Source organism: Ictalurus punctatus, chromosome 12, assembly GCF_001660625.3.
Source record: "Ictalurus punctatus breed USDA103 chromosome 12, Coco_2.0, whole genome shotgun sequence".
NCBI lineage: Eukaryota > Metazoa > Chordata > Actinopteri > Siluriformes > Ictaluridae > Ictalurus > Ictalurus punctatus.
Window position 1 is genome coordinate 31,886,932 of NC_030427.2, and position 104,208 is coordinate 31,991,139.

The 104,208-nt window shown below is 39.0% G+C and overlaps 6 protein-coding genes across 17 annotated transcripts; 3 read left to right on the forward strand and 3 right to left on the reverse strand.

The window, feature by feature from the left end:
* The first annotated feature begins 1,160 nt into the window (after nt 1-1,160).
* Nucleotides 1,161-11,731, forward strand: hspbp1 (HSPA (heat shock 70kDa) binding protein, cytoplasmic cochaperone 1). The gene is made up of 8 exons (XM_017481959.2): nt 1,161-1,439; nt 2,287-2,400; nt 4,673-4,868; nt 4,949-5,173; nt 5,264-5,419; nt 5,491-5,587; nt 7,240-7,351; nt 11,394-11,731. The coding sequence occupies exons 2-8, from the start codon at nt 2,287-2,289 to the stop codon at nt 11,472-11,474; spliced, it is 981 nt and encodes a 326-aa protein (XP_017337448.1). The 5' UTR covers nt 1,161-1,439; the 3' UTR covers nt 11,475-11,731.
* A 4,478-nt stretch (nt 11,732-16,209) lies between these two features.
* On the forward strand, nt 16,210-26,260 carry mgat3a (beta-1,4-mannosyl-glycoprotein 4-beta-N-acetylglucosaminyltransferase a). The gene is made up of 3 exons (XM_017481913.3): nt 16,210-16,386; nt 23,977-24,211; nt 24,763-26,260. The coding sequence occupies exons 2-3, from the start codon at nt 23,978-23,980 to the stop codon at nt 26,017-26,019; spliced, it is 1,491 nt and encodes a 496-aa protein (XP_017337402.1). The 5' UTR covers nt 16,210-16,386; nt 23,977; the 3' UTR covers nt 26,020-26,260.
* A 3,067-nt stretch (nt 26,261-29,327) lies between these two features.
* c1qtnf6a (C1q and TNF related 6a) lies at nt 29,328-41,512 on the reverse strand. 10 transcript variants are annotated; one of them, XM_053683981.1, is made up of 5 exons: nt 41,359-41,479; nt 40,132-40,510; nt 39,741-40,010; nt 37,139-37,259; nt 29,328-31,208 (listed from the first exon to the last, which is right to left on the reverse strand). In XM_053683981.1, exons 3-5 carry the CDS (start codon nt 39,786-39,788, stop codon nt 30,661-30,663), a joined length of 717 nt encoding a protein of 238 aa, XP_053539956.1. In that variant the 5' UTR covers nt 39,789-40,010; nt 40,132-40,510; nt 41,359-41,479; the 3' UTR covers nt 29,328-30,660. The 10 variants fall into 10 exon arrangements, with proteins under 10 accessions (XP_053539956.1, XP_053539954.1, XP_047014886.1 ...); XM_053683979.1 differs by having other exon boundaries at nt 37,139-37,330; nt 39,741-39,896; nt 41,359-41,478; XM_047158930.2 differs by having other exon boundaries at nt 37,139-37,330; nt 41,359-41,478.
* A 3,068-nt stretch (nt 41,513-44,580) lies between these two features.
* il2rb (interleukin 2 receptor, beta) lies at nt 44,581-63,141 on the reverse strand. 2 transcript variants are annotated; one of them, XM_017481909.3, is made up of 10 exons: nt 59,856-63,141; nt 55,574-55,645; nt 55,379-55,493; nt 54,657-54,714; nt 54,417-54,507; nt 53,101-53,234; nt 52,697-52,934; nt 52,152-52,227; nt 50,771-50,855; nt 44,581-49,158 (listed from the first exon to the last, which is right to left on the reverse strand). In XM_017481909.3, exons 2-10 carry the CDS (start codon nt 55,635-55,637, stop codon nt 48,472-48,474), a joined length of 1,548 nt encoding a protein of 515 aa, XP_017337398.1. In that variant the 5' UTR covers nt 55,638-55,645; nt 59,856-63,141; the 3' UTR covers nt 44,581-48,471. The 2 variants fall into 2 exon arrangements, with proteins under 2 accessions (XP_017337398.1, XP_017337397.1); XM_017481908.3 differs by having other exon boundaries at nt 55,574-55,642; nt 59,856-63,140.
* Nucleotides 63,142-72,159: 9,018 nt separating this feature from the next.
* LOC108272983 (uncharacterized) lies at nt 72,160-81,281 on the reverse strand. Of its 2 annotated transcripts, none has more exons than XM_017481898.3 (2): nt 81,204-81,281; nt 72,160-75,321 (listed from the first exon to the last, which is right to left on the reverse strand). In XM_017481898.3, the coding sequence occupies exon 2, from the start codon at nt 75,306-75,308 to the stop codon at nt 73,242-73,244; it is 2,067 nt and encodes a 688-aa protein (XP_017337387.1). In that variant the 5' UTR covers nt 75,309-75,321; nt 81,204-81,281; the 3' UTR covers nt 72,160-73,241. The 2 variants fall into 2 exon arrangements, with proteins under 2 accessions (XP_017337387.1, XP_017337386.1); XM_017481897.3 differs by having other exon boundaries at nt 72,164-75,324; nt 81,204-81,259.
* Nucleotides 81,282-81,769: 488 nt separating this feature from the next.
* On the forward strand, nt 81,770-84,673 carry LOC108273005 (uncharacterized). Its single transcript, XM_017481941.3, has 3 exons — nt 81,770-81,795; nt 83,465-83,949; nt 84,070-84,673. Exons 1-3 carry the CDS (start codon nt 81,773-81,775, stop codon nt 84,576-84,578), a joined length of 1,017 nt encoding a protein of 338 aa, XP_017337430.1. The 5' UTR covers nt 81,770-81,772; the 3' UTR covers nt 84,579-84,673.
* Nucleotides 84,674-104,208: the final 19,535 nt, after the last annotated feature.

The window sequence follows — 104,208 nt, forward strand, 5'->3', positions numbered from 1 at the left end:
ACATAAACTTAGTATGCACGGGTACACTACACCTGTGAAACAAGAAAAAGAAAAATAGCCTACCTTCGGTCATAGCTGTTCTTTCACCCCATCGCCATGCTTGTTCCTGTAATAATAAATGCATATTATTTCATTCAAATTCATAAATGCATCATATTTATCCTACATTAACTTTTACATTCACTGTAAATGATTTAAAATGGAAAATAATACATTTCAAGGGTGAAGGAATTGCAGGTATTATCACCTGTTATCATATTTACAGGACGGTTGATCAATTTAATGCTTTTTTCTCTCTGTTTGTTTATTTATCTATTTAAATGATCATGTTCTTTACCAATTTTTGCATTAGATTGATCTGTTTATATGATCTATTTTGAACTGAAAATGGCAAACTCTTGTTTGATATGTTTGAACTGGAATTCAGAGGCTGTGCACAGGAAAAAGAAATGCAGACTCTACTTTCTGAGGAAGGTCAGGTCCTTTAATGTTCACAGTTGTTAGATGTTAGAGATCTTCTACCAGTCTGTGGTGGGTAGTGGACGCTTTTTTGAAGTAATATGCTGGGGAGGTGGCATTAGAGCTGGAGATACAAAAAAAACCCCACTACAAACCGATCAAGAAGGCCGTCTTGGCCTTGGGTTGCTCTCACTTAATACACATGCAGCCATTCTGGACAACAAACACGTGTGTACGTACGCGCGTGTGTGTGCGTGTTTAAGGCTCTGGGTTACTGATCAGAAGGTTGGGGGTTCAAGCCCCAGCACTGCCAAGCTGCCACTGTTGGGCCCTTGAGCAAGGCCCTTAACTCTCTCTGCTCCCGGGGTGCTGTATAATGGCTGACCCTGTGCTCTGACCACAACTTCCTAACATGCTGGGGTATGTGAAGAAATTGGAAAGTAAAACATGGCACAAGAGAAGTTGCTGGGAAAACATCTGGAAAATGCACCATCCCCTAATAAATTATCTGAAAATACTGAGATAAGTGAGAGACCATAGTAATTGAGTATGGTATATAGTTATTATTTATTTATTTATGTTATTAAAACGTTTTTTCCCTCCTGCCAATCTGCTGCCCATACTCCAGTCCAGAAGGTGGCGGTAATGCACCTTAAATTGGTTTACCACCCGCTATTAAAACCAGATGAAGAAGAAGATATCCAGTCCTTAGTATTCATTTCTGGCCTCTGCAGTTCTCTCAAACTTTAACTCTGAATGTAAAGTGGAATGTTACGGCTGAATACACGTGGAGCGTGTTCGAATGAATACTGCGCGTGCGCGGAGCGTGTTTGTGCGCGCATGCGCGGTACGAGTTCCAGTGATGGCGGCTGCTCGTGTGGCCCAGAATCATTGAGAAAGTTCTAGATCAGTATTAATTAACGGAGTGATGAGGCTCTGCTCAGAGTAACTACACCTTCCTACACCTATTCCGACTTACGGTAAGGCTGGGGTTTATACTTCATTACTATTATACTACCGTAACTTAAACTAAACCATTTTCTGTATGTATGTATGTATGTATGTGTGTGTGTGTGTGAGTGTGAGTGAGAGTGAGAGAGAGAGAGAGAGAGAAGCAGCATGGTTAATAAAGCTAGCCAAAATATAGTGTAAATAGTGTGAATTAAATGTAATTATGAACTATTATCATTAACTACATTTAGAAAATCTACAGTAGTCATTGAAATGTATTTATTGCAGGCGCAAAAGTTTTAGCACCCATAAGCTCAACGTATCAAGACCCCACGTGTGTGTGTGTGTGTGTGTGTTTTTGTTTGTTTGTTTGTTTGTTTGTTTGTTTGTTTGTTTGTTTGTTTTCTTACAAAAACGGGAAGATTACGCACTCTATTTCTCTCTGGTATTTACCAGATGTTTGCTGACAATCTTTATTTTGCACTTTCTTGTCCTTTCTGTGATATGCAAATGAGGCTTCATCTAAATACATATGTGTACATTTGCATATTTAATAAAAATCTAGTAAATCTAGCCGTTTCATATAAGAAAAAAATATTTGTCACTATGACAACACACCGAGAGGTAAACCCTAACAGAACAGCTTGTTTGAAAAATCATGTATGTATTTATTTATTGATTTTAGTTAGTGTGATTTATAAAGGAAGGTTTATTAAAGAAACGTATGTGTATATCATAATGACGGCTACATGTCAAGTCATATATGATGTAATTGTGAAGTGGGCGGAGCTTAAAACATTGTACTTTTCTCTGCTTGTGATTTTGGATGAGTTTTGATTTTGTCAACAGTCATAATTATTTTCTCCGTGTGTGTAGATGGCAGAAGGAAACAGACGTCACCCTCAGAATTTGCAGGGAGTCCTGCGATTGGCTGTTGAAGCTGGCTCCGCCTCCGATGGCCCCACCACAAACGAGTCCATGTCTCAGGAGGTAACTGGGGACTTGTGATTAGAGAAGGTTTAACTGGTGATGCGAGGCTGGTCGATCAGAAAGTTTACAAGAAGGAAATGAAGAACATGCGTTCCTTTTAATTTAGATTGTAGCTCGTAGATGTTCGCTGTAATGCGCGACGAAGCTTCAGGCAATCGTTCAGTTTATTCGCAGAGCTGCGTTTTCATTGACGAGTGACGTTTGAAGGTTTAGCACGACTCTGTAAAGAATGATGAATCAGAGCGAGCGACTTGAGTGATTTCTAGTTACACTGTTCAAGTATGCTGATCATTTTACAGCGTATTTATAGCTTTTGTTTAAATGTGTTGAAGGTTGATTATATATGTGTGATATATATATGTGTATGTATATGTGTGTGTGTGTGTATATATATATAATATAATATATGTATGTATGTGTGTGTATGTATATATATATATATATATATATATATATATATATATATATATATATATATATATATATATATATGCATATGTGTGTGTGTATATATACAGTGAGGGGAAAAAAGTATTTGATCCCCTGCTGATTTTGTACGTTTGCCCACTGACAAAGAAATGATCAGTCTATAATTTTAATGGTAGATTTATTTGAACAGTGAGAGACAGAATAACAACAAAAAAATCCAGAAAAACGCATGTCAAAAATGTTATAAATTGATTTGCATTTTAATGAGGGAAGTAAGTATTTGACTCCCTCTCAATCAGAAAGATTTCTGGCTCCCAGGTGTCTTTTATACAGTTAACGAGCTGAGATTAGGAGCACACTCTTAAAGGGAGTGCTCCTAATCTCAGCTTGTTACCTGTATAAAAGACACCTGTCCACAGAAGCAATCAATCAATCAGATTCCAAACTCTCCACCATGGCCAAGACCAAAGAGCTCTCCAAGGATGTCAGGGACAAGATCGTAGACCTACACAAGTCTGGAATGGGCTACAAGACCATTGCCAAGCAGCTTGGTGAGAAGGGGACAACAGTTGGTGCGATTATTCGCAAATGGAAGAAGCACAAAAGAACTGTCAATCTCCCTCTGCCTGGGGCTCCATGCAAGATCTCACCTTGCATGATCTTGCACCTTACATGATGTTGCAGTGATCATGAGAACAGTGAGGAATCAGCCCAGAACTACACGGGAGGATCTTGTCAATGATCTCAAGGCAGCTGGGACCATAGTCACCAAGAAAACAATTGGTAACACACTACGCCGTGAAGGACTGAAATCCTGCAGCGCGCGCAAGGTCCGCTGCTCAAGAAAGCACATATACATGCCCGTCTGAAGTTTGCCAATGAACATCTGAATGATTCAGAGGACAACTGGGTGAAAGTGTTGAGGTCAGGTGAGACCAAAATGGAGCTCTTTGGCATCAACACAACTCGCCGTGTTTGGAGGAGGAGGAATGCTGCCTATGACACCTGGAACACCATCCTCACTGTCAAACATGGAGGTGGAAACATTATGCTTTGGGGGTGTTTTTCTGCTAAGGGGACAGGACAACTTCGCCACATCAAAGGGACGATGGACGGGGCCATGTACCGTCAAATCTTGGGTGAGAACCTCCTTCCCTCAGACAGGGCATTGAAAATGGGTTGTGGATGGGTATTCCAGCATGACAATGACCCAAAACACACGGCCAAGGCAACAAAGGAGTGGCTCAAGAAGAAGCACATTAAGGTCCTGGAGTGGCCTAGGCAGTCTCCAGACCTTAATCCCATAGAAAATCTGTGGAGGGAGCTGAAGGTTCGAGTTGCCAAACGTCAGCCTCGAAACCTTAATGATTTGGAGAAGATCTGCAAAGAGGAGTGGGACAAAATCCCTCCTGAGATGTGTGCAAACCTGGTGGCCAACTACAAGAAACGTCTGACCTCTGTGATTGCCAACAAGGGTTTTTAAACCAAGTACTAAGTCATGTTTTGCAGAGGGGTCAAATACTTATTTCCCTCATTAAAGTGCAAATCAATTTATAACATCTTTGATGTGCGTTTTTCTGGATTTTTTTGGTTGTTCTGTCTCTCACTGTTCAAATAAATCTACCATTAAAATTATAGACGGATCATTCCTTTGATATAAAAAATATATTTTATATATATATAATATAATATAATAAATAAATATATATATATATATATATATATATATATATATATATATATATATATATATATATATATATATATATATATATAAAATATAATATAATATAATATAATATAATATAATATGATATAATATATAATGTGTGTGTGTGTATAGAGGATCGAGTTCCTGCGGGGAGCCTTGTCCGAGGTGTGTAAGGGTCAGCTGGACGAGGTGGAGCAGATGAAACGGTGTGTGTCGGTGCTCCTGCAGGACAAGGGAGAAGGACGAGAGGATGAAGAGGTCGAGGACGAGAAAGAAGCGGCGCTGGAGATGCTGTGTGACCTATGTGACAATCTGGACAACGCAAGAGGTGTGTGTGTGAGAGAGAGATTAAATCTGCTTGAATGTATGTGACAGGTTTATATGAGTGTTTGTGTGTGTGTGTTGCAGACCTGATGAAGCTGGGCGGGCTGGAAGTGTGTGTGTCTCGATGTGTGTGTCACACTGAGGCAGGTGTACGGTGGCGCGCGGCTGAGCTGTTGGCCTGCTGTGCTCAGAACATGCCCGAGGTGCAGCTGTACTTGCTTCAGCAGGGGGCGCTACACACACTGCTGCATCTCACTGACCACGACACACACCCCACTGTGCGTGTCAAAGCACTTTACGCTGTGTCCTGTGAGTCTCTCACACACTCACACACATATCGTCACTGTATGAGGTTTAGTTATCTGGATAAAATTCTGACTCTTCACCTTCTAACTACAGGCCTTGTGCGGGAACAAGAAGTGGGGCTGCGTGACTTCCTGTCACATGACGGATTTTCTGTGCTGATGAGGGGGATGCAGTCGGACTGTGAGAAACTGCGGACCAAATCGGCCTTCCTGCTGCTCAACCTGCTGACCAGCCACCCCGATCACAGAGGTGTGTATGTGTGTATGTGTGTGTGTTTTATTATGAGGATGCCATCACATTCTCCCCTCCCCCTCTCTCAGATACAGTGTTGTGTATGGGGATGGTACAGCAGTTGGTAGCAGTTCTGCGTTCTCCACACTCCTCTGAACATGAGCACGTACTTGGCGTCCTCTGCTGGTCAGTGCATGTTACTGCATCCTCTCTCTTTCTCTTTCTCACACGCACACAGACAGAAATGTGTATATAAATTTCTAATTCTATAAAAGTAAAATACTTGCTATGGATATATCATCAGCATAATGATTGTACATCCATTTTACATCCATTCATTCAGCTATTTTTCTCATTTATTTATTTACTAATTTATTTACTTATCTGCTTGCTTATTTGTTCATATATTGACTTGCCTGCTTGCTTATTTATTTTATTTACAGTGACTTGTGACTGGAATTGTCTGAATAACAAATGCACACACACACACACACACACACACACACACACACACACACACACATGCTTCCTGTCAGGATTTTTGTGTTCTCTTAGCGTGAGTCTTCAAAGTTAAATTTAATTATTGGTAAACAAGTATTTCAAAGCAAATCAAAAACTAAACAATGCTGCGTGCAGAAGTATTCAACCCGGTTCTGGTATTAAACCCCCCCATGGTTCCAGAAGCTCTAGATGAAAGATATTCTCTTAACAAGGACATGATTGACTTATCATGACTTAAAGGCCATCACCTTTAAATATTTTTTAAAAATGTAAAAAAATATATATATTAATAATAAAAAAAAATGAACAAAAGTCACCTTAGTTGAACTGGCAGTGAAGAGACCTTTTGATCTGGAGGAAAGGAGTGAAAATGAAGACTAAGTAGGTTAAAGATAAGATACATCTTATAATTTAGTAATATGGTGTAAAATTACGGTATATCTAAGAGGTTGGACATCCCAATAAGCACTGTTGGATCAACAGTGAGGAAGTGCGAACTGCATCACACCACCCTTGCACTACCTAGAGAAGGTTCTCTCTCAACACTCACAAACTCGACACCCACACTAGTACAGGATGGAGACTGGTGAGGGAAGCCACAGCGAGGCCAATAGTCGCTCTGAAGGTGCACCTCTCGAATATTTCAAGAGCTTGGTGTAGTGTAAGTGAAGACTGTATGGGAGGCGTGGCTAAAAACAGCCCGCTGTGATTACAAACAAAAAAGTGATCGTTCTACAGAAAGGGTGGGAATTCCCAAACAGTGCAGAGCTGGTTTACAAACAGCATTTAACATTTTTGTAAAAATGTGCTAAGTAATGAGTGTGCGTCATTTGTAATCCAGATGACCCTTCTGACTTTTAAGGGTTTTTTTTTTGTCATGTCATCGCCAGATAACAAAAGTTGTTTGTGATCTTGTGATGTGATATCTGCCTAGTCAAATAGATGGATGGATGGCGGTACTTTTGATCCCGAAGTGAAAATTTGGGAGAACATATAATTAACTGTCACACAGTTACCCGAAGCTCAGGTTTGAACCCACGACCTCGGGGCTGTAAGACCGTGACTAAATATATGAAGAATAATAAGTTGTGACCATGAGGGGGGGGGAAAACCTTTCATTATCTCAACATAATTATTAATTATCTATAACAACTTATTTTTATCTTGAGATTACATGAAGAAAAGAAAAATAACACACGGCACATTGTGTGTGTGTGTGTGTGTGTGTGTGTGTTTTAATATGAATCCAGTTATTTGGGCTGAGAATCCTTATTGTCAATACTGTCCTATGTGTGTAATGATGATGATGGTGTGAGTGTGTGTGTGTGTGTGTGCAGTCTGGTAGAGGACAGTGAGAGGGGTGTGTGTGACTGTAGAGATCCATCTCTGGGTCTTGAGGAGCTGCTGAACCAGAGGATACGGGACCTACTGGGTCGAGAGGAGAGCCAGGTACACTCATCTCTTCCTTATGACTCATTACCACATCCTGTTATTTTTATATATATATATATATATATATATATATATATATATATAAGTACACAGTATCTCACAAAGGTGAGTACACCTATCACATTTTTGTAAATATTTGATTATATCTTTTCATGTGACGACACTGAAGAAATGACACTTTGCTACAATGTAAAGTAGTGAGTGTACAGCTTGTGTAACAGTGTAAATTTGCTGTCCATCAAAATAACTCAACACACAGACATTAATGTCTAAACCACTGGCAACAAAAGTGAGTACACCCCTAAGTGAAAATGTCCAAATTGGGCCCAAAGTGTCAATATTTTGTGTGGCCACCATTATTTTCCAGCACTGCCTTAACCCTCTTGGGCATGGAGTTCACCAGAGCTTCACAGGTTGCCACTGGAGTCCTCTTCCACTCCTCCATGACGACATCATGGAGCTGGTGGATGTCAGAGACCTTGTGCTCCTCCACCTTCCGTTTGAGGATGTAAAGTGTGAGGTTTCTTGGTTGGGGAGTTTAGAAAGCAGTGTTTAATGGTGCTGCAAAACTGTAAACACCCATCGCTGAAGTATGTCTAGTTGTTCAGGTGGCGCGTACTGATGTTTCTAAACACGTCCTCATTAGAGATCTCCTTCAGAATTACATGTGAAGGTATATCCTATGTGTGTGTGTGAGTGTATGAGAGTGTGTGTGAGGACCGAGAAGAAGAAATGCTTTGAAATTGGAGACATCTGGTATAAAAGGCTCGACACAAAGCACGGGGTGTAGGAGAAAGCAGAGATCCCGACCTGCCGACTCAGCTGAGCTCCAGGCTTCATGGCAGGTGGACAGTGTAGTTGAGGAAGGTGGTAGAATGGTCACACAGGGCAGTGCATTGGCCAGCGAGAATTCTGGAAATGACCTGGAGAAAGCTGGTATGGTCATGGAATATATTGGAACTGTTCTAGAGATTGCTGATGTGGGTGTGGTGTTATGGTGGTGAGGAATAGCATTGGGACTGCTGCTGTGAAGATAAAGAGTAGTGTTGCTGTTTCGATGTACTCTTAAGAAGACGTCGGTCATCTCTTGGACGAGACTTTTGGAAAAAAGTTGTCGGTGTTGCTGATGTCTCTTCCAGACATATATATTTTAATGTTGGTATCAAAGCTACAAAGATGTGATGCTACTTTGAAGAAACTGAACCAACAAAATAGATTTATGGCACCAAAATTATGTAAAGAAAAAGAAGACAAACGCCTTTAAAAGTTAAAGAATCAAATGTTGAAGTCACTTCACAGCTGTCCTGTTCTGTCTTTCCTCTTTATGCAAAATCTAAGAGTAGGAACTTTTAATCTCAGAGACAGGAATAGACGATTTGTACTTGCTTAATTCGTTAAACAAAATAATATTGGTGTATTTATTATTATTATATATATATATATATATATATATTTTTACAGGAAACCCATAGTGATAGACAATGAGACAGAATGGGGATGTGGTGCGAAGACTAAATCTTTCTTAGTCGCAGATCAAATTTTAGTGCTGAAGTAGCAATATATTTTCAGCAAGGTTAGGAGCAAGTATCAGACAAAGCGCCGAGTTTGAACAGGTTAGAGTTTTAATGGTAAAAGCAGAAATCGGAGGAACAGGATTTCTTTTTGTAACTGTTTATGCGTCGAATATAGGCCACAAGCTAGTGAAAATGGTTTCTAAATTGGCACAGCATGCCAGTAACCCCACTATAGTAAAGGGTGGTGGTTGGAAGAGCACTAGATATTTTACATTAGATAGGAACAAATGTGTAAGTGTGTATGTGGTTTTTTTTTGTTTTGTTTTTGTTTTTTTTCTTTTCCCCCCAGCACATGGGTTGGGCACAGTAGATTTTATGTTGTCCAACAACACAAAGGCCAAGTTGCACTTGGGCACATGGTGGGAGGATGGAAAAACACAGTAAAACCATACACAAAAAAGCAGTAGCAAAGGGCACCAGTTAAAGAATCAAATGGAAAGAGAGATAACAATACTGGAAAATTAAGGAATTGCTAAGGATGGCACAGAGAAGAGGAACACGTTAGAAGTAAAGAAGGCAGCACCATGTTCCTATCTTCATGAGCAGGGGCCCTCATCAGAGCCCAAATCTTTAACATGAAAGATTCATTGATGCCCCAACCTCCTAATTCTTCAGCCAGGAATAGATAACCAGACCTGTACCTGAGGCAGCACATTACAACAAGAACACCAGCTGAAACAAGGAAGATTGTAATAAACCTTTATAAGAAACTGTACTGAGCGAATTTCATCGAGCCACAATGCAGGGAGGAGCTACAAAAACTAAGGACATTGAGCACCAAGAACTAGCTATTGTGGTACACCAGCTTTCAACTGGGCAAAGCACGGGGAATTGATTGGACTTCCGTTGGAATTTTATTAAACGTTTATGCCAAACTTTGGAAACAGATTTGTATGTTTTTTAAATGGTCTATTAATAATGAGGAATTACCCACTAGTTGCACAAGAGCAGTTTTGCCCCTTCTTCCTAAAAAAAAAGAAGGGGGAATTAACTTTTGCAAAAAAAAAAAAAACCACTGGAGGCCTGTGGCATGTACATACTAGCGAATCCTATTAAATGATCAAATGATAGACTGACAGGACATATAAACACGTTTATAAAAGCAAACCAAACGTGCCTGGACACACGATAATGGATCCTTCTTATACATGATTGAACTGTGTGAGATCTCAAATAGACACACGGTGCATATCGACTCCAAAATACCCATTCTGTGCCAGAGAGGAAACGCTAGACCATGGGCGTTAGCTGGACTGTTGGTCATCTGGGACTGAGCCATGCATTTTATTTTCCTTGCATGTGAGGGCTAGTTGCTTAAAAAATGTGAAAAGTGAACAAAAAGTTGGATTTATTATAAAACCTGCCTCGGGGGTTATCACTGGTTGCAGGACGACCCGACTGATAAAATATCAAACTTTTTGGCTATCTAACGCGAGACTAGGCTAATTTGGTGTCGCCAGCCAAGGGGAGGCACAGCTAAGCTCTCATTGTCTGGGTTTAGCTCATACAGTGCCAAAGTACGTTATCTGTCCTTATGTTCTGCTCATATCATGTTCACAAACTCAACCCATTTACTGGTCTAAAAAAAAAAAAATCGGCATATATCCATTCTTCCTCACACTAACTGTGAGTTAGCCTTTGATAGAATTGAGAGACCGTCAGCCAATAAGACCTGAGTGTTTCCACGTTTTCCTGTAAACCCTGTCTGATTGGTCTCGCCTCCTTTCACTGAAGAAATAAAATATAGTACCTCCATCTTCTTTTACTGACCGTTCAGTTACGTAGAGACAAACCGCTCCAAGTGGAGAATTATTCAGGGATAAAAGAAAAAATCTTCGGGACTACAGCCCTCAATGCCCAGGTCAAGTTACGACCCTGTGCTAGACCACTATTTTTAAGCTCTGTTAGACTAGCAGCAATGTTCAATACACTGAGAGCTTCAATCAGTCTTTCCAGGAATTTTGCGATCGCAAGAATTAATGCAAAATGAATCAACTCCCACAATACTCGCAGGAGCTTTCAATTTTTCCAAATTACAGCAGATTTTCCTCAGATTTGGGCCGAGACTCGTCATGTGCCGCCATCACTACTCGCATTCAGCCAATGATTCAGTCTTCGATTCACGTACGTCGAACATGAGTACAGCTAAAAGGTCTCATTTACCAACAAACCTCACTGTGAAAGACAGTGCGAAACTGTTCCGTGCAATTGCAGTGTCGCTAATTCAAGTAGTTTTCCGGGGGGGAAAAGCACCAAAAAAACTTGAGTTGCATCACAAATTTTGCAAAAATGCCACAGCACAGGTGAGAGTTTTTGGCTGCACCAATCACAAGAAGAAAAAAAAACCTCCACGAAATCCTGCATGGACTGTTCAGTGTGGATAGTTTTACTGTATAAGTTTTATAGATATGTATTTGTGTTTGGAAAGGAAGATAAAAAGTCTCTCTCTGTCTCTCTCTCATCAGGAGGAGGTGGAGTTTTGTGAGCGATTGCGAGCGGCTTGTTTCCGATCTCAGCCTCAGGAGGATAACGTGATGGATCGCTGAGTTCCTATTGGGCAACATAAATCAATGCCATGCAGCGATTGGCCAGCGTGAAGGACGCTCCCTGACAGAAAAGAGACTGAGAAAAGACAAGTGCTTGCTTAACTTAACACACACATTTGTCACATATTTCATTTCTTACATAGCTTGTGTTTTACAAGACCTGTGTTCATGGACTTAAATTTCCCGTACAAATTGTACATTCTGCTTATAACGTGGCTAAAAAAATAATAATAAATAATCCATGTTTTGCCCATTCACACACGCACTGCACACTGTAAGTCCAAGAAGTGAGTTAAAATGCATTATTTATTTATATTATGTTTTTGATTCTTCCTGGTCTGACTGGTTCCACACACCCGTATTATCGTATCAGTGTAGATCCGGGTTTAGATTTTAATCACAGTCATTTACAATGAGCCAATGGTTAGCCACACTGAAATCTGATCGCTAAAGGTCACTGTTGTGTTCACCAAGTGCTGAACTATAGCATCAGTTAAAATCCAAACCACAACGTAACAAAATGTAAAGGAAATAAAATAAAACAATAAAGAGTTGGACAAGAAACAGAAGGCTCGTGTTCCACGGTGGGTAAGTGTTCAAATGTTTAAATTGTATTTAAAACACTTTCATGACCTCGTTTGTAGTTCCATGCTAAAGATGATGGGTATGTCAGAAATCGTGTGTGTGCGCGTGTGCTCTGAGTGTTTAGGTTAATTCAGAAAAGAGATTGCAGGATCAGAACTGGACAAGCAAAACACAGGGACGAAGCAAAAAAAACACCACCACCACTCCCCTGAAATATTTACACATGCAAACAACAAACAAAAAGGAGCATCCAGTGACCGGTGAGGGTAAACAAATACTGTGGAAATGGAGGGAAAAAAGAACAGGAAACAATGACCATATAAAAAATTTCCTAGGACAGACAGGCAAGTGGCTGTACATATTATGAAGGGACAACAATGACAAAATCGTGATGTTATGATGGTGTTTGTTTGAGAATTTATTAATGAAATGATGGTAAGACAATGATGACTTTGTTTCTTCAGGTAGCTTTCCTTCCAGTAGTTTGATCATAGCAACTGATATTCTGTGTTACTAAAAATTCTCTTCAGAGAGAAATAGAGAAATAGAGAAAGAGATCCAGCAAGAAAAAATGACAACAGGAATGATGCCTTAGAAAGGACGTGGTGAGGCCATGAAGCATGTGCTTGTGGAAAATCACCTTAGCCAAAATAAAAATCTCTCAAGAGTCCAGGGGTTTAAGATGCCAAAAATCAGACTCTTAATGAAGAATTATAAAAGCTGAGATGTCTGCAGATCATCTGATGAGTACAGTCAATGTTCATGCTTTTATACAGTACTAAAGCAATGATCTAATTAGGCTGGGTTTACACATTTTTTTCTTTTGATCACATTTCTGATGACTCGCCACAATTATGTTTGTTTCTTCATATCCATAAATGGGGTGCAAGTTCAGTCAGCTTATTTTTAAAGAACTTGAGCAACCCCAAGTGAAGTCTGAAAAGCTTAGATGCAAGTTCCAGGCATTGCAATTGTACATACAACACAGTAAGTACACTCAACACGGTAACAAGTGTACAGCATACATAAAACGATATAGAATACAGGATTACAGCAGACTATACAATTACAGAATACAGTGCACATAAATAACCATGTACAGTATAATGCTCTGAAAATACAATGTAGAATATACAATAATGAGACAATGTCCATTGTAAAAAATGCTATACAAATAAAATTTTATTGAATAACATGCAGCACAGTACATATTACACAATATACAATACAGATAGATGCAAGTGTTCATGTATTCATGGTATGTGGTATAGACTGATGTTGGTATGGAGTGATTGGAGTACATTTGAGTCCAGTGAATAAGTGTTCAGGTCCTTGGGTATGGGTGTTCTCAACAGTTTAGTAACCTGATGGTCTGATGGAAAAGCTGTCCCTCAATTTGCTGGTGCGGGTTCTGATGCTGTGATACTGTCTACCAGGTGGTAGCAATGAGAACAGTGCATGACTTGGATGGTCTTTAATGATGCCCTGAGCTTTCCTCATATACCGTCTGGTGATGATGTCCTGGAGGGAGGGAAGCTCACCTCCAACTATATGCTGAGATATAAGTACTACTCTCTGCAGCTCATTTCAGTTGAGGGCCGTACTGTTTCCATACCAGACGGTTATGCAGCCAGACAGGATGCTCTCCACAGTGCATGTGTAGAACGATCTGAGGATGCTGGAGCTCATCCCAAACTTCTTCAGACGTCTTAGGAAGAAGAGCCGCTGGCGTTTACTACGGTCTCTGTATGGACAGACCATCTTAAGTCATCGGAGATGACCCCGGAGATCGTGGACCCCGAGAAACTTGAAGCTGCTGACCCTTTCTACTGGTGCTCTGTTGATTGTGATGGAGCTGGGCTTTCTGTCCTGTCTGCTAAAGTCCACCATGAGCTCCTTGGTCTTGTTGATTTTTAGAGAGAGGTTGGTCTCCTGGCACCAGTGTGTTAGAGAACATAACTTGTCTATAGGCCATTTCGGCATCCTCTGTGATCAGGCTTACCACTGTCGTGTCGTCAGCAAATTTGACAATGACGTTGGAGCTGTGGGTGGCCACACAGTCATGTATGTACAACGAGTACAGGTGTGGGCTGTGAACACAGCCCTGCGGAGCTCTGGTATTAAGTTCAGTGGTGAGGAGATGATGTTGCCCATTTTGACCACCTGGCATCTACGTGACAAAGTCCAAAACCCAGCTGAACAGCGAGCTGTTTAAGCCCAGAGCCCGGAGCTTAACGTCAAGTTTGGAGGGCACTATGTTGTTGAATGCTGAGCTGTAGTCCACAAACAACATTCTTGCTGGTGACTAAACCATTTTCAGGGAGGGGAGAGGAGATATTTGGCAAGATTCTTTCATGAAATTGCATGTTTTTGTGAACATCTTTAAACTCTCAGGCGTACAAGCTATATATAAATAAATTACTCATAGAGTAGGGGCCTTTATATATATCATAAATACTGCATTTAGTGGGGCCCCCTGGGCATTGGGGGCCCTTATAATTGTCACCGCCTTTCACCCCACTCGCGACGGCCCTGCCCGAAAGTTTCCCCCACTACACTGTACTTGATACAGGATGCCAGCTTGAACAGGGTGAGAACCGGTGGTCAGTGGCGACCTGCGATGGGCGCAGCTCTCCAACACTACCTCCCCCATGGGCAGGGCAGTTCAGTTCTAACTATCCCGTTATATTTATTACTGAGATGTTTTGACAAGAATGTAAAGATAAATAACAAATGACATACCGAGTATTGTTTTCTGCTACAAAAAGTCCAACTGTAACATTATGAAAAAAATGGTTTGTTTTCAAATAAATATGAAGTATTTCAGTAAGAAATATACATTTTTTGGCAGCTTGCGCCACGGCGTGTGACGACGGCGTGTGACAACGGGTTGTTTATATCTCCATGGTAACGACCTGAGTATGCGCACTTGCCCATGCCCATGGTCTTCAGCATGCTTGGAGCCCTATCAGACAAGCAGCTGCTCCATTCTGAACTCGTCCTCTGATATTTCCTACAACTGCAATTATTTGTGAAATTAAAATGAAAGTAAGCTAATCAATCTCATTTAATTGTCTCAACACTTTCTCCATTTTACAAAGATTTGAGGACATGCAAAAGAGCCACAATTTGCCATATACACAAAATTATGTGTTGAAATGGCTCAAGGGCAGATTTCGTTTGCCATACCAAAACTTATGCGACAATTTGTTTTTCTTTTAAAGGATGACATCACCACGCACACCATTTTATCAGTAAAAGGCCAACTGGATGGACACAGGTGGGAGCTGGCGAGGGAGTGTCTGTTTATAGCTGTTACTAAGGCTCTGTGGTTACAAAACACACTGTTCCAGCCAAAGGTGCAAATTACAGATGGTCATTTTCCCTGCTCCAGCACACCTGAGTGAACATGCTGAATGCATCAGCTGTGTTTAAACAGGATAAGACACTTGACTGTACAACACTGTAGTCCTCCAGGAATGTACGATTACAAGACATTTTTATGGGATTATATTCAGAATCTGAACTTTCAGAACTCAGGACTGAGATCTGTACTTGTTTTAAGAGCTGTAAATTCTCACATCAACAGATCTCTTTTCCATTTATGGAAATCTTACACTGGAGTTCTTGTACAACTCTGAAGGTGTCTTTCTTTCACAGGTGGATACTAAATTAAAAGGTCTTTATATGCTTACACACTTATCTTTATAAAACTACCAAGAAATAATGGTAAAATAGTAAAAAAAAAAAAAAAACTCCCAAAAAACAATAAATTAATAAGTGAAGATATAGTTTGGTAATTAGATATGTTAGACATCTTCACTTAGACTTACAGACACAGGCCACATCTCCTTCACTGAGACTAACACACAGGCCACGCCTCCTTCATGCCTTCACAAACTTTCTTCCTTTTTCTTTTTCTTTGTGCGGTTTTGGACAAGAACTATTTAGAACTAGTGCTCGCACAATTATGTGTTAAAATCTAAGGACACATTCTTCAAAATGAATAAATCATTAAATTGTCAAAAAAAAAAACCTTGAAGACAGAACTGAAAAAGGTTAGAATTTGGCACTTGTGTGTGTGTCTGTGTGAGTGTGTGTGTGAGAGAGAGAGAGAGAGAGAAAGACAGATAATCAGAGAGAAGAGGAAGTAAGAGGTTAGTCTCCACCCCACACGTTACTCGCTGTCTCTCTCTTTCTCTCTCTCTCTTTCTCTTGTTGCTTTGTGTGCACGCGTCAGACGGTGTTGGGGTGTGTTGTGTTGTGTTGCAGGCAATGTGGATGGTGAGACAAGTGACGAGGCAAGGCTGCCGACATACCTGGCCAGGTAAGATACAGAGAGGGAGCTTCACTGCTTTTACTCTGTCTGTTTCGGTCTCTCTTTCTGTGTGTGATTGGTGGTCAGTTCAATGCTGTGTGTGTGTAAAAACAACTAATTCTACATGAAATGCAGTGCATTACTGACAGCTTCCTGTATTTCACAAAGGTCAGTTCAGCTGGAGATCGCTCTTACACAGACAGCTGCAAAAGTAAAAATGTTTTTTTTTTTTTTTAAAATACAAGAAGTTAACTTTGGATCTCCCTTGCAACATCTTAGTGAGGTCTGTGGGTGAACTATAATGAATTATAATGCAGGTGTGTGTGTGTGAGAGAGAGAGAGAGAGAGCGAGAGAGTGGGTGGGTGGAATGTGGGTAAGAACGTAAGTGAAATGACCGAACATCTGATAAGAATATGTGAAAGAGGTCAGAGGTAAATGATATCTATACTACACTCAGAAAGGGGGCACAAACTTTCGAACGGATCTCGTTTGTAATCTAATATCATTTACACTGTTTGGCTGGTTTTTTTTTGTTGCCACCCACATTTCTTTTAAAGCACGTCTGAGTCTATGAAAACATTCCAGTTTGACGACATTACAAGAGACACGTGCTATCACACAGTCTGCAATGGAAATGGGCCAGGATTTTATTGGGATATCGTACAGTGTCACGAACAATAACCTTAAATAAAAGAATACTGAAATTGGATAAAAAACAGATTAAGGTATCACATGGTTCTCTAAAAGAGAGCGAAATCCAATCTCTCCAAACCACACCGGAGTACACCATTGTAACTATAATTACCCTGGAGAAGATTTTGAAAGTGTATCGAACACCTTTTGCATAATCTCTCAGGGCAGATCGCGATCCGAACATTTTCAGTTTCAAAAATACCCGTATTTGCATCTAGGCCTGTAATAAAAACTCTTGCATCCAGACAGTTCAACGTGAACACGGGCAAACTGCACAAACTGTTACCGTGTCATAAACGCATTTATAGATTTCTATTAAAGTTATGATATTGTGGCATGTGCGAAAATAAATGAGGTTTTAAACCCGCTGGAGCTGTCATTCTAATGGCTAATTTACTCATCCTGCAGGATTGGGATAATTAACTCATTAATGAATTCATTTCACGTCCAGAGTCAATCACCTGTGAACTGTCCTGATCCACAGCATTTTTCAAAAGGATGTCACGCCCGTTCCTTTGTGTTTCAACACAACCAGTAACTATGAGGAAGCTAAGCAAAAAAAGAAGCAATATCATCTTTTTCGAAGATCTGTCATGCGATACCTCTGACAGTGACATACAGAACAGGAAGTCGAGCGAGAGTTGACATTTGGGAGCTGATTTGCATATTACAGCATAATGCCCAGGTGATCAGCTTATTATACACTGTAGGAATTGAAACTGAGATTTTAGGTCATGAGCCTACACACAAAACTGCTGACGTGGTGGTGGGAAAAGACAATCTAGTTCACAAAATGATTTGCAAAATAAAATGTGATCTTGCACAAGTATTCACCCCTGTTGGTTGTTGAGGAACCTTTCAGTTAGATGTGGAGAAATCAGACGCCATCAGAAGTTGTTACTTAAACAAACCTGCACCGAGAATCCCATGGAGCAATCAAAACAAGCCTGGGAGGAAGTTCTCGTGCTGCACACGTCACGTGCATTTTTTACAGATGATTAGAAGGCTGATAAATGACCAAACCCTGGTGTGTGCACACACACTGCGCTGATGGTTATGAGGCCAGAGCTCAGGGACACGTCTTTGTTTGAACACACCATGCTAATATCAGATGATGTGGATGTATGCTGGTAAGATCTGCTCAGGGGGGGTTGATGATTTACTCACTAACAGGAAGTAAAACGGCCATGTTGAACCAACACCTCACACCACATGCAACACAAGCAGCCAGTCACACCATAGTCATATCAGGTGTAATAAATGCTTGAAAAAAGTCAATAATTAACATTCGGCATGTTGCTGTTACATATTGATTGATGAAGCGGAGAAGTAATTTTTCTTATAGCAGCACTTCCCCAAGTGTTTTATTCCTCATATACCATAGCAGTTCACCAGAGATGACTATTATTCATTTATTACAAGACAACGCATAGTTTTTATCCATTTGATTCGACATTCATTTAGCGCCGTTGTACTCTGACTGGTCAAAGGTGTTGATTAGTTTTCTAGAACAGCGGCTCGGACAGTAGCGCAGGTTTATATTAATGCGCTTGTTCTAATTCGTTATCGTTTCTATAGCGACAGCTCGTTCGCAGGGCGGCGGCGGACGCTCCGCTGATAATAAACCGATTTAAAAAATCATTGATGTGGTGAAGATAATCTGTAAGGAGAAATGTGTTTATGAGTCGTGTACGGAAGGAAGGAGTCTCCAGTGTAAGCGCTTTGGAACAGTCAGAGGTAAAGCTGTGAGTTTAAGTTTTCCAACATCTTCGGGTCGGAGGAGTTCACGCTTCTTTGTGGAAAGAGAATAAAGTTAAAGGGCTGGTGAGGGAACTCTATTTATAGCTGCTGTAACATAAGTGACAACAGGAACTAACCTGTTTAAATGTAACTATAAACGGACAAATAGTATATAGTTATTCTTGGAAAAACAGACAGAGGAGTTTATGCTTCTTTGCAGTTTTTTGGGAAAGACTGTTTAAAGCTGCTATAACATAAGTGAGAACACGAACTAACTTTCACAACATTAAATGTAACTATAAACAGACAAAAATTGCCATTCTATAATAAATAGAATTTGCGATTGTTGGCAAGACGCTGTGGTGTATGAGTGTAAGAGTGTTTACTTGTTTATTTATTCAGTCCAGAACTGTGCTTTTATTAACTGAAACCTGCCGAGATGAAGTGACTTAACACGTGCGTATTAATTGTTAGAGTTTTAACAGAATGCACACCATCATGGCATGTTGAACAATAAGAATATCTTCAGTCAGATTTTAGACAGCTGGACATCTCATTTTAAAGGCTTCATGCATCACAAAATTGCAAAATGTGCAGGACATTCAAATGACAAAGATGCAAATGCATAGAGTTCGTCTGCAAGGACGAGTGAGATGGAAAGAAGTGAACGCGTGCAGTTGGACAGATTTTACAGCAGGGGATAAAGTCAGTGTTTAAATGCGATGTTAGTTTACACGCTTCTCTCAGGGCTTCTTTTGCACGATTAAAGACTAGCTGATTATTATGGTCTGTTTACTTATACTCAGGATATAATTTCATATTCTAGTGTTTTAATGATTGATTGGATTTCCTCAGGTTGCTTCAAGCCCAGCTCACCCCCCCCCCCCCCCTTGTTGTTTTCAAACCATCTTTAAACTCCTGAACTCTACGAAAGACACTAGTTCAACCCTTCCACCTCTCACTCACTAATCCCAGAGAAAAATCTCTTTGCTTTAACAGGTTCTCTTCAATATTGCCGGATATTTAACAGTGATTTCATCATTTAGGTATGAACACAACTTTGTGACAAACATTTGTGACGAACGAGGGAGAAAAAAGGTTTAACTGAAATTAAAACCGCACGTCCACCTGGAAAGTTGCTAACTGAAATGTAACAAAAGCTTTTCTGTCTGTTCACTGGTTCATTTACTGCATAAAGTTTTTATTATTATATTTTCCAAGCGTTGGCCAAAGAGTTACAATTAAATGATTAAAATAGTCTGAAATCTCTTGCCCAGATACAATTCGAAATGATTGATAAAAATGTATTTTTCTTTGCATACTCAAACACTTTTATAGCTGTATTTAAAAAAAAAAAAAAAAAAAAAAAAAAACCCTTGACACCTAGTATACTTTTCCTTTAACTATTTCCTTTAAAATGTGAGATTACTGTTGTGTGGAGAAAGCGCTGAGCCTTTTGTTTCTAAGGGAAAAATAAATAAATTCTGTTTCAATGGAAATGATGTAAATAGTAAGGAGAGATCTGATTTTCTCTTGTTATTATATATTATATTCTCTCTTTCTTATTGTTTTCATGTTGCTACTGCTCAATAAACCTCAGGGATTCAACTGTAAATGAGACCAAAGATTAAACCTAAAAGTGTCTTTTCCTATACGTTAGTGATATGGCGTTACACAATCAGTAAGTGATATGAGTCACCAGACCTCATAAGCTAGCCGTCTGTGTGTTTAAAAGAGATGAATAAACATAGGAGGGACAGGTCTTGGTATAGAATTGTAAATTAAAGTGAGTTTGGTTGTGCACGTACTGTATTCTGATGGCCATTGATCTCTACAGTACGGTTCACAGTGGTGTGTAGTGTATTTTCCAGTCATTGATAAAATGTAAAGCATGGTATGCTGTATATACACTGTGTACACAGACTCTGTGTGAAGGCAGTCATGTACACAACATCACCGTAGTCTAAGACAAAAAGGAAAAACAGGTTTTATTCCTATAAAGGAGCCAAAAATAAAAAAAAAACGATAGCAAAAATTGTCACGATTTTGCATCGCGCTAGCATGGGACTAGGCAGTGCGCTCCAAAGTTTGAAGCGTGAGCGCGCGTTTCCTTTTATTTGTGGCATTGACTTTGTTTAAATTTGACACATGTGTTTTGTTATGGTTTATGTCTTGTCTCTGTCCTTGTATTGTTATTGGTTGTTTCCCTAATGTGTCACCATTAGCTTCAGCTGTTTTGTGTTCACCCTTGATTACATTTGTCATTTAAACCCCTTCTTTTTCTTTGCTCCACTTTGTATTTTGTTCCTCGGGTTTTGGTTCATGGTTTTTGATTAAGATAATATAAACTTTATTGATAACACATTGGGGAAATTCCCTCTTTACAGCAACTGATTAACATTTACATTACAGCATTTGGCAGATGCCCTTATCCAGAGCGACTTACATTTATCTAATTTATACTACTGAGCAGTTGAGGGTTAAGGGCCTTGCCCAAGGGCCCGACTGTGGTAGCTTAGCAGTGCTGGGGCTTGAACTCCTGATCAGTAACCCAGAGCCTTTAACCACTGGGCCACCACTGCCCCACTGACCTTGTTTCTTGTTTCGTGCTTTGCCTTGCCTGTTTCCTACCTGTTTGCCAATCACCTGACCCTTTGCCTGTTCTGACCACGTCTGTGTTTCATGATTTGGATTTGTTCGCTTATCTCTCATCTAATAAAGCTCTTACCTGCACTTGCATCCATCTCAACCTCTATTATGTGACAGAATACGTTGCCTACACCATGGATGCAGCAGAAAAGTGAAGGAGACATCATGGCAAGGTAATAAAGAACACCATACTGAGACACAATTCAGTCAAGCTTCCTCAGTGGGTTGCCATGGATCCCCCAGAGCCTTGCAATGGATTTTTTGGCTACCCTGAGTATTTTCTGTTTTTCTACCAGTTACATTTTTTGAGCCTAGCGCACCCCAATCCTGAACAGAGGCAGTGGCTGGGGTTCATACTGAGATTCACGAGGTGGTCTCCCCTGTAGAGCACCAGCCAGAGGTCAATGTGGCGACCTCGACTCCAGAGCTCCAACCTGAGACTCACGGGGTGGTCTCACCTGCCGAGCTCTAGCCAGAGGTCAACGTGGCAACCTTCCACGTCAAGTTTGCCTGAGGTCGAAGAAACAGCCTCCCAACCCATGTTCAAGTTCCAACCAAGTTCAGCCTGCAAAGTCCTTGAGGAGCCTGCTATTTGTTTGACAATGCCTGCTTTGGGACCTGAAAGGGCTGTGAAGACTTTTTACCCAGAGGTCCAGGACTGGAAGGGAGTGGAGGGGAAGGAGTGTTTTTTGGCGCTCCAGGAATACCTTCCTTGGGGTTGGGCTCTGTCACGAATTCCCCTTGCTTTCAGGTTTTTTAATGACATTGACTTTGTTTACTTTTGACACCTGTGTTTTGTTATGGATTATGTCCTGTCTCCACCCCTGTATTGTTATTGGTTGTTTCTCTTATGTGTATTCATTACTCTCAGCAGTCTTGTTCACCCTTGATTACATTTGCCATTTAAACCCCTCATGTCTCATCGTTCGATGCGAAGTATTGAGTGTTACCACCTTTGTGCTTTGTTCTTTGTGTTTTGGTTCATGGTTTTTGAGCTTGTTTCTTGTTTCGTGCTTTGCCTTGCCTGTTTCATGATTTGGATTTTTTTGCCTGGATCTGCACTTGCATCCGTCTCAACCTCCATTACGTGACATAAATAATGTTTTTTTTACTTTTTACACAGATGTTTTCATGGCTTTCGTGGCAAAAGCCCACATGAAAAAGTACTGCAGTATTCTTTAGTATTTACTATGGTAAACTGTAATAATATTTACTACACTTTGTTAATGTACACTAATTACAGGGACTACAGTGAATTGATAAACAGTGTTTGAAATATTAGAGTTACTATAGAATACTATGGGGTACCTCAGTGTGTTCTGTTGTTCATTAGAATGTACTACAAAGGTTTACAATATTCACCTGTGCTGTGAAGCTTGTCACACATATTGTAGTACAGTATAGTGCAGGTGTAGAAAATTTACTAGAGTAATGACTGTAGTTTTTTATATTACTATAGTAGAGTTACCATAACAAGAGAGAGAGAGAGAGAGCGCTTTTGTATGTACTGAGACATTTGAGAAATATGTCTCAGTGGCTAGGACCTCAAGAAGAAAAGCGTCATTGTAACCAATCCCTTAATACACTCTAAACACACACACACACACACACACACACACACACACACACACACACACACACACATACACACACACCCTGAGAAAATTGTCCTTTACTGTAGGTGATTGTGTTGTTATTATTAATTACTTTCAGAATAAATTCATGCTTAATCAGTTTATAGTTACATTTAATGTGAACAAAAAACAAGTTCGTTGTCACATTATATCAGCTATAAACAGTCGTAAATAGCTCTTTCCTCTGAGTGTGTTACATCACCCCGTGATGCAGTATGAGCAGCAGTTTGAAAAGATGCATTGGTGTGTCTTGGAAGAAGCACATGTTAGCCTTCACACTCCCGGGCTGGTATCTGTTGTATGATATGGGGAGACCTAACCGGCAGGTAAGGATTGGCGAAGAATAAATTAGGGAGAAAATCAGAGGGGAGAGCCTCAGAATGGTTAATCAACCTTTCAGGAGCAGAGAAGTGGTATTCTCAATCTAGTCACATTTGTTCATATGGCTGTAAAACATAGAGGCATATTGTTTCCTTTCCTAGTCGTAAAATAACCTGAGGTGTGTTAAATGGGAAAATCTGATTAGCAGCTAAACGGTGTTACTGTGGTAATGTCAGAATGCAGCAGTGTGAGATGAGTGCAGCGGTGCGAGACAGTGTCATACTGCAGGGCAAAGCTTTATTAGATTATAGAGTTGAGTGAGAGCTCAGTGTCCAGTAACCGGCAAGAACAGGAAGAAGTACCGAGCTGAAAACTCTGTAAAACTCTGCTCAGGATGTGTGAGATGTGTGTAGTGTTGGTTTGGATTTTTTTGGTTTGGTGAAGTTTGCAAAAAATTATTTTTACAGGCAACATACCTGGTAAAAAGGAATGACACGTACAGTCTACTGTAATGTTTGTGATATCTCTCTCTCTCTCTCTCTCTCTCTCTCTCTCTCTCAGGATGAAAGTCAGAAGGCACCGGTGCATAATACTCTGCACAGCCGGAGTTTGTTTGCTCTCTATGTTGTATTGTTATAAAACTCTTTATCAGGAAGCTCTGCTGCAGGGACTGTCCACTTACAGCTCTCGACTGTCAGGATTCACAGGCGTACTCTGGCAAGACACATTGAGTGCAACCCTCGTCTCTGACACTTATGAGCAGAAGGCAATTAGGCTGCAGGCAAATCGTAGGAAGGTAAAGTCAGTTTCACTGACCAACCATGCACTACTAAAAACTCCCAGAAATACAGGAAATAGAGTGCAATTTTCATTGTTGCTGGTGAGGTACCATCAAGGGTACCCCTTTGAATCTTTAGTTTACAGTGTTTTTAATTGTAAGGTACATAACGGAACCTTTAAAGTTTTGGGTTACACCACATGCACCTTACCCGGTAAAAGATAATTACTAAAGGAACAACTCTTGATGTACTCCAATGTACTCTTGAGGGCACCACTCTAACAACAAGGGAAAGTATTCTGTTTTATTTTTGCAGTGCATGAAGGGTTCTTAGCCTCTAGATTATTGGGATTATCGTCAACTCTAAATGAGACCTTTTGTTGTCATGTCAGGTGATTTATTACTGTAGGGATGTGGCACATGTGGCCATTTCACAATATATTGTAATTGTACACCAGTGCGACTAGACACCCTGGAAGAATTGTAAAATATCTTTAGAATTGTCACCTTGACTTTCTGCTACCAGAAATTTGGATATTCATAGATGTTGGCTTTGCTTATTCTTACAGAACCCACCAGAAGAAGATTTGCTCCTGCTAAACCCCTCAGGTCCACACGGGGATCTTCCAAAACGATTGTACATTCTGCAGAATGATCCCACACCCTACTTCAGCCACACTGAGAACAAAGTGCTGTGCTTCATTGAAGGGACAGAAATGGAATCAAATAAGCTGGGAGATGCCATGGTTGGTGAACCTCAAAGTGTGCTTTTGGAGCAACGTGGAAAAAATGGAACCATTCCTCAAGATCACCCATATTGCGTTTGTCACCAAGGTTGGCACGGCCCTAACTGTGGCATTCCAACAGTGGTGCAACACTCAAATCTTCCCACCAAATCACACCTGAAGCCCAGGAAGGTTCCACGTCGAATCATAAATGCGATCAACATCAATCATGAGTTTGACATGCTGCATGCCAGGTTTCATGAACTAGCAGGTGCTGTGGATCTCTTTCTGGTGTGTGAGTCGAACTACAGTGCATATGGTGAAGCCAAACCCCTGAACTTCCTTCGACTCCTCCTCAACGGAACGTTCGATTACGTGAAGGACAAAATCCTCTACGTCTTCCTGGACCATTTTCCCAAAGGAGGCAGAGCTGATGGCTGGATTGCAGACGATTACCTGCGCACCTTCTTGACCAAAAACGGACTGAAAAGGGTTCAAGGTCTGAGACCTGACGATGTGTTCATTCTGGACGACGCAGACGAGATTCCGCTTCGGGAAGGAATGCTTTTCCTCAAACTCTACGATGGCTGGACAGAACCATTTGGGATTCACATGCGGAAGTCCTTGTATGGATTTTACTGGAAGCAGCCGGGAACGCTGGACATTTTATCCGGATGCACCATAGGCATGCTTCTTTCAGTCTATAGAGGGGACGGGATTCTGCTACGACGGCGGAATTATTACACCTTGTTGGGTGTCCGGGAGTACGAAAAGAAGTCAGGACAAGTTCTAATGCCGTGGTCCATCGGAAGCCCGGTTCACTACGCAGGATGGCATTGTTCATGGTGCTTCACACCAGAGGGAATTTATTATAAACTTGTTTCTGCACAAAATGGAGATTTTCCTCGCTGGGGAGACTTTGAGGAGAAACGGAAACTGAGTTACATCAGGGAGTTAATACGAACTGGTGGCTGGTTTGATGGGACAGTATCAAGCTATCCTCTAGCAGACCCTAAAGAGCACATGTTTGCTCCCAAATATCTGCTGAATAATTATGAGACGTATCGCTATTTGTTAGAGAATCCATATGTGAAGGGGTAAAAATGAGCAGCAAAGTATGACATAATGTCTACCTGATAGCCGGAATACCCCAAAATGCTAATTCATCTTTGGTCAAGTAATTGAACCCTGCAAGGCCATTTTATCTTGCTTCATCAAAGTTGGTACTTAAGCAGAAATGATTACTGAACATAATATTTTTTGAATAGTAAATGAAAGCTAGTACAGTAGGAGTGTACTGCTGCATGTAAGCTCTCGTGCATATATAAATGTTTTAATCCGACTTCATATTGGTTCTTTATTCATCCTGATTTCACACACTGACATAATGAAGATGAATAAGATTATATCAGTGCCACTGCCCTGGCCCCTTGTTAGTAATTGGATAATTATTTATCTGCCCTGCGTGAACAACCTGTTCATGAACTTTGGTGATATTAAACTGCTGCCATTAAGCTGATGGATAACCAGCTAATCAGCTAGCTTCATAAAAAAACTGGCAGTTAGTTCCTTGTTTTATTTCTTCCTTGTTGTATGAATGCCAGACAGTTAACTGCCTTGGGCTAATAATAAGTTATTTAGCTAGCGGCCATGTACTAATAACTGAAGTAATACAGTTCTCTATTAAATAAACAGGTGAGGGGTTAGTTATCTTGAAATAAGCAATTGGCTATTCACTATTAACCAGGTGAGTGCCTAGTGGCCTTTAACCAGTTGAGTAGCTATTTAAGCTTAACTAAACAAGTGTCTAGTAGCCTTTAACCAGTTGAGCGGCTAGTTACATTTAACTATTCAAGTCACTAGTTAACCAGGTGAGTGACTAATTTCTTTAACCAGGTGTGATTCTAGTTACCTTTAATCGGGTGTGTAACTATTGGCCTAAGCAAGTGTCTGGTGGCCTTTATCCAGGTGAGTGTCTAAGTTCCTTTACCCAGGTGAATGGTTATCTGTCTTTATCCAGGTGAGTGGTTAGCTGTCTTTATCCAAGCAAATGGATAGTGGCCTTTACCCAAGTGAGTGGAGAGATGCCAGGCTGTCAGGAGGTGACTTCCTCCTCACTTTTGTCCAAACAAAGGCTACTGCAGTGCGAGAAAACACCGAGCCTTTTTCACAGAGGGAGCAGAAACAGGATCCAAGCCTTTCACTGGGTTTTGTCTCTGGGACAACCGTCCCACTGGAAAATGTCACTGGGACCACTGGGACAACCATCATAAGAGGCTTGGGACCAAATGCCAAAATGCTCACTATTACCAGAGGACAGAGACAGATTTTTATGTCACATTGTGTGTGTGTGTGTGTGTGTGTGTGTGTGTGTGTGTGTGTGTGTGTGTGTGTGATCAGAAGAATTTAAGGTAGTGAAAATATCCTGAATATAGAACCAATTCTAGCTCATTTTCCCACATTAAGTCTATATCTGCAGATTTTTTTTTTATAGAAGGAAGTAAAACTGTCTGCAAGTACAACAGGACAGTATAAAGATTGAAATTAATTAATAATGTCTTGGAACCTGACCTCACACACATTCCGAGGGACTTTAATAATCGAGAGTGACGATCCATGTAAATGAAATTGTAATTAAACATAAAAGCCCTAGTCTTAGCCCTTTTTTTTCAAAGCCTTGATTGTTTTACTTCACTCTCATCACCCAGAATGCTACTTGCTGGTTGCTAGCAAGCGTTCCTGATCCTATTGTACTGCTGTTTGTTGTGGTTTCATTGTATGCGCCTAGCTTAGCCACTTGCTAGTCTGCTGAGCATGCACTACATCAACTTTGAACCCTAAATGGTCAGGACATTTAATATTTAACAAATGAAAATGCTTTTATTGTAATTAATAGTCCTGGCACAAGTTGGTACCAAATTGAATAATAACGTTTCAGAGTTTTATTTTACATCACAAGCAGATCTTTAGGGTACTTTTAATAAAGAACCGTGAAGTAACAACTAAACAATCCTGTTTTTAATCACTTCAACACTCCTCAAGTATTAGTTATGGAATTAAACCCTCAGTAAATATGCTAGCTCGCTGACGCTCCCTTTAGTATTTTATGTGTACGCTATCCACTAGGTCAGTTCAGGTTTTATCCCCCACGTCATTATTCAGAGCTACGATGCTGTTTTACGATTTATTTACAGTGGATACGGATAAGAACGTATGATGTTGATTCTTTGCATTTCTTTGATAAATTATTATTTAAAAAAATATATATATATATTTTTTAAAATCATAAAGTAATTTTTGTGCATGTACTTTTTTGTTTCTCTCATTTTATTCATGTTCTGATAACGGGAATGAACCTGTTTCCTGGTATCATGATAGATTTTTATAAATGTATAAAAATCTATCATGCGTCATTCAGCAATAAACCTTTTTTTTTTTTTTTTTTTTTAAAGTGTAACTGTTGACGTTATTGCAAAATAATCAACTTTGGTGTTGTGACAGTAACTCCTCTTCATCACACCTGCTCAACGACATTTTCCTCAAACCGCACCCCACACACACACACACACACACACACACACACCTTTTTTCATTAGAGTACTGAGTTCTGACATCAGCACATGTCTGTATGAGTAACTGGGCTGATTCAGAATTAAAAACAAAACATCTCTACACATCAACCAATCTTCACCATGTGTCTGGAACATGTTTCCTCTCAGAAAGGGTTCCTAGAAGAAATATAGATCCTGTTTCATGAATGTAAGAACCTGCTAATTATTCAGTTCACCAGCATGATGAGGTGCGGTGTGGCTAAGCATTTTTTTTTTATTTTTATTTTTTTTTTACTCTAAATAAAATTAGCGAGTTCTATATGCTATATGCTACGGTTCTTGTAAAGCTAATATTAGGGATAATGAATATTATACAACCAAATGGAACTGTAGCATAATAAGTACAAAATAAATGAGAACTTTCTGTGTTTGGGGGTGAAAACTATAGAGCACCACAAACACCACCTTTTGCCAACACCTCTTATCTCCCCCAAAAACCTGCTCAGTTTTCAGGGTGTGTGTGTGTGTGTGTGTGTGTGTGTGTGTGTGTGTGTGTGTGTGTGTGTGTGTGTGTGTGTGTGTGTGTTAGCTTTGGGTCATAAACCATTTTACTGCTCTTAGTAATTTCCATCATAACAGTTCCTCCAGCTCTGAAAATACTCTTTATGTGATGAAAGGTAAATAAAAGTAATAATCTGATTTGAGCAACATGTCAGTACTGTGATCTGTGTGTGTGTGTGTGTGTGTGTGTGTGTGTGTGTGTGTGTGTGTGTGTGTGTGCGAAACAGTAAAACAGGATGTGTGTGGTTTACCTATGTTAGGTCTTGAGAAACAGTAAAAGAGATACAGAAAAGAAAGTTGAACAATAACAAACTTTATACTTTATATTTTGATTTAATTCTAATTAAATTTGAATTAGTTTTAAGACTCTGGACTCTGGTCTTGCGCTCTCTGGTTCTGGTGTTTCATCATAAAACTGTTACAACATCATTATTTCTTTTTGTGCAACACTGCAGGTTTTGTTCCAGGTTCTAGAATAAAATAAGCTGCTTAAATATTTTAAATAAATATCTTGACTGCAAATTGGTGCTAAAACACTTTGCATTTTAATGTTTTGGGGTTTTTTTGTTTGTTTGTTTGTTTGTGCTTGTGTATGTTGTTAAATATTATAATCGAAAAAGAAAAAAAGGTTTATAATAAAAATTTCTGAAAGCAACAAGACTGGCAGTGGATGGGATGTGTGTGTGTGTGTGTGTGTGTGTGTGTGTGTGTGTGTGTGTACAATGTTAACAGAATAACTATATGCGATTTCCTTATCACAGGCTGTTATCACGCCTCTGTGGCAGATCCACATGTGAGGTTTATGAGGTTGGAGTTGATTAAGCTGGATATTAATTCCACATGCCTGTACTTATTGTCATGGTTATGCTGAAAGTCCTGATGTAATACTATCCCCATTTTTAGATTAGTATTATTAGGACACATACATACAAATAAAAACAACAGCCCTAACTGATCCAAAATCACATTAAATCACACATTAATGTGATTTAATTCACAGGGCAAATTCTCTATTAAAATATGTGTGTTATTGTTGACACGGTGAAGTTTATCTGTAAGGAGACGTTTGTTTAACTTGTACGGAAGGAGTCTCCAGTGTCAGTGCTGTGTAACACTCAGAGGTGAAGCTGTAATTTTAAGTTTATCGACATCTTCAGGACAGAGGAGCTTACACTTCTTTACTGTTTTTCACTAACACCACAAACTGTGATTTTTTTTTGTCTTATTAACTTCAAGAGAGAGAATAAAGAGAGAGAGAATAAAGAGCAAGAATTGAGAGAGAATAAAGAGAGTGAATAAAGAGATGGAATAAAGAGAGAGAGAATTAAGAGAGGGAAAAGAGAGAGATAATAAAGAGAGAGAATAAAGAGCAAGGCTGGTGAGGGAATGACTTTATAGCTGCTGTAACATAAGTGAGAATAGGGACTAGTTTCATGAGCATCCTAAAACGTTAAATTTAACTATAAATGGCTAAAAAAAAACATGACCTTTTTAAATAAATTAAAAAATTGTAATCCTCTGTAAATCGCTGTGGTATAAGAGGAATAAAACATTTGGGAACATGCTGTTATAGGAAAATCCGAGTGGTAACATTAACTTCAAATCATCAACCCACGTAGTCTGGATTCTCTCATTCCGCGTTCGATTTGATGAGGTACCCATTGAACGTGATGTAGATGTCCACATCATCGCTGTAGATGGCGTTCTCGCGCTCACGCTTGTAAAGACGCACCCACACCTCATCGCTGAGCTCAAGGGACAACAGGATGCTCTGGCTCTGCATGATGGAGCGCTCTCCAGGCTGGGTGTACACCAGAGTGCGATCCTTCTCATTCTGCATGACATGCACGTAGGTCTCCTTGAAGTTCCACGTGTGCACATTCACATTGAAGAAGTAGACACCTGGAATGCTGCACCGGAACTTGCCGGAGAACATGTCGAAATGGCCAGGCGTGTTGACGAAGACGGTGTCGAACAGAAGCACCTGATATGAGTCTGTGCTGTGGAGGGCTTTGCGGCGACCCACTGAGAAAGTAGAGTGCTCTGACTTGCATGGAGCTCCAGGTGCTCCGGCTTGACCTTTGGAGCCTTTGGGTCCTTCAGGACCTTGTGCTCCAGGATGACCTTCTAAACCAGGCTTCCCCAGTGTTCCCTTTTCTCCCTTTTCTCCTTTATCGCCTGAGGAGAAAGGAACAGAGTAAGATTGCACTGGATTGAGTTTTAGCTGTGCACATGCTGTTTAGATACTGATCTCCTGTTTTCATCTCAGCCTGCCTGTTTGAAATGACATGTATGGATTTGTCTCTAATTACCTCTAATTACCATATCTGTGTTCATATTCCCTTCTGAGACAGTAAGAAATACCTGAGTAAAGAGTTTTGATGTATACATCACATACACTCTGAGACACCTACGTTTATCAAGACAAGGTACCCAAAGTGCTGTAATTTTGGTATTTGTAAATAATACCATCAAATAACGGCCAAGTATGTTGATGAATCTGGTCAAAGAGAAATAAAAATATATCATAAAATACCAATGAATAATAAATAATAAATTGGCAATAAAAACCCCACTAGAATTCTGAAAGGTGAAAAATATCTACACGCCTCTTTAACATTGCATGGAAGTCGGGGACAGTGCCCAAGGAGTGGCAAACCGGGGTGGTGGTTCCCCTGTTCAAAAAGGGGGACCAGAGAGTGTGCGCCAACTAAAGGGGTATCACACTTCTCAGCCTCCCTGGTAAAGTCTACTCCAGGGTGCTGGAATGGAGGGTTTGGCCAATAGTCGTACCTCGGATTGAAGAGGAACAATGCGGATTCTGTCCTGGTCATGGAACAATGGACCAGCTCTTTACTCTCGCAAGGATCATGGAGGGGGCCTGGGAGTATACCCATCCGGTCTACATGTGTTTTGTGGATTTGGAGAAGGCATATTACCGGGTCCTCAGGGGTTTACTGTGGGAGGTGCTGAGGGAGTATGGAGTGAGGGGGTCCCTTCTTAGGTCTATCCAATCGCTGCACTCCCAAAGCGAGAGCTGTGACCGGATGCTCGGCAAAAAGTCGGACTCATTCCAGGTGGGGGGTGGTCTTCACCAGGGCTGTGCTTTGTCACCAATCCTATTTGTGATATTTATGGACAGGATTTCGAGGCGTAGTCATGGTGGGAAGAGGTTGCAGTTTGGTGACCTGATGATCGCATCGCTGATTTTTGCAGATGATGTGGTCCTGATGGCATCATCGGTCCGTAACCTCCAGCATTCACTGGATCGGTTCACAGCTGAGTGTGAAGCGGCTGGGATAAGGATTAGTACCTCTAAATCTGAGACCACGGTTCTCAGCAGGAAACTGATGGAGTGCCTACTCCAGGTGGGGAATGAGCACTTAACCCAAGTGAAGGAGTTCAAGTACCTCGGGGTCTTGTTCATGAGTGAGGGGACATGCGAGCGGGAGCTTGGCCGGAGAATCGGAGCAGCGGGAGCAGAATTGTAATCGCTTTACTGCTTTATCGCTTTATATCTCCACACTGGCCTGGGAATGCCTCGGAATCCCCCAGTCAGAGTTGGTTAATGTGGCTCAGGAAAGGGAAGTTGAGGGAGAGCTGCCACCCCCGCGACCCAATAACAGATAAACGGTTGAGGATGGATAGAAAAATATCTTGCTTAGACACACAAGTAAAAGTCAGGGTTTTAGTTCAAAATAACCTAAATGGCAAATAATGGGTCATATTCAGAGTTGGTGACTTAAGTTCAAAGGTTACGTCGATGTGACACACAAAGTCTGTGCACATTTGTGTAATGTATGTGCTATATTCAGAACTGGAGCAAAAAGGTGAATTAATTCAGACCTGAATTATGTTCCAAGTTTCTGAAAAATATAAAAGTACATATTCCCAGTTTGTGAGGCTTCTATAAATGAGACCAATTAAAAATAATAAAAATTTCAACACTCTTTAATTGTATTTTTTTTTCCCAATAGACATCAGGTCAAAACAGTTGAACTTCACAAACAATATACCAACACGAAATAAAAAATAAAAATAAAAATAAATTGTTGGTCTATACTTTAAGCTTCTTCTCAAGGTTACCAACTTTGCATATTTGAAACAATTTCTCTGTGACACAAAGAAGTGGTGCACCTTGCACTTATTACAGAAGATGTGTGTCATTCCGGAACAACCTTGTAATTTGCATCTTGTTGCTTCTTTTTCCCTATCATCATTTGGCAGGTGGTCCACCATATCTGTTTGGACTTCAAGAACTGGCCGCCATTCCCTTATCCCTCTCTTTTGTCCAGCTTCATCATGTGGAGTTGGGCAGGTAGTGGCTGTGTTAGAATTGCTTGGCCTCCCTCGTTTTTTAACAAGCACTTCGGCCATATTCATTTTGAATTCAAGGAGGTCCATGATTTTCTGTGGCTGAGTTCCCTTGTTTTCATTGTCCCTGCCATACTCAAGCCAGTTGTTCACTACAGCAACACCAAAAGCATGAGAAATCATGCGGAGTGGCCATTTGAGGGAACTGATAGCAATCCTGTAAAGTCTAATTAGATGATCAAGCTTGTCCACCCCTCCCATGACCTTGTTGTATTTCTTCTCAAACTCTGGACGCTTGAGCTTCACAAACTGATTCTCTTTCTGAACCCACCTCAACTTCATTTTCATCTCTAACACCAACAAAGTTCAGCACAACAGAGTGGTTATCAAACCACTTCACTAGAACTTCTTTTCCATCCCTACTTCTATGGGAGCTCAGTGGTTAAGATGTTGGACTTCTGAATGGAAGAATGTGAGTTCAAATCCCAGCACTGCCAAGCTGCCACTGTTGGGTCCTCCAGCAAGGCCCTCAACTGCTCAGTTGTATAAATGAGATAATTGTATGTCGCTCTGGATAAGGGTGTCTGCCAAATGCTGCTGTAATGTAACTTCAAGGTTTCCCCACTTTTTCTTTGACATTTACTTGTCTGTCTTCAGTGGGGGATTTGTAAAGCAGCAAAGCTTTACTGTTCCGCAAGAACTTCAAGGATATTGTAGGTGGTGAAGTAGTTGTCAAAAAAGAGCTTGTGGTTGGGAGCCTGAATTCCCTGCCACAGGTGAGAGACAACATTTACAGCATTTGACAGATGCTCTTATCCAGAGGTTAAAGGTGTTGCTCAAGGGCCCAGCAGTGGCAGCGCTTGGATTTGAACTCACAACCATCTGCTCAGTAGATCACCGTCTTAACCATTGAGCTACCACTGCTATTGCTACAAAAGAAGCTACATGAGGAAATCATAAACAAGCCCACTTTTGATACAGAGGAAATACATCCTCACTCTCCATGGTGGTTTCCCTTTGATATACTGTAGCACAGAGAGTTGTCCTCTGAAAGGCACAATCTGTTCATCAATACAGAGATCTTCCTCCAGTTGTAGCTGCAGACAGTGTTTCCTAATGGACTCATAGTGTGGTCTGACCTTGAATAACACATCAGTGTCTCCAGGAGGCCTCTCATAGTTGTTCACAACATGCAGGTTGGAGCGGAGTTGAAAAAATTATCTCGAGACAAGGTTTCCCTGAAAATTCCAATATTGATACTGGAGAACCAGTACATTCTCACTCTTGGAAAACCAAGCACTCCCATTGCCATATGTAGACTGGCAAGGACTTCAATCTCAGAAGCTGAGGCATGTTTATACCCCTGACTCCCTTTTGTTCTGCATATATATTGGTCATTGTGCTCATCAGCTCAAACATCTCAGTGGTAGGTCTTTCCCATGTTGTTTCTACTGTTGTAAAGGGGGTGTGACACCACTGAATATCACCCTTGTTTGTGACATTTGCAAAAGGATCATCACCAAGTACTGGTTCTACATCTGCCTCATGCTTATAATCTTCTGTCTTCTTGATCCTGACTTTCCTCTGCCTCAATCTCAATTTCCTCCTCTACCATTGGTAACAGTGACTGATCTCTGTCCTACCCTGAAATTATTAGCAAAAAATGTCCCTTACAAAACAACTTCTTTAAAAGTGTTATATTGTAATTTATATTTTGGGGCATCTAATTGTATGAAAAGTCTTAACTAACTATCCCTAACTTTCATTCTACACTCACCAACTGTTGGAGATCTAGCATCATCCGCGTTTCCATCTCTATCTCCATCTTCCTCATCACTCCACATAAAGTCAACATCGGAGATATTTCCATCAGCTGTATGTTCAAGCTGCATGTGAAATAGTTTCAACAATGTTTTAGTACTCTGATATAGATTTTTATATAAGCAAGGTCAATCAACATTACTGGAGATTTGATTTCAGTAAAAGGCTTTTGAACCCACTGTACATTCTAGTGGACTGACATAGTTGAAAAAATCCAGTTTTAAAACCTCTATAATCGACTTTTAACTTTAATTAATAAGTTCAGTCCTTCTATTTTACATACAACCTATGAAATACTGTCAAACATATCAATAAATGTGAATAAAACCATTGAAAACATTCCTTACGTCTATGTTTGGAGTGAAGTGCTGCCATGCTTCTCTACAGTGTAGTGGATTTTTTTTTTCAAATTACAACATGCAGAGCCTTACTGCCATTTGATTGGATGATGAATGTCCAGTCTTATGGACTTCAGGCTTTAAAATAGGTGAGATGCTCCAGAATAAAAAAAAAAAACACGTACTGACTTGTGATGTCCGTTGTAATGGGCGCAGGGTCCAAAGGGGCTATTGAGTGAATCTGGGAGCTCGCAAGTGAAAATAGCTTTACTGTGCATGCCTCCTCAAAATGACAGAGGAGTTGAGACTGACGACACCCCTTTCTCTCCAGTATCTTTATTTTATCCAGTTTTTCAGGTATTATCATATGTTGTTTTGGCCTCTGGTGCGGGGTCTGCAACATCAGTATTTAAACAAGGAACATTCCTCGTATTCAGAGTCGGGTTACCCGGGTACTTCAGTAAATATTATGAGCTTAATGTAGTTCACACCTCCAAGGCTGTCAGATTTGTCTTTAGTAGAAGCATCAGCCATGAGATTTTTCAATGCCCACAGCCCCAGTTTCATGCACAAGTGCTCTCAATAAAACCTGAAAAATCTGGGAATAGAACATGTGGACTGAAGGAGGAGAAACCCCTATTTTTTTTGGCAAATCCCATCGTGCGTATGCCAATCCAGTGCTTTTGTCTGAATAGTGCTTAAATTTGTAAGTTCTGAGACCTGAGGTCTGAATACCAACTTCAGAATTGCACAATTTCACTCTCATGCAGTTCATTCAGTTAGTACGTGCCTTGTAGGTGACTTACAAAGAATAATTATGTAAATAATCACATGCACAGAAGGGGATGAAGACATAATGTAAAAAAATCAGTTCATTCATTGATTCATTCGTCATCAGTAAGTGCTTTATCCTGGTCACAGTGCATCCACAGTGGATCTGGAGCCTATCTCGGGAACACTGGGTGTGTGGTGGGAATACACTCTGGACATGATGCCAGTCCATGGATACACACGCACACACGCACGCACACACACACACACACACAAACCTAGGGGCAGATTAGTGTAGCCAATCCACTTACTGGAAGGTTTTAAGGAGGAAATGGAAGAATCTGGAGGAAACCCATGTGAACATCTGAAACTGCACTTCTCAACAGCCATGGTGATTCAGTAGATTCCGTTCATAAATCAGCTTGCACATTTTTATTTTTGTAGGTTATTTAATTTGCATGTGTGTGTTTAGAAAAACATTCAAAAATTCCCTCAAGACACAAACAAACCCTAGAGTTGATCTTTTATTCCAAGCTTCTCCTCCACTAGGTTCTAGCACATGCACTTACACACACACTCACCACATGCGTTCACTGGACCTTCACTGCAGGCATGATGAAACAGGTCTCTTACAATGCAGCTCCTCAGCCCATGTTTTTGTGAATTCAGACTGATTTAATACTTAGTCCTGAGGCTTTTGATGTGGTGTGCTCTAGGTAATCCAGAGTTTCTGCTCCGTGTGGATTGGTGATATTTGCTAAATGCCTTCACTAAGTAGCAAATGCTTTTTAAAATCCTATTACCACCCCAATCTGATAGCTTATCCCACAAGACTCAGATCCCAAGGTGAGATGTTTAGATTACCTTTGAGGATGGTCATATTGATGTATGTGCGTATTTCAGGCATGGCCGGCGTGTCTGGCGGTAGTGATGTGTGGTCCTCGTCTGGCAGAACGTCATCATCACAACAGTGCCGACATGGCGACTGAGGCACAGAGAGCGTCAGGGGGACAAGGATGAGGAACGGCACAATTACAGAAACAAACATGTCTGAACCTGCACAGACAATCCAGTATTTAAAACAGTCAATTCCATTTTTATAAAACTGTATATTATGTATATTCTCAATAATTGAAGCATCATTGACTACACCTGGACATGATAGATGTCAAATTAAAACGCTAATGAATTCAGAAATTACTCGGATGCACATACTCAAGTTGCTTTCAACACACTTAACACTGTTTGACTCTACTGCACACAGCTATTAAAGAGAAATGATTCATAATCAGATTAGGATGGATTCTCTTTTGAGTCTGGTTCCCATCCAGGTTTCTTCCTCTTGTCATCTCAGGGAGTTTTCCCTCACTACCGTTGCCTCTGGCTTTCTCATTAGGGACACAGTTACATTAAATTAAATTGAAGTTGGAGAGTCAAAGTCCCAAGATCAAGCACCCCAAGATTTAGAGCTCCCAATTCTGGTCCTGGACAGCCCGCTGTCCTGCACATTTTAGTGTCTTCCCTGTCTAACATACTGCTTCATCTAATCAGTTCATTAATAGCCCTTCATGAGTTGAAGTAGGTGATAGAGCAGGGAACCTTATTCAGTTCTTCAGGAGACACCTATGTGTGATGTGATGTGAAGACACCTATCAGTCACATGATAGACCACATGTGGGATTGGGTAGACCCAAACTCAAATGCAAACACAGACGAACAAACAAACTAAAGCAAAATCACAATCCTTTAATGCACTGAAAATCAAACTCAAATTGAAACCCAACTCCAAACACAAATTTAACCGTAAGCACAAAGGAACATCAAAACACAAATTCAAACCCATGCGCAAATGCTCACCCACTCAAAACCAAAGTGCAAATCTTATTGTTATGGTGAGATCAATTGCAAACATTTATGCAAATCTAAGCCAAACACAAACCTATGCACAATCTAAAACACAAACAGAAACATATAAAAAGATGTAGTCTTTAAATTATACTGAAGCCCCACTAGAGGGCGATGTTGGACTGAAAGGTGACACAACACCACCCTTTTATTAGGTTTGGGAGTTCACGTGTTTAAAAAAAAAAAAAAAAAATTAGAAGAAAAGCTAATAACAGTACTTCAGAGTGTAATAGTTTATATTTAACATCAACTAATTTTCATTATAATACTCAGGTGAGTTAAATAACTATACATTCCAGAGAGGAGCTTTACATCATGTAGGCTATACTACAAGGCAAAAATACAAACTGAAGGAATAAACAGACCCCAATCCCCAAAAGAAACTAAACATAGAATGTAAAACAAACAATTTACATGTACACATACTACAACTACTACTACTACTACTACTACTACTAATAATAATAATAATAATAATATCTTTGTTTATATAGCACTTTAAAATACTTAAAATGGTTTACATACAACTGGATTCATGAAAAAGTGTGAATCAAAAGGATTAAAGTAATTTACTAATAAATTTAGTGCCTCACTACAGGGTCCCTGAAAAATCAGGAACCAATGAGACCAAGACTACATGTACATGTTTTAGGTATTTATTATTTACAACATTTACTATATTTTAATCCTTATGCATTTTCTCAGCCACTGTATCATGTTTTTATGGATTTTGCTCAACATATTTCCTTTTATTCCTGACTTTTTGGAAACATTGTAGAGAGTTACAAACTCAAATTCAAACAGGACCCTAAAATCGGAAATGGAAACCTAAACAAACTTAAAGCCAAACACAAACCCAAATGTAAACCAAACACAGATCCAAATGTAAACCAAACCGAAACCCAAATGTAAAGCAAACACAGATCCAAATGTAAACCAAACACAGATACAAATGTAAACCAAACCAAAACCCAAATGTAAACCAAACACAGATCCAAATGTAAACCAAACACAGATCCAAATGTAAACCAAACCGAAACCCAAATGTAAACCAAACACAGACCCAAATGTAAACCAAACCGAAACCCAAATGTAAACCAAACACAGACCCAAATGTAAACCAAACGCTGATCCAAATGTAAACCAAACCAAAACCCAAATGTTAATCAAACACTGATCCAAATGTAAACAAAACACAAAATCAAATGGAAACCAAACCCCAATGTAAATCACACTGAAACCCAAATGTGAAGACAAAAATCTAAACGTAAACCAGACCAAAACCCAACTGTAAACCAAACACGAACTCAAATGTACACCTGAGAAGTAAAATGATTAACATTATAACAATGATTAACATCTCCTTACAATAGATATACTAGGCAGTAAATGAACAGTCGGTTCTTGAAGTTGACGTGTTGGAAACAGGAAAAATGGGCAAGTATAAGAATCTGAGCAAATTTGACAAGAACCAAATTTTTGATGGCTAGACGACAGGGTCAGAGCTTCTCCAAAACAGCAGGTCTTGCTTGGTTCCCAGTATGTAGTGGTTAGTACCTACCAGAAGTGGTCCAAGGAAGGACAACCGGTGAACAGGCGACAGGGTCATGGTCGTCCAAGGCTCACTGATGCGCGTGGGAGCGAAGGCTAGTCCGTCTTGTCCGATCCCACAGAAGAGCTACTGTAGCACAAACTGCTGAAAAAGTTCATGCTGGTTCTGATAGAAAGGAGTCAGAACACACAGTGCATCACAGTTTGCTGCGTATGGAGCTGTGAAGCTGCAGACCGGTCAGAGTTCCCATGCTGACCCCCCGTACACCTCCGAAATCTCCTACAATGGACACTTGAGCATCAAAACTGCACCATGGAGCAATGGATGAAGGTGGCCTAGTCTGATGAATCATGTTTTCTATTACATCATATGGACATTCAGGTGCATGTGAGTTGCTTACCTGGGGAAGAGATGGCACCAGGATGCACTATGGGAAGAAGGCGAGCTGGTTGAAGCAGTGTGATGCTCTGGGCAATGTTCATGGGTCCTGCATTCATGGGGATGTTACTTTAACATGTACCACCTATCTAAATATTGTTGAAGGTCCAGAATACCTTCATTTCTATTCCTTAATGACAGTGCATGTCAAATTCCACCAGTCCATATATATCTGAAACGATACCAATTTGGATGTATATTGCTTTGGTATTCTTCCATTTTGTTGCCATGTCAAATAATCCCCTAAAGGATTTTGTCTGGGGACATTCACACCTCAAAGGTCTTTTAGAGTTCATGCCTTGACAAGTCAGAGCTGTTTTGGCAACACAAGGGGGACCTTCCTGTGGTAAACCAAAACAAACTCAGACACAAACAGAACCTTATTTTTAAAATGTGTGAACAGAAGCCTGGCCATTATCTCTGACTTTATTGGGTATGAAAACAAGAAGCTTAATATGTTTTCTAAGGAGCACACACACACACACACACACACACACACACACACACACACACACGCACACACACACACACACAAATATAACAATCCATTGTCCAATAAATCTGTCTATCTGATCTTAAGCATTTCTGTACACTGAGACTCAGTGCACATGGATTCGCATGGAAAAGCTCTTAGCAGAACAACAGATGCTCTTCATGTTCAACCTCATGCTCTATGCATTTTCAAATGTAAACCAAACACAAACTGAAATCTAAAGCAAAGCCAAATCTAAAGCAAACACAAACCCAAATGTAAATCAAACCCAAACCCAAATCTAAAGCAAACAAAAACCCAAATCTAAATCAAACCCAAACCCAAATCTAAAGCAAACAAAAACCCAAATGTAAATCAAACCCAAACCCAAATCTAAAGCAAACACAAACCCAAATGTAAACAAACACAAACCCAAATCTTAAGCCAACACAAACCCAAATGCAAACCAAACACAAACCTAAATGTAAACCAAAAACAAACTCAAACGGATCCTTATTTTTAAAATGTGTGAACAGAAGCCCAGCTGTTATCTCGGACTTTAATGAGTGTGAAAACAAGAACCTTTCACACTCATTACAAAACTACTGGGCCTCATATGTGGTTAATATGTTTTCAAGGCACCTCGCAACAGATGCAACAGTGTGTGTGTGTGTGTGTGTGTGTGTGTGTGTGTGTGTGTGTGTGTATTAAACTTACCACGTTTATTCATGCTGAGCTTGCAGACAAATAATGAGAGAGAGAGGAAGAAAAAATTCCACTTTTGCTCCACTGTCTACTTTGCTTCTTCCCTCCCTCATCGGTCTCTTTCTAACTCCCTCCCTTCCTTTTTTCCTACACATTACACTATTCTCATCCTACCCTCCTCTCTCTCTCTCTCTCTCTCTCTCTCTCTCTCTCTCTCTCTCTCTCTCTCTCACACACACACACACACATACACGTAAGTGGAATTTTGGCTCAGTGACACACATTTCATGGATCTGTCAGTTTGATAAAGTGCTAACACACACACACACACACACACACACACACACACACACACACACACACACACACACACATACACACACACACACACACACACACACAGCTGTTTTGCTTTACCTTTATAGGCTTGTGCGTTAGATTTTCTTTTCCTTGCATAACTGTAATTATGTCACATCCATGAGCACTGCTTGAGATCCTGCTGGGACAATTTATATTAACTGTAATAACTTTATTAAGACTAATATAACATGCATGTTGCCCCCGTCCCAACTTTTTAAAAATGTGCTGCAGCAATGAAATTCCAAATTACCTTATTTTTTCCTTAAAGTGGTACATTTCCTCAGTGTAAACATTTGATATGTTTTCTTTGTTCTATTGTGAATAACATATGGGTTTATGAGATTTGAAAATCATTGCATTCTGTTTTTATTTACATTTTACACAACATCCCAAGTTTTTTGGAATTGGGGTTGTATATTCCCATTAATATTTTACATTTTTTTAGTACACCTGGGTGATTAGGGACAGGAAATTGTTCAACTATGACTTCCTGTTTCACAGGGGTATAAATATGAGGTAACACACAGGCCAAATTCCCTTAGTCATTCATGACAACGGGTAAGACCATGGAATATAGCTGTGATGTGCGGCAAAAAGGTTGTTGAGCTTCACACAATGGGGCGTGTCTATAAGAAAATAGCACAAGCATTGAAAACGCCCGTTTCCACCATCAGGGCAATAATTAAGAAGTTCCAGTCAACTGGAAATGTTATGAATCGACCTGGAACTGGATGTGTGTCTGTATCGTCTCAACGCACTGTGAAGAGGACGGTTCGAGTGGATAAAACATCTCCAAGGATCACAGCTGGAGAATTGTAGAAGTTAGTCGTGTCTTGGGGTCAGAAAGTCTCCAAAACTACAATCCGAAGTCACCGACATCACCACAAGCTGTTTGGAAGGGTTTCAAGACATTTTGTTAGGATACATTGCAGCATGGACTCTATCAAATATCAACAGATATTAAATGAAAACCTGATTGCCTCTGCCATCCCAGTCCCCTGACCTGAACCCCATAGAAAACTTGTGGGGTGAACTGCAGAGGAGAGTCCACCAGCGTGGACCTCGAAATGTGAAGGATCTGGAGAGATTCTGTATGGAGGAACGATCTCAGATCCCTCGCCATGTATTCTCCAACCTCATCAGGCGTTATAGGAGAAGACTCAGAGCTATTATCTTGGCGGGAGGGAGCTAGCACAAAGTATTGACTAAAAGGGTGCCAATAATTGTTGCACACCTATATTTAACAAAGATTTTTTTTTGATAAACCTGTGTTGTGTTAGCAATTGTTTGATATCCATGAGAGCAGAGTATTTTTGTGATTTTCATTTTATTTTAAAATTGTAGATGTAGAGTACTGTGAAAAAGTCTCAGCACCCTCATTTATTTTCTTATTTACATACATTATAATAATTTTGTCTTAGATTTTTAATTTATTACTTTAGGTCAGCAAAAAACCCAATTTTTTTCAGACGAAAACATAATGAGCAGATTCATTATTAGTCATAATGAGTAGATTCCAACATGCTTAGCTCACTTCATTATAAAACAGAGACTAATGATGCATTTTCCAAGGAAAATTCGTACCAGATATTGACATTGCTTAAGATATGTTTAATATTTTTTTTATTTTTAAGCCATAATATATTCACTTCGGCCAAATTTCCCACAGATCCAACTGAGCAGCCTTAATATTTCATGGAGAGATGAGGTAACTCCATCTCCATCTGGACCAGCAAAGAAATCTGTTATTGAAAATGCATTATTATATTACACCTTATATATTAAAAGTATGTTAAGGCTTGATGAAGCCATCTGTGTGCTTTTTGCATTGCTAAATAAGTTATTGTTGATACACAAGGTGGAAAATGTACCTCTGTATTACAGTATGTCTACATCACACAAAGTGAGAAAGAAAGTTAAAAATGTCATGCAGGTGCATCTCAAAAGAAGACAACAATCCAGAAGATCAGTGTAAATCTTAAAAATGAATTAGCAAATTATTATTATTATTATTATTATTATTATTATTATTATTATTATTATTATTATTATTATTATTATTATTCCACCTGTCTTTTTTCAGCATATATGACATCTATTACTCACTATATTTATTACTAATAATTTATATTATTAATCATGTTGACATTACACATGCAGACAAGTGCAAAAGTTTACACCCCTGGACAAAACAAAGATAAAAAAAAGTCATTATACTAAAAAAACAAAACAAAAAAACAACACATAGTGTGTTAGGAGTAAACTAAATAGGCAGTTTCAAATATTTATGAATAGAAATAAACATAATACTTACTAAATATTTTATATAAAATTACAGTAATTAAATTTAGCGCATAAATATAAATGTGGTAACAAATAGAAATAGTCATGTAGTTTTTGCTTTTCTCTTCTCTCTCTCTCTCTCTCTCTCTCTCTCTCTCTTTGCATCTTGTGGCAAATGAACGGAAACTGCAGACACATAAATGTCACACCACACACTAGTGCAGGGCTACATGCAAACACACTCTCACCTTGACCTTACACATACACATACACATACACACTCTCCTACACATGCACACTCTCCAACACAAGCACACACACACACACACACACACACACACACACACACACACACACACACACACACACACACACACACGCCACTCTACACACACACACACACACCCACACACACACACACACACTCTACACACACACACACACACACACACACATCCGTCACACATGCACTTGACCACAAGCCACTTTTGTAAACACCCCTTACACGCAGCGTTTATTTTTGTACTAAGTGAGAAACTTGACACACACAAAATATCAAAACAGCATATTATATGAATAAAAATAAAGATAAACAGCAAAAAATGGTCTTTTATTGAATGTTTCACTAATGACACATTCATTTGTCCTTATATTATAGATTATAGTAAACCTAGAGTATAATTTAGGGTTAGTTTACCTAGGACAGAGAGACACTGCTGGAAAAAAACCCAGTGTAATCCATAAACAGTTTCCATAAAATTCATGAAGAATGGTCTAGTTATTATTAAATATCACCAGAACCAACAAGTTACACTATATGGCCAAAACTATGTGCACCCCTGACCATCACACCCATATGTGGTTCTTCCCCAAACTGTTGCCACAAAGTCAGAAGCACACAGTTGTATAGAACGTCACTGTATGCTGTAGCGTTATAATTTCCCTTCACTGGAACTAAAAGGCCCGAACATGTTCCAGCATGACGACACCCCTGCGTACAAAGGGAGCTCCGCGTAGACGTGGTGTGTGAAGGTTGGAAGAAGGTGGAAGAACTCTAGTGTCCTGTACAGAGCCCTGACCTCAACCCCACTGAACACCTTTGGGATGAACAGGAACTGGAGTCTCCTCACCAAACATCAGTGCCTGACCTCAACCTCACTAATGCTCTTGTAGTTGAATGAAAACAAATCCACATAGCTGCACCCCAAAATCTAGTGGAAAGCCTTCCCAGAAGAGTAGCGTGCATTATAACAGTAAAAGGGGGAATAAATCTGGAATGGGATGTTCAGCAAGCACATACAGGTGTGATAGTCAGGGATGCACATACTTTTTGCAGTTAAGTCAAGTGTATATAGTGACACCACAGTGCTTCTGAATTCTAGACTCTGATTGGTCAGAAGGTGTTGATTAAATCCTCTATAACAGCAGCTCAGTGACAGTAGCACAGGTTTATAGCAACATGCACATTCTAATATGCTATTTTTTCTATACACTATACATAAAAGTAGTTTTGTAATGGCCATTACAAATTGAACCCTTAAAGAACCTTTGTAGAACCCTTGAAGTGGCACAAGCTAAATGTTTGACTCACAAGCTAAATGGTTCTTGGATTAAAGAAAAACATTGTTTACAACAAGAGAAACTATCATGTTTCACTGGATAGTAATGGGTTCTTCCAAAACAGGGTTCTACTTGGAACCCTTTTCGATAGCATGATTTGTTGTAGGGTTCTACTTGGAACCTTTAAGGGTTTTAATCTTCAAACAGTGCACACAGCTATTAGAGACATTATATTTGTATGCAAAACGAGAATACATTTAAACAGGTTTACAAATATGGTAAAGCATGTAAATAAAAATGAATATATTAGTATTAAAATATAGTATATGTCTGTCAGTCTCTCTTGTTCCATGCGTTGCAGATTTGCTTCAACGCTAATCCAACTTTTTTACTTTCACATCTGTAAAAGTAAAATGGGAATGCTTGTGTGTTAGCATCAACCGCATGTTCTGCTGAACGTTATGAGATGGAAAAAGTGGGTGCCAGCCAATCAAAACAGTCATGGAGAAACTAGAACACACACTCGCACACAGTCACTGTTTAATGCAAGCATTCTGTTTCCATCACTTGGCCAGGAATCCGAGAGGACGTAACTGTCAGGAAGGCTGGCCTACGTATACTTTCCTCTGTTGATCAGAGAAATGCTAGCTTTATGTAAAGAGCAGGTCTGTTAGCACTCTTGTCCCATGAAATCAGAGGAAGCCTAGATCGTGTTAGCCTTTTACCCTCCTGGAAGAAATCTAGCTACAGTAGATGGCTATGACTAAATTATGAGAAAATGGCTTTTTTGGAAAATTGCAAAAAACAAAACAAAAAAAAACAGATGAATGGAGAAAAAAAAACCACCTTGTATATTTTAATGCTTTAAAGTAAAGGCACCACACTGAATCACTCACTAAACACAGCTTAGATCTATAAACTCAAACTAGAGCCCTAAGATGTTTAACATACAGTGCCCTCCACTAATATTGGCACCCTTGGTAAGTATGTCTATTCTCCTGAAAAATGGTCTTTATTGTTGAACCTTTTGATCTTTTGTTTTAAAAAAATTCACAGAAATATTCTGCTCTCGTGGATATCAAACAACTGTGTTGTGATATCAAACACAACATATAGGTGTGAAACTATTATTTGCATAACTAACTATGAATTCATATGAGAAAAATATATTTGAAGTATGTTTCCATTGATATTGTACATTTTTTTAGTACACCTGGGTGACTCAGAACAGGAAATTGTGCAACCATGACTTCCTGTTTCACATAGGTGTAAATATGTAGTAACTCATAGGACAAATTCCATTAGTTATCCATTGTATTACATAAAAACCTGACTGGCCTCTGCCAGAAATCTGAAAATGGGCAGGACAATGATCCAAAACATACATCAACACAATTTGAAGAGGAGAGTCCACCAGCGTGGACCTCAAAATGTGAAGGATCTGAAGAGATTCTGTATGGAGGAACGCTCTCAGATCCCTCGCCATTTATTCTCCAGCCTCATCAGGCCTTATAGTAGAAGACTCAGAGCTGCTGACTAAAAGGGTGACAATAATTGTTGCACACCTATATTTAACAAAAATATATTTTTGATAAACCTCTGTTTTGGTTGGTAATTTTTTGATATCCAGAGTATTACTGTGAACTTTTTGAACAAAAGATCAAACGGTTAAACAATAAAGACAATTTTTTGCAGCCTTCTTTGCTCATATTTACCACCAAGGGTGCCAATATTAGTGGAGGGCACTGTCGAATTTGCATTCTGGGTCAGGTCTTCCAAAAGCATCGCAGCAATGGTAGCATAAGCATCCCACTCAACACTCTGTCTCCCAGTTAAGAGAAAGTGTTTGAGATATTTTGAGAGACTCAGCCTCATGTCTGCAAAACTCAGAGGAATGAGAGTGGAGCTTTCATAGTATTGTTTACGATTGAATTAGACGAATTTGATATGAGATCTCCGGTGTGTGTGTGTGTGTGTGTGTGTGTGTGTGTGTGTGTCTGTGTGTGTCTGATTCAGGACAATTGCATGGTGTCCACTAGCAGCCAAAAACCAAGAAAAACAGGAACACATGCTGCTCAAAACATAGGTGGAACAAGTTGTTCTCCTAAATAATAATAATAATAATAATAATGATAATAATAATGATGACAATGTCACATGGTAATGATTAGATATGGGTCCACGTGTCTGTAATAGTCACGAGTCTTTGTGTAGCGCAGTTACCAGGATATCGGTTTAAACACATTGAATGCAGCATGAATATATGAAAACAGATGAAAAATGGAAGATGGTTCAAACTGTGAAAATGTTGCTTGTCTTTTACATTGCAGAATGACAGCAGCGGACATTTTGCAGAAGAGTCCACTTATAACCCCAAGATCACACATTTCTATACATATGTTGCTAGTAGATGCCCCTGATTTCCTGTTGGTTGATGCAGTTTCACAACTAGCTAGTGTAACGCATGATATTTCCTTCAACAACAGCCAATAAAACAGTTTTGATGTCTATAATATACACAAATGAACTGAAGTTTGTTATAATTTGTGACTTGGCAGTGTTTATACTCTGATATGAGTTAGCTAGCTTCGCTTTACACTCCGGTACAAACTGTTGATGCGCTAACTTAAATTCCCAGATCATTCCCACAGAGGACCTTTCAGAGACTGAGCAACTGTTTTACATTTTATGTCCTGATATACCTGAAGTCAAAGTTTGCAACAAGTAATATATCGATAATGTTTTTAGCCAATGGTCACTACTTGTCCCGAACACTGAAAATTTACAAGCACAACTCGTATTGTAAATGAATGAGAAATTTAACCATGATGGATCAAATCCACATTTCAGAGGATGAATTCGAAAGCAATTTGCAGATTTGTCGAATTTTTTTGGATTCGAATTTAGTTATCGAACATGTGATCAGATGGATTTGTTGCTGTATTTCTGCATCTCCTTCAGGGTTAAATAGCCGCTGCTGCACGGCTGCACCACCATGGATGAGGCTCGAGCCACAGTGCCATCCGGAGACTCGGTGTTCCTACTGATTCCAGAAGATTCGGACTCCTCGTGCCAGGATGTGAGCTCTGCGAAGGATGGTGGGATAGTGACGTTTGCACTCTCCGGCAAGGACAAAACGAACGAGACCAGGTGCTGCATGTTGACCCCACGGCTTTCCTTCTCCTGTCCTTTTTCTGTGTCGTCTTCTTGTTCTTCCTCATCAGCCTCTTCTTTTTCTGCTTCCATGCCAAAGCCGGAGTCCAGGTTCGCCAGTGCTGCCCCCTGCAGGCGCTCGTAAGACGTACTGGACTGGAGGGCACCAACTTCAGGATGGTAAGTGAAGTAGACGGGGCAGGAGTCTAGGCACACGGAGCCTGGCTGGTGCTCGCTGTAGAAGTACCCCATGTTAGAGACGCCGGACGACAGCTGACTGTCATCACTCACTTCTTGGTGCAAAGTCGCTGCATAATTAGCATAGATGAGCATAGATGTGTTGCCAGCCAGAGGGTCGTCCCATGCTTCAGAGACTTCATCAACGGGAGAGATTTCGCAGTCACATGATTGAGGAGGAAGGCACAACGAAACCGAGTGCTGAGGACCCAGCCATTCCTATGGGGGGAATAAGGAGATCAGTATCAGAGGCTAAGCCAGAGGTTTCTTCAAAATAAGATCTTTTAAAACAATTATACCTCAGTTTGGATTACATTCCTGTAGAAAATGTTACTATCGATAGTGTGAGGCGAGATGTGTAAGTAGTGTAATAAAGCACATTTATAAACATGCATATAAATATCCATAAAAATTTGTAGAAAATGTACATACAGTCAGGTCCATAAATATTTGGGCACTGACAAAGTATTTATTATTTTAGCTTTCTATCATAATATTTTGGAATTTATTGGGATAGTGGATTTTAAAAAGTGCAGACTTTCATGTGAACGGTTTAGGAATTACAGCACTCATATACAGCACTTAAATTACTATATCTGTAGCCCCTTCCCCCTTTTTAAGGGACCAAAAGTAATTGGACAATTGCCTGCTCAGCTGTTCCATGGTCAAGTCCAATGAAAGGTCACTAATCAGCGAAGCAAGCCATCATTCAACTTGACAAATCAAAACAAACCACTTGGAGAGATAGCAGAAGCATTAGCTGAGGTCAGAATCAACTATTTTGGGTGAGCTCAGGAACACTATAAGACCCAATAGACCACAGAAAGGGCTACATATAAAAAGCGCTGCTCATACGATTTGGATGTAAATGCCCTCTAATATTATTGGACCAGACTGGATATATTTGTACACACGGATATTGTGCAGGTTGGCCCATACAATGAAATCCGTACCTTTCATACTATATTAAACATTTCCAACAAAATTTTGAGAAAAGGAAAATAATAAAAGGTCTATTGCACTTTTTTTGTAAAATTGGTTACACACATTTCTCAATACTAAGTTCATTTAAAAAAAAGAAAAATCTCTTCACACAGAGCTGTTGAGCAAAATACAGCTAAATAAACATCTCCTTACAGAGAACTTCATCGTACCAATGATTACAGACGTTTTTAAATCTGTCTATGTGGAGATAAACTGCCGAACGAATCCCTTTGAGTGAGCTGTTACTATAGAAATGATAACCTATTAGAACAAGCGCATTAATATACGCCTGTGATGTGCAGCTGCGCTACTGTCAGAGCTGCTGTTCTAGAAAACTCATCAACACCTCCTTACCAATCAACATCCAGAATTCAGCAGCGCTGCGGTGTAATACATCATAAACTGTCTGTATAAATGTATAATAGTGTATGTGTGTGTGTGTGTGTGTGTGTGTGTGTGTGTGTGTGTGTGTGCATTAGTCATATGCAAGGACATTGTGTGCGTGCGTTCGTGCATATGAGTGTGCGTGTGTATATGAGTGTGTGTGTGTGTGTGTGTGTGTATATGAGTGTGTGTATGTGTGCGTGTGTATGTGTGTGAGTATGTGTGTGTGTACATCCGTTACTATGTGTAGCTCAAAGGAACAGAGAAACCATGTAAGGACGCTGAGGCACCGGCCTCCAGAGAAACTAAAGGGGAAAAAACCCAGAGAAAACCTCAAACGTTGTATGAATTCAGGAGAAGAAACTGTCTCGCACACACACACACACACACACACACACACACACACACACACACACACACACACACACACATGAAGAAAGACTGTTCAACATCATCATCTGACCTGAAAGTTTCCTTTGTGCTCAATAATGAGAGGCTGAAAGTATTTGGAGGGGTCAGGAACGTGCTCACAGCCCACCTTCAGCCCACTGCAACACAACAATCAGAATATTGCCCTGTTTGTGTACATGTATAATCATTCACTTTAGATGAACAGTTGCAAAAAGTATTGGCATCTGTCTACCCAATTTGTCACCGTGTGTGTGTGCACGTGTGTGCATTGTGTGCATGTCTGAAGCTGAACCAGAAGATGCTTAGATCCCTCTTCAAATGTCTCAAGGACATAAAATGTTGGATGGCCAACAATGTTCTGCAGTTAAATGAAAGCAAAACGGAAGTCATTATTTTAGGCTCTCCCGCTCTTTCCTCTGTCCTTAAGGCACAGTTATTGTAGGTCCTCTTTCCTCTACAGTACAGTACAGGACAGATCAATAAATCCTGCAGTTATTGTTTACTCATATGTACATTTGGTAAACACATTGGTGCTGCTGCTGTTGTTAAGGGAAGCTTCTTCCATTTAAGGTCTATTACAAAGTTAGAAAAAACAAAAACCTGGGACCTCGTTCTGCCTTATCTCACCTGCAGTTTGTGCAGAATGTAGCAGATAGATTATTTCTTTTACCAGGAACTAAAAAGAGGAATCATATTTCCCTTGTTTTGGCTTCCTCTTAAGTTCAGAATCGATTTTAAAAAAGATTATTTATGTAGCTACAGCTCTTTCTGGCCTTGCTCCACACAGCATTACTGACGTTCTTCACCTTTACTCTCCTACCAGAACACTAAGATCCTCTGAGCCTTTTCTGTGGTTGGTACCACACTCTGGAACAGTCTCCCCTTTCATCCATCTCTAGCTATTGTTAAATCTTCCTATAAAATGTCTTTGTCTTATGATGTTATTTAATGTGATGTGCTATGATGTTTTGTACGGCACTCTGGATCAAATATTGTTGTCTTCCAAAGTGCTTTGGGGATTTAAATTGGACTTGACTTAGACACAGCATGGCTAGACAAGTTACATCAGGGGTCTTCAAGCTTATCTGCAGAGGCTTTCTTTCCAACCAAACAGGAGTCACACTTGATTCCACTTGTTTAATCAGTTTATCTTGGTCTGCAATCATCTAGAAGGTGTGCCTCCTATTTGGCTGGAATGAAAACCTGCAGCCACACCGGGGCTTTGTGAATAAGACTGAAGATTCCTGGTTTAAATAAACACACACACACACACAAACACACACACACACACACACACACACACACACACACACACACACACACACACACACACTCACACACACTCACTCACACACTCACACACACACACAAATACATGTGAACACAAGAGTAAAATATGCATAAAATTAACACACACTTCTCTACATACGTACCATTTGTGTCCGAAGACAGAGAGTGGAATGAGGATGAGGACAGTGAGGATGAGTGCTACAAACCCCACCAGCATTCCTGCCCCAAAAACAACAACAACAACAACAACAGTTTTACTCATCTCCTTTTTAAAATAAGGCCTCATTTCACTGTATACAAATACATTTATCCGTAAATCATTCACAGGAGCATTTACACAAGAATTGTTATTCATGAAAATCCCACAAAATACAAAAAAATTCATACTTGTGTAAGTTTATGCCGGAGTAACCTAACTACCATAAACCTTGACTTGATCGACTTCAAATCGTATCATTTGCATGTATTAATGCACTGTTATATATGGAATATTCTGTTGAATTCCTTATTTAAAGGACAAAATGTTGATAAAAGAAACACTGGCATACAGATGGAGGATGGGGCTGATCCGTCAGCGCATGGTGGTACGTCATGCGCGTCAGCTGGAGGAAGATTTAGGACGTCACTACATCGCTACATCACAAAACCAGCTCGGATTTTAATTGGGATAAGAGGTTGTATCCTGTACCTACGACTGCTGGGTGAGGGATGCTGCTCGTCTCCTTTTTATGTGTCCCCTGTATGTTCACAATGGCCTCTGACCTCCAGGTTACGGCAGGGCTCCAGTCACTCCAGGAGCCGTTGATCTGGTCCTCTGTTGTTGGTTCGATTGGTCTCACACGTACTCGTGCCTCACACTCCCCCACACACACTGAGTCGCCATCCAACAGCACATATGTGCCATCCACACGCCTCGGTTTAACTTCCTTTATCACACACACACACACACACACACACACACACACACACACACACACACACACACAAAGAAACCCATTCAAACAAATGCAGTGTCTCCTATCAATACCAAACAATGTATTTAAACACACATGTATACACATAAATGTGTGCATATCTATCTATCTATCTAACCTTCCAGTTCTGTTGCTTGACTTTGATCTGCAGCTCGAACACATATTTCGTGATGAACTGGGGGAAGTTAACTCCTTTACTCCATGTCACAATGTTCCCAGTAACATTCGGCTGCTCAGGAGGGCGGAGCTTAACTGTCAATCAAATTAACACCAGCTGATCATTCAACCACTCTAAACGCTTTCATCAGTTGATGTATTCTTTATATCAAGATTTATGGACTATTTCATCTGTCAGAGCATCAGCACAACTTGAGTACAGCAGCGTACCACATCACTGTGAAATGAAACGAAAAACGAATTCATTTGCATTTCTCGAAAAACGAGTTCTCCCAAAATTATCCTCGAAGAGAAGTGTGATTCCAGCAATCACAGAAGAGGCTGAATGACTAGAAGTGAGTAAGCGGAATTACTTTTCATCTCTCTCACTCACCTGCCTAATGAACTGTTTCTCGTTAACCCTCATTTGCTTCCTGCACGCGTAACCCTTCATTCGCTGCCCGTCTTTGTGAGGGTTTCAGAAGGTTTAACCCATCTAGTGTGCACTTCTGAGCTTGTATTTTCTCTGTTCGTTATTCCTGGTTGTTTACTTTTATATTTCTGCACTCCATTTTGATTTTACTCGCACTGCACGACTCGACCCCTGACTACTTTTCACCATGGGTTTGTCCCTCTGGCTGGACATTAATAGCTGGGAATATTATGGGGACCTGGCCAAACCTGCAATTAAAGTGGGACTTTGGTCTCCATAAGTCCTCATATTTGGTCCACATGTTTGGTATAGCACTATAAACACATCATCAAGATCAAATGTTTTGTCAGTGATGTAAAATAATATAATGCTGCTCACTTTAGTATTATGACTATTATTTGATTGATTGCTGCTACCACTGTCAATAGTTTACTGTCGCACTAGTTTTTCCACTTAATACTGTTCTCTTGTCCTGTCTACTTGTTGTGCATTTATTGTCCTGTGTATCTATTGTGTTATTTGCACTCGTCTCACGCCGAGATGTACTTTATGTAGTCCTGCGTACTGTGCCACTGTACTGTTAAGTCCTGCAGAACGAGCCTGATAAAACGCTAGTTTATTCCAATGTAAACACTATATGTAATGGCATTACAGAAAAAACATCTGACTTGACGAACAACATTTGTAAAAAATCTGACAGATCTATGCACCTGCGTGGCTGAAAAACCAGACCCACAGTTTCTACTATCCACTTCTGCGTGGGTTTGATTTAAACAACCAGCTGAAAATCTCAATAAATAAATAAATAATGTTACTCATTGAAAGCAAAGAGCAAGAAGACACACCATGGTGGCCGGGGCGGTACATCTTCACACCGTCCCTCCAGATCTTGTTACAGAACACGTCCAAACCAATCGTGTCAGAAAAGGAGAATTTCTGAGAGAGAGAGAGATAGAGAGAGAGAGAGAGAGAGAGAGAGAGAGAGAGAGAGCAAGAGAGAGTGAGACAGAGTGAGAGAGAGAGTGAAGCATAAAGGAATACTTTCCACCAGCAGATGATGATCTGTTTGTTTATGAAATGCTTACGGATGACACGTTAATCCAGCAGCTTCTTGTGGTGTTCAAGGAACAGATAGATTTAGTTCTGTAATACACACACACACACACACACACACGAAACACACACACACACACACACACACACACACACTACTGTTGGTCCCCACATCTGTACGTAAGCACCATATTGGGACCCTACAAGTACAATGTCAATATTTCACATCAAATTCTCACATATTTATTTATATAGCACCTTTTAATACAATGTTTACAAAGTGCTTTACAGAAGATATATATACACTAGATACAAGAAAATACAATCAGTAGTAAAATAGATTTAAAAATAGATTTTTTAAAAAAGACAATAAGCAAAAAAAGAAATAGAAAAAAATACATTAGAAATAAAAGGATACCAATAGAAATAAAGTTTGGAAATGAAATGGTTTGAGGAAAAGCCCCAGTGAAGAAATGCACTTTGGATACTTTTTAAAGGTGCTAATTGTATCAACCAGTTCTCAGGTAGACTGACACAGTTCCACAGTTTAGGCCCAAAGTGACTGAAGGCCGACTCCCTTGTACCAATAAGTCCCAATAATTGGTCTCCAAAAATACAACTTAATAGACGTCACCAAGTACTTTCACTTCTCTCCTTCTAATGTACGCACACACACACACACACACACACACACACACGCACACACACACACACACACACACACGAACACACACACAAAGTAAATATGACTCACTTTTCACTTTTTCTGCCTCTGGTCACCTGAAGATGGCAGTTCTGGCCTGTGAGCCACGCAGTGTGGTTCCACGTACACGAGATGTTTGTCATGTAGTCATTTACACACGACAATTCTGATTTTACAAAACAGTGTCAACTCTTTTAATACAATGTTAACACAACTGATAAAACACACACCATGATACACACTTACCAGAGTGTGTGTGATCGGACTGAGCGTCTCCAGGTAATAGAAGGAAAAGTATTACAGTCCACATCACTGCTGCTACCCACACACACACACACACACACACACACACACACACACACACACACACACAGGTTTTCAGGTTTTATTTCAATATATATCACATGGTCTTACTGACCATTCCTGACACACAAACTCACACACACACACACACACAGCACTGACATTATCAATGTGAAATGAACGGTTTCTGCAAAGACGCGAAATAGAAAGACAAGAACACGTTGTTTTTTTATATGCATGTGGCTGAAAGTACACTTCCATGTGCACGCACACACACACACACACACACACACACACACACACACACACACACACACAACCAAATCACTAGGCAGCTAAAACAGGCCACAACACCCATGCTCAGAGTGTGAAGTGTGTACAGTGCAGTCTGAAGTGAAAAGATGACTTTGCTTTCGTCTCCTTTCTTGAATTCTTTTTTTTTCATTTACATCTCTGATGCAGGATGTTGCTTCAATCCTACAACCGTAGCAACAAACAACACAGACAACATCTCTGAGGGCTAATCACAGAGAAACTAATCAAAAACGTGTGTTTCTGTGTGTGTTTCTGTGTGTGTGTGTGTGTGTGTGTGTGTGTGTGTGTGTGTCTGTGTGTGTGTGTGTGTGTGTAGGTGTTAAACAGCTCTTTTAAGTTTGTAGTCAATAAGCACAAGAGGTGAATTCTACTGAAACACGCTGCACGGGTGACGCCTACACGATGCGCCGAGACATGCTGAGCCATTCGGAAATAGCAAACCTCTCCTTTACGGCACAGGCGCAAGAACAAGCATGCAAATGTCACTAAGTTCATTTCCACTCATGCATGGAAATGAATGCATAATACTGCATCTAAACAATGCTAACTACATCAAACCCTAAACTTAACCTCAATAACCAACATGGAATCTTATGAGTCTTAGTAACTAAAACAGATTCTTTGTATTCTAAGTAACCAAAGTGAAAATCTTTGAAATCTTACTTTAACAAAGAAGGGAATCTTAGAAAGCTCACTAACCAAAGGGACATCTTTGGAATCTTCATAACATCTCTGGGACCTTAGTAACATAAGTTAGCAAACAATTTAAAATCCTAGCAAACAACAGGAAGATTTGGGAATTTTAGCAAACAAAATGTAATCTTAGGAACGGTAATATCCTGAAGAAAATATTTTAAATTGTAAAAACAAGAAAACTGTGGAAGCTTAGTAATCAAAAGGCAATCTTTTTCATCTTCATAAAATATCTTACTAACGAAAATCACACGCAACCAGACTGAAGAAAAGGTTTTTTTTATTATCTTCAAGCCATCAGATTACCCAGCTGAACCCCCAAAACAACAACTGCCCCCCTCCAAAAAACAAACAAACAAAAACAATAGAAACCATCACAGAAATTGTAATGGTTTCCACTACAAATACCAGTACAAACTATCAGCTAACCATTGAAACCATTACCATTACTGGTCCTTAATGATATCTACTAGACATAACATGGATTTTATCCACTGTGATAAGGAAAAAATTACAAGTAGAGACCATTGCAGTTTCCATTAAAACCAATACAATTCCCCTGGTAACCATTAAAACCATTACAAATTCTACAAGGGTTTCTATTATGTTTTGTTTCAGCAGGGTACTTAACAGCCAGCAGTCGTTCATCTCGCACTGCAACACTTTATTACTGCCACTTCTGGACATTTAGACATTTACTATTCAGATTTAATATGTACTATTTACTGTACTTGTATTTACTGTTCCGTTCACTTAGCAGCACACGTTTTCATCTACCTTATAACAGTACAGTAACATCTCAACCATTCAAGCCTAATAAGTGTACTGTCAATGTCTGAATCTGAGCTCATCATGAACTTTTCAATGCCAGTGTTACTGTGCAGATGACAAATAAACATCTCTTTACTCTTGACTTGACTCCAGGATCTTCATAAGCAAAAGGGTATGTATGGGATCTTGGCAAGCAAAAGGGACTCTATGGGATCTTGGTAAGCAGAAAGGAATCTATGGGATCTTGGAAAGCAAAAGGGAATCTATGGGATCTTGGTAAGCAAAAGGGAATCTTTGGGATCTTGGTAAGCAAAAGAGAATCTTTGGGATCTTGGTAAGCAAAGGGGAATCTTTGGGATCTTGGTAAGCAAAAGGGAATCTTTGGGACCTTGGTAAGCAAAAGGGAATATCTGGGATCTTGGTAAGCAAAAAAAGAATCTCTGGGATCTTGGTAAGCAAAAAAGAATCTCTGGGATCTTGGTAAGCAAAAGGGAATATATGGGATCTTGGTAAGCAAAAAAGAATCTCTGGGATCTTGCTAAGCAAAAGGAAATCTCTGGGAACTTGGTAAGCAAAAGGGAATTCGATGGGACGTTGATAAGCAAAAAAAGAATCTCTGGGATCTGGGTAAGTAAAAGGGAACCTATGGGACCTTGGCAAGCAATAAAGAATCTCTGGGATCTTGGTAAGGAAAAGGGAATTCTATGGGATCTTGATAAGCAACAAAAAATCTCTGGGATCTTGGAAAGCAAAAGGGAATCTATGGGACCTTGGTAAGCAAAGGGGAATCTATGAGATCTTGTTAAGCAGAAAGGAATCACTGGGATCTTGGTAAGCAAAAAAGAAACTCTGGGATCTTGGTAAGCAAAAAAGAAACTCTGGGATCTTGGTAAGCAAAAAAGAATCTCTGGGATCTTGGTAAGCAAAAGCAAATGTCTGGGGTCTTGGTAAGCAAAAAAGAATCTCTGGGATCGTGGTAAGCAAAAGGGAATCTATGGGATCTTGGTAAGCAAAAGCAAAAGTCTGGGATCTTGGTAAGTAAAAAAGAATCTCTGGGATTGTGGTAAATAAAGGGAATTCTATGGGATCTTGGTAAGCAAAAGGGAATTCAATGGGATCTTGGTAAGCAAAATGGAATTCTATGGGATCTTGGTAAGCAAAAGGGAATCTTTGGGATCTTGGTATGCAAAAGGGTATATCTGGGATCTTGGTAAGCAAAAAAAAATCTTTGGGATCTTGGTAAGCAAAAGGGAATTTTGGGATCTTGGTAAGCAAAATTGTATATATGGGATCTTGGTAAGCAAAAAATAATCTTTGGGATCTTGGTAAGCAAAAGGGAATTTTGGGATCTTGGTAAGCAAAAAAGAATCTTTGGGACCTTGGTAAGCAAAAGGGAATCTCTGGGATCTTGGTAAGCAAAAAAGAATCTCTGGGATCTTGCTAAGCAAAAGGGTATCTCTGGGAACTTGGTAAGCAAAAGGGAACCTATGGGACCTTGGTAAGCAATAAAGAATCTCTGGGATCTTGGTAAGCAAAGGGGAATCTATGGGACCTTGGTAAGCAATAAAGAATGTCTGGGATCATGGTAAGCAAAGGGGAATCTATGGGACCTTGGTAAGCAAAAAAGAATCTCTGGTACCTTGGTAAGCAAAGGGGAATCTATGAGATCTTGTTAAGCGAAAGTGAATGTCTGGGATCTTGTTAAGTAAAAAAGAATCTCTGGGATTGTGGTAAGTAAAAGGGAATTCTATGGGATCTTGGTAAGCAAAATGGAATTCTTTGGGATCTTGGTAAGCAAAAAATAATCTCTGGGATCTTGGTAAGCAAAAGGGAATTTCTGAGACCTTGGTAAGCAAAAAATAATCTCTGGGATCTTGGTAAGCAAAAAAGAATTTCTGGGATCTTGGTAACCAAAAGGGAATCTATGGGATCTTGGTAAGCAAAAGGGGTGCTGATTATTCAGTAGTGCAGCTGCAAATTACAGGTTAAAAATACAGGTTTATATTAAAGTGCTCATTCTAATATGGTATTGTTTCTATAGTAACGGCTCATTCACAGAGACTCCAACAGCAGACTGTCCACATTAACGGATTAAAAAACGTGTGTAATTATTGATATGATGAAGTTTTTTTTGTAGGTAACAAACCAAATCACTACACAAAATGTTACCATGTATTACTACCATTATAGGAACTATTTGATCCTTATAGAGAGGATACATGTTTCAACACAAACACACACACACACACACACACACACACACATACACACACACACACACCTAACCAGTCATCCTCCTGTATCTAAGACGTTGTTAAACTCGAAAACACATCATCATTAACTCAGATGAAGATGTTTACTCATATCAAGATCGCAATTACATGCAGCTTATCATGCTGTGTGTGTGTGTGTGTGTGTGTGTGTGTGTGTGTGTGTGTGTACTCACCTGTCTGTTGTAGGTGCAGGCTGAGATGCTTCACGCAGCTCTGTGAGCAGGAGCCATACCTCAGCTCTCTCTCTCTCTCTCTCTCTCTCTCTCTCTCTGTCTCTCTCTCTCTCTCAGTCACTTGACTCCTCCCTTTCTGCTTCTGTCCATTCGTTCATCTTGCTCTCTCCTATCTCTTTTACGGTGTATAGGATTTTGAAGGGTTTTAAAGGGTCGTGTGTGTGTGTGTGTGTGTGTGTGTGTGGGTGTGTCTGAAGTTTTATGTGGGAGGAAAATCGGTCACACACTCAATTCTTAGTGACAAGAAAAGAAAAAAGCCTGAGGACCACATCCTGTTTCAGACAAACATTTAAACAGACACACACACACACACACACACACGCCGCGCGCGCGCGCACACACGCACACACACACAGGCAGTGGGTCAGCGTTCACGTGTGCATACCTGCACCTTGTTTATGTAATGTGTGTGCTTATGTAGAGCGAGTGTGTGGTGTATGTTAAAGGGCAGAGACGTTTTACAGGTGAAAAGCAAGGAATATTTCGCAATCGGCAAGCGCTCTTTGCACACAAATTAATCTTTTTGATGCTGTAACTGCTGCTTTGCGCGCGCGCGCGCGTATGTGTGTGTGTGTGTGTGTGAATGTCGGTGTGTGTTGGTGCGTTCCTGTAAAGGTCAGACTTCTCTCTTACGGAAACGAGAATGCGGCTTTTGTAGTGACACAAAACAATTCAGCAGCCTCACTCATCAGACCACAAAGAGAGCTGTGTGAGGGGGCTTCATGCTGTATGTGTGTGTGTGAGTGTGTGTGTGTGTGTGTGTGTGTGAGAGAGAGAGAGAGAGAGAGAGAGAGAGAGAGAGACAGACTAATAAGCACAGACCAGCAGATCTAATTAATTTTTTATGGTTCTAACACAGCATGACCATTGGCTTGACGTTGCTTGATTGAAAACACACTCCATGGTTCTCTGGGATTTGAGTTTCGGCATACTGCATAACATGACCTGACCATAACTGTACCATTTCCGTGCCAGAGTCGCGGTTCTGACGCTTCTGAACATTTAATCATAAAAGTTTTGTTACATGACACTTGCAGGTGTCTCTTCAACGTTTCTGCGACATTCCAATTATTAATAGCATAATAGTTCCATAATAGTGTGCGATTAAACATAATTATCAGGTAGCTGTGCGCAGTTGTGTCTCAGGTGGTAGAGCAGGTTGTCCACTAATCGTAGGGTTGGCGGTTCGATTCCTGGCCCACATGACTCCACATGCTGAAGTGTCCTTGGGCAAGACACTGAACCCCGAGTTGCTCCCGATGGCAAGTTAGCGCCTTGCATGGCAGCTCTGCTACCATTGGTGTGTGAATGGGTGAATGAGACAGTGTAAAGCGCTTTGGATAAAAGCATTTACCAATTACCAGATAGTGCCGTCTCATAGCGATAAGATGGTAGCTACATCGTTTCACTTCGTCATGTACAACACAATACACTATCACATGACTGTTAAATTCTGGATTTTGATTGTCACTAGTGCGGCTGCAAATCACCGGTTTATATGCACGCCTCTCTCCTGACACGTTAACGTTTTTATCGTAGCAGCTCGTTCACAGGAAAGGGGATGTAAACAGATTAAAAAACATGAGATGCTTATGTAACATGTATGGAAGGAGTCTCCACTGTCAGTGCTTTGTAACAGTCAGAGGTGAAGCTGAAACTTCAGGACAGAGGAGTTTACGCTTCTTCATCGGTTTCTCGGTAAAATGACAAGCCGCATTGGGTTTTTTTTTGTTTTATTCACTTCAAAACAGAGAGAAAGGGAGGCTGGCGAGTTTATACGACTGTTTATAGCTGCTATAATGTAAGTAAATTAAGTACATTATATTTAGAAAGCACATTTAACACTGCAAAGCTGACCAAAGTACTGAACAGAGGAAAGAAAAGTAAAATAGAAAACAGAATAAAACCAAATAAAGACAGACCATACACCATAGTAAAAAAAATTAAAATGAAATGAGATTAAAATGCCTGGGAGAAGAGATACGTTTTCAGCCTCTTTTTAAAAATGGTAACTGAAGGTGCAAGGCGGGTGTGGCAATTGATTCCATAAACGAGGGGCGGAGACTGAAAAAGCTCTATCCCCCTTAGTTTTTAAACAGGATCAAGGGACATACAGAAGAAACCTATCAGAAGCTCTTAAAAATCTGCTAGCTGAATGTGGTGTGAGAAGATCTTTGAGATAAGATGTAAGTTAGAATAAGAGCTATAACTTTAAAATATGTGTCATTCTTTAATGAGTTTTGACAAATTGTCATTTTGGCAGATTTATAACATGAATAAAATACTTGGGGAAGGGCTGTGTTGCTCCTCAACATTGGGGTGGTAACATCAACCTGTGACTGATTATTTTGCTAAGATAACACCACATAGTGTTTTATTTATTATTTATCTAGTGATTGTGAATGTGCTATTAACCCATAATGTAGGTCCAGTTCAAATAGAGTGTTGTCATCTTGCCCTTTCTCATGCCTCCTGATGCATACACAGAGGTGCCTTTTTGTTTAATCCGATAACACATCATTAACTTATGTTTTTATTTCAGAGGGTGATGTTGTGCAATAATAGCCTATGGTCCATGAACATTGTTGCATTTATGCAACAAAAAAAAAACTTAGTAAACCAAAAAAGAGAGAGGAAAGACAAGGGTGATGTTTCATTATTCAGAGCCTCAGCATAAGAAAAAGAGAACATTTCAACATTCAGCTCCGAATATGGCTCTCAATGAGCAGAAATATCTATATTTACAATAGACCAACTACTGACATCGGATGTGCTAAAAAATTTTTTTAAAGGTGTTTAAAGACCTCACTGATGACAGATAGACAGAAAAACACATAATCAAAGACACAAAGCCACACATTCGTTCTTATTAGATGAAGCCCTGTTATTTGTTATAGAAATCATCATAGCATTACACTATATTTTCAATATATAATAGAAGATATACTCTGATATGAATTTATTTCTTAGTTGGTTTGCTTGGTTGTTTGTGTGTTTGTGTGTGTGTGTGTGTGTGCGCACACTTTCACACAAGTTATACGATGCCGAATAAAAGAGGCCAGCGGCTGTGGTTGGGGCCGTGAAAGGGAGACACATGTGAAGAGAAGAGACAGAGACATACGTGTAACTGTCCCAATCATATGATAGCAAAACATTGATTTTCACCACATGGTAAAAGATTTTTAGAAACATTTCTGGTCAAAAGAAATGGAGTGACCTGCAAGTAGGAAATAGGTACGAACTTTACTGCAAAGAAAATGTTTACATAACTAGAAAATTCCTACAGCATGTACTGTATATATATATATATATATATATATATATATATATATATATATATATATATATATATATATATATATATATATATATATATATATATATATATGTATATGTGTGTGTGTGTGTGTGTGTGTGTGTGTGTGTGTGTATATATACACACACACACACACACACACACACACACACACATATGTATATAGAGCATGTCACATATATACATCTCATTTATCCCAGATGAGAGAATGATGGATAATTCTGTATGTGCATAGATTATTATTATATGCAGATGATATAACATGAGGTTGGAACTAGGTTCTTCAGGTAGAGAGAGAGAGATAGAGAGAGAGAGAGAGAGAGAGAGAGAGAAAAGAGGGTGGAAAAAAGTTTCGGTGGTTTTTATGATCAAACCACGTCAGTCAATTTTTCAGCTTTACGTTACGATGTTACCACATCTTACAGAGCAAAAGACATCAATCACAGAAATTTCCACATAATGCTCAGCTTTTCTGCTGTTCCACACTTTATATGTTTCGTATGAGTTATATTACTGTTTCATTTACACACACACACACACGCACACACACACACACACACACACACACACACGCACACACACACACACACACACAAATGTATGTTACTGTTCACACGTTATACAAATCTTTATTGACTGGAGGCAAAATCTCCAAAATTGTCAACTTTCCTCAAAATTAAATATTCACATCAAAAAGCCAAACATCCTCAACACTCATTAATATCACAGTTCTTACAAATAAGTGTGCTGCTGCCAATTACACCACAGCACTAGTGAATTCTGAATTCTGATTGGTCAGAAGGTTGGACACAACAATGAATAAATGAATGAACAGAAGTAACAACAACAAAAAAATACAACCTAAAAAATATATTGTATGGTTCAGATCTATGGTTTTGACCTGGAACGTCAACGTTGCCATAGAGACCAAATACGTTCCCCTATTTTGAAGTACACAACCAGCCTCATCAACACACTGCAATCAAAATATATTTATACAAAAATATTCACAAAATCATTCTTTGCCGTGCTTGAGCAATAATAATTTTGTACATATTTTTGAAAGAATATCTAGAGGTTCTTGTAAGTTGTGTATGTATTTTTTCACGGTAATAAGCATGAATACTATCTTATAAGAAAATATTTAGAATGTTATAATATGTCTCACATTTTATTAAATAAGTCTAATTTTCATATGAAAATTTTAAAATGAATTCCAGGTGACTGAGTGTTCTGACAGTTTGTTTATTGCTTTGGGAGGTGCTAAGAATGTACTCAACAAAGACACTTAACATTTTAAATATGTAATGTAGTTAGTATGAGTGATGTGCTTGGCGTAAGTAATAATTGACATGAGTAACATCGTTATAGTTACTGGAAAGTTATTTTACATGAGTAATATAGATGAATAACCTAACAGACATTAGTAACCTAGTTGGCAAATACCATTTCTGTAGTTGACAAAGCCAGCATACACCAATCCCTACACATTTACAAGAAGCATCCTGGGATTTTCAATGGCCACAGAGAGTCAGGACCTCAGTTTTATGACTCATTCAACTACACTGTTTTTACAGTACTATGTGCCCATTGATATACTGGGGTGTTAGGACCTACACAGTGAGCACCCCCTGCTGGTCACACTAATACCACTTCCAGCAGCAACCTTAGTTTTCCTCAGGAGGTCTCCCATCCAGGTACTGGCCAGGCTCAAACCTGCTTAGCTTCAGTGGGAAACTTGTTGTTGTTTTTTTAATCAGGGGTTTGATAACAGCTAGTTTAAATGATTTTGGTACATAACCAGTACTAAAGGAAGAATTTATTATTTTTAGAAGATGAGGTACCTCTAGGTTACTAATCAAACTAGGTAACTAGGTTGATGATTTTGATTTTTATTTTGATGAGGAAATTAGTGAAATTATTTCAGTCTCTCAAAGGCAGGGTCGTAAAAAAAAAAGGCTTGTCAATGCCAAAATGTTTGAAATGGCCAATCAAATCAAAGAAGGCAGAAGCTGTGCGACATTTCAGTTTTAACGGTGAAAAGATGAAAGCTAAATAGCTAAAGTTTAATATTTGACTGTTTTACGACAGAAACATTAAACAGCCTACAGTAATATCCAGGGATGCAAACATTTACATGAAAAATAATTTATAAAACTAAGAGTGGAAGAGTTATTTTCCTCAGACTTCAACTAGAACATGGTAAAATGTGTGGATTTGACCAAAATGTGTTTTTAAGTTGTTTATAAGACTTTTTTGTGGCTACATATGTTATGATAGTAATAAGAACTTTGAATGAGTTGAATTTATGACTAGGTTTTTGTGTGAAGCCTAGATTATTATTATAAATAATTGCTACACCTCCTCTCTGCCAGATAGATGGCGCTGATGTATATATCTATATCCAGGAGGACTAGTTTCATTTAATGTTACATACTCATTTGGTTTAACCCACGTTTCTGTTAAACACAGTCCATTAAACCCCTGATCAGTAATGGTTTCATTAACAATAAGCACTTTAGATGTAAGAGATCTGTTATTTAACTGTCCTAGGTTCAAATCAAAGGTGACAGCTATGCATTCAGTATGATTTAATTTTATGTCAATTAGGTTATTAAAACAAACTTTCTGAATATTTCTACATTTTGTTTCACTCTGGGAACAGACACAGTCTCGATATTGTGGAACTTGAGTGACGACTTTAACCTGCTTGTCTGCTCTCTGGTCTTGGCTCTGTATTGTCACCGATGAACTGTTCTGAGAAAATGCTGCAAGCAATGAGAGCAGCACCTTCCTGAGTGGGATGGATACCGACCCACCCTAACAGACCAACCTTCAATTCAATTAAATTTTATTTATATATAATTTTCTTTGCCATTGTGAGTAGGTTGCCAAGTCGAGTCCCATTTGCCCAGCTGTGAGGTCTCTAATGCTGGAGTTGGGGGATTGCTAACTCCACATAAGGCATCCAGAATTTCCCCTATAGAAACTATGCTGCTCTTGCTCTCACAAATACTCTCTAGCTTCTGAAAGTGCAGCTCTAAAGGTGCAATCTTCTTTATCAGAGAGCTAACTAATACACACTTATCACAAATAAAGCAATTATTAATGATGGAGGAAGAGTGACTAAACATCCAGCACTCAACACACTGAACAATCTGAATATCATGATCATAAAAATTAAATGAAAATTATTGATGAAAAAAAAGGTATAATTTAAATGCTGACACAGGCAAGAAACGCCTGGCAAATGATTTGAATACAGGAATTATGTCACAGGAACTACATGATCCTGGGACCCTTCCCTCTACACACTATCACCACTGCAAAGGAAATTAGTACAGCTCTTTTCCAGAGTTGGCATCCCGGACAAGATCATTAGAAATCAAGGAACCGACTTCACATCATGACTCATGAAGTTACTCAACCATCAACTCAGAATTGCACCCATTAAAATCAGTCCATATTACCTGCAAACAGATGGACTTATAGAAAGATTCAAACAAACCCTCAAGAACCTGTTAAGAACGTTTCAGAGACACCAGTAAGAACTGAGATAAATGACTGCAATTTCTGCTTTTTGCCTACCGAGGTGTCCCAAGCTTCTACAGGGTTCTCTCCCTTTGTGCTGGTGTATAACTGGCCTGTTCAAGGGCCACTGGACCTGTTGAAGAAGAGCTGGGAGGAGCCAATATCATCTGCTGAGATGAAAAAGAAGATCATTGTGATAGGAGTGATAGGGCCAATTGTAGTCCGATCATCTTGGTACCCAAGAAAGCTTGCTCACTAAGACTCTGCATGGACTTCAGAAAACTTAACTCTGTGTCACATTTCAATGCTTACCCAATGACCAGAATTGATTAACTGATTGAGAGCATAGAGAGAGACAGGAACATCAAAACACTGGACCTTTGGAAGGGTTACTGGCAAGTTCTGCTGGAGAAAAATATCAGGGAATACACCATGTTCAGGACACCCTATTCCAATATTCCAAACCCTATTCCAAACCCTATTCCAGGGCCTATTCCAATTCACGACTATGCAGTTTGGGTTGCATGGGGCACCAGTGACATTCCAGTGACTCATGTTCTCAGAAACAGTGAGAACTACTGTGCTGCTTACCTGGATGGGGTGGTAATCCACAGCAGTACCTGGAAAGATCATCTCCAGTATTTGTGCAGGATCCTGAGGAAGATTTCTGAGGCTGGCCTGACCCTGAACATGTCCAAATGTGAGTGGGAGAGGGCAGAGACCAGTTACATGGGGTTTCAGCTAGGGGAGAGTGAGGTGAGGCCCCAAGTCAACAAATTCAAAGCTTTCTGCAACTGTCCCAGACCAAGAAGGAGGTATGGCTAGTTAGGTGATACCGGCACTTCATACCATCATTCTTCAGAATAACGGTGCCCCTGACTAACCTAACCACTAAAACTGTCAAGAATCCGGTGACCTGGATGGAGGACTTCACACAGTTAAAATATCATCTGTATACATCTCCAGTCCTGAGGAGCCTTGACTTCACCAAAATGTTCCTAGATCAAGTGAATGACTCTGCCAAAGGGATCTGAGCAGTGTACCTTACCTCAGCTGTAAGCTTCTGCCCAGAGAGACAAATTAGAGAAAGAGTGCCTAGTCATTACGTGGGGCCTCAATAGCCTCTGGTACTACTTGTTGAGGAGGGAATTTGACCTTGAGACAGATTATTGAGCACCTTGAAACCTGGAAACATAACAGGACCACAATTCATGGGTGACTTGATGGCACCTTTCTTTATAACCGTTCCAGTTTAAGGTGTTGGGAAAATTATATTACATTAAAATATAAAATAGAGACATTAAGAAAAATGGAGAAAAAGACCTCCTGTACTTAGAGATAGAAGAAGGGGCTGCAGCAAAGTGAGCCTGCAGAAATAGATAAGAAGAGTCTTGCGTGTGTACAAAAGACACGCCCACAGCCACTCGCACAAACACAGGGACGGGTTTAAGAAACCTATGTAGTTTAATCAAATAAACACATATAAAATAATTATTTTTTTAACAATCATAGGTTTAGATGCAGTAGAAATCGGGGGTGTTTGCGTGTCAAGAGATATTCTATAGCTCGTCTGAATAGCCGCATCCGAATATCTTTTCTTCATGAAGGGCACTGAATGCCTCTGCTCTCTCTCTTTTCTGAAAGGCAGCACGTTTAAACTTGTCTGAGTGCCAGAATCCACTTTATGCCATTTGAGAAGGAGTCCGGTAAATTGGGTCTGTGTAGGAACTATTGCCGTCTTCCTCTTAAAAGATGATCCAGGGTGTTGCTTAGAAGGCCCAGGGTTGATGAGATTAGATCGTACATCTAGAAATTACGGATATTAAAAATACTTAAACATACATAAAACATACATAGGGCTGGGCAGAAAACAACAAGGAGGATAAATAAAGAACAGTTTGTACTCACCCATGGTTCAGCGAAAGAGGCAGAGATGCAGGGGGAAAGGGGGGGGGGGGGGGGGGGGGGGGGTCTTTAGGTTGAAGCAGATAAGGAAGAAAGCCTCCCAAAAGTAGTAAATAATAAAGCAAACAGATGTTGGCTAATGATGTACACAAACAGATGGAGGCAAAAGTTAGACTAGAAAAAACTTCAGAGCCAACACAGGGAAAAGGTGCGAGCTGAGATAAGAAGGTACTCCCTATGGATGCTTGAAGTGTATAAAAGACAACAGTAAACAGCTGTATGTTGATACTTGCCACCTACGGGTCAAGCGTGTATCCCTGGTCCAGTAATACTGGTTTGTTAGGTAACTTGCTGAATAAACCTGCCTTATCTGTATCCAGTCTCCGAGAGTTTTGGTAAAGTTATTTCTCTAAAGTATAATTGAGATTGGTTAATAAAGTATATAAGAGTTAAAAGTTATTGAGCTAGCAGGGCCAGTGCAGGCCGAAGAAGATTAAATTTTCCTGCAAAGGTTTGTCACAGTGCTGGGAGGTGTAAGTTCATTGCAGACTTTCTATCCCAGTTGCTGAGCCTCGTCCGTCAATCCAGGAGAGAAGGGAAGTAATGTGACAGAGGACTCGGTCACCAGCTGCGACAACACTCGCATTCTTGCCCAGATGATGTACTGCTTCTGCCAAGATTCTGCAGTATGGAACCAATGGACACTGTGGATACTATGCTATCATATAATGCAACTGGACTGGCATGGAAGAGCTGTTGGAATCCGCGCCATGTAGTACGTCCAGATTGTATTCAGACTTACCACTTATACTGATCAGTACGTACTGTATCAACGGCTGAGCAGTAGGTACTGAATCGAATTCAGTAGGTACTGTGACAGTATACGATTTCGAACACAGCCTAGGTGAACAAATAAGGATCTGCTGACTCACTGATGTGATATATGTACAGTATCTTTTACTTAGGGGTGCCCAAGAGGGTTAAGGCAGTGCTGGAAAATAATGGTGGCCACACAAAATATTGACACTTTGGGCCCAATTTGGATATTTTTACTTAGGGGTGTACTCACATTTGTTGCCAGCGCTTTAGACATTGATGGCTGTGTGTTGAGTTATTTTGAGGGGACAGTATATTTACACTGTTGCACAAGCTGTACACTCACTACTTTACATTGTAGCAAAGTGTCATTTCTTCAGTGTTGTCACATGAAAAGATATAATCAAATATTTACAAAAATGTGAGGGGTGTACTCACTTTTGTGAGATACTGTATGTTGTTCTTCCGTTCACCACAAAAAGTGAAAGAGGGCAGAGCAGTGCATTTGAAAAGTTTGTTGCACTAAGACAATTCTTATGTGTTGTTGTGTTGTCTCTTGAAAACAGTCACTTACTCATAATATCAAAACTCACTGGTGCAACCTATTGGTGAAATGGTGTAACTTACAGAAAGCACGAATCAGTGAATGAATCTGAACCTGAAGTTTTTTTTTGGTGAATAGAATCAAAAGATTTCAGTCACTGGGATGAATTGAAATTACCACTGCTATCCTGGGGGGTTGGGGCTGGAATGTCTTAAGTGTTTATGTGTGGGGGCAAAGGGGGAAAATTTCTCTGGTTAATTTACTAAAATTATCATGCAGAAGGTGGTTAATATGTATGTTCATATTATGATCATGTTTATATGGATATGTATATGTATATGTATATGTATATGTATATGATGATGCATACTTATCTTTGTATGGGAGGCTGTTGAATTGGTGTATTACCTGATACACATAATGGTTTATACCGAGTGGGCTTGGTTTCGGCTTTATAAGCGGGGCACTCATCTAAATTTATAATTTTTGAAATATATATTTATGGAGCTAGTTCCAAAACCATAACAACAAATATGTCATGCTTTATAAGCTTATATTTGTAAACACACACAGACATGAAATTTGACCTTTAAAGACATGCATTTGTAAACTTCACTCGACTTTTTAACAAACAAATATGCAATCACATGTTCTATAAATGAAGCATTTTAAAATTCAAAACACCGCTTTTTACATTTTTTATTTTTTTTTAATTGACAGTTGTGGTAATCATGGCTTTTTCAAATTAGCTTGTATAAGTAAATTAGCTAAGAATCTCTTTTTTGCAAAAAGAAACTATATCTATCAGAAAGATCAGACTCTCATGCCATTAAAGAAATATATTGAATTAGAATTAGTGCAGATGTGTAGTGAGTCACAAACATTCAGTTTTATTGGAGAATTAAGTTATTAAATTATTATTCAATTACAAAAAAAAGACATAAGGCACAGTATAATGTGACTCTGATCAACAGCAGATGACGCTGTAGAGCAAGAGTTCTCATTAATAGAGATACAATATCAGAAATACAGAAAGAGACAGACAGATTTGTGTGTACAAGGGATCAAGTGGCACATTGTTCTGCTTCCAATATTCAAATCAATTCAATTAAATTTTATTTGTATAGCACTTTTTACAACGGTCATTGTCTCAAAGCAGCTTTACAGAAATATATAAACACAGGATACAGATTTTAAGTGTGTGAATTTATCTTTATTGAGCAAGCCGGTGCTGACGGTGGCAAGGAAATACTCCCTAACATGATATGAGGAAGAAACCTTGAGAGGAACCGGACTCAGAAGGGAACCTGTCCTCATCTGGGTAACAACGGATAGTGTGAAAGTAAAAGAAAATTCATTAGGGTTTTTATATGAAGTCTGCTTTGTTGAACTAGTCCACTGTTCACTAAAGGAGACCTGAGTGCAAAACTGTATGTGGTCATTGCAGTCCTAGGGCCTTAGTAGAAACCGTAGTCCCAGCAACCACAGCGAGAACGTCCATGTGGAATGTATGACATTTCCAATGACCTTGGACTTCTATTTCACTGCAGGGATCTACTCACTTCAGTGACAGGGAATATCATACTGATTCTTTGGCTCAATTTAACTTCCTGTATCACACACACACACACACACACACACATACACACACACACACACACACACACACACACACACACACACACACTGTTTAGCAACCAATATAAATGTGTAAGTAAATGTGACTACAATTTAAAAAGACAGACAAACTGTATAATAATCAGATCTGGCCTGTTGTTCGTACAAAACCCAGAGCTTTTTCTTATTTGTTTGCTTTTTTCCGTAAAAGCAGTCCTGAGATTTATTTGCTCTCTTCTTGTGCCATTGTGATTGTTTGGTTTGTTTTTGTTTTTGCAGAAGACTGTGGAACCATCAGCTCTACGCAACCATCAGTCTTTGTGCATTCATGTAAATGTTGCCATGGTGACAGCTTCAGTATTACTTGTATTATGTTAAACAATGAATTAGGACAGCTTTTACCTCAAATCAACATATTTCATGTGTCATTAACAGCAGTTAGCATACAGTAGGTGTGTATTTATAAATCAACATCTGTTTTATTTTATAGCTGTGGCGTGCCAAATTTATAAACTTTTTTTTGTTACTTGACAGAATGCTCCAGTGGGTTTTGTGGTACACTTTGGGTTGTTATGGTGATGGAGGCCCGATTTCACATCAACACTCCACCTAAATAACGTTCAGTTGGCCTTTATAGTTGTTTTCATTTTCTAATTGTAGACACAGCATAAAGATGGAGGTGAAGTAAATGATGCTCACTATCATTAGAAGCCTTTATTTGTCACATATACATTACAGCACAGTGAAATTCTATTCTTCCCATATCCCAGCTTGTTAAGAGGTTTGGATCAGAGCACAGGGTCAGCCATGATGAAGTGCCCCTGGAGCAGATAGTGTTGAGGGTCTTGTGTGGCAGCTTGGCAGGGGTGGGGTTTGAACCCCCAACCTTCTGATTAGTAACACAGAGCCTTAACTGTTGAGCCACCACTGCCCCTCATGTCTATGCAGCTCAAGTCTAGTAGATTTTAGATAGATACAAAAAGCAAAAGAGATCAGCAAATAATAACACAAAGAGAATTAATGGCAAACTCATTATCAAATAAGAAATGACTGAGCACGAAGTAATAACTTTTTTTTTTACATGTTAATAAGAAATCTTTTGTTTTGTGTACTGCTAAGATAATGAAAAATGTAATGTGTTATAAGGTGTATTAGCAAATAATGCAACAGTTACTTCACATAACAATTTGAAGTACAAAATAAATTTGCCATTTTGTTGCTAAGGCAGAGCATTAATTATACACAAGGACAATCCACATGTTTATAATATTTGTTATATGAGTGCAAATAGAATTGAAAATGTAATGAGTTAATTAAATGTAACAAAAGTGAATGATACAGTACAAGCTGATCCTTTAGAATAATATTTTCCTGTTAATTGCAAAAAAAAAAAAATGTAGAGACTTTATGTATATTATAAGAAATTAGCAATGTAAGTTTAAGTAAAATAATTCCCTATAAAACACATTTTACCAGGAGCTTGAATAACAATCCTGTGATAATTATAATGCATGTGTTTTATACTTTAGGCGATTCATTGGATATAATTGTAGATAAGTATTTTATTTTATTTTATAGGATTTTATTGTTAATTCACTCAGTAGTAACTTGCTTCCTCTTCCTCTGTGAATCCACTTTTAACAGCTTCTTGAATGCTCTTTATCTCTTCTGGAGCAGCAGCAGGCAGAATGGCGAGCAGCTCTTTATCAATCTTCTCCAGTCTTGCAGCACTCTTCCTTTCAAACTCATCCTTGTTCTTGAGCACAAGGCGTAAGATGGCTTTCTGAGCCTCATCACAGGAGTTCTGTAACTGCTGACGCTCAGAAAGAAACTCTGGCTTTTCCTTGTCCATGGCCATCAGTTTCCCCAGAGAGCTGACACGATCCATTAGGTGGTTGGTGGACACCTCGGTGTAGGTTGTAGAGATCATGTAGACAAGGTTGGCGATGTTAGTGGCTTGAAAGGCTTGATTGTAGAGCAGATCCTTGGAGAAGAGCTTTGAGTTGTAGCAAAGATCTTTGGTCTTCTCTGATGTGGAAAGAAAATCTTTAAGGGTTCTGGTCAGGCTGATTTTCACAATGTTGGACACCATCTGAAAGAAGCGAACCATCTTCTCCCACTGCTCCTTCACTCTCCCCATGGCATCCATACCTTTGACCAGCATTTTTATGGTGGTTTTAAAGTCTATCTCCTTGACCTTGCAGTTCCTCATGTTGATCAGGATATCAGTCAGCTCCTTTTGGTTCTTCTCCATGTTCTCTACACCCTTGTTATAGATCCCTCTGGTCTTGTCCAGTTGAGCGTGGCTCTGCTCTATGCGGAACCTAGCATTGTTTGATGCCCTTTCTGAAGCTCTCATTTTGTCAAATTTACTTTCTTCTTTATACATCATTGGTGGTTTGGGAGCCAGGGCAGGAGACTTTGTGATGTCTTTACTTTCGCTGTCGAAACTGCGAGCTGATTTAATCAGGTTTCTGATCCTTTCAATCAGCTCATTTGTTTTGGCATCTTCACATTTCCCCTCTGGTGCATACTTTGCTAGTTCTTTACAGATCTCAATGCCCTCGTCACACATGTTTTGGGCTTTCTCTTTTTCTTGGCATTTTGGGCTTTTTTCTAAACTCTCCTTGATTCTTTTGAATTGATCTGCCTGGAAAGCTGTTACTGTAACTTTATTCTTTTGACCATACAAATCTTTCCAGTTAATCGTGTTCTCCTTCACAAACTTTTGAACAAACTCTGTGCACATCAGGATTTCTGCTGACTTGCTATATATATTAATTACATCAAAACCATCAACAGCAGATTCTTGACTTGTAATGTAATTCTTCGTATCAGAAATGTTTTTGAGAGCTTCAAAGTGATCTGGCACTTGCCTGGAAATGGCTATTGCTCCATTAACAAGAGATGTGATGCTCTCAGTCAAGCCTGCAGCAAGATCCATACCTATCATTTCCCATCCACTGGGTAGTGAATCCATTGCTTTGTTGTAAATTTCATGTGCTTCCTTAAGTTGCTCTTCCATGGCTTCCATTGCCTTCTTTAAGCCTTTAGCCTCATTTTTTGCTGACAGCTTCTGCAACTTGGCCACATTCAGTTTCTTCTTGATAGCATCCAGCTCTTCCCCATAAAAGTACTCAGCATTTACACATGCTTCCAGCAGTTCTTGTATAATATTGATGACATCAGTGAACCGCTTTTCTGTTGAATTGGCCAACTCAAGACAGTCAACTGCAATGACATGAATGTTCTCCAGCTGATCAGGGAGGTGGGCTTGTACAACCTCATCATTGCCTTGGAACAGGATCTTCACAGCCGTCTTCATGTAATCTGGAACTGCCATGGTGTGGAGTCTAATCTGATCCATGTTCTTATGGGCCTCGTTGAAAGCCCACCAGCCAGAGTTACACACCTGCATGAGGCAGGCACGAAATGAATCTGGGTATCTGATGTACTTGTAGCCATCTTTAGGTGGGTTCTTGTTAATGGAGAAATCATCTTTGGAGGAGATGAAGACCAGCTCTCCCAGGATGGCTATGGCTAGTGGAGCAGGAGTCAGATACTCCTCCCAGTTGGCGTAAGGCTGCATCACAAGCTTGGTCTGGTTTCTCATCTCCTCTGCTGTGGTGAGGCTTTGATTTTTCTTTGCAATTTGGGAATCCATGGCTTCCTTGTTTCTGCTAAATCAAAGAGAAAATGAATTGATTTTTAATATCCACAATATTAATGGACACAAACCGAGTTGATGATTTTTTTTAATATTCTGATTTTTTCACAATAAACAAATTTCTCAGATTTAAAAGTGAAAACTGTTACATAAAATGTATTTTAGCAATTTAATGGAAAATAAGTGGGTGCAATGCGAGGATTCCAGAAATAAATAGACTTACTTAAAGTGGTTTTTATTTTGTATATTGAATTTCATGGACATTAAAATAGTAGGTGTGCATTATACAGTGGCAATTCACTTTTTCCACAATTTGTTATGTTACAGCCTTATTGTTACGCCACGGCCAGCAGAGGGCACTGCGGCACAGCTTCTGACTGGTCACGTGACTCGTTTGTTTTCGTTCGCTTCTCGATTGGACATTGAATTAAGTTTGATCATGTCTCTGAATTGCCCCAGGTGTCCATGTTTTGGTTTGAGTATGTTTGCTATTTAAACCCCTCATGTGACTGCGTACTTCGCGCAGTATTATAGTTGGTATAGTTTGTAACAAATGTCTGATGCGGTTCCGGGTTATGTTTGATTACGATAGTGAATGTGTTAGCATGTTAAGCGGTATGGTTTCATGCCCTGCTCTAGTTTCAAGCCACGATACCAGTTTCTTGTTTTCCTGGTGAAGACCGCGTTTCCTGTGTTTGTTTGTCTACTGTTAATAAAGATTTTGACCTGCACCTGCATCCGCCTCCAGTCTACGTTTTGTAACACTTATTCCAAAATGGATTAAATTCATTATTTTCAGCTCAATTTTGAGTGTCTCAGGCTGTGTCAAAGGCTGTGAATACTTATGTAAATTTGCTTTTTTGTTTTTTATTTTGAATAAATTTGCAGAGATTTCAAACAAACTTCTTTCATGTTGTCATTGTGGTGTATTGTTTGTAGAATTTTGAGGAAAATAATTCATTTAACCCATTTTGGAATAAGGCTGTTACATAACAAAATGTGGAAAAAGTGAAGCATTCACATACTTTTTCTTGCCACTGTACATGATCTATTTGACAAGGCATTTTAAATTCTATAAAATGAGTGAAATGTGTTCAACAAGTAAAATGTTAAGTGTAACTTCATAGTTCTAACCTTGATATCCAGTTAAACTTTTAGTGAAGGTGTGTATTCAACTACAGTGGCAAGAAAAAGTATGTGAAGCTTTTGGAATTTCATGGTTTTCTGAATACATTTGTCATAAAATGTCATTTGATCTTCATCTAAGTCAAGGGTATTGACAAATATAATGTGTCTAAAATAATAACATTAAAAAAAATCTGATCTTTCATGTCTTTATTGAGAACGACCAAAAAAACCTCATAGTGCTTGTGGAAAAAGTATGTGAACCCTTGAGTTAATGACCTCAAAAAAGCTAATTTAAGTCAGGTTTTAGCACACCTGAAGTCTCGTTAAGAAAATGAGTTTGGAGGTGTGGACTACAGCTACTTTGACTGATAAAAACCCCTTAAATTTTTGGAGTTTGCTCTGCGCAAGAAGCACATGCTTATGTGAGCTATGCCTCGCCAAAAAGAGTGTTTAGAGGATCTATGATCAAGAATTGTTGATTTATGTAAAGCTGGAAAGGGTTACGAAGTGATTTCAAAGACTTTAGAAATTCACCAGTCTACAGTTAGGCAAACATTCTACAAATGGAGACACTTTGGGACTGTAGCTACTCTACCAAGAAGTGGGCGCCCAGTCAAAATGACACTAAGAGCACAACGTAGACTCATCAATGAGGTAAAGAAACAATCCCGAATGACAGCCAAAGATTTGAAGGCATCATTGGAACTGGCTAACATCTCTGTTCATGAGCCTACAATATGTAAAACACTGAACAAGCAAGGTATCTACAGCAGGACACCACGAAGGAAGCCACTGCTTACTGAAAAGAACATTGCTGCACACCTGAAGTTTGCAAAAGAGCACAGTGACACTCCACAGCGGTATGGGCAAAATGTTTTGTCGACTGATGAAACTAAGATCTATTTGGAAAAACCAAGCAGCACTACATCTGGCGTAGAAAGGGCACGGTATATCATCATGAAAACCTCATCCCAACCGTAAAGTATGGTGGAGGAAACATCATGATTTGGGCCTGCTCTGCTGCATCAGGGCCCGGCCAGCTTGCAATCATTGACCTGAAGATGAATTCCCAAGTATATCAGACAATTCTTCAGGATAATGTGAGAATGTCTGTAAGTCAGCTGAAACTGTGTAGAAGTTGGGTGATGCAACAGGACAATGACCCAAAACACCGGAGCAAGTCCACAACAGAATGGCTTCAAAAAAACAAAATCCAGCTTTTGGAGTGGCGGAGTCAGAGCCCAGACCTCAACCCAATAGAGATGCTATGGAATGACTTGAAGAGAGCCATACACATGAGACGTCCAAAGAGTATGACAGAGTTAAAGCAGTTCTGCCAGGAAGAACGGGATAAAACTCCTCCTGAACGATGTGCAGGTCTGATCCACAGCTACAGGAAGCCCCTGGTTGAGGTGATTGCTGCCACGGGAGGTCAACCAGTTATTAATTCTAAGGGTTCACTTACTTTGTCCACTCCCATTTTGAATGCTGAATGAGTGTGTTCAATAAAGACATGAGGGATCAGAATTCATTTTGTGTTATTATTTTAGGCACGTTATATTTGTTAATACCCTTGACTTAGATGAAGATCTGATCACATTTTATGACAAATTTATTCAGAAAACCATAAAATTCCAAAAGGTTCACATACTTTTTCTTGCCACTGTATTTGAATACAGTTGCTTAACTATTTTTTTATGAATGTAGATTTTAAAGTATGAATCTCTGCACAAATAAAACTACTTTGCATTTCAAGGAAGTTGATTCAAAACAAATAGAGATTTTTGCTTTTCAATAGTTAAGTGTTATGAATTCAGTGGGGTCTAATGTTGATATGGCCTAGAGACAGGGAGACAGGTTGAAACATCAGGTAACATGATTCTTGTGTGTGTGAGTGAGATTATTGCCAGTCTGCTTATGTTATTTGGTTGTTCTTGTAGTAAATACTGAGAGAGACAGAAATGGTATGATCAGTAGGATATCTGTCTCCTTGGTGATGAAACTCTTACATCAGGACATTAAACCAAATTTCCAGCAATGATTTGAAAATACAATTTATTATTATTATTATTATTATTATTATTATTATTAAAACAATATTTTTACATGATACAAGAAACGTCCATTTCCAATTTCATTTTTTAAATTTATTTATTTATTTATTTTACATTACATGACCTGGGAAGTGTTTAATATCTGGGTGAAGGGGCACTGTATGGGAGTTGATAAACCTTAAAGTTTTCCTGATAAATCACTGTCCGATGAGGTGGATTACAGTAGATATATCTGAAAATATTCTTTCATATTCATTGAATGTTATAGTTGACATCCTGCACATCCTCTTCAAATATACGCCCCGCCCCCTCATTGTGCTCCTCCTACAATCACAACCCAACTAACACAGTTATGTTGTGAAGACATAACTGGACCGTACAATATTCATCGCAATGCTGTACCAAATAATGTTCCTTTGTGATTCCCGTATTTGTTGTGGCGACGTTATAGTTGTAAATTGTTGGAACGTGGCGAGAAATAAACTGGTATGTTGTGAAGTAGTAACTGGACCAGACCATATTAATCATAGCAACATAACTAATAATGTCCCAGCCATGTAACCTTGTGATTTATAGCGACATTATAGGTTAAAGTATGTTCAATTCATAAATTATTAATTAACCATATAAATTAATAAATTAATGTAACCAAAGTGAAAAAAGCCTTATTCTTCAAAAAGTACAAGTGTCTCATCATAATCTTTGTCATGTTGTTGCTGCTGTGGAGCCTGTCTCTGGTCCTGCTGCTTAAAATGAAAAGTATATTTTAGTTTTACAGAAATTAACCGTGCTTATTTTTTATATTATTATTATATTATGCTTATAATTGTTTTAACGCGCACTTGTGCTCCTAATTACAACAACCTAAGAACTCAATATGCAACGGAAGCTGCGGACAACTCTTACTTCTGTATTTCGACGTATTTACAAAAACTGCAGGGCGGGACTTGATTTTATCCATTGGTTGTTGATTGGATCATGGAAAGTGACTGTGTTTAGAAACACATTTTATGACAGGGTGCTGGAGGAGAGGGATTGAACCAGCCCTTTATTCCATAAAGAAATAAGACTTGTTGATTTTGGTGACTAAAATCACTCACTTAAAAAATGGATGAATTACATTGTATATGCATCTTTAATGTATTCAAGTCTGACACACATGCACAACCTTGTGTGAGCATCGTGGATCAAGTTCAAACGGCGGTCACAATATAAAATTAACACTCGACTAGTGTTAAAGTTTAGAAATAATGTTAAGTGGCCAATTTAAATCTAAAAGGGAAATATAAACCTCTCAGATTTGGTCTCAGGCTGCTTCACAAGTCTCTCGTTCGTGGGCAAATTAACAAAACAGGGCATTTCATAACGAAATTAAGTTTGAAAGACATAAATACAACACATTCCACACCTAGAGTGACTAACAGTTTAAAATTCCAAGAGAAGTCTTCATTAAAAATCTCTTTCATTCACAAAGATATAATGAATAATCACCATTTACTAAGCAAGATGTTTGGTAGTTGTTGTAAATTGCCCTTTTGCTGGCAATGAGGAAATATTTGCCATTGATTTATGACAACTAATGTCAAAAGATAATAACATTCAGACATCGTTTCATTTACTTAAGTAAAATGTTTGATACATTTAGTAAATTTCCTATATTACAGCCAAATGACATGTATCTCAACAAAGGTAAAATGAGAAAGTTATCTAGATACCAGGGAGCCACGTCTTCACAACGTCCTCAATGGGAATAGTTGGTGATTTTTTATTTTTTTTTGAGAACGTGACCACGAAGTTTCTGGACCTTTAGACAAGATTATAATTTATAAAAATGGAACTTTACCAAGACGTGGTAACAACATTATCATAAAGTAATGTCACACTGACGAAAAGAGACTAATTGGCGACATCATCTGAATGTACTGTGTTTGCTAGTAATATAAATCAATTTCCCAGATATGGTAAAAATGTCATAGCAGCCTTAAATTTATGTTTGTTATAGAACATGATTAAAGAAAACAAACAAACAAACAAACAAACAAACAAATAAATAAATACTACTCGCAAAGTCACCAGAACTGAATGCTTTGCTGCTGTTTTTGCAAAAAAAAAAAAAATCCCCGGAGGGAGCAAGCCCTCACACCCCCTGGAGATTTTGAAGTACTTTTGTAAAATTCTAAAAGGGGCATGTGCTCCAGTACTTATCAAACTCTAGAAATGCCCCTGGGGCACTGATGTGTGCTACGAGTAAACAACAGTAGATAATTCAGCATGTAATTTTCTCAGAGTAGGACAGAGAAAAATACACACACTGCTGATCCATACATATAGTAGATAAAATCACAGATTAGCTCCTGTAAAATAGGAAATTACCCCTGGACCCCATGTACATTTAATCCCATCCAAATAGAGCTGAAGATTATTTTTCTTTTTTTTATTATTATTATTTTTCTTTTTCTTTTGACAGAGCGCTGACGAGAAAATCAAGAGAGTCTGAAGCTCACTCTCCTTTACTCTCTCTCTCTCTCTCTCTCTCTCTCTCTCTCTCTCTCTCTCTCTCACACACACACACACACACACACACACACACACACACACACACACACACACACACACACACACACACACACACACACACACACAGACAGACACAGACACCAGTTCTACATCATTATTAAGAATTCAGTGGGTTCAGTTCCCTTCTTCCTACCCTGATGTCCTGATAGTCTTCAGTGATGGTGTGGAGGATCTCTGCAAACCAAATGGAGAAGTGTCACAAAACAGAAAGCCCCTGTGTATTTATAATCTCTAATCATCCCTCCCTTTTCACCCATCCTCTGCTACAATCTAGTATAAAAGGATCTTATCTTAAATATCTCACACGACTGACTGTGCTGAGCTAGAAGAGAAACTTTAATTAAAAGGTCTATCTTTACGAAACCCTGTGACGAGGTAATCCTGTTGCATTTTACTTTTTAAAATATAAAAATAAATAAAATGACTATGACAAAAAGGAATTAAATAGGAACAGTGTAATGTAATCTTGTGTAACATGAGACTAGTATAAAGCGAAGTTGAGTTGAAGGCCCACAGAATAGAATTTAATGGGTGGACTTGTTTTTACTAACTTCCTTTCTGTCTATAGATTTTTATTTTCTGTATTCTGTAAGAGATATCACAGAAGACTAGAGACACTGGAGGGGATTGTTATGATGATCATATGGTCTCTTGAGTCGTGTTCCCCCCCATAGCACTCTTACTTTCTGTTTCAGATTTAAGATGACCCAGCTTTATTCATCTGAGTAAGTAAAATACCAATATTCACCAGAAGTGGGTAGTAGCGCGCTGCGCCTAATTCGTTACATTTACTTTAATAACTTTGACAGAGGCGGGATGACACACACACACACACGACTGCACATCACACAATACACACGTTAAACACTAAAGACATTCAATGTAACCGGTCTGATTTCTGACAAATGTCCCGGTCTGCGTTGTGTTGTGTAGTCGAAGGAAAAGACAGGACAGCTACTGAGACTGCTGCTGCTGGAGATTTTATTCTGGATGAAATAACCAGAGCACAGCAATGACACACTTTATATTCATTCCTCTGGGTTAATCTCACCTCTCCTCAGCAAGCTCGAAGCAGACTCAGATAATAACACTAATAAAGACAAAAATATTTAACAAATACCTATCACAAATAATGAAATAACATGAAAAGAAATATATTACAGAAATTACACACAATACTGCCACAAAATTTAATCACATGAAATGAAGATAATGCTCACATACAATTAAATCTCTTGCAGCTCACATGAACAAATGACAATAGTTAAATAAATACATGAACAAATGACAAATAATGTTCCATACCTGTGTTAACCTTACCTACACAAATAAAAGACTGATTAATCATAGGGCCTGGATCAACGATTCATGCGAAGCACGCACGTGGTCACTCACGTCTGCACTCGGCAATAAACTCTCAACTCCAACCCATGGCACCATGAGGTGCCATGTTGAACTTCCAGTGACCAGTATGAGGGAGTGTGAGAGCGATGACACCAAATTTAACACACCTGCTCCCCATTCACACCTGAGACCTTGTAACACTAACAAGTCGCATGACACCGGGCAGGGCTAATTGGGCCCAATTTGGACATTTTCACTTAGGGGTGTACTCACTTTTGTTGCCAGCGGTTTAGACATTAATGGCTGTGTGTTGAGTTATTTTGAGGGGACAGTATATTTACACTGTTACACAAGCTGTACACTCACTACTTTACACTGTAGCAAAGTGTCATTTCTTCAATGCTGTCACATGAAAAGATATCATCAAATATTTACACAAATGTGAGGGGTGTACTCACTTTTGTGAGATACTGTATATATATATATATATTCACAAAAACAGAAGATTGTGATGCACAAAAGAATAGAAAACAAATGACAAAAAAGGGAAAGGGCTTTTAGTGGAATAAATTAAAACAGTATGTGCATTCACTTCAGGAATTAACAGTTGGGAAAATGTTTGTTTTCTGGGGTGTGTGTGAGACTTTGTGTTGAAAATGACAGGTTGTGTGTTACTTTATAGGACTGGGATGTGCTGCTTCATGTTGAACTCGGGTTTTATATCATATAAACAGAACAGACTTACAGCTCTCCATGTAGTGGATAATTTATTACTCTTACTCAAGTAATTACTAACATTATTGTTATTTTACTGTTACTTGAGAAATTATGTTTATAAGTAGTTTTACTTGTTGAGTAAGAATTTTGCCTACTCTACCCATTTCTGCTATTCACATAGAAATTACATTAAACTGAATTTTAAACGTAATTGCTTACAAAATAAATCCAATAATGAACATATTTTTTTTCAGAAATGAAATTACCAAAATAAAATATTTTTACTTAAGGTTTTTTTCATTTTCTGTGTTGAAATGTTGTTTGTCTCTGCAGAGTTGTGTTGAAGAACACAGCGGAGGCTGTTATTGTTCCATTAAAAGGTGGCATCTCCACCCTGAATAAAGTCTACCAGGCCCTGATTAAAGCAGATGTAGATCCTGTTACTGGGCAATGCTCCAACTATGACTACATCAGACAGCAGATAGTGCAGGCTCATCAACTCCTGGAGCAGTCCGAACAGACGGCCAGTTCAGGGTTAAAGAGTCTGGATGAAAACTTGGAGAGACTTACACAAGATGAGGGAAACCTGGAACGTGAGATCAATCATACAAAAAACACCTTAGAGAACTTGAGAACAGAGCAGGCATCCAATGAAAAATTACTCAGAGATTTTCAGGGAGCTCTGGAGCTGGCCAGGACAAATCTGAATTCAACAAAACAGACACTTCAGGATCAGGAAAACAGGAAACACAATGCTGAAATAGTCACAGGTGTTGGGGCGGGGCTGTTTTTAATACCAGGTGTTGGATGGATTGCAGGTGAGAATTACATCATATATAGATAAACATAATGATATCAGAATTGTTAGATACTGTACATTATCATAATCATGTGTGAATGTTATTTCTGACTATTTCATTTCTTCCTTCTCTGTACAGGTGCTGCCATGGTTACTGGTGGTGCAGTTGAAATAAATCAATCAGCGCATGCTATCAGAGAGGCTGAAGATGAAGTGAGAAAGTCTGATACTGAAGTGAAAAAATATCAATGTAAAGTGTCCGAGTACGAGTCCAAGATTTCCCAGACCAGGCGTGACATCAGCGAGAAAGATGACAAGCTGAAGCAGACGCATGAAGAAATCCAGAAGGTGAAGAAGCAGATCGAGTCTGTAGCTGAGTTCCAGGAGAAAATGAGAAGTGCCGTCCACCTCCTGGATGTTCTGAGCGGGAGGGCCAGCGTGGCTGAACATCAGACTCGCAGATTCATCCTTCAGGAGCCTGTGATGAAGGTGATGGAGGATGTGATGAAGGCCACAGAGAAAATCACAGGAAATGAGCTTCTCTACAACAATGACATGCCAAAGCTACTCAATCAGCTGAAGGAGAACAGCCAGCGATTGACAGACATCTGTGCCTCGGAGAACAGCTCTAAGAATAAAACCACTTAACACTGGTTATGTTGTTTTAAACAGACATGCACTAAATAATGGATATTCTGTGGATTCTTTAATCAATATAATCTTGTGCCAGTTCAAAACTGCGTGTCAGATATTTGTAAAAATAAAGATAATGTGTTAAATAAGCAATGGTTCTTTGTCATAGAAAATAGGTTTAAACTGATAGTACACAGTGTCTGTAAGACTAAATTATAGCAGGATTACTTTACTTTTGTTCATACTGAAAGAGTAACTTGCAGGAGCATTAAAACCACTAAAAACAACTAAATTTAATCACAAAATAAATACAATAAAAGGATGTTGCAGAACACTATTTGTTTATATAGGGATGCACCGAAAATTTTCAGGTGAAATGCCATTTTCAGTTTTCGGCCGAAAGATAAAAAAGGCTATATATATATATATATATATATATATATATATATATATATATATATATATATATATATATATATATATATATAATGACTGTCTGTTGAGTTATTTTGAGGGGACAGCAAATTTACACTGTAACACAAGCTGTACACTCACTTCTTTACATTGTAGCAAAGTGTCATTTCTTCAGTGTTGTCACATGAAAAGATATAATCAAATATTCAAATATTTACGAAAATGTGAGGGCTGTACTCACTTTTGTGAGATACTGTAGCACATGCAATGTCTCATTCTCTTTGAAAGGGAATGTTTTTTCACTCCACAAACTCACCACACGTTTCCTTAGGGAGAACTGTTGATCAGCTTTGGTTGGCGTCCGGGAGATTTCTAAAGAATTGTTTGAATTCACAGGATTAGAAAGATCGGAGAAAAAGACACTTTCTCCCCGCATACAAGCTAACTCTTTCGATTTAAATTGGTTTCTGTCGCAAAAAAGGCTGTTCATTTAAGCAGTACAGACCGGATTTTTTATGGCAAAATTCAGAAAGTGTTGTGGATCCCTTACTCAACCAAATATCATCAACGTTGTGGTCACAGGAAAGTGTTGATGTGGGACACATGAAAGGAGCATCTCCACTAGGAGTTAATCCAAAATCTTTGTATCATCCCTATAAAAGACAATATCCTCTGAAGGCAGAGGCCATTAAAGGCATTAAGCCTATCAATCAAGACTTAATTAAAAGTGGAGTGATTGTTCCATGTCCTGCTTCTCCATGTAACACACCCCTGTTTCCAGTTAAAAAAGTAGTTCCCTCCACTGGGTAGAGGATAGTCTTACATTTACAAGCTGTAAATAGTGCAATAATACCTTGCACTCCTACTGTCCCAGATCCATTTACCATTTTAAATAACATCCCTTTTTGAGCACAAGTTGCCAACATTGCTAATGCCTTCTTTTCAATACCGGTGCATAAAGATAGTCAATATTGGTTTGCCTTATTCAATATACTTTTATGCTCTAATAATGTAGTTGAGTGTCAAAAAGAGACCCTCACATTACTACACTTTTTTTGGCAGAAAATGGCATCTCCACCCTGCCGTAACAATCTTCAACTTTGGAAACCTAACGTAAAATACCTAAGATATGATATAGAGGGAAGATAACTCACGATGGATAGAGTACAGACTGTCACCACTCTTCCTAAACCATCCAATTTTAGGAATGGTAAATTATTGTAGAGTCTGGATACCTGATTTTGTTGAAAGAACAGCACCATTCCTCTCCATAGCGAATGGCTGCAATTTGGCTCTAACGGATCAAATCTGGACTCCAGAGGCTGAAAAGAGCCTTCCCGGACCTAAAAACACACTTGGCTTGCACAGTTACTCTGGGATTACCTGATATGTCCAAACCTTTCGTTCACAATGTTGACATAAAAAAAATCACGCAGATTGACTGCTTAACTATTGTACATGACAAAATGATGGCTAGGCCAGATTTACTTGGTGTACCACTGATTGATCCTGATTTAGTTTTGTTTATGGACGACTCAGGCAAAATAGATCCACAAACAGTTGGGTTTTGCCGTTATCACTAATCAGAACGTACTACTTTCAGGGAAGTTGCCCGCATTCTTCTCTGCACAAGCTGCTGAAATTTGGGTATTAACACAAACTTGTAAGTTTGAGCAAAACAGAAGAGCCACTATCTGGACAGACAGTGAGTATGCTTTCTCTACCCTACACTGTTTTGGAAGGCTAGAGGAATGATTTGTTCAACAGGTAAACCCATTACACATGGAGCTTTACAAATATATAGAAAATCTCAGAAAGTCTATCTTCGTAACCTAATTAACATAAAATGAAATCATATTGAATGCACAGCCAGCACTTTTGATCTGAGGCTAGGACTATTAAACATTAGATCTCTTGCGTCTAAGGCTCTTATTGTTAACGACATCATTACTGATCAGGAATGTAATTTAATGTGTTTAACAGAAAATTGGATTAAACCAAACGAGTTCATAGCATTAAATGAAGCCAGTCCTCCTGGATACAGTTATGTACATCAGCCTCATTCAACTGGTAGAGGAGGAGGTGTTGGTCTCATCCATAGCAAAAATCTAGTCGTCTAAAAAACTAGCACCCTGGTATAACGATCAAACGCGAACCTTAAAATAGACCACTCGACAATTAGAACGTAAATGGCGTCAAACCAAACTGGTGATATTTCAAACAGCATGGAAGGAGAGCCTACTGAAATATAGGAATTCTCTTGGCGATGCTACAAAATCTATTTCTCCACCTTAATAGGAGACAACAAAAACAATTCTAGATTCCTTTTCAACACAGTAGCAAAATTAACTAGGAATAAAACCACTACAGAGAGAAACACTCAATCATTACATAGCAGTGAAGATTTCATGACATTTTTCATTGATAAGGTTGAAAATATTAGACGTGAAATACAGGCCATTAAATTAAAACCGGACAGTACTGTAACAAACCCATTACATGACAATGTAGCAATATCAGATCAATGTTTAGAGTGTTTTGCTCCGCTTAGAGAGACCGAGCTAGCTACATTAATCTCTTCATCCAATTCATCAACTTGCATACTAGATCCCGTACCTACATGTTTGTTTAAACAGATTTGTCCAGGAGTAATTGAACCACTCCTAAATATAATCAATTCTTCCCTAAGCACTGGCTATGTACCTAAATCACTTAAATTAGCAGTTATTAAACCCTTGATTAAAAAACCTGATCTTGACCCGTCTCAATTGTCCAGCTATAGACCAATATCAAATCTCCCCTTCATCTCTAAGATTTTAGAAAAGGTTGTAGCAAAGCAGTTATGCTCTTACTTAGATAGGAATAACATTCATGAAGTGTATCAGTCAGGATTTAGACCTCATCATAGCACAGAGACCGCGTTAGTTAAAGTAGTAAATGACCTTCTACTGACCTCTGATCAGGGTTGTGTCTCACTGCTTGTGTTACTCGACCTTAGTGCAGCTTTTGATACTATAGATCACACTATTCTCCTTGATAGATTAGAAAATGTTGTTGGTATTAAGGGAACAGTCCTCTCCTGGCTCAGGTCTTATCTGACCGATCGTTATCAGTTCGTAGATGTAAATGGTGAATTCTCCATGCGTACTGAGGTTACTTTTGGAGTTCCACAGGGTTCTGTTTTAGGCCCACTGCTCTTTACTTTATATATGCTACCCATAGATCAAATTGTTCATAAACATGGAATTAGCTTCCACTGTTATGCTGATGATACACAGTTGTATGTTTCAGCGAAGCCAGCGGACAGACAGAAGCTTAGTAAAGTTGAGGATTGTGTAAAGGACATTAGACACCGGATGTTAACTAACTTCCTTCTACTTAATTCTGATAAAACAGAAATACTTTTATTAGGCCCACGTGTAGCTAGAAGTAATCTTTCTGATCACATGGTTACTCTGGATGGTCTTTCTGTTTCATCATGTGCAGCAGTTAAAGACCTTGGAGTGATTATTGACTCCAGTCTATCATTTGATGCTCATGTAGATAATATTACTAGGATAGCCTTCTTTCATCTCAGAAATATTTCTAAAATAAGAAACATATTGTCACTACATGATGCGGAAATAGTAGTTCATGCATTCGTCCCCTTTAGACTAGATTACTGTAATGCCTTACTGTCTGGATGTTCCAGTAGGAATATAAATAAGCTCCAGTTAGTCCAGAATGCAGCTGCTAGAGTCCTAAATAGAACTAGAAGATACGACCATATCACACCGATATTATCAATACAGCATTGGCTCCCAGTAAAATCGCGCATTAACTATAAAATACTTTTATTTACCTATAAAGCACTAAATGGTCTCGTGCCACAATATCTAAGCGACCTTTTGGTTTTCTATGATCCGCCACGCCTACTTAGATCAAAAGATGCAGGCTATCTGACGGTACCTCGAATAGTGAAGGCTACAGCAGGGGGAAGAGCTTTCTCTTATAGAGCCCCACAGTTATGGAACAGTCTTCCTATTAATGTTCGGGACTCAGACACAGTCTCAGTGTTTAAGTATAGGATTAAAACGTATTTGTTTACTCAAGCCTACCCTGACTAGATTCTGTTCTACTACTTCGCAGTCATAATTATCTTTTTTCTCCCTCTCTCCTTTCGCCGAGCCCCACACGAATTTATGGAGATACTAGAGATCCAGATCCTTTCTGCCTCTGGATGGAGCTCAAATCTTCTCTAATTCCAGACTGCTGGGACTACGGCTGCTCCTAACGCCATACAGACTTCATATAAATCCATAATGAACTTTTTCACACTATCTGTTGTTACCCAGATGAGGACGGGTTCCCTTCTGAGTCAGGTTCCTCTCAAGGTTTCTTCCTCTTAAAACATCTTAGGGAGTTTTTCCTCACCACCGTTGCCACTCAGTGGCTTGCTCAGTTGGGATAAATTCGCACCTTTAATATCTGTATACCATGTTGAAATTTCTGTAAAGCTGCTTTGAGACAATGTCTATTGTAAAAAGCGCTATACAAATAAAACTGAATTGAATTGAATTTAATAGATTTCATTTTAAAATTGTTAGATGACGTGTTACTGCCTTCTGCATATGCGGTTTGTAAGTGTCAGGCTCACACCAAAAATACTGACATAATTTCAACGGGAAATACATTTGCGCATGAGGAAGCGAAAAGGGCTGCCTCCTCATTAGTGGAATCTCTTTAGAAAATATATTCTTGGAACGATTAACCACTCCTCAAATTGAGGAAGTTCAAATCCACAAGAAAAAATGATGTGGGGAAAAAAACACAATTGCACATTTCAGCATAATGTCTGGTATGAGCCTGTTAAGAAACCGGTTTTGCCTAAAGCATTCTTACCTTATGCCACAAAATTGATCCATGGAGTAACTCATGTCTCGAGAAGAGGGAAGGTACAAGAGATAAACAAGCATTTCTATACTATAGGATTCAGCACGTATTTTTTATTTTTTTTGCAAGCCCTGTCTCACCTGTGCTAACTTTAATCCACAGGGGAACATAAAACAACCAACTTTAACCTTCCCTAAACCAGAAGTGCCATTCAAACACCTAATGATGGATTTCATTGAATTGACACCATGTCAGGCAAAAAAAAAAAAATAGCTGATGCTGCCACAGTAGCTAAACTATTGGTCAAAGAAGTCATTCCTTGGTGGAGAATACCTGTAAAATCTACAGTGACAATGGACCACATTTCTGTAACAAAGTCATAGACGTCATTCATAAATAGCTAGGAATAGATCTCAGAAAACACTGTGCATACCATCCTTAATCAGTCAGACTAGTGGAACACACTAAGAGCACAATAAAATGGAAATTGAGAAAGTACATGAATCACACGGTAAAATATATGCACCATTTTGTTAAATGACTTAAAGCTATTAGAAACTCTCTTCCCCAGCAGGGGATCCTCCCACTTATGAGAGTAAGGTGAACCCCGGAGAGTGGGTGCTCGTGAAGATCCTAGGTGGGATGGTCCATTCTAACCCCGTCGGTCGTGCAGATCACAGAGAGAACAACCTGGATACACGACACAAACTGGATACACCACAAACTGATGAACAGACCACTTAATGTCCTGCTAAGACCTGTAATAGGGGGACTCAAATATGAAGGGGCATTAGCTTTCCTATACACACACATCTTACTGAATGTCCTGAATTTTTCAGATTGTCAGATTAGTATTCAATGTTCAGTTATCGAAGTGATTGCTACTGCATCCAGTATTGTTGATAGGAGATCTTGTACTTTTGTGTTATGTAGCAGTACATTAAATGCCATCGTTAGTCAGTTAAATCATCCACCACACTATATCACAACAAGGAGGAGGTTTTATTGCAATTTTTCTGGGCAATTTTTCTGGGCAAGTTTTCTGAGCAATTGCAGGCTGCTTCTTTAATGGCGTTGCAAAATTGTTCGGCCTTAGATATGTTGTTAGCAGAATGAGGAGTTGTCTGTGCCATGTTTGGTGACTCCTGCTGCACTTTCATTCCTAACAATCCTGCCCAAGCTGGTTCCATCACACGGGCCCTAGAGTGGCTTCATTCTCTTACAGACGAGAATGGCGAATGTTGGAAACTTTTTTATTATGCTGTACTTTTAAAGAAACTTAATATTTTTATTTGACTGCTGTAACCCAATGTTTGAACTGTCTGTAACATTTTCTCCTTTCAGCAATTTCCTCATTTGAGAGAGTAACTCAGTGGAAAACTTTTCCTGACTAGACAGACAACTTCTTTTTTCAGGATCAGCTCTTTGCATGATAAGGTATGGTTTTGCACTAAATTAGGCTGACTCAAATGCGGAAAGGCACTCTGGTCACTCCATACTCTGTACTGAAGGGAATAGGGACCAAAAGCTTCTGTCATTAAAAGGATTTAATCCTGACCAAGGTTATTTGACTCTTTTCTACAAAAAAAAAAGGGCTAGAATGGGGGTTTGATTCAATTTAAAATGTCCAATGTTAATATTATTTAAGCTAAATATTAACAAAATAAAGTAACATATATTGAAATGACTGTTAAATATATAGCCTATAATTGTTGTGGAGTGAGGGGGTCCTTGTGGATTGTTCGAAATATGCTAGGGGTCCAGATCTCACAAAAGGTTGATAACCACTGCTGTACAACAGGCCTTTCTCCTGTCTGATCTCTGTCCGGTTAATCTCATGAGTCAAGATCTATTGTGCAAATTAGGGATCAGTATTAATTCTTCTAAAGAGGGAATTGAGATTTTTAGAACAGACCAAAATCCTTTTCAAGGTGTTGTTCTGGGTAATTCTGCACCACATTATTACTATACTTTAGATTGACTCATTTCAGCACCTTATCACTCCCCCCTTATATAGGAAAACTAAAGAGATACTTTCTCCCAATACTGTCCTTCAAAATCCTGAAGACATGCACTGCACTCTGTATTTTAAACCTAATTCTGAGGCTGACCTCATGTATGAGTAAAGGTTTTTCAAGGTAAGTGAAATGGTTTCACTTCACCTTTGCAACCTATATTGGGATCAAACTGGGTTTGGTGTTGCTTCTGTCGGTTTAAGTAAAGAAGAAAAAACACTTTTTTTTATTGTCCCAGATCCATTTACCATTTTAAATAACATCCATTTTTGAGCACAAGTTGCCAACATTGCTAATGCCTTCTTTTCAATACCGGTGCATAAAGATAGTCAATATTGGTTTGCCTTATTCAATATACTTTTATGCTCTAATAATGTAGTTGAGTGTCAAAAAGAGACCCTCACATTACTACACTTTTTTTGGCAGAAAATGGCCACAAAGTGAGCCGTAACAATCTTCAACTTTGGAAACCTAACGTAAAATACCTAAGATATGATATAGAGGGAAGATAACTCACGATGGATAGAGTACAGACTGTCACCACTCTTCCTAAACCATCCAATTTTAGGAATGGTAAATTATTGCAGAGTCTGGATACCTCATTTTGTTGAAAGAACAGCACCATTCCTCTCCATAGCGAATGGCTGCAATTTGGCTCTAACTGATCAAATCTGGACTCCAGAGGCTGAAAAGAGCCTTCCCGGACCTAAAAACACACTTGGCTTGCACAGTTACTCTGGGATTACCTGATATGTCCAAACCTTTCGTTCACAATGTTGACATAAAAAAAATCACGCAGATTGACTGCTTAACTATTGTACATGACAAAATGATGGCTAGGCCAGATTTACTTGGTGTACCACTGATTGATCCTGATTTAGTTTTGTTTATGGACGACTCAGGCAAAATAGATCCACAAACAGTTGGGTTTTGCCGTTATCACTAATCAGAACGTACTACTTTCAGGGAAGTTGCCCGCATTCTTCTCTGCACAAGCTGCTGAAATTTGGGTATTAACACAAACTTGTAAGTTTGAGCAAAACAGAAGAGTCACTATCTGGACAGACAGTGAGTATGCTTTCTCTACCCTACACTGTTTTGGAAGGCTAGAGGAATGATTTGTTCAACAGGTAAACCCATTACACATGGAGCTTTACAAATATATAGAAAATCTCAGAAAGTCTATCTTCGTAACCTAATTAACATAAAATGAAATCATATTGAATGCACATCCAGCACTTTTGATCTGAGGCTAGGACTATTAAACATTAGATCTCTTGCGTCTAAGGCTCTTATTGTTAACAACATCATTACTGATCAGGAATGTAATTTAATGTGTTTAACAGAAAATTGGATTAAACCAAACGAGTTCATAGCATTAAATGAAGCCAGTCCTCCTGGATACAGTTATGTACATCAGCCTCGTTCAACTGGTAGAGGAGGAGGTGTTGGTCTCATCCATAGTAAAAATCTAGTCGTCTAAAAAACTAGCACCCTGGTATAACGATCAAACGCGAACCTTAAAACAGACCACTCTACAATTAGAACGTAAATGGCGTCAAACCAAACTGGTGATATTTCAAACAGCATGGAAGGAGAGCCTACTGAAATATAGGAATTCTCTTGGCGATGCTACAAAATCTATTTCTCCACCTTAATAGGAGACAACAAAAACAATTCTAGATTCCTTTTCAACACAGTAGCAAAATTAACTAGGAATAAAACCACTACAGAGAGAAACACTCAATCATTACATAGCAGTGAAGATTTCATAACATTTTTCATTGATAAGGTTGAAAATATTAGACGTGAAATACAGGCCATTAAATTAAAACCGGACAGTACTGTAACAAACCCATTACATGACAATGTAGCAATATCAGATCAATGTTTAGAGTGTTTTGCTCCGCTTAGAGAGACCGAGCTAGCTACATTAATCTCTTCAGCCAATTCATCAACTTGCATACTAGATCCCGTACCTACATGTTTGTTTAAACAGATTTGTCCAGGAGTAATTGAACCACTTCTAAATATAATCAATTCTTCCCTAAGTACTGGCTATGTACCTAAATCACTTAAATTAGCAGTTATTAAACCCTTGATTAAAAAACCTGATCTTGACCCGTCTCAATTGTCCAGCTATAGACCAATATCAAATCTCCCCTTCATCTCTAAGATTTTAGAAAAGGTTGTAGCAAAGCAGTTATGCTCTTACTTAGATAGGAATAACATTCATGAAGTGTATCAGTCAGGATTTAGACCTCATCATAGCACAGAGACCGCGTTAGTTAAAGTAGTAAATGACCTTCTACTGACCTCTGATCAGGGTTGTGTCTCACTGCTTGTGTTACTCGACCTTAGTGCAGCTTTTGATACTATAGATCACACTATTCTCCTTGATAGATTAGAAAATGTTGTTGGTATTAAGGGAACAGTCCTCTCCTGGCTCAGGTCTTATCTGACCGATCGTTATCAGGTCGTAGATGTAAATGGTGATTTCTCCATGCGTACTGAGGTTACTTTTGGAGTTCCACAGGGTTCTGTTTTAGGCCCACTGCTCTTTACTTTATATATGCTACCCATAGATCAAATTGTTCATAAACATGGAGTTAGCTTCCACTGTTATGCTGATGATACACAGTTGTATGTTTCAGCGAAGCCAGAGGACAGACAGAAGCTTAGTAAAGTTGAGGATTGTGTAAAGGACATTAGACATTGGATGTTAATTAACTTCCTTCTACTTAATTCTGATAAAACAGAAATACTTTTATTAGGCCCACGTGTAGCTAGAAGTAATCTTTCTGATCACATGGTTACTCTGGATGGTCTTTCTGTTTCATCATGTGCAGCAGTTAAAGACCTTGGAGTGATTATTGACTCCAGCCTATCATTTGATGCTCATGTAGATAATATTACTAGGATAGCCTTCTTTCATCTAAGAAATATTTCTAAAATAAGAAACATATTGTCACTACATGATGCGGAAATACTAGTTCATGCATTCGTCCCCTTTAGACTAGATTACTGTAATGCCTTACTGTCTGGATGTTCCAGTAGGAATATAAATAAGCTCCAGTTAGTCCAGAATGCAGCTGCTAGAGTCCTAAATAGAACTAGAAGATACGACCATATCACACCGATATTATCAATACTGCATTCGCTCCCAGTAAAATCTCGCATTAACTATAAAATACTTTTATTTACCTATAAAGCACTAAACGGTCTCGCGCCACAATATCTAAGCGACCTTTTGGTTTTATTTGATCCGCCACGCCTACTTAGATCAAAAGATGCAGGCTATCTGACGGTACCTCGAATAGTGAAGGCTACAGCAGGGGGAAGAGCTTTCTCTTATAGAGCCCCACAGTTATGGAACAGTCTTCCTATTAGTGTTCGGGACTCAGACACAGTCTCAGTGTTTAAGTCTAGGATTAAAACGTATTTGTTTACTCAAGCCTACCCTGACTAGATTCTGTTCTACTACTTCGCAGTCATAATGATCTTTTTTCTCCCTCTCTCCTTTCGCCGAGCCCCACACGAATTTATGGAGATACTAGAGATCCAGATCCTTTCTGCCTCTGGATGGAGCTCAAATCTTCTTTAATTCCAGACTGCTGGGACTACGGCTGCTCCTAACGCCATACAGACTTCATATAAATCCATAATGAACTTTTTCACACTATCTGTTGTTACCCAGATGAGGATGGGTTCCCTTCTGAGTCGGGTTCCTCTCAATGTTTCTTCCTCTTAAAACATCTTAGGGAGTTTTTCCTTGCCACTGTTGCCATTCAGTGGCTCGCTCAGTTGGGATAAATTTGCACCTTTAATATCAGTGTCAGGCTCACACCAAAAATACTGACATAATTTCAACGGGAAATACATTTGCGGATGAGGAAGCGAAAAGGGCTGCCTCCTCATTAGTGGAATCTCTTTAGAAAATATATTCTTGGAACGATTAACCACTCCTCAAATTGAGGAAGTTCAAATGCACAAGAAAAAATGATGTGGGGAAAAAAACACAATTGCACATTTCAGCATAATGTCTGGTATGAGCCTGTTAAGAAACCGGTTTTGCCTAAAGCATTCTTACCTTATGCCACAAAATTGATCCATGGAGTAACTCATGTCTCGAGAAGAGGGACGGTACAAGAGATAAACAAGCATTTCTATACTATAGGATTCAGCACCTATTTTTTTTTTTTTTTTTTTTTTGCAAGCCCTTGTGCCCGATGCTCCCTGGGATAGGCTCCAGGCTCCCCGAGACCCATTAGGATAAGCATTATAGAAAATAGGTGGATGGAATTCCAGAATCACATCTCCAATGTAATTGCTAACACACTTGCGAAATAATACATATATTTTTACACATGCACTTAAAGTTCTCAAAGTGCCTGAAACCTGATAAGTGCTGCTCACAACTATATTTCTTACTTGTTTTTCCCTTTAGGCTGCATTTTCATGAAAATTGGAGTGAAAGAAAATGTACAGGAGAATGTAAATTGATCTTTTGCGTTTGTGTGTTTTTTTTTTCTTTCAAATCCTGCTAAAACAGTTTAGTTTGGACCTACCTGCAAAAAAAAAAAAAAAAAAAAAAAAGTAATTTAGTTGGGTCTGTTTCTCAAAATATAAACAAACTAGGAAACTAATTTAAACCACAGTGACCCTCGTCAGCCCATTAAAAAGAATGAATAAATTAACGCTCTAAATGTGTTACACAGTGCTGCATGTTCATGCCCATGCTAATGGTAATAAACATGGTATGGAAAAAAAAAGTTAAAAAGTTAAATTTGTGCCAAAACTAAACAAATAAACATACTATTTTGCAAACAAACACAATCTGCTTTCCAAAGGAAAACTCGACTCAAACAGAAAGTGATTTTCTCAAAAATGTGTCGGCTTGATTTTCTAAGAAATATGTCAGCACAGATTTTCTCACAAATGGTTCGGCTTGATTTTCTCACAAATCTGTCATTGCAAATTTTCTCACAAATGTGTCTGTGTAGATTTTCTCACAAAGTATTTGGCTTGATTTTATCACAAAAGTTTATATGCCAATTATCCCAATCACAAACCTCAATTGGCCAAAGAGCAAAATTTTATTGGATGTCTCTTATTGATAACATTCGGTGGAGGAAAACTTGGTTGTTGCCATATAAGTATTGCATACCAAATAAAAGTTTTAAAACTTAAGTAAGTTCATTTCAGAATCCTGCACAAAATCTACCCACAGAGTGCATTATTATCAAGATATTGTAATGTAACCGATAAATGTAACTTTTTTAATAGTGAGAGTGTCATTTGTTCTTTTCATGTAGTGTCTTCATTTTTTTCCCGAGCAAATTGAGTAATTAGGGTGAGTTCAGCAAAAGTGAGACATCAGGTAAAGTGGGACAAATACATTTCATGCGAGCTAGGCCTTTAAATATCAGGAGCCAATAATTTTTTTTATAGCCATGAATAATAACCACAATGGTCTTGTTCACTGTTCAAATGTTTTCATGTGCCTTACAACATCATTGTGGGCGTGGTTCGGTTTCCAAATCTACCTGTTAACAGCAAGAACTAAATCATAAGCCTCTATAAAGAATATACATCATCAAAACAAAATTTTATTGCATTTATTAAATGATTCTTGCAAGGTCAATTACAAAAAATATGTATTATTGCAAAATTAGCTTTTAATTCTTTATAAATTTGTGTTTTATGTACCATCCCACTTTATCTAACGTGTCAGATGAAGTGGGGCTGTAGCTTTCAGGTAATGTGGGACACTTTTTTAAAGCCAATATTATTGAATATGTTTATTAATTATCCTACTATTCTGATCTAGCATGTTGTGGACCAAGTCATAAAACAGTTATAAATTCACATTATGTTTTGTGAGCTCTAATTTTACATTATTAAGGTATTGTGTGGAATTTTAGTGGCAGATAGATGTAGCCTAATTTGAAAAAACTTTGATCACTTTTCCTCTTTGCCAACCACCTCTGACCAGCATCAAAGACCTTGTTGTAAGGCCAAAAAGAGGAAGTGGCATGAAGGAGCCCAGAGCCAAGCCACCGTCATACATTATAACAAGTCCTGAACACTTTACTTATGTTGAAAAATTAAACAAGAATGAAAAAAAAAACCCACAACAGAATTTCCACAAGCACCTCAGATGAAAAAGCTGCCACAGAACATGTGGTTCCAGATGTAATTTTAGATGTTGCTGCATTTTTGGAGTGTTTATGGAGATTACTGTATATTTTTATTTAACAGGCCTATTGATTTTCACAATTAGGCAGTTTTTCCAGTCAGAACTGAGTTAGCCACCATTTAAAAGGGATGACTGTGTGTGTGAGTATGTGTGTGTGTGTGTGTGTGTGTGTGTGTGTGTGTGTGTGTGTGTGTGTGTGTGTGTGTGTGTGTCTACTGTTTGTCTAAAGTTAATTTAAGTTATGATTTAAACATAAAGGAAGTTATTTGTTATTTTGAAAATAAAAAACAAGTTGCTAGAAGCTATGGTGAATTTCTTTATTCTTGTGGCAAAATTTTACTGTCATTACTGTTTATTAAAAAATTACCTATGTTTGTGGAATTTTTACCTGAAATTGAGTATTTAATTAAATCCTTGAGGTTACTTAACAACAAAAAATGTATTTCTACTACGCTATGATGAGATCTTTCATGTGCCTTGAGTAATAAGTGTTTTGTTTTATTATCTTTTATTGAATAAAACAGTTATTTAATAAACAATTATTTAATAAAATTTGTGAGAAAATCTATGCAAACATGCTTGTGAGAAAATCGCTTTCTGTTTGTTTGAGAGTTGAGTTTTCCTTTGCAAAGCACATTGTGTTTGTTTACGGAATGGTATATTTATTTGTTTAGTTTTGGCACAAATTTAACTTCAAATGTCTGCAATAAATATGGGTGCGTATAAGACGGACACAAAACAACAAGGTCACTTAAAATGTAGTGTTCTTTTGGGAATCAAAACATTTTTTTAATTGCAATGATGTGCAAAAATGCAGTAGGCTGTAGTGTGTGTGTGTGTGTGTGTGTGTGTGTGTGTGTGTGTGTGTGTGTGTGTGTGTGAGAGAGAGAGAGAGAGAGAGAGAGAGAGAGAGAGAGAGAGAGAGAGAGAGAGATTAAAAAGTGCATTGCTGAAAAGCAAATTAAAATAGGAAAATAAAATAAAGCCACTTTGTGGGCTCAACCCCAGCCTGCCATTTGCTTCTTCATTTCCCAAAGTCAAGGAGCTTCACATCCAATAATTGTCAATTGTGAATTCAGAGAATTGATAAAGGACCGAATCGTATGTGGCATTACAAATGAACAGGTCTGAGACAGGCTGTTAATCAGAACCTGACCTAACCCTGGAGAGAGCAGCGGGCATTTGCCATGCTACTGAAGTGGGGCAAAGCCAATTGAAAACAATGCATGAAGAAACGAAACGTGCTCATGTATAAATTCACAAGTAAAAGTATGTGAAAATTGAAAAAGAATATTTAGAGCCAACGAAAGATAGGTCACTAGCAGAATGCACAAGATGTGGATACAAATACAAACCAAAAAAGTGACCTGCATACAGACAAATATGCAAAGCCTTTCACAAAAATAATCATTATAGAACGAAATGCATGAGTCACACACAAACAGAGAAACAACATAAAACAGATGGAACTGATCATGCAAGAGTAAGTCATGAAGAAATGTGCCTTGGGACTGCACTGTACCAAGTGATTGATTGGATGGAGTGATAAAAGAACGAGCTGCAAACTGGATGTGAACAATGGACTGAAACCCTCAAGGTAAACAACCAGAAACGGATTGTAAAGCTAGACGCAGGTGCAGCTTGTAGTGTCCTATCACTGAAACATCTGGATGCGTTGAAACTTGACAGAAATAACATGAGAAAATCACGATGTAAACTCGTGACGTATTCTGGCCACAAGATGTCGCCATTGGGTCAGCAATGCCTTGACTAGCAATACAAAGACAAGCTTTACACTCTGGAATTTCAAGTAATTGAGAACTATGCGTGTGCAACACTGGGCAGAGCATCGTGCATAAAATTGGGTCTAATAAATTGGATTTTTGAAGTAAAATAAAACACCACAACAGACATTCAGAGATAATTTGTCTTTAATTCATTTATTAATTTTCATATGGCTCATTTACATGTGATTCATTTACATGTGAGTCATTCACGTATGATTCATTTACATGTGATTCATTTTCATGAATTCATTTTCATGTGATTCATATTTAAGTGATACATTTACATGTGATTCATTTACTAATTTTCTTCTCTTTAAATCCAGTTTTAGACTGTGATATTACAAAGGTCCTTCCAGATTATCACTTGCTACACTGTATGAGATAACTCAAGTAAAATTGCCTGAATTCTATAGTATAATTTGTTCACCATGTTAGGTTTAAATTCTCTAAAAACAGATTCACAATTAAATAACATTACATCCTACAAAGCATTGGCATGTTCTGCTTACTCTCACAATCCTCCAAAATCCCACACCCAAAGTCTCCATAAACAAATGAGACAGCAGTGTATCCTACAAAAACCGAACGTTGTCCACAATGTGAAAACAGCTCGGAGAGTAAGCTGGACTAACCAACAAAATTACCAAGACTGATAAACAGTCTGCATGGAATAATAAATATAATATCCTTACCTTTTAAAGACTTGTAACAAATACTATAACAGTAAAGCCGAGGAGATAACGCTAATAAAATTAAATAAACAGAAACTCTAACCCGATCAGAGCATCAAACCAGAGAAGCACATTAATACAGAAGTAGATTTAAGAGGAGTGAGTCCACAAAATCTAGGTGGAGTAATGCAACGACAATATCTTCAATAAAAATCCGAATTCTGTAGAGCTGGAAGGCCGAATGCAAAAAATAAAAATAAAAGAAGAGCGAAAAAGACTCCGCTGTGTAGATGATGCAGTTCACCCCGATATCAAGAGTTTATCGTAGTCTCCTGCTTCCTCCGCTGAAATAAAGTCGTTCTGAACACCGTTATATGTAATGCGAAGCCGAGTTGGGTGAAGTATTCCATAGCGAGTGCCCTCAATGCCACGAAGTTGACGCCGAACCTCGTTAAACGCGGCCCAGGCCGGGGTTGTCTTGGCTGTGTATTCAGGGAAAACAGAGATGGTCAGATCCTTCACTTTAATCCGCTGGAGCTCTCTCGTATGGTGTAAAATGTCAACACAGTCAATGTGATAGTGGAATCTGCACACAATAACTCGTGATCGTTCACCAGGCTTGTGCTTCGGCTGAAGGGTCCGGTGGGACCAGTCCAGAACCGGTTCCTTCTCCAGACCAAATGCCTTTTTTAACAAGGCCGCTACAGCAGCAGTTGTACTGGTGTCAGCGCCCTCTGGAACTCCGACTATCCTAACGTTATTGCACCGTGACCTCGACTCCAAATCCTCACATTTATTCTCTAATTGAGTCACGGTCGCAGTGAGAGACTCGATAGTAGTCTTCACATGAAGTATGTCATCGGTGCAACCGGAGAGCGCGTGCTCCATTTCCCCAACAGTACCTTTCAGTGTTGATATGGTAGCCTCGGTAGCGACTTTATCAGCCTGCTGTGTTTTCACGGCCTGCAGGTCAAGCTGGATAGTAGACAGCACACCCCCGAGAGTCTCCTGGAGCTTCTGGAGCTCCTTTTTAAAAATATCGGCGATGTCCTTTCTCAGTAAAGCCAGCAACTCAAGCCTGTGTGCGGTGAAGTCAGAGTCACCGCTCGGTGACGCGGATACAGGGGGAGAAGGGGACTCGCTCATGGCACGCACATCTGGAAAAGATGGTTGTCATAAACAAAGAGACTGGGCCCACAAGCTGGGTAAATAGTATGGTGACAATAGTATAACCTAACAAGATTAGGATCTGCATAGACCCTCAAGATCTAAACACAGCAATAAGAAGGGAGGCCTGTCCTCTCAAATCACTTGAGGAGGTTGTTGCAGAAATTCCTAGAGCCAAGATATTTTCAGTGGATGATGCAAATCAAGGATTTTGCCCAATTCAACTGGATGATGACAGTTCTAAACTCTGTGCATTTTACACACCATTAAGGAGGTACAGTTTTACAAGGCTTACTTTTGGGATTTCATCGGCTCCAGAGGTGTTCCAAAGGTGTTTGTCTCAGTATCTGGAAGGACTGGAAGGAGTCGTTAATGTAATAGAAGATATTATGGTGTGGGGTTTGAAGACAAGGACTCACACGACAACAGATCGCAAAAGTACAGCCTTAAGGGGAGATATGTTCCAGGAAAGGAGATTGCAGATACATTGAGCAGAGCTTACCTAAGAGAGCTGCACAGTCAAGACAGCAGAGAAGAGGACATGATGGATGCAAGTTACATAGAGCACCAGCTAGCTGTTTCAGAGAAGATAAGAGAACAATTTCAGTTAGCATCTGCAGAGAATAAGGAACTGAGATTAGTCAGAGGCCGTTCAGAAAGGATGGCCCAACTCAAGGAGCCAAGTATCAAATCCCACTCACCAGTACTGGACATTCACAGAGGAGTTGACTTATACAGATGGATTGTTGTTCAAAAGTGCAAAACTGGTAGTGACAAACAAAATGAGAAGTGAAATGCTAGAAGGAATTCATGAAGCACACCTGGGTATTGTAAAGTGTAGAGACGTTTTGTTCTTCCTTGGAATGGCAAAGAAAATTGAGGATGTTGTCAGCAAATGTGACATCTGCAATAAGCACAAAAACAGCAATCCAAAAGTATGTGACACATACTTGTTCCAGAAAGAACATGGCCAAAGGTATGAATGGATTTGTTACACTACGGAGATGCTGAATATCTTCTGTGTGTGGATTACTATTCCAAGTACCCTGAAATTGCAAAGTTAAGTGATACAAGGTGCCAGATTAACTTTTTTCAGATAATGTTAGACAGCTTGAAGTGTTTAAATGAGTGTTTGCAGCCAGCTGGGAGTTCATCTATACTACTTCAAGCCCTGGATTTCCACAGTCAAGCAGAGAGAGCAGTACAAAAAATCTGTTGAAGAAAGCACAAGACAGTAACAGAGAACCATACATAGCTCTCTTGGAGTACAAAAAAAAAACAGCATTGGATGGAGTAGGCATTTCCCCTGCTCATGGGAAGGAGTCTAAAATGAAAGATACATTTGTAAAAGAAACTACTCATACCAAGAGTTTTCAAACAGGTGCGTAGTAGGCTGAGAAATAGACAAGTCAAACAGAATGGACAGTTTCGCACAATGAGTAATAAGAGCATGTCAAGATTTGGTAGACGTATCAGAGTGCCTAGTAGGTCCTGTGACTGTAAATGGAAGTCATAAGAGTAACTGTCTTGTTATGTACTAGTAATGTTAAATGTTAACTAAAGTGAAAAAAGATAAACAATCAAAGGTATTGTTTAAAAAAAAATGGAGATCTTGTATCATGTTGTATGTTATGTTGCAATATTGGAGTGAACACTGTGAGGCGCTACTGCATTATTGTCTTGATATGAGAACAACACACAAGTAAAATATTTTCAGTTCAACCACATGTGCACTCTTGTTATTATATACATTAAAGCAACCTAAAAAAATATATTGTATGGTTCAGATCTGTGGTTTTGACCTGGAACATCAACATTGGCATAAAGACCAATGTTACATTTGACATGAGTAATGTGGTTTTATTCACTGAAGAGTTATTGAATATGAGTAACATAACAAAGATGAGTAACGTAATTGACATTCATGAGCTTTGAGTAACAAAGCTGTCATTGACATGAGAAACATTGTTGACATGAGTAATGCAGTTGACATAAGTAATGCAGTAAACACGCATATTGTAGTTGAGTAAAATAGTTCATATGCTTAACATAGTTGATTGAATATTTAAAAGCAGAATATTAGGATTATTACAAACATTACGTTACGGATATGTACAATCAAATTTGACAAGAATCACAGTACACAGGATAATGATATTACTTTAAACATATTCATAAAATAGCTCGCTTCACCCGGGCAAGCACAGCTATGAAAGCTCCTGTAAACTAGGATTATGAAGAATATATCGTAATATTATATGAAATTAATTTGAACTGTTTTAACCTTTCATCATCATTATTATTATTATTATTATTATTATTATTATTATCATTATTATTGTTATTATTATTATTATTATTATTATTATTATTATTATTATTATTAACAATAATAATAATGATAATAATAATAATAATAATAATAATAATAAACTTATTGGGGGGAAATAACTTTTTTAATGTGTGCATGTATTGAAATAAATGGACTGGGAAGTCTAGAAGAAGTGGTGTAAAAAGGTG

Bases quoted from the DNA above. Each gene is read 5' to 3' on its own strand.
- hspbp1 (XM_017481959.2), top strand. From the start codon at position 2,287: ATGGCAGAAGGAAACAGACGTCACCCTCAGAATTTGCAGGGAGTCCTG. The intron at 2,401-4,672 runs GTAACTGGGGAC...GTGTGTGTATAG, and splicing joins ACGAGTCCATGTCTCAGGAG to AGGATCGAGTTCCTGCGGGG. The intron at 7,352-11,393 runs GTACACTCATCT...CTCTCTCATCAG, and splicing joins TGGGTCGAGAGGAGAGCCAG to GAGGAGGTGGAGTTTTGTGA.
- mgat3a (XM_017481913.3), top strand. From the start codon at position 23,978: ATGAAAGTCAGAAGGCACCGGTGCATAATACTCTGCACAGCCGGAGTT. The intron at 24,212-24,762 runs GTAAAGTCAGTT...TTATTCTTACAG, and splicing joins TGCAGGCAAATCGTAGGAAG to AACCCACCAGAAGAAGATTT.
- c1qtnf6a (XM_017481975.3), bottom strand. The intron at 31,209-37,138 runs GTAATCTAAACA...CTTTCTCCTCAG, and splicing joins CAATATGACCATCCTCAAAG to GCGATAAAGGAGAAAAGGGA.
- il2rb (XM_017481909.3), bottom strand. From the start codon at position 55,637: ATGTGGACTGTAATACTTTTCCTTCTATTACCTGGAGACGCTCAGTCC. The intron at 55,494-55,573 runs GTAAGTGTGTAT...TTGTAAAATCAG, and splicing joins GTCCGATCACACACACTCTG to AATTGTCGTGTGTAAATGAC. The intron at 49,159-50,770 runs GTCAGATGATGA...TTCCCCCCATAG, and splicing joins AGCACAAAGGAAACTTTCAG to GAATGGCTGGGTCCTCAGCA.
- LOC108272983 (XM_017481898.3), bottom strand. From the start codon at position 75,308: ATGGATTCCCAAATTGCAAAGAAAAATCAAAGCCTCACCACAGCAGAG.
- LOC108273005 (XM_017481941.3), top strand. From the start codon at position 81,773: ATGACCCAGCTTTATTCATCTGA. The intron at 81,796-83,464 runs GTAAGTAAAATA...TTGTCTCTGCAG, and splicing joins ACCCAGCTTTATTCATCTGA to AGTTGTGTTGAAGAACACAG. The intron at 83,950-84,069 runs GTGAGAATTACA...TTCTCTGTACAG, and splicing joins AGGTGTTGGATGGATTGCAG to GTGCTGCCATGGTTACTGGT.